The following is a 134,018-nucleotide window of genomic DNA, read 5'->3' on the forward strand; positions in this document are numbered from 1 at the left end:
ATGAGGGTGGGGAGCAGGGGGCCCGCCTTGCTCAGCGCCGCACGCACGCTCGGCCGGGACAAAGGCGCGGGTGCGGGTCCGCGGCCGCAACGGGAGCAGCCTCCGGCGGGCCTGAAGCCTCGCTGCCCCACGCACCGGCCCCCAGCCCCGGCTCCTCGCCCCCTCTAGGCGGGGGCGGCCGCCCAGCCGGCTTCCCTGGGGGCCCGGCGGCCTCGCCTCCGCCGCGGGGCCCGGCGCTGAGCGCGGGGTGGCGCCGCTGCCGGGCGGCGCGGGGGCGGCGGCGGCTCCTGCGCCCCGGCACCAACCGGAAGCGCGGGGGACGGAGCGGGAGACGCGGTCGTGCCGGTTCCAGCCTCCCTCGGCGGCTCCGGGATCGGCGCCGCTCGGGTCCCGCCAGCCCGGAGCCCCTCGGGAAAGGTGAGGAGGGGGAGGCGCCCCCCGCCGCGCCCGGGCGAGGGGAAGCGCTGGGGGCGGCCGGGGCGTGTTTCCCCGGGCGGCGGGGCCGGAGAGCGGGGCCGCGCCGTTCCGTACCCGCTGAAGCAACTTTGCAAGCCCTTGGAGGGGAGGCGCTGGGCCGGTCCGGTGCGCGGCCTGACCTTGCGTCGCCCCGGGAGGCAGCCGCCTGCCGGAGCCATGGCGCCCTCCAACCCGGCCCCCGAGCGGCGGCGGCGGCCGGGGCGGGGGTCCCGCGAGCGCCGGTGGGGGCTGAGAGGTGGGCCGTGCCTCGCCGGGCAGGGCTGGGCCCCCGGCAGGGCGCGGCCCGGCGCGGGAAGGAAGGGGGCTGGGGGCTGCCCGGCGCGGGAAAGGGGCTGCCCGGCGCGGGAAAGGGGCTGCCCGGCGCGGGAAAGGGGCTGCCCGGCGCGGGAAAGGGGCTGCCCGGCGCGGGAAAGGGGCTGCCCGGCGCGGGAAAGGGGCTGCCCGGCGCTGGTTGCCGCGGCAGCCGGGCCGGCACCCTCGCTCGCTCCTCCGCTCCGCAGACGGCGTTTCAAACGCGTTGGCTTTTACGTGCACCTGCTGCGTTTCTCGGTTGTTTTGGGCATAAACCTCTCAAGTTGGACATGGAGGTGTGACTTGCCTTCCCTTCGTTTTTCCTTTCCCTGACATTTTTTCAGTGAACTGGGATTTTTTTTTTTTCATATGGTCTCCCAAGTTTTTGCCTTTCCATCAGGATGCCTATTTTTGTTGTTAGTGTGCATGTGTGTGAGCGAGCCACCCATTCCCTACTTTCCAGCGTGCTTGGCTGGGAATTTTGGCGACAGAGCCATGGGGAAAGCCATGGATCATTACTTTTTTCTAAATTCCAGAAGCAGAAATAATTTGAAAGCACTGGATTAACTGGGTTCCTGCCTGATAACATTATAGCTTTCCACCGGAGGCATGTGGTCGATGTTTTCAGGACTTTGCCCTGAAATTTTAAGTCCTCAGAAGCCCCCTGGTTTTATTTGTCAGCAATGTGCTTTGCATACCGGAGGCATTGTGTGAACAGTAGTGACCGCTGACGGAGGAGAGGGCAGAAATGCGGACAAGACCAAGGCCCGGATCCGGCAGCCGTGCCTGTGCAAGGTCCGGGCCCCTCTACGGGCCAGGTTTATCTGCCTTGGTTTTCTTGTGAGTTGTTGTGGGCATATTCCTGGCAGACATCACTGGCAAGGTATACTGTAAGTGAAGTGAGCAGTTTAGGATTTCTCTGAGATAAAATGTTTTCTATTTAAAGTGCAGCCTTTAAACCCTTTGCTCTCAGCCATTGACACAGCTCGAGTCAAAAATAGTTCTTTTCCTGAAATACTCAAGCTGTTTAGGCTGAGTTGAGCTCTTTTTCCGTAGCACAGATGGCTATATAAACTCAAATAAAATTAGAAATGTTATTAATGGAAGTTACGCAGAATTCTTAGGTTCTGACAAAGGACAGGCTCAAATGTTGCTTCTGTAACTAAGGTAGGCAAGAGTTGTGCCTGCAGTCTCACTGTCTACTGGGCTGCTGCTGGGCCTGATTAAGAAGGTTTAGGAAATGGTTATTGACTTTAACTTATTGGGAGATTAGAAGATTAGGATATATTTAATTTGGAACTGTGCTTGGTGTTTGTTTGCATCTTATCCATCAGCAGTTTGTGATACGTTTGAAGGATCATGTAGTCATAAAAACTTCTTTCTGCAGTATTGTTCGTAGCTCAATACCACTATAACTTCTTGTCTGTTTTCTGTTTAGACATGACAGTGGTTCACCGTGCTTTGGGGCTCAAGGTTTTTTTGTTTGTTTGTTTTTGGTGGGGATTTTTTGTTCGGTTTTTGTTGTTGGGTTTTTTTGTTATTGTTGTTTTGTTTGTTTTGTTTTTTAAAAGGGTAAATAAAGATGCTGCTGAAAAAATCCAGGTTGGTATGCTCAAGGATTGTAGGCCATGTTGGATACAAAAGATGATTTTGGTCTAAAAATGGATGGTCAAAGATCCAGAAAGCAAATGTGCTGTTTTGCCAAAAAAGGAAACTTGGCACATTCTGCTGTGTATTTTAAGATAGCACAAGTGTAGTGTGCTACTACTTTATTGGCAATATGTTGGCAGCATGCCTTCCTGAAAGAAGCGCTGAACCCTGCTTTGTGGAACCACACAGTGAAAGCAGCAAGTTACATGGTTGTTCCATTTAATAAATTACAAAGGATTTTGCTGAAGTGATCGAATACTTAAGCAGCGTCAGGTGCACGTGCAAGATGAGGGATGCAATTTTCAGTTCTGCAGCCACGCACTAAGCGAAGTATGAGTTTCAGTTACTCTGCAATTTGTGCTAAATGCTTTTCTGCCTCCTGTCTCTACCTTTCAAGTCCTTCTGTGGAAGCTCTCTGTACTGGGGGAGTAGTAGCTGAATGACAAATGGTGAGGTCTTCTGGCATGTACATGGAATAAGAGTTGGGCTTGATGGCACTTGCCTTACAGTGCAGGCTGGTTTGGGGAGCTGAAAGGTTATAAGTGAATGTGATGAGTTCTTCCAGTGTTGCAGTGCTAGGATGCAGGGCAGGCTACAGCTGGGTTGGTTTGCAATCTGTCTGCCAGGGTGCTTGGGGGTTCCCTCACTTTGGAGGGGTCTGGGGGAGCAGTAGGTGTGGAAGCCCACCAGGCTCCTCAGGAGGGACCCCCATGCCAGTTAGCTCCCACTGTAATCAGAACCAGCCAGTGGTGGTTGGTGGTTTCCTGCACTGAACACTTAGTACTGAACTGAGCTTCTTGTGGCTTAATAGCTTGCTGCAAAGTGATTCTGTGTAATAAAGTCCTGATATGTTAAATACTAACGTAATGTTAAATAACTTCACATGTTATATACCAACAGTCGTGGCTCAGATCTGTTTCTTTTTGGTGTGAAATGATCAGCTTCTAACAGCATGTTCAAATAAGCTACTGGGGAAAAAAAAAACTAATCAGGAGAAGATGAAGATGTTGCAAGATTGCAAGCTCATGTTAACCATTAGAAATAAAACAGGAAAAAGTGAAAGTTCTTTTTTCCCAAAAAAAAATCCCATACGAATAATTAAAATAACCAGCAATTGACTTATTTCTTGAAATGCCTGTGATTCCCTCTTTCTGAACTGTGACATTTTCATTTCACCGACGACAAGTGGCGTAGTCAGTCGATGCAGTGCTCCCCACTGCTCTGCAGCGGTGGTGGGTACACGCTGAAGGCTGTGTTAGTGGGGAAGGACAGTGCAGACACCAGACCTTCCTTATGCTGTGTGTGGGGAGACTGCTGTAATGCCTGCAGACCGTGTTGCAGGGGACTGCTCTCCTGACTGCAGAAGTGTAAGGTGTGACAGTGCACCACATGTTCTTGGAATGGTGCACTTGTTTCGGATGCAAGTGTAAGACTATGGAGTTTAATGAAGTACTGGATTTTTTTTTTTCCCCTTAACCAATGGTATAAACTCAGATTGTTAAATATCTTTTAGAACAACATGACAATTTAATAACTGTGTGTGGTTTTGTCACATGCAGTTGTTACTCTAAACAGTTGTTTTCTCAAACATAACAAAGAGATTGATATGTCTAATTGAGGATTAACTACCTTGTGTATGAAAACAGAGAGTAATATTTAAGCAGGTTTGTTCTTTCATCTAGAAGAAGAAAGCTGTATACCTAACTTAGGCTGTCATTAATTACAGATCTCTAAATAAAGTGTCCCATTTAAATCTCCTCTACTTTCTCTGGAAAAAAGCTTCTGGAAGAACCTGATACAAATCAATGAATCATTCTTTATATTACTTTATTGTAGGCTGATGCATATAGCATTTGCAGCTGGTTGCTGTAGATAAATTTGAAATCAGAACGGTGTTAAAAGGATGAACAGTAGCTTCTGCAGATGCTTGTGTGCCAGGCACTGCATTGTGATTGCATAAATATTTAGGTGAAGTTTTAAGCAGCAAAGAGGACTGACCCATCAGAAGAATGCTCACTTTATCAAGTGTCTGGTGTGCATGTTCTACCATCCCGAGGTCTGCTTTCTGTGAAGTCTTCTAATAACATCTTTTTCTGTATTAGAGTAACTTTCAGAAATTAAATTATTTACTTGTTTATACAGATGATTTGGTTCTTCTGGGTGAATAATAATTTAAAATAATTTGACAGCTCTTCAGAAATACTGAATTCAGGTAGTGAAGGCCAGAAAAATTTGTTTCTTGTGATGTTTTTGGTTTTTTTTGCTTGGTTATCTGTTCTTTCTCCTACCCAAGCACGACCATGTATTATCAGCTGTTCACACTTTCCTGTTAAATTTATGGTCCAGTTGGTGCATATCCTTTTGCCTATGAGTAACATTACTCTTCTGAATAATTCTGTTGTCAGTAAGGAGATCATTCACAGGAGCGTAATTATCCATGTGCATGGAAGTGTGCAGGGCTGTAGCCTTAAATTGTGAGGTCTCTGGGTTGCGAAGTTGACCTGTTTTGTTTGTATATGAAGTGTCATATATGCTTGAGACACCTATTTACAGTGTTCAGCTAGAGCAACTGCTGGAGTAAACAAGGCAAATGAATGTTTGTTTCTGAAGACCTGCTGATTAAGCAGCACTGGGAAAGGGCAAAAAGTTAACACTGGCTTTGGTGCCCTCCTGGTTTACAGGAGTGACCAATTTCCTTTCCCTTAAGCTTTCTCTAAAGAAAGTGTGTGCAAGGTGGTGCAAAAGAAAACTCTGGGAGGGCAGGAAATCCAATTATAACAGTGACAAGGTTAAAACAAGAACAGGTTGGCAGAGGAGTTCAGGCGCTTGTATTGAGGAGGGACCCGGCAGGGTAGTGGGAGAATAGTCTTCATTTCACATCCCACAGGGTAACACTTGCTCTGACTTGCAGAGCTGGGGAAACTGTGTTCATGTTTCTTCACCAAGAGCTTGGCAGTCTGGCTGTCAGCGAAAGCCATGCTTGCAGCCGTCCCTGTGTTAAGCATTATGCCTTCTGTAAACGTAGTAAAATTGTTATGGTCTGGAAAGCGCGTGCCTTTACCCTTATGGGTGGTGAAGAGGTGTCAAATGAAGCAGGCAGTTTTGGAAAAAGCTATAATATGTAAAAAAAAATGTCGGTGTCTTCATCTCTCATTTGGAGAATAGCTGCAACCAAATAGGGCCAGAAATTTCTGGTCAAATGATATGTCACAATTTTAATTGGGTGAGCTACTCAATCAGGAGAGCTAGGGAGGAAATGATGTCTTTGTGTTTGTTACAGTCAAAAAGCCCTTTGGATTGGAGGATATTTGGGTACTGTAGTTAGACCAGTATCCAAATTTGACGTGTCATTTTCCCCAGCACCCCCAAATCTGTATGTCTTCTTTTGGCTTGTTTGATTCAAACCTGTCTCATTTTATTCTAATAAATTTACTTTCATTAATTGCAAGTATAGAAACTTTTGCAATTTGCAGTAAAGAAACTGCTTTGTCTGAACTGGTGCATCATGAAATGAACCCACTGCAGGCTGACAGGTGGTTCTGGAAGATACAGTATCCTTCAGTCCCACTGAGGACCTGAGGCTTCCTGATTTTATACCATTAAAAAAATAAACCTAAAATTGTTCATGCATTTAGGTGATAACATTTCTTGAAATTTGCTACGGGCATCAGCTTTATCGCTGTGAAATCTCCGAGAAGGACGTTCTGTTCCACCAGCAGCCACCATGGGATCATCTCTAGAAGCTGCCGACACCAAGCTTGGCACAGGCTGCAGAATTTCACATACTGTAACCCCGATGAATTACTGTGTACTTGTGCTTTGTTGTAACATGCGAACGGGACTGAGTCACTTGGGAAGAGTGATTTACCACAGCAAAGTTTTCCATGTCCTTGCACGGAGCACTCCTACCTCGCCCAAGTGCTGGCAGCTGCCGGCCTGCAGAAGACTGGCTGCTCCCTGGCCGTGGTGGTGGGAGAGCTGGCGTGCCGGGCGTGCCGAAGCGCACAGGCAAGCTCGGAGCGGCAGCGTGCTTCCCGGCCCCCGGCACGCCTCGCTGGCCTCTGGGAGGGTGGCAGAGCTCCTGCCTTTTGCAGAGCTGCTTCCAAGGTGTTTGGGAAACGTCAGCATTGCTCTGAGGAGTATTTTTAGTCGTTTCTGTCTCCCAGCTGCTCCTAATAGCTCATGCAAATTATGCAAACATTTGCACAGCCTGTTGGAGTGCGAGTTCCCAGGCTCTTTCCTCCTGCCCCACAGATTTTACTGTAGTGTCTTTATGGTGACTGGTTCTGGTCTTAGGGGTTCTGACCATGGGTAAGAAAGCCCATAAGTCTGCAGAGCCTATGTGTTAATGAAAGCTTTTATTTTCACAGGTTTTGCTGTGGTATATTTGGTCATTATGAGATGTCGTCTACCAGTGCTTCATTTGTGCAAATTAGATTTGATGACTTGCAGTTTTTTGAGAACTGCGGTGGAGGGAGTTTTGGGAGCGTCTACCGAGCCCGATGGATTTCTCAGGACAAGGAGGTGGCTGTAAAGAAGCTGCTCAAAATAGAAAAAGAGGTAAGAGTTTACTTTTAATTCACGTTGTCTTCTGTGGAAACAAGGATAGAAATTCTTTTCTAGCGTGTTCCATCCTCTAGCTAATTGAAGCAAACTACCTTAGGCTTTTTGTTTAATTGCAAATCCCCCTAACTGGATGATGTTTCAGTAAAGACATACTGAGGGGGGCCCAGCCAAGGGTGTCCCAGATTCAAAGCATTGTTTTATCATTTCTTTACTGTCCTCCCCCCACTTTTCTTGTTTAGCAGCTGCTCTCTGCCCTGGCCCTGAGGAGGAGGAGAGCTAAGCTGCACCTGTGGATCTAGTAATTTCCCTTTGATACCACTGGGCATGTTGCTAGATAGGAAGAGGTAGCGTTTGCTGTCTTTGCCTGCTTCTGTTTCCTCCTCTTCACATCTGCTTTCCTAAGTGCTGTGGTTTGCATCTGGTGTGTTGGCTATAGGCTTGGCACGTGTTGCTTGTCATTGTCCCTTCTTGCTGCAGGGACTGATCTGAAGCTCCACTAGCTCCAAGTTAGTCACAGTCAGCTTTGGCTTGGTCTCATCTTGCAGCGAGGTTTAAGCCCAACCGTTCTGCCTTACCTCGCCGCATCCCGTGCACCTGGAAAGGCGAACAGGTTCTTGGCAATCCTGTGAGAAAAGGCAGAATTAACTTAGTCCTTACCAACTAACACTGGTTTGACTTTTTTTTTTTTTAAGAAAGATTTTCAGGTTTACCTCTTGACTCTCAGCTTTGTATGGTCACAGCAGATAGACAGTTAATGTGTTCCTCACAGTGCTCCAGTTTGCCTGCTGGTCACTCATATAGCAGTGAGGACACACCAGTGTTGTGATGGACAGCAGAGTTATTGGATCACTGTTCCTGCATGACTATATCTAACTTGTATGCAATATCCTCAGAGTATTTTAGACAGACAGTTATAAGCTGGAGGTCAGCAGAGCAGCGCTAGGATAATATGCTTGGTAAATAATCAGACACCAAAGTTCATCCACTGCTGCAGCAACAGAGTTATCGTGATTATGTCATGCTTAGTAATGTGATAAGCGTGTTTGATCATGATTAAGCAAGTTGCTATCTAAAATAATGTGGAAAGATCTCATGATTTTTCCCAGATGATGGGAGATGTACACCATCTGTCCAATGTCAGTTTGGACTATTCTCTTCTACAGTATGTTAATATCAAAAGATATACAAGTAAAATTGGTTCTATTGCAGTATCAGTAATATGCTCCTTAAAAATCAATTGGCTGGCAGATCTCAGGAGTGGTCAGTGAAGTATCTTTATTGAATAGGGGTGTTCATGTTGGGATTACACAGGAGTCTGCGCTAGGCCTATTGCTAGGTACATAAAGCATTTTTGAAAGAAAACTTAAAAGCAGTATTACTACACCCTGTGATGGTATAAACCTTAGCAGAATGGGAAATGATGGAGAAAACAGGACAGTCATACGTATTGCTTGGCACAGTTGGACCGTACAACATTCTGCTTGTACTAACAAGGAACACAGGTTTCGCACTAGGAGAAGGAAACCATATACTGGAAAGAATTTGGCGTAGTCTGAGGGTTTATTTTGGGATTAATGAAGACTTGCAACTCATTAAGAGCTCATACTGTGGTGCTGTTAGGTGATTAGATTAATGCCTTGCATATCCAAATAGGGATCAAGTAATTTGTAAGAACTGGCTGTGCTGTATCTTGGTATGTGGCACTGGGGAAATGGGTGTTAAGCAGTAGGTGCAGCCCTGGTTCTGTTCTGTTAAAAGAATGCAAACCAACTGGACAGACAGCCCAGGGGGATTGTTGAACACAGTCAAAGAAAGTAGGGGGCTGTGGGGTTGTGTGTGTCTGAAGGGGGTGATGGACATCATCCATCAGGTTAAGTTGACTGATGTGGAGCAAGTGCCTTCCAGCACAAAACTGTTTATTTTCCTTCAGACTGGTGATCATTTGCAGCTTGAACTAACAAGGGGTTATAGTTGTGGGCACCTTCTCTTGAAAGTTTTCTGGGGAGGTGGCAGAGAGGCAAGTGGCGATGTCTTAAATAAATCTAGCAAGTTTTGCCAGAACTTGTCTGTCAAGAACCCTAGAGAATTAAAAAATAAGAGCTTGTTAGCAGAAAGTGCATTTTCATATGAAGAAAATGCTGGTCTCATTTCATTTAGTGCAAAAACTTTTTACAACAACTAATGGTTGGTATCTGAAGCCAGACAAATTAGAATGGGAAATAAAGCACAAATTGTGAGGATGACTAACGCTTGGAGCAGACCACAAACGGAACGAGCAAAGATGGAGAATCTTTTCCATCTCTGCATGTCTTCACATTGAGATATCTTTTTGGACAATATTTTTGTGTCAAGTTGTTGAACTCAACATCAGAATAGCTTGCCGAACTATAGTGGCCTATGATGTACTGGAGAGCCTTGGTGGCCTAAAGGTCTCTGCTGACCCTAATGGCGGCCAGTGTGTTTACATACATAGAATGCAGCATGTTTATCTGTAGTGATGACAGTAATGAACATCTGTGACTGAACTGTGCTGAAAGTCATGGCAGGTCAATGGCTTTTCTGATAGCAATAGAAAAATAACCTGCAGTAACTGTGATGTATCTGCATTTAGTAGATATTTGGATGGTTTCCATATAGTCCAGAAAACTAATTGTTACCCTGTCTGGTTTATTTGAAAAAAAATGTCCTTTTAGCTAATGACTGATTGCCTTGTATTTCTGTTAAATTCTGCCAATAATCCATAACAACTTATTATAGAGAAAACAGAAGAGATGTGGGAAGAGCTTGCTCAGAGGAATTTTATGCTGGCTGAGTCCAAGGGCACAAGCCAAGTCAATAGAGCTATGGTATCATTCTGCAAATATGTTATATCTGTGTTTCATTTTACTAAGAAAGCCAATCAAAACTAGCAAATATCTTGAAGGCATTATATTAGCCAAGAGGCTAACAAGTTCTAGCATGTGAAATAAAACAATTTTTGTTCTGGTATATAGCAGCATATCAAACTAAAATATGTGCTCAGAAAAACTTACAAATACTTGGAAGGGTATACTTAGAATCTGCTCAGGCAGATTTTTTCAAAACTCCTTAAAATCTGAGAAACAGACCTCTGCAAAGCATTAACTTTTTATAGGCAGGCAATAAAATGTGACTGTATGGGAAGAAGTGTCTGTTTATGTGGCTAAGATACAGCTAAATAGATGGACAGAGAAAAATGCTGCGAGGCCTTGATTAGAGTATCAGATCTGCAACTCTGGATGAGACTTCTTCTGGTTAAGTAAACCATAGGAGTGTGTCTTGAATGATTAAATAACAGCAAAAATGAAATTAAATTGCCATTTTAATATCTTGTCCAAGGACTTCAGCAGTTTTAGGCTTTAAGCAAGAACAGGAGTTCCTTGTGAATTGTTTTATGGAAAATCAAACTATCCATGTGATGTTTATGATGCATGTGGGGGGAGTAGAAAGGTCTCCTTTTGCCCGAAGTGTTAATATTATACTCATTGAAGAAAACCACAGACATACTGCTCGGCACATTATTTGGTATTTGTGTGAAGGATTTATATAAATTATTGGAATAGCCCATAATTTGGCTCCCACTGAAATGGATGGGAGAGATTGGGCCCAAAGGCTTTATTCTGCAGATTGCTAGCAGTTCTTTTGACATCATCTGGAGCAGATAACTGGTGGAGCAAAATGTTACAAGCTATTGTTTTATGCCTGCCACATTAGATTTTCACTGGGTAACACTTGTCTCTTCGATTGTCTGTATATTTCTGAATATATATTTCTGAATATACTTTTCACATGTTATTTGTCACTGCTTTTGAAGGCTGTGCTTTTGGTGGCTGTTTTTTGGCAGCTGGCATCTGATCTGGAATATGGCTCTTCACCAGGAGATTTATTACTGCTGGAATTTTACTGGAAATTTGAATTAATTTTAGTGTCACTGCTTTTTGGAAATAGTCTATGTTCCATGAACTGTCTTCATGCTATTGATGGACAACATTATTGCATCTGATTTGCTTGCTTCAGCTGTTGCAACCATGGTACAAGACCATTTGGTTTCATGCAGTGCATTTCCTGCATTCCTCCAAAATACTGGTCCTGGTCAGTGCAAACCAGTGGTGTAAAAAATTCCTGTAAAATGTAACTTTAATCTTATTGGGAAATACTTCTGGTGAACTAGCAGAACTAACTTGTGGACAAAAGATGTTAAATTGAGTAGGATTAACTGTGCATGCTTTGTTCAGTCATGTCTGTGCAATGCATTGGAGTTTTACAAAACTGAAAAATAAAAACATGTTTTTACTGGCTTTGATGCTGCATTGATAGAAGTTTAACTACCATGGAAATTAATTCTTTACTGCCAGGTCTTCATGTATATAATACACTTGCAAGAAGATTTAGCAGATCTTTTAATGCTTCATAAAACTTTTAGTATGGCATATAATGCATCTTGTAAATTTTTTGATCTTATGATCCACATCTGGAAGGGACTGTCCAGAAAACATGGATTGTGCCTGTATCTTCTGAAAGGTATGAGTTAAGTATAACCACATGCATGTCATTGGACTTAACTCACTCATGTTTGTAGTCCTAAAAGAGAGTATGTGGTAATTTTAATAAGGGTCTTAAGAATAAAGACTGTAAGTGACTTTCAGGAGTTACAAGAGGAAAACAACAAAGTAAAATAGAGCAAATCAAACAAAACCAAACTGGAATTGATACTTAGCCCTGGCAGGACTAAAAATAGTAGATGTTCTTTTTGCTTGCAGTTTATATCTGGTATAGGTACTTGGGTGCCAGCTTTGAATGACTCCACACTGGGACCTGGCTGTAATGAAGGACAGTTTTTATGCTTTATTACTTTATTAGCTCTTTCTAGGAGCTGCTACTGCCTTACCCCTCTCATGTCTGAGTCAGCAAGTATTGAGAGTGATTCAAGGTAACATCTGCCAGGAAATGTCTGGATTTACCTGGTTCCATCTCAGAGGAGGTGGATGACAAACCCTGTGTTTTCAATTTATGGTCCTTTTGTGCAGGTACTATTGCTAATAATTGGTGAGAGAAGCTTTGTGTGTGTGCTATATAAAGGTATGTAAGGTGTAGGAGTCAAATATATAAACTTTCATGTGATATCTTGGCCTATATTGGGAAATTACATAGTTCATGCACTAAAGAAAGCTTGTGTATCCCTAGATTAAGTGATCTCATGGGACCTCTTCCAGGCTCATATTCATTTAAAGAAATACTGCTATATCTTATTAACAGCTAAAAGAAAATAAAACTGTACTTATTATACCAGAGTGGTGTCTTAAAATATCTTTGCTTCTTTTTTACAGTGGTTAGTTTGCTGGTGTGCTGACAAGGGTATTGCCAAAAGGTACCAAGAGGATGCTTAGTACCCTTTGTAGGCTGTGGAATTTGTCAGAATGGGTTCAGATGCTCCAACTGCTGTATATTCTGTATCTTGCAGAATAAATCGTTTTGGATAGGGCAGACTTCTGCAATAAATCTGACTGCTTTTGAGTTTTCCCTACTCTTGATTATCATTCAGGGGATATTTTCTGGAGGACTTTATTTTGTAAATGAATGTCATGTTTTCAGGTGTGAAGAAAGTCACTGTATTAGATTTTCTTAGTGAGGGCTTTGGATAAGACTGTACTGTGAGTTTTGAGCAGCCTATGTGTTGCAACTAGAATGATATCAAAACCCCATTGGTATTTGGGAGATACCAGTTTAATGAAAGACGATGTAGTATTGCCAGAGTACAATTATTGTTGGGAAGAGGCTTTATTTGCATGTTGTCTGTTAAAAAGAAACTTCATTTCTTTGTGTCTCTGCTCCCCAAAACGATCTCAGAAACACAGCAATGCAGGTGCAGGAATGTATTTTGCTGTATTTTATTATAGTAGATTTTTACATTTGTGTATTTAAACATTTTTATGCCAAGTTTTTCATTAGATGAGTAATGTCTTTCAGGGTTGCTTCATGTAAATAATGAGTATTTGTAGTACTAGTTGTGTGGCTTTCTGAGGATTTTTTTATGAGCTTAATTTGAGAGTCTTACTTACAAAGGCTTAATTTGGCTTAATTTGATTTAGACATCAGTTTCAATGAAACTGGCATGTCAGGGCCCAGGCTGGCAATCTGTGGCTTCAAAAGTTATTTTGAGTCAGTTGAGACACAGTGACTGTCACTGTTGTCATTTTAGCTTGCAATAAATGAAAAGCAATTTCACAAGTCCTGGGAATCTTGATGTAGCCATATTTAAGAAGTTGACCTATCCTTTTTTTAACAGCCAAACCATCAGATTTTGTACTGAAATTGTAAAGGGATAAGTGCCCATCTTTCTGTTGACTGGTGGGCAGCTTTGAACAGTTACTACGTAAACAAACTTGATATACATGTAAATTAATACGCTAAGATGCACTGGATTTGTCTGTTGCTTCCTTTTGCTTGACTCTTGAATTTCCCTAAACTTTAATTTTGTATTTTTCAGAAGGTGCAACATCTGCAGGTGAACAGGTTTTTATGCCAGATTCCTACAAATTATAAATAAATATTGTTTAGAAAAATGAGAAAATCTGTCTATTAATAATTCTGAAAAGCACTATTTTTTTATCCTTTTTGCTATCCACAGTATGCAGCCTGTTGGGATATTTTTAAATCTTCTTTAGTTTAACATTTATATTGTCTTAAAATTATTCTGTCAATGTGTTGCAAGTTTTTGTTTGACAGTGTGTTGCTCAAATTGACAGTAGATATTTAGCTGCAATTAAGGGTATTTTTCCTAATTTTATTTTTTTTGAGTTTTGTTCTAGATAGGTGTCTCCCCTTTCTGTTTTCTTTTTTTGCATGGGCTCAGTTATTACTTATATGCTTATTTCTTCGTGCCAGCAATCCTTGACATCAAATGGCAGCTCTTTTGTTTCCCCTCCCACGACATTATCTGACCCTGAGCTTCTGTTGAAGTGATCAACTGCAAAATGGTATTTTTGGATGTTAAAGCTGTTCTGACGCTTTTCTGTTGAATTCTCATGGATACGGAAGAGATCCTTTTCTCATAACATGGTGTTTTAGGCTGTTCCGGGTTCAAGCAATTGAGAGTTGGTTCAAGTTAGTCTTATCTCTACTTTTATCTAACTATATAGTTTTCTTGAGGTTGCAGTACAAATTCACAGGACTGGTGAAATCTAGTGGGAACTTTAGATTCAGAGTATAGTAAGTGACGGCATGCTTGAGTCTTGAGTGCTTTTAGGGACAGATGACAATTTAAATGTCTGTGACCTACATTGAAATCTGTTGGCATTGCAGTCCCTGGGGACTCTAAATAATTTACACTCACTACAGCATACAGAATGACAAATCATTGTTTTTCATAAGCCCAGAGTTGCTGTTGAGGTGTGTGGAACTATTGTTTGACTCTAACACAGTTTCTGGCTTGCTGCATGCTTGTGTGATGGTTCACATCAAGTCAGGGATCTGTGCTGGGGTTAATGTGAACTGAGTTGGGGACCGTTGGTCTCCTGGAGGCCATTTTTCACAGGTGTATTCACAGCTGAGCATGGGGGCCACTATCTTTGGCTGGGGACACCAAACTACCCACCATGCATATGGTAGCAATGGAATTTTGAACATGGTTTGTTCTCTTAAGAGGGCAGTAAAACAGTTCATAGGCCTAGACATGCCCTCTTTTACTTGCCTTTGTTGGGTTTTTTTTTTTTGGCCCTTAATTTATGACTGACTGCATATAAGTTGTATTAAGGGTCTGGGGCACAAGACTTTGTTGAAAACAAAGTTGAAGAAAAAATATACAAAAATATATAGCCTAACTTTAAGGGAAGTGTTAAAATAAATCTTTTTTGTTATAATGATGCAGCTAAGACTGTAAAAGTTAACTTCACATTTACCTATCGCCACTTAGTAAGGTGCTGATAGAGAAAGTTTCCTTTTTAAGAGGGCACTGTAAACAGTCCAGAGGAAACATTCAGACCTGTTTATGTTAGCTGGAGGCTGTGGCGGAGCCCAGAGAGCAGCTTTAGCATTAACTCTTTCTCTCATACTCCATTAATTGCATTAACACACTGTGGAGATGGGGCCAATAAGGGACGTTACGGAGCTGCTTTTCTGATCCAGCTGCCTCCAAACTGCCCCGTTTGTTCATCTTTTTACATGTGTTTCATCTGTTACAGTTCTGCTACTGGGGAAGAATTGTATTTGCATGTACATATTTGTTCATTAGGTGAATGCTTAGTGCATCTGCATTCTGCATAATTTCTCTGTAAGAAAGCCAGTTCCGCTGGTAAACTGAGTGACTCCAGTAACAGCCACCATTTCTCCACCTGCCCTGTCCCCTCTGCAGCTTGACTGCCCCAAGCCCTGAGAGCCTCTTGCCAGCAGGAAGGCCATCAGCGAAGTAGTGCCTGGTTCCTGGGTGTCACTGAAAGGGAACAGTGCCACATGCCTTTTATTTCTATTCTTCTGTCTCTGGTTGCTCATTTATTTTCATAGAATCACATCAAAGAGTAACAGAATGCCAGGTTGGAAAGGACCTCACAGATCATCTGGTCCAACCTTTCTAGGCAATACTGTAGTTTATATGAGACGGCTCAGCATCCTGTCAAGCTGATACTTAAAATTGTCCAGTGTGGGGGAATCTACCACTTCCCTTTGGAGACTATTCCAATGTTTGATTGTCTTCATGGTGAAAAATTTACCTCTTCTGTCCAATTGGAATCTCCCCAGGAGCAACTTGTGCCTGCTACCCCTTGTCTTTCCCATGTGACTTCTTGTAAATAGGGAGTGTCCATCTTCTTGGTAGCCACCCTTTAAGTACTGGAACATGGTAATAAGGTCTCCCCTAAGCCTTCTCTACTCAAGGCTGAACAAACCCAGTTTTCTCAGCCTCTCCTCATGTGGTGGGTCCTCCAGTCCTTTGATTATCCTTGTGGCTCTTTGCTGGACCCTCTCCAACCTGGCTGCATCCTTTTTGTAGAGTGGAGACCAAAACTGAACACAATACTCCAGCTGTGGTCTGACAAGCACGGAGTAGAGTAGGATGATTGAGTAGATTAGGATGATGACTTCTTTATCTCTGCTGGTGATGCCCTTGATGCAGCCCAGTGTCCTCTTGGCTTTCTTTGCCACTGCAGCACACTGTTCCCTCCTGTTGAGCCTGTTATCCACCAAGATCCCCAGGTCACTTTCCACAGTGCTGCTCTCCAGTCAGGTGGATCCCAGTCTGAGCTGCACTCCTGGATTATGTGTTCCCAGGTGCAAGACCTTACACTTCTCCCCATTGAACTTCATAAGGTTCCTGCTGGGCCACTCTTTCAGCCTCTCTAGGTCATCCTGGAGGGTGGCTCTCTCTTCTGGAGTGTCAGTCTCCCCACTCAACTTGGTGTCATCAGCAAACTTCAGCAGGGTGCTCTTGATCCCAACATCCAGGTCACTTATGAAAGTGTTACACAGCATTGGGCCCAATATCAATTCCTGGGGGACCCCACTTGCGACCAGTTGCCAGTTTGAGGAGGTACTATTTGCTATCACTGTCTGGGTATGGTCTGTCAGCCAGTTCCCCATCTGCTGCACAGACCACTTGTCAAGGCTGTAACTAGTCAGTTTCTCTGGGAAGCTGTGAGAGACTGCATCAGAAGCCTTGGAGAAGTCCAGGTAGATGATGTCCACCACTCACCCTGCATCAACCAAGCAGGTTACTTTGTTGTAGAAGGCGATCAGGTTGGTCAAGCACTATTTGCCGCAGGTAAATCCATGTTGGCTTTTCCCAATCATGTGCTTCAATTGACTTGTGATAGTCCCCAGGAGGATTAGCTCCATGACCTTTCCAGGGACTGAAGTGAGGCTAATTGGTCTGTAATTACATGGGTCCTCCTTTGAACCCTTTTTATAGATGGGGGTGATATTAGCCTTCCTCCAGTCTTTAGGGATGTCTCCTGATCTCCATGACTTACCAGAGATTATGGAAAATGATTTTGCAATGACGTCAGCCAGCTCAGCACCACAGAATGGATGGCATCTGGGCCCATAGACTTGTACAGGTCAAGCTCCTGTAATAGTTGACACACCCAACTCATCCTTCCCTGATGGTGGGTCAGTATCTGCATCAACCTGGACTTTTGTTCCTATGGCCTGGGACCCAACAGCACTGGCAAAGACAGAGGTGAAGAAGGTGTTGAGGATCTCTGCTTTTTCAGCATTGTTGGTGACTAGTTTTCCTCTCCTGTTTAACAGTGGGCCAATACTATATTTCCTTCAAAACTTCTGAAAATTTAGGTTACTTAAGGCTAAACAATTGTAAGCAGGAGAGAGGAAAAATTATGTCATGATATACACATCACTGCTTAGCTGTAGGTTTTGTTACAGACCCGTGAGTTTCCAGTAGCTGCATCAAAAGTAAGCATGGTTTGTAAGAACCCTAGAACTGCTGCAGGAGAAGTGAGGAAGCATTGGTAGACAAAAGAAGACAAAATGCAGTTGTTTTGTATGAAGTTAATCTTTGGAAGGTGGAAAAAATGGAAGGCAGGTAGGGTGAGAGTCAGCTTTTCATTGAAAGCTGAGGCTCTCTACAAATTTTTATCTGGCAGAGACAGTAGAGGTGAGTAGGTTGTTGTTCTGGAAACTTGTTTAAATATTCTAGTTGCTGCACCCTTGAGTGTGTGAGTGGCTTTTTCCAAGAGGATATCTTTTTGCCTTCCTTCGAAAAATCACGAAACAGCCGAGAAAATGTACTGTGTGCAGCTAGACTGGGAAAAACACATAAATAACTTTTTGTCTAATTATATAATTAATTTTAGTAATGTTGTATGACTTTGTGGCAGTCCTGTCAAAGATGATGGCTTCTAAGTAGTGGTTGGTGGTTTTCCTTTTTGGTGAACTCTATACTTTTAATCTCCTGAACCAATGAGAAGCCTTTTTCTTTGACCTCTCGATGTGTTTGCATATGCTGAGGTGCAGTGTGGGATCTATGTGCAACAGATGGATAAAATTTGGAGCTGTTGAATTGCTCTTCCTTTTGGATGTTGCCTTGCTAGTACACACTGTAAGAGTTTATGAGGGCCCTAAAGGCAAGTACAAGATCCAGAACCCCACTCGTTAGAATCACACATTTTGGAGTTCTGCTGTTGGCTTTTGCTTTTTCAATTCCTTATTTATTTGTACCAAAGTCTTTATTGTAAAGTCTTTTCTCCAAGTCAGCATCTCATCTGTCTGTACAGAAGTTGACAGTAATGTGGTTTCTGGTGCTGTGTCCCAAGTGGTTTACTCTGTTTCCATTGCAAACCACTTCCCTGTTAGTGCTACAATTCTGGAAGCAGTCCTGTGATATTTTTCAGGGACTGGGAATAAAGCTTGGTCCTCCTGGGGTAAACAAGCATATTGTTACATAGTAAATTTGAAATACACAGTAAGAAGCCCCCTGCTTTTTCATTGATGTGTTTCTGTGCTGTACTGTGAGAAGAGAGAGATTGCCTGCATGTTATGGCTGTTACCAAGATAAATGTGGAGTAACAGCACTGACCGGGTGCCTTGCTCAAGAAATTCAGGGCAAGTGACACTTGATTCTGTAGCAACACTGGCATCGACTGTTAGCTCTGGTGACACGGTCGTTCCCTAGATATTGCAACCTAACTTCCCTTTCTGGGAAAGAAGAAACCTGCAGACCCATTTCAAAGACCAGGCCAGCTACTTTGTTTGTCTTTTAAAATCTGTATTTCTGCCTTTTTGCTTGGTCAGTATTTAGAACCATTAAAAAAGTAAATGTGACATCAGGACTGAGATCCTGCAGCTAGAGCTCCTTTATAATTACATATTCAGCCACAACCGTACAAAGGAAAATGAGAGTCCCTTTTCCTTTATGTATCATATTTCAGTTTTCCCTTAGTTTTAAATTGGCATTTCGGACTATGTTCGCTGGAGCCACTGAAGAGCTTATCAGAAAAGGAGGGAAACAGAGGGAGGGAAAGAAAGATGTATTTCCAAATGACAATCTTTTGAATAGTCCAAGTTCAATCCCTAAAACAAAAAGTACAATCTTTTTTTTTCCTAAATAATGTGCTCTACAGTCTCACCTCTCATCTTGAGAAACATGAAAGAACAAGTGAAAGAGATGACCCAAATCACAGAGTTCTTTGAAAGAAGAAATTCAGCTGTTTTGAACACTTACAATCAAAGGAAGTGGTTTCCCTAATTACACAGACTATGTGAAAGCTCTCAGAATATCTCTCTTCCACCCCAGGATTCCTTGCACTTTAGAAGTTTGCATAAAAGCTCACACAGAGAATCAGATGCAAAGTGTTTGATTCAGATTTTATTAGGCAGAAGTGAGCATACATTCGTATCTCTGGGCTTGACGTCTGGTTGGGTTTGGACCACAGTCCTGGGTTTGATGGATTTCAGTTCTGTATTTTAAAATCTTACTCTTCAGGTTCTCCTGTGAGGCACCCCTTTCAAGAGACAAGTGGAAATGCAAAAATGAAGAAGAGGTAGAGAGGTCCCTTTGTGAGCTTTCAGTTGAGGATTCATCACCAGATAAGGCTGTTCATCATTGTGAAAATCCACCCCTGTACATAGCGTTTAACAGAATGAGGAATTTCACTTCCCATTCTAAAGAAGCTGCATATCTTAAATTATATATTTGGAAGAACTGGGACCTGAATTTTGCAACTTTAATATTCTAGCACCACCATTTACTTCAACACATCTGAAATTCTTAATTCAATAGAGACTTTGGGAAAAAAAAAGCAATATTTTCAGCAGGTTATTGCACCTGGTACTTTCTTTTTTGTACATGCATAATAATAAAGGCATGTTAGTCTAAACTAAACTATGAGGACATATGAAAAGATGCAGGATTCTAAGGCTTAAGATCTCTGTTTCTCAATATTTAATCTTCAAAACAAGAGTTTTGTTTTTTGTGCTTTGGGAGTGATGGGAGCAAGCAGTGGAGAACTCAAAGCAATAATTACCAAGATCATGTTCAAACATAGGTGCTTAAAGTTAGACGCATCGACCGAACTGAAATGCTCAGTTTCCTCCAAATTTTGGCAGAGTATGGTTTTATTTTTGTTCTGTAGAAAATGTCTTTATTTCTCAAACAGTTTATTAGCTAAAAATGTAGTTAGATTTTTAGCAAGTGTTATGAGCATTCATCACAAATTTATCTGTCCTGAAAGTGCTAAAGATAGGTATTTAATCTTTTCCTAGCTACAACTAAAAATTATTGTTTCTTTCCAAACCATCTCTGAAGCTGACAACGAGGTGCTGTCCCTGAAGATACAATATGGAATAATAAATAGTTGAAATATTAATAAATGGTATTTGCAAGGTTTGCAGTAATATGCAAGGCCATCACGCTTGCTCAGCACAAGGCGTCTTCATATGGTCTTACATTCTCCACTCAGAGCCAACTACAGTAATTATAGCCAGATTTGATAAAGACAAAGACAGTTGATGAAATGGGCCTTGAGAACAAATCTTGAAGCCCTCCGAACTGGAATAATTCAAACTCAAGAAGGAAGAAAGCAGAAGGATTATCACCATTTTTGGACATACAGGATCAGCCAAATCCTTATAGTAACACTGAATACTAATAACAATATACTGCTAACTGTACTTGAAGAGGAGAAGAAATGTTTCTCTGGGTGCTATTTTCCTGCCAATACTGCATCTTTATTATAAGAGTTAGCCTTCCTAAGCTCAATTTTTTTTTTTTTTTTTTTTTTTTTTTCCTCCAGGCAGAAGGAAGGACTTTCCCTGGAATCAGGGCATTGTTTCCTAGAAGTGAACACCGTCAGCAGGCCAGTGGTGTTGCAAGCCAAGTGCACAGCACAGTAGCAGTGGCAAGGGAGGGGAAATGCCATGCAGCCATACAGCCCTCTGCAGTATGGAGATGAGTTCTGGCTGTGCCCTCCAGAGAGCTGTGTCTCAGACAGTGAAGCTGTGTGATCAGTATTGCTACAGGATGATTTTGCTTAGATTAAGGAGAATGCTTAAAGGCATCCTAACCTTGCTTAACCTGAAGGTAGCATGGGAAATGGCATTTGCTCCTGTCTGATCCTTGGTGGGAGTTGATTTCTCCCTGTATGTAAATTAGAGTAGTCCTCTGATGAGTTTTTGCGTCTCTCTGGCATTGGAAAATGGGAAGCTGTGGTATGTGTGATGCTGTTGTTCTTCCACACCAAAGGAGATGTTGCAGGTTTTAATGTGTTCTGTGCCACTGAAGCAGCACGGAACTCCTGGGCTCTGGATCCACCTTGTGAGCCCTGTTTGTTGTAGTGAACTTCACCAATCTAATCCTTGTGATACTTGGAGCATAAATCAAACCGTAATCGTACGGGCATTGCTAGAATAGGAGGAGAGATCCCAGTTCTTTTTGCTGCGCTCAGATTCAGACTGGAATTGTCATTAGCTGCAGCCTGTTGCCGCCTCTTCGGCTTTTTGGGTACAGCCTGTGAGAAAGAGGTTTCATTGGTAAACTGCACAACCTGACCCTGCTCCTGAAGTTCTTGTGGGCTCGTGTAATGCAGCATTCTCACTCCTCTTTGCTCTTTCATTTATTGCAGGTCCTTGGGAAGCACAGTGTGGGGGGATGGAGGAAATAGAGCAAGTCAGTTGTTTTGTAATCACAAAATAGATTATCTCCATTTTCTAACCGGCCTTTTAAACATTCTTAATCCCCCATTGGGGTACGTTTGTGGTAATCCTCTCATATTTATTTCAGATATGTCTGAAATTTTTCTAAGAAAATTATGACAGAGACTGAAATGAAGTCTGAACGTGCAGATGACTGGCGTGAAAGTAGAAACTCACAAATGGAGAAATGCCAAAGCTGAATGTGGTTTCAAGATTTTCTTTCCTTTTACATGTTTACTCTGAATTGTGCTGTGGTTACATTGTAGAGTATTATTGCAGTACTGTTATTTTTGCATTCAACTGTCTTCTATTTACCACTTTTTCCTACATTCGCATTCTTTTAGACGTTTTGTTCTGTTTATGTGTGTGAGTTAGAGCAGTTCTCAGAAACTTTTTGTGCATGTTGGAGAATGAGAAGTAGTGGCATGTGGATGCTGTGATTTTTGCATATTTCCAGCTCTCCTTAGAGGGAATGTGCCCGGCTTGCATGTGCTGTGTTCCACCAAAACATGGCAGAGAAGTTGGAGCAGGTCTCACGCTTTGCATTACCCGTTTGGCTTGTTACTCAGTGTTGCTCTTCTTGATGGGTTTGAACGACAGAGCTGTGGGTAGACATTAGGGTATCCCTGGTGGTTTTGTCATAACTTTGGGGAAGGAACTGGCTTGCGAGAAGAGCAATGAGAAAGTCAGACTTTTGGCTTAATTCGGTATCCTGTGGTAGTACAAAAACTCTGCCAATTCTGTGCTCTTTGTAAGCCTGCTGTCAATGAAACTCGAGCCACTGCCTTCATAGGATATCCGTTCACTGTGTAATTAGTCTCTATCACTTTTCTAGATAGGTTTTCCTAGATTTCCACTTTTTACAGAGTTCAGAGATACTGGTATTCAAGTTTCTGTCTTTTTAAACAATTTATTTTGAGGCTGACCACTTGTATTCTTGTATAGATATGATGTAAATATAATTTAAAAGTTTTCTGAAAAAAATTATAACTAGGATTAGATATGAAATAGTTGTTATTCGCAGATCTCTGTAAGCTGATAGCTATAAAGAAGTCTAGATAAGGAGTTCTGTGTACAAGAAATTCATCAAGGTAGGGGGAAAGCTGAAGTTATATGTCAGAAATATATAGTACAGTAATGCTAACAAATGTAGTTTTATGACACTAAAACAAATGCTTTAAATATTGCTAGTTTTCCTTCGAGGTTTTTGTTAGGTGTTGTTTTGTTTGAAATTTTTTAGTCTTAATGGAAAAAGATTGAGCTATCTTGAGTGTAGCCTGAAGAATCCCAAGAAAAAATAAACAGTGGATCTAATTTGCATAAAGTTAAAAGCTTGACATTTCAGGTGTTTTGTCTGGTTTCCTTTTTTAACCATCACTGCCCAGTAGGAGTAGCATTTGAGTCAAATTTCTAAGTAAAATACAGTTTTCAGTCTTGGAAAAAGAAGAGTAACTTTTCTGAAAAACAGGTAAGGAATTTATGTCTTGAAACTAGTTTTGTTGGGAATGGAGACTCTTAGCCATAGTGGTCTAGGTGGTAGTGTGGACATAGCTGCTGTGAAGTCTGTTGTTTTGCCTTTTGTGTGATGGCATGGTCTGGGTAGTCATACTTCACTGGAGAAGGTACAACAGTCAGATTTTGGTGGAATTGGGAGTCCTGTGTTCCAAAGACTTTGTTGCTTGTATTCTTGTCAGTCTCGGCAAGGTGAAAGGGAGATCTGGCTGTAACCTGAGGAAGGATGCTTACTGCTTAAGTCATGGTAAAGAAAAAGAAGACTTGGTAAGTCACAACTTGCTTTGCTGGATTTTGGAAAGAAGGTGATCTATCACTAATACATGGTAAAACCAAAACCGGAAGCAGATTCACGGTGAAGACTTTACTGCAATTCTTGGTGAATTATTTTGACCGTTGCACAGAAAAACCAGGATGTGCATTATTCAGATAATGCACAGCAGTCAGAGGTTCAGGTTATAGTGATAACTCATTTCTTTGAAAACCCCAGATTTTGTAAGTTTGTGTTCTGGCACAGGTAAATGTGGCTTGAAAAATGCTTCTTGACTGTGGAGGACTCTGAGCCACGTCAAGGGAAGAACTTCTGTAGTTGGCAGCTACTTTCTCTCCTTTATTTTAATGTCAGCTCGTCACAGCTGGAATTCCTGTGCTGGAAATTTTGTCTTTTTAAAGGAGGTGGTCTCTGGGTAGGGAGCAATTCTTTGCTTTTATGCAGGGGCAGGTAATTTTTCAGTGTTAACTGGGGAGAGCCTTCTACAGAGCTCTTACAGCCCATGTGGAAAGCAGAAACCTCACATGGTTCCCCAGAAGTTACTGTTAGCATAAGACAGGGAGGTAACACATCTTGTGATACGCTGTTTTCATGAAGGTGGGCTCAGCCTGTCTACTTGAGACCATTTTCTGGAATTGCAGCAATCACTGAGATCCCAGTAAGAGGAATCCTCATCAAGTGTTGTCTCTATCATTAGCTAGAGTAGGTTGAGTTAATCTACTGTAAGACAGGCTTAAAGTGAGTGTTACCAAGAACATAATGACTTTTTTCCTTGGTTAAATCACAGTTTTCTTTATCAAGTATGAGAAAATACTTCAGCGGAAAGATCAGACTGCTTTAGAGAGCTGGATTAGGATCCATTAGTATAGTTGCTGCTGTCTCTGTTGGAAGTCTGTGCCAGTTCAGCAGAAGCCACTGTATAATGTGATTAGACTTGTTCTTCTAAGTTATCTTATCCAGATTCCTTACTAATACTCTGTAGACCTCAGAAAAATCACTGCTCTAGCTGGATATGTATGGATGTGGCCTTTCTCCAGATACCATTTCCTTGACACTATTTTCTCTTCTGTTGCTCCTAAGCACTGCAAGAGACTCCTGGAGAGATGACTGATTTTGTCCATCACTGTTGTACCAGAATGTCTTTCCAGCAAGGCACTCATGAGGCTTATAGTAACTTTGATTGCAGAATTAATTTCCTTGGATGTTTTTGCATTTGTTGGATCTGGAAAGATTCAGGTGTTGCATGTTTGCCATGTTACCTCCTCACCTGAGGAGTGAGCAGAGAGTCAGAAAGTTTCACATTTCATTATTCCCTTGTATTTTAGAAATGCCATGGATTTTGTTGCTGTGCTCTGTAGTCAAAGCAGGTTTGTGTTCAAAATGATTGCAAGTAAATGGGAAAATTTCCCAACATTGAGAAGAGAAATGATGATTGCTGAAAATAAACTGCTGTTTGGGAGCTCAGGTATTTCAAACCTGCTGTTTAGTCCAGTCATCTATTGTTTCCATCCAATTGCTGCTCTTGCCTTGCAGCTGGAGGTAGCTTCTTGCTCTAAATCTGCCTGAAAGAAAGATGTATAATACTGCAGGACACTGCTCACTTCTAAACTCTTACATAATTACACATACATAGTTTATGTGTGTTTTGAAGGTTTTTACTAACTGAGTACACTTGGGAAATCCAAACTACTTGTTCTTGGCAGATCTCCCTTTATCAGGTACCTTAGTATTAAATGCTTGATACAGTCTGAAGCTGTATGCTGCAAAATGTCCCACTCCAGTGAGATATATTTGGCTGTTGTGGATTTCTAGTTGAAATCTGTGTGAAAATGAGTTACTTGACTATGATCTTTGGTTGTTAGGTTTTGGGTTTTTTTGGTAAATGGCAGTGTAGTTGTGACTCAAACTGTCATTTTAAAGCTTAGTAAACCTTCTGTAAGGATTTTCTGTGGAAAGTGCCCTTGCTTTGATCCTAAATGCTGCAGCTTCTGGTAACAATTTCTTCTCTCACTGATAGTAAGTTTTCAGTCCCCCACCATGAGAAAGACCAACGCCATGATCCTGCAATTGCTTGGTTCCTGCTGGCTGGGCTCCATGTGGTTATTGTACTCGGCTGATAAAGGTCTGTGACGGGGTTGAGCCAGTTGGCTCGATCTAATTCCCTCTTTCTGCATGAGGTAGGAGGTCTGCTGCCACATCACGAGGACAGCTCTCCCTGTGATTTTTGGAGGGACCAACCTGCTTTCCATGAGCTGAGCAAGCCTTTGCAGTGTTTTGACAGGGATGTTCTGAATTCACTAGATAGTACTCCTAATCCCACGGCCTTCAAATTATCCTTAAAACTGCCAAGTCCTGTGCAATGGTTGCTATAAAAAGTGATAGGAGATTATAAAACCCAGTTTTCTTTTCAAAAGATGAATATCCAATACATTTTACTACTAGCATATCCTACAGTGTTCCTTACCTCCAAAAATGCTCTTAGACATTTGCTACTGCATGGTGCACATGAAATATTTTGAAGTAAACTACATAAGATGAGGTGAACCTGTAAACAGCACATCATAAATCCATGTCTATATTCCTTCAGTGTAGGACCTTATGACAGTTTAACATGAGTATCTTGGTAATGAGATTTCCCCCCCCTTTCTTCAAAAGTCAATCCAAAGTATTTAAAGTGTGCGTTTCTATCACAGTATTTCAAAAAATGAGAATTGAGAATTGTGTGGTGAGATAAAACAACGGATTTAAAATAATGATAGGGTGATAATATAACAATGAGAATTTTATTAAGTTTCCTTTATATTTCCATTTTTAATCTCTGGGACTTGTAACAGGGTACAACATAATTTTGGATGTAAATTTGATACTTTGAAACATTTGCTTAATCAAAATGCTTTTAAATATGTTTTGTATGTCATTGTAGATATACTTAGGATAATTTAATTATTGTTTTTACAGAAGTGTTGGTGGCATCTGCCTGAGAATGTAATTTAACCCTTCTTTTCTGTGTGGTTTAAGAAATAGTATCCCTGTAACACCGAATATATGTCTGTCTTCTAAGACATAACAAATGCTGACAGAGTTTTAACTTTATAATGGGCTATGGAAAATAGCTTTTATTTTGGAAAAGCGATCTTCTAAACAAATACTAAAGAAGAACTCCAAACTCACACAGCTTTAGGTGATGTGCAGCCATAGTTTAAAGATCTGTGACTGGCCTTTTGAAAGGGGTGTCCACAGCAGTTGTCAAATCATGTGCTAATTCTGCTTATTTACAGTTTAAAAAAATCTCACTGAGGATTCTTTAGCTTTGCCATATTGATGTGGTTTTCTTCTTGTTTATTATCGAAGACAGTTTAATAGGTTTAACAAACATTCTCTGAACTGGATCATCAGTGTGCTTTGCTTATTAATGGCTTTCTTCTTGGAGACTGCAAAGCACAAAACCTTCATATATTTTTTCTTACTAAAATTGATGAGAACATACCAAAAAGTAGGAAAAGTCCCAAATCTTTATTTTGTATCTGCTTGATGTTCTTTTTAAGGTTAAAAACTGTAATAATTACATAACATCCCTGCTATAAAATTTTTCAGAGTAGTTTTATATTTCTAAAATTCTTTACTTGTTCCTTTAAATGTTGTGTATTAAGGGGAATATTTGTTATCAATGATAGAGTATTAATTGTGGAATGATAATAATCCAGAAAGAGCTAAATTACATAAACTGTTTCTATATCTGGCTCATTAATTGTATTCAGCTTAACTTTTGAAAGGACAGAAACAATGAAGTAGTAAAAATTATCTGCTGTGCATAATTTCTGGCTTCTGTCAAAACCTTCATGTGATTTAAGGGTCATCAAGAGGCTGTATAATATTTATGTTAAGCCATACTAAACAAAAATATCTTGTGAAAAATATGCAAATTTTTTTTTGCTTAATTTGTCAGCATCACACTTTACAAAAATTTTAAGCCTGTAGGATACTAAGATGTGTATTTTACTAGTGTTTTGGAGCTAAACTGTATATTTGGATACTCGTTTTAGTATTGCATCTGTAAACTGATGTTTTGAGTTCACTTACCTAAAGAAACTGTGGATTTTAAGAGACATCATCCATTACTAGACACCAGTGAATTTACAGAAGAGCATTCCTAAGGCACTGGAAATGGACACAGACTGAATGTAGTTTTGAGCAGAAATGAAGAAATAAAGGTTTGGGATTGATTTGTGTTAGCATTCTATATCTTTTTTTCTGTGGTTGTCAGGAAATAGAATGGTTTTAATAAAACATCAGCTGGCCTCTTCTAGCTGCCCTTTTATTAGACTGTAAAACCCCCTGAGAATAGCTAAGTTGCAACTCTCCCAAGGTCAAAGCCTTTAAAATGCTACAAGACTTAGGAAAAAATATCTTTTCAAAGCTGCCTTAATAAAAAGAAAATAAATAAAATAAGCTCTCCTTAATAAACATGGCAAACATTTCTTTGGAAAAGTAAATAACCAAATTATTGCACAAGTTAATAATAATACATACTAGAAGGTGATTAACAAAGTTGTATTAATCATATTCCTTAAGTAGTTAACCATGTCTAACTCTGCAATTTTGCATGGAATGAAGTTGCCTCATGGTATGTAATTAACTGATTTATTAACAGGAGAGTTCGTTGCCTGCTGACTGACATGATGGTTTCACAGGTGGCTGCAGCTACTACCTGTGTTAATCCTAAACCAGTGTGCTCAGCCCAAGGTGGAAGGACAACCATACTTTGTCTTCTCTGACCAGCTGCTCCAAGGAGACCTGGAAGAAATGGCAATTAAATTGCTGTGGGCCCCGGTTTGCCCAGACCCAAGCAAAAAGTCTTTTGATACTGAAAAACAGTACATCTAAACAGATGTTCTTTTGCAGTTCCAGCTGTGCTGCTGGAATAGGCTGCTAGCCCAAACCCTTGATCACTTCTCTTGACTACAAGTGTGAGCCTAGTAACTTTCTAACATATTTCCAAGGAGGACCAAAGTAACTAAAATATGCTGACTTGTTTGGTCTTTGCTAACTTTAGCTTCCTTGGGATAGGGAGCTCTAACAAGAGCAGCTGCGGCTGGTATGAATGAGTAGCTGGCAGGCAACAACACAGCTGTACCCAAAATGCCTCCGTCCACATCCTTACTGCCTTTGTGGCTGCAATTAAAGATCTGACGATAGGGCCTTGTCTGCGCTCCTGAGTAATGCCAGCTCAGCATCAGGTGGCCGTCACCAACATCTGCAGTCAGCTTTGACCTTCAAGATCTTGTCAGAGCTAAACTATGTTTGCTAATTTTGCTGTGCTGGCACTGGACAGAGCCAAAGTAAGCTACGATTTATGTCATCCCAGCGTGATGAGGCCAGCTGTCCAGGTAGCTTGCTCTGTCCCCTCATCTGCTGCTGGCCACACTCACAAATCTATCCTGGTGATTTCTGTTCAACAATTGCTGAACATAGACAAGGCCTAGAGGAGGGCACTGTTTTTATCTGCTGCAAATACTGAGGATATGAGTATTTATGCATAGTTGTTTGTACTAGAAGGTTAAGAGGAGAACTAGCAGGTCTAGAGGCAGCTGTAGAGTGAAGTCAGTCATAGATGATGTAACTGACATTTTCACGTATGTCAATAAGCAGAGATTAAAACAGGAACTCAAATCAGCTGTTAAGCACTGTGATCTAGACCATGGTTCATAGGACACAATTAGTTTGTACATTGAGGGATTACCTGAGTTCCTAAGTCTTATACTGTAGTTGTCTTATGAATTGGGTTTGAATTACAGGGATGCTACAGGAGCCAGTGAGAATTAAATTAAAATGTTTTTAGCATCATTTGCTCTGACCTTGAAGGTTTCTTGATAGGAGTTGAGTTATGTAAACAGTGAATTAAGTTTGTTTAGACTTCTGAATCCCTTTGCCTTCAATAAATGGCATCTAGTCTGTAATCCCCTTCAGCAGGACTTGAGAGAAGGATATAATTTCACCCATACTTGTGGTCTAAGTACAGGGTGAATGGTTTTTAGTGTGGGTTGATGATCAGTACCAGGCTGTGACTAAGTTGATTATGGGACTAAGTGTATTATTCAACTTCACTGCAGTCACCTTGTGTGTCTGACTGTATCTTCACGTTTTGTCCAAGAAGTTTGCATCTGGGCTGTGCTTTTTTTTTTTTCAGCTGAGCTCCTTCTATTTCTGCTTCAATCCAACATTTAAAAATAAAAATCCTTCACACAAAAAAAGTCATATAATGAAGTAACTGAAGACCTGTTACTTGTCATCACTATAACTTTAGGAAGGAAACTGATGCTCATTTAAGTTGCGTAAGATAGCAGCTTTACCAAGGGAAGTGTGTCATACCCGAGGCAGTTTGGGCTGGCTTCTTCAGTGGCCTTTAGGCAGACAGATGCATGGCAGAATTTTCTTCCAAACATTTAGGCATTTTTTGATTGAAGTATGAGTCTGATGCTTAAAGATAATTCTAAATATTCCTGTAAGTGTTTAAAAGACTTGGAATATTGGACTTTAACTACCACTTTGTAATTTGCTATCTACAAGTCAGTCTTTCATTGAAGTGTGGCACATTCTCTTTGATAAAAAAAAAAAGTACAAAAGCTTCAGAGATGTGGATTGACTTGCATTTGGTTCTCAGCTAAGGAATAAATGTCTTTAAATTGGCTAATAGAGTTCACAGCTGATACATAGCAATTGAAAGGAGCAGAACATGAAAGGAATAGTCTGGAATCACTAGTGCTAACAACAGCAGAGTGATTGAAAGTGTTTAGAAAGGATTTCTTTTGGAATTAATGGTCCCTAGAAAGATTTGGCATTTTCCCCCACCACTTCTTCTTTTGGGGTATCTGTGGGCAATTAGTAGGTGCTTCTCCTTAGTCTTAGTTGGAAGCTTGCTTTGGTGTCTGTTAAATCCCAGTTTACAGTACAAACATGAATGTGAAGATGATGGTACTGGCCATGGTTGACAGACAATTTCTTCATACTCTTGGAATGAGGTCTGAGTGTGTAATACACTGTAAATAAGATAATCTTAGAAAATAATTATGTTTTAATCTCCAAATAATAAAAGTACTGTGTGTCAGTGTGCCTGCATCATCAAAGGACTTGCTTTCTTGGCCCATTTCTTCTATACTTTCTTCTTGCTGTACATTTGATGGTACCACTGGCTGATTGGTAGGCCTGGGCTTTGCTGGTGGTGTGGCTGCAATGCAGCCCCTCCTGTTTTCTAGTGACTCTGGTGGGCTTCCGCTGGATCCAGCAGCATCTTGTGTGAGATGGAGGACAGGCACTGGGTTCTGCACATTGCTGCAGTGGAATAGGGAGCTACTGCACTTGGATGTGTTCATCATGTGGCATTTTTAATCATTCTCTTAAAAGATTTATCTAGTACTACTTCTGTAGCCAGGACCTAAATACTTTATGCCACAGGAAGTTAAACGTGAGACCAGTCAATTTAATTCTAACGACTTGCTGAAGTACCTCTATTGTAAACACCGGCAGGTAATGTGCAAAGTGCTTTAAAGACATGTATATTTGAGTCCTGTACAAGAGGACAGGTTTTTTCTGCTCTGCACCAGCCAAAGTTTACAAGAAAAGGTTGTCTAGATAGTTTGTCTAATGCTGTTTGTGGCCTGTATAATTTTTAACAATATTCAAGTATGCAATCATGGAGTATTAGGTCTCCTGGTTATCTTGCAGTAATGCTGGTAGGAATTAGAGGGCATTCCCCAACTGAATATTTCGCAAAGAAGGCGAAAGCATAGTACACAACTTTTTGGAAGTATAGGGGTCTTGCATTTGCTAGCCCATGGAGATGAAATTTTGAATGACTAGGCAGGCTGTCATCTGCATGCTCCAGACTACTGAAGGAGGTTGGAGATGCAGCTTGTGAAATGGGCAGTGCATCTGGAGTTCCCTGCCTTGAGAAGCCGCTGGGGCTGCAGCTGGAGGGCAGAGCTCCTTCTGCCAGTAGATCTCTTGCTGATCCGACAGATCCCTTCTTGGATCCCTTGACTGGCTGTAGGAGTGTTGCTGTTTACTTGCAGGTGAGTCTTCCCACATTTGCTTACATAGCTGCCAGTTCAGTTACTTTGTGGACTTGTAGGTGAGACAGTCTGCAGTATGGTTTGCTGAAAATCATGTACATTAAAAAATACTTTTCTGGTATTGTGAAAAAATGATGACTCGCTTCACAGCAACACTGTTTCCCTTGCTGAGCAGGCTAAGCAGCACTAGTGCAACCCAGGTAAAGTTCAAAGCTGTAGTTCAAGATTTAATTGAGTATGTGTAAATGTCAGTGCATTAGTTAAAGATAAAGTCTTAATTAAAAACTGCATTGAAGTTACTCAGAAAAGACTTCAAACAACAACAAGAAAAAATTGAGCCATCTGACACCTTAAATCTGTAATCATGCAGTTACGCACGTGTGTCATAGTGCCAGCTATAAAACACAGACCAAAAAGAAATCTGGTTTACTTTGTACATTTATTACAGTAGCACTAGCAGATGTACCATGCATTTCTGCATCAAAGCTGCTATAGTCTTCCTCTTTTCAGTGACTCTACAAAGCCACAGAATAATTTAATAAACAACTATTGAAGCAAATATGGGAACTCACCTGCAGGTAAAAAGCAACACTCCTAGAGCCAGTCAAGGGATCTGAGATGGCATCAGTCAGATCAGATACTTTCGATAACTTCAGAGGAATTAATTGTGATTTTGTTTTTGTTAGATGCTCTTGACTGGTACAGAGTTAACATAATCTGAAAGTCTTAAAGGAATGCATTGCTGTAGAGAAAAATATATAATAGTATGTGTCTGAATTTGCACAATACTATATTTATGCAAAAATATGTGTCTAAAATCTTGAGTTTTTATTTTAATACTACAGAGGCAAAACTTGAGAGACCTTGAAGGAGACATCTGAGCTTTTTCTTCCAAAAACCACAGAGACTATATGTCTTTCTGTGGCTAAGTTCTCCTTCTCTCACAGTCTTTTTCTCAAACCTAGAAGCATTGTTCAAGTGGAATTTGAAGGTTTTGTATATTTATTCAGAATTTTGAAACATCTACATCCTGCTCTGAGGAGCAGTTTCAAATGCTGTTTGGCAATCTCGAGCATGCTTGCTGTGTGTATTCAATCCGACTCTACAGCGCGTGCCTGGAAACTTCATGTTTCCAGTAAACATTGGATGGAGCTGTGTGTGCATGGTATGCTCTAACAGCCTGAAGTGCTGGACTTGCTGAACCCATAGGACTTTGTGCATAAACACAAATTCTGGATAGGACTGCCACAACTCTGCCAAAAATCCCAAATCTTTCTTTGAACAAAGTTTTCCAAGACCTTCAGTTTTTCCAAAGACTTAGCTTCTACATCTGTGCCCTGGCCATGAAAGAATAGTCTAAAAATTGTATTTTTTTTATTTTCCCCAAACATACTAAGCATTCATCTGCCAAACTCTCTTATGAGGTTTTCAAATGCCAAGCATGTCTGGAGAGTCTTCCCTGGGTACCGTGTGTTTGTATTTATGTTATGCATATGTGTTTACCTGCTTGGGTATAAAATAAACTGTTACAGTAAATGCCCAGTTCTTAATTGTCTGATTTTTTTGTTTGTTTGTTTCAACAGGCAGAAATACTCAGTGTGCTCAGTCACAAAAATATCATTCAGTTCTACGGAGCTGTCATTGAACCTCCAAATTATGGCATAGTTACAGGTAAGGGGTTTTGTCTGACTTTTGTTTTGATTCTGTAAAACTCCAATGTTACAAGGTACTAGCTCTACCCAATTTCAGTGTTTTGCTAATTGTTCTAACCTTCTTTGATGGGAGTGCTGGAGGTAGGAACCAGGCTCAGAGCATGGCTGGTAGCAGCACAGAGGCAGCTGGCGCCTGGGGCATTCTTAATGCACAAACTCAGCACTCCTTTAAATAGAAGCTTTCACTCTGTTCTGTGAATTGCTTTTCCATTTTAACTGACGTGTGACAGAAGTAAAGGTTTTCATGATACAAAGTTCTAGCAAGTTCTGTGAAAGGGAAGGCTGAGATTTTGCTCAGAGCAAAGCTGGACCATAAATTCTGCCTGTATTGAAAATAAGAAAATCTGCATTGTGAACTTCTCAGATGTGGGAAGAGCTTGAAACAGAGTTAAGGCTTTATTAGATGCCGTAAGGCAACTCCCTTTATTCACTGGAACCTGGGTTTCATTCGTTCTGGCATTCCCAGAGTTATGCAGAGATTGGGGTTTGTGTTCTGTTTTGGGTTTTTTTGCTTTAAACTTCTTTCCCTTATCTTCAGACTTTGTCCAGATACAAAATTACATTACAGATAATGTAATTTCTCCCATTCCTATATGGGAGAAACTAGGTAAGACAGTAGTAGAAAAACCCAAAGCAAATAAATCTACAGTCTGCTGAAACCATGTTTGGAGAGATAAGAACCATGAAAGCATGGATTAGGAGGCTTGTTTTGCCATGTCTGTAATCCTTCAAAGAGTTTGATGAACAGCATAGTCTTTGCATGTGGCACAGTCTAATATCAGTTTGAAACGCTGCTCTTCAGGTTTTTATTGATTCTCAGATGGTGGACAGAACCTATGAAAATTCAGTTATTTCTACCTGTCTCTTAGGCTTCTGATCGTCTGTCACAGTAGATGGCAGCGTAATCCGGTTGGAGCACATCTGAGATAGAGCATAGTTCAGAGTGTGGGGAGCTTTACTTGTGGGTGTATCAGCCTGCTGGAGGTAATGGTGTTGCAACCAGTACTCCAGAGGTGCATGGGGGTGACCACAGTCTGCACCACTCAGAGGATGCACTGTGCATACAGACAGGAACCTGAATACCTTCTTGAAGCAATAAAAAGAATAAAAAACGAATAAATCAAGAAATGTAATTTGACTGTAATTTATAACATAAGCATAATAAGTGTAAACTGTCAAGCAGAGTAACAAAGGAGATGTGTAATCTACAACGCAGGATGATGTCTGAAGCAGAATGTCCTCAGTTTGATCTCACAGAAGGTCAGTGTTCGGACATCTGACCTGCTTGCCAGTCACAGGACAGACAGCAGCTGAAGTAGTTCATGATGTCATTGGGAAAGAGGACTATTTAACCATATGTGAAAAAGAGACTCTGCTGTGTAGTCTAACCAGTTTATTACTCGGGGAGCTCTGATTCGACCCTGGCTAAACTGCTTGGTTCTCCCTGCAGCTTCAAGGAGACTGGAATCACATGGGTTGGAAGGAATGCAAGGCTCCATTTCCCCATACCATTTTCATATGAGATAATGGCTACTGAGAAAATAAATGTTACTTGTTCTTAAAGTATCTTTTAGAGGAATTTTCACTCCATGATCTTCTGCATGGCTTTCAGTGTTGCAGACTTATTCCTGTGTTTACTCAGAGATCCATTTGTTATGAGGGAGAATCCCAAACACGAGGAAATTCTGAGAACTAATGTTTCTTCAGAGTGATGGAGATGAGGGCATTTAGCCAAGCATTGGCACCTCCCGAGCATTAGCTGCATGTAATGTCTTTTGTGGGATTGTCAAAAGTTCTCTGAGAAAGGCTGTATCTGCAGTCAAAACACATTTCCCTTCTGGGATGTGCATCAGTGTTATTACTGATCATCCTGCCTGGTGAGCTGCTAACATGGAACACATCATTCTAGGTGTCACTGGCTGTCTCTGTCAACGCGGTCTTGATGCCCAGCTTTCAGATCTAGTTTTCACCACAGCTGCCTTCTCCCAAAAGGTTCTTGGAGGTTGTGCTTGGAGCACAGAAATGTATGGTGTATCCCACAGCCCATCACAGTCAGGCATTCAGAGCTTTTTGTTCTAAACCAAATTCCTCTTTTCCATTATTGATAGAAAATTATCCTCATTATACAATTTCCAAATCCATAAGTGTCTAGTAAAAACCTGTGCCATAAAAAATACGTAGAAGGAATACTGAAGGATCAAGCTTTATTCATTGAAGCTTGCTTGCCTCTGCTCACAAAGAGTGGCAAAGGGCTTGGGGAGCCGAGTTGTCCCTGACACTGGGGAATCAAATTATGCATTGTACAGGCATGCAAAGCCTGCAGCAAACCTATTCCTGAAGAATCCATTTCTAAGATGGATGATGACATCATGGGTAAAAAAAGCCTATGTTTTAATTGAGGAAATGTGCAGGTCAGCAGCTTACTCCTCTTTCGGTGACATCAGAAGCACCACTTCTGTCTCCTGCAGAGGCTCCTTTCAGCAGGAGGTCCTGCAGCAATGATCCAAACCCTAACTTGCCACTTGAGTGTTTACTTTCAAGGCACTTCCTATTTTCTCCCTCTTTCCTTTCGTCTACTGCTGGAATCTTCTCATACAACTGACCATCTTCTAGGCTACAGATTTGGTCTTGATCCCAGAGTTTTCTTCCCCATGAAGCAATCTCACAGTGGTTTTGATTTCCTTGATGAGGGGTAACATTGATTTATTTTTTTTTAATGCATTTAGCCTGTCAATCATGTATCATCCATTTAATAATATTATGATTAGTAACAATTTGGATACATTTGATGCAGTCTTAGAGGGAATGATTTTGTGACTGCTTTGACATGGCTGAAGTTAAGCATTTCAACTGTATACCAGCTGGTTTGCCACCTTAGGAATGAAGATTCTGGGAGCCTTGTAAGTAGTTTTTAAATTCTGCCCAAGAAGCACACTGAGTAGCCTTGGGAGAGAAGGATGAAAGGCTTGAAGTTGCTCTTTGTATCCCCCTGATCTTTGTGCTACTTGAGCTATGCTGGGTGGCATATGCTCACTCTGTCTTTGCAACCAGATAGAAGAAAATGTATGAGCTGCTTCAACTCACAAACTTCTGTTGTGTTTTTGGAGAAACATGAGTGAATACTAAATCAGCATAAAGTTTTTTTAGTATCTACTAAAGCAGAGGAGCTACAGCCTTTGGACTGCTGAACATAACCTGCAGCACATGGAATCTGCTCTGCTTACCTCAGGGTTAGACCTCTAGTTTCATTATTCCATTTTTTCATGAGCAAATGATTTGATCTGTTACTCTGTTCCTCCATGGGGAAATAGGAAAAGAAAATTTTAATTTCCCTTTCTACTTGCAAATCCTTTCTTCCTAACAGAAGATTATATATTTAACATCTGTTTTTACTTTTTTTAAAAAAAAAAAAAAAAAAAAAAGAAATTATCTGTTTTTACAGGACATCATTTATATGCAATAGTGCTCACCAGTGGGAAATATCCTCTGTCTTTGGAAACAGTAAGAAGGATCTGATACCACCCAACTCATCTGTTAATTGCTCTTCTGATCAGGAGCAGCAAATTCACTTTTTAAATATGTAGGAATTTAAAATTATATAAAACTGGCACTGTGGGGGTTTCAGTTGTCTCCAGTTTCACACTTAAATGTGTGTAGGTGTAACTTGTCTTGTAATTCCAGCTGTCAGCCTTGTGCTCTGACAGTTGGACTGGATTCCATCTGCCACACTTATAAACACCAATAGGCTAAAAAAGCCTTTGTTTGTAACCATATAATCCTATTGTGGATTTCCATAGGTGCAGTTGAAAGAAATTAAGGAAGAGGTTTGTTGATCCTGAACAAGGAGCATCCAGAACCTCTATCATCTAGAACACTCTAGATTTTAAACTGCTTTGCCTGAGCTTTCTTGTCACCCAACCTTTCTAATTTCCTTTCATTTTCTCACCTGCTGTTATAAATTATTTTACTTTTTTTGGATTTTTTTTTTTGACCCTTAGTAGTAGATTGTCTGTGTTGGGATACTAAGAACAAACTACCACTCTTCTGCTATACAGCTAATAATATTAGCTGCTGAATCCAAAAATCCTTGTCATTAAGTCAGAGACTGACTGCTTTCTGGAACTGGCAGAGTTTGCATGGGATCTTTAGGTTTAGATACAATGTTTTAAAATTTCATGTGAGTTTGTTTGTTGTTTTTTAACAGAGTATGCTTCTGCTGGCTCACTGTTTGATTACATTAATAGTAACAAAAGTGAAGAGATGGATATGGATCATATCATGACCTGGGCAACTGACATAGCTAAAGGTAAGCAAGATGGGTGGATTACTATCCTACACATTCAGCAAAGTGTACTGCTGGAGATGATTTTCCTGTGAAGTCAGGAAAGCCTTCCTATACTTCCTATTCAGTTTGTAAAAAAGAACAACAACAACAACAACAACAACAACAACAACAACAACAAAAAACACAAAAAAAAAGGAAAAAAAACCCAACCAAACTTAAGAAAAGCAAACTCCATCCACTGTGCTTTTTAAAATGTTCCTTGGTTGTCAGGAATCCAAAATTCTTTCAGGATTGAAAATGGCTTCTGTGAGCCAGTTTTGCTTCTGATTTGCCCCTGAGTCCCAAGAGCATAATTTTTGGTGATGTAGAGTAATTATGAGGTAAAGTGCATAATTATCCTTACATTTTATTTGAATTGGGACATTTAAGGAAGCTAAGGGCTTATTCTCAGCAAACATACTGAAATTCTTAATATAATAATGCAGAACGAGCTGTTTTGTCCTTTGTGTTCTCTGTGATACAGGAATTTGTGTAAACTAATGAAATCACAGTAAATTTGTAACTTGGCTTCCCTGTGTAGATACCTTAGAGAAAAGAACTAAATATGATGTTAATAAGCATTAACATGCCCGTATGTAGATGCTCTGAGATATATATATATATATGCTCTTAGATACCTGAGAGATATGTAAGAGTGTTTTACTCAAATTAGACTACACGAAGCTTTGGTTCTCCTGCATTACATACAGGTATTTCACCTCATAATGAGGACAACTAATAGGAACCCAGAAGACTTGACTGCTGATAGCTGATGACCATGCTCAGCCTCCCTAACTAGATTGTTCCCTTGTTTTGTGTAGGAATGCACTATTTACACATGGAAGCTCCAGTAAAAGTAATCCACAGGGATCTGAAGTCCAGGAATGGTAAAGTAGCAAAACACTGAAATGCTCTGCATTCACTTTTAACCTGCTAATGTAGTGTTTAAGTCTGTACTTGAGCTTTGTGTACATGCAGAACTAGCTAATCCCTTTGCTGTCATCAAGCTGCACTAGGAGTTGTTGAGGCATGGAAGAGCCTGGTCCCTCCTGCCCATCCTGACCCTGTCTGAGCTTTGTTACGGTCTCTGGCATCATTTAGAGCACTGTGGAGGGCTCTTTCAAGTTGTGTCTTTCTGACCATGATTATACGTGTCTTATCAGCTGTCAGACATTGCCTGGACACTCCTCACATCCTTTTTCTTTTTGGAAGGGCTGGCAGACACTAGACACAATACACTGGATAAGGCCTGTTATTTGTTATCTGAAAATATTGTGTTTGGCCTGTTTTGAGGTTTGACAGATATTCATGCTTTTGAGTAATATGCACCTGATGTGGAACTGCATTAGTTAGTCTGTACTTGGCAGTTGACTATGAAATTTGCTGAACATTGCCTTTTAGCTGAAACTTTTGCTACTAGTAGTGGGATAGGAGTGACACAGATTTTAATAATGCACATAGGGAGATAATAGTCAAGAAAAGTCTAGGTGTCACCTCAGTTGTACGTTTTGGCCTTTTATTAATGAATCTTTCTGAGAGCTTCCTGTTAAGCTGAACTATACTGGGGAGAATGGAGTTTATCTGTATTTTAGCTATAGATGTGTTGCTCTCTTCAAACACAGTAAGACCTGATAGGTTTGGCATTTGTTCAGAGACTTGCATGTATTCAGCAGATGTTCTCTAAAGCTTCTTATAGAAACCAGCATACTCGGGTGCTGGTTCACTCTAGGATCATTTTTCTTGATAAAATACAAAATTTTGCTATGAAAATGTGTTTATTTTTAACAGCATTCCGTTAACCTTATTGTATTTTTATTTTCAGTTGTTATAGCTGCTGATGGCGTCTTAAAGGTATGACCACTTTAATTATTTGTAGAGAGATTCTGCTGCTTCAGTTGATGTTGTGATACCTAATAAATGAGGTTAATAGTCTAATATCTGTTTAATTTTTATTTATTTTTGCCAGATCTGTGATTTTGGTGCCTCAAGGTTCCACTCCCATACAACACATATGTCATTAGTGGGCACTTTTCCATGGATGGCCCCAGAAGTTATCCAAAGTCTCCCAGTGTCTGAAACATGTGACACATACTCATATGGAGTGGTAAGTGCTTCTCATTTCCCTGTTCATAGTAGCAGGTGTCTAGTGTGACAGAATTTGTGTGATGCACACTTCCTTTGAAGACTGACCCATAATTTATAATCGCATACTTAAAAATAATAAAAGAACAGTGTCTTGCATGTTCAGTAAGATCCTTCTCTGATGAGACTAGCAGCATGCCAGTGTGGGAAGTACATGCTTTAGCACAAGTGTTCAGCACATCACCAAAGGCTTGCAGGAGCCACTGACCAATCAGCAGCATGAAGCTCCGCTTGTGTTCTTTAGCAGAACAGAAGAGAAAAGGGTGGCTTTACACTAGGTGTATAACAGGATGAATGGATTAGGATTCTAGTTTCCATAAAGTGGAGTGTCACTGATTTTATATTAAAAAGTAAGCCATTTCTCCATGCTCAGTTGTTTAAAAGACCCTGCTATCATTGGCTGTGAGAATAGACACTGTACCTCTTGTGAAGGTAGATGCCCTACCTAAAAATACAGAAAAAGCCAGAATGATTTTGCCATTTTTCTTAAGGGGGAGCAACCAGTTACAGTTCATTAAAATGTTGGGTTTGTAGGTACAGTAATGTGAATTACTTCACTCTGTTCACGGTTAAAAGCTAACTTGGTTTTGCTCTGCAATATAAAATACTCTAAAAATAGCCCTAGTGGTCAGATCAGTTGTGTGCCTAGCCCCATGGCCTGTCTCTGACAACCATAATGAGTAGTTTGGGGGAAAAAAGGAAAGAAAGTGGGGTAGTAGTTTTCATGCATATCTGTGTATTAACCATTTCTGGTTTCGGATTCAATGGTTGGTGGCACAGTGAGGAATTCTTTCAGTGCCTGTCAAGAATCGCCTCTTTCTCTTTGATGGATGGGAGGAGATAGAGGTGAGGAAGACACTATGAAGGTAGCATCTACAGCTGATATCCCAAAGGAAGATGACTTAAAACTTGTTGTCAAATGGTTGTTTATAACAAAAAAAATATGAGAGATGATGTGACATTGCTTACAAATGAAAAGTTGAAGGCTTGCAAGGAGGAAAAAAAAGCCTATATTGGCAGATTCAAAGTCCTTGCTTGCTTAACTGAACTAGGTCACAAACAGTAAGAGAACATAAGCTAACAAACCTAAATGTTAATGTAAACTGTTACTGGAAGCAATCACACACTATCCACCAAAGGGAAACATTCCAGTTTCAAAACAAAGCAAAAATGTTAGAGAAATTCCAAACATGGTCTTATAGCTCAAACTGCTCACATAGTCATCTTGGTGTAAACTGACTTTTAAGTAATGTTCCAGAAGTAGGATAAGGTAAGAAAATGTTTAATTTCTTATCATGTCAAGTATTGCCAGAGCCTTGGGAACAGTATGTCACACATAGGTTATTTTCCCTTGTCCAAAAAGTAAATCACCTTTTACAGTTCTGTGCTTGGAGGTAAAACTCAGCTACTCTCTTTATGAAAACAGTTCAGTGTTACTAGAATATTTTAATGTGGTTATGGGTGTAGAGTGCTACTTTAGTGTGCCTAATAATATCTGACCCACATTTTTTAACGTATTGTTTTTGAGATAATATGTTCTGCTGTGGGTAGGAGTTAATGAATTCATAAGCACTTAGGAATAAATTAATCTTTTTATAACTCCAGTTTTGGAACATCATAGTTTTCAGAGGAGATACAGGGGTAGAATTGAAGAATGGCAATGGTCTGAGTTCTCTGTTGATTAAACTACTGACATAATGGGGTTATGCCAGCAAGAAATTGTCCGAATATAATATTAAAAGTTGGAATCTCCCTATAATAAGTGCTAGACAATCAGCAAATTAGCTAGGAGACTGAAACCAGAAAAAAATCTTAGGGTATTTGTGTCTCTTCAAACGATTACCATCTATAAAAACAAAATTTAAAGAATCCCTTTTCAAAACTTGCCAGCAGCCTTTGTGCTGGAGAGACAAATCTGCTTTTCTTCAGTTAAAGTCCTGTTAACAAAGAACAGAATCCTTTCAAATGTAAACTACTAAGATCCTAGGAATAGATACTCTGCAATATTTGTTGCTTTCCCCATGCTTTTCTTTAATTTCTTTTCTGCTGGTTTTCTATTCCTGACTGGCTGTTCTTTCTACAAACCAGTCTGAGATTTTAAATACTCATCTGAAGGTGTGCAAAAGCTTTTTTTCTATGAACTGTCAAATTCCTTCTGCAACCTTACAGGTCTGAGTTACTCCTCAGCTGAAGTAAATTTTCCTCTTTGTGAACAGTTGCATACATATTTATAGCTAACATTTGGATGCATTTGTCCAGCTCTTCATGGATGGTTAAAGAGGTCTACATATTCTCCTTGAGACGGATAGTAAATAATTTATACTACTGCCACAAAATGCTAAAGCTAAATGTTCCAGGATATTTGCTACAACACAAAGACATATCTTGCACTTTCCTTCAGCCATGCTGTGATTCTCTTTTCTAATCCACTTCCAAATCCATACTTTAAACAACAGATACCAACCTAAAAATTGACTCGCCTATCATTGTGTGCGTTGCTCAATAATAATTCCTTGCTTCCCTTCCCAGTGCAAAAGAGTAATGTTGTCATTCTACATACACTAAAAGCTGTTCTGAAATAATGAAAATACATGCTCAGAATATGTTATGCTGACAAATTTGGTGTACTGCAGTGTGTGTGTATCAGTATACATTTATTTAATCATAGAAAGCTTATGTCATGTATGTAGCTAAATTATTTTAACACTTACAAGAACAAAGAAGTCAAACCATTAATTGCCTACTGGTAGCATAAAGACTGCCATTAAACGTAGCAGCTGTTAATGCTCCGAGCAAGACTTCATACATTGCTTTAGCTATGAGAACATACGTTATTTATAGAGGGAATGTTGGCCAGCTCCAGGGGTTATCCCTTACTCTTTTTGAAAGGAATTATGAGATCTTTAATTTCCATTTGGATAAATGCAGAGAAGACTGACCTCATTTTCATGCCTAAGGGCAGTACCTCTTAGAGTGCAACACTTTCTGCTCATACTGCACTTCTGCTAATTGTGGCTCCTGACCCTCATCTGTGAACACATTCCTACCAAGAGAACGCATTTCTTATTTTCAGTGATTTTCTCAAAATTGCAGTGACTTGCAGTTTTTCTCAAGTTACTAATTTGGATGTTCCCTATCCTACATGGCACTTTGAATCCTTATTGGCTTTGTGCAGGGATGTGGGGGCTTTATTGTTTTGTTTTGTTTTTTCTTTTGGTTGTTGTCACACAGTTGAGAGGATAAGAACTGAAACACATAGCTGAGCTGAGAAGTGTGTGAACTTTTTCTGAAGACCATATGATTCTTATTCTCAGCTTTATGTATAGGATGAACATTCATACATTTGTCTCTCTATTTCTCTATATGCAGAGAAGAGCCCAACATCTTCAGAGGCCACAGCTTACAAACCCCTACATTACATGGTCTTTCTTTGTTTTCTGTCATTGTGTCTAACTTGGCTGTTTCTCTGTGAGCACCTGCTGTCTGTCATCACAGAGATGTGATGTCATGGGGAAAGCAGGTGATCCACACACACCATCAGAGATGAGAGGGGAAGTGAATCTTGTCAGTATCAATTAATTACATCAGATATGAACAGAGTCTATCTTGCAATAAAGAGGCTGGGTTAAGTCAGGTCAAGGTGCTTTTTGCTGCTTCTGAATGACCCTCAGGACAGGAAGAGACAAATGGGAATGCAGAAGATACTCATCTGCTACTTTTTAAAAGACTGATAATGCAATTGTTCGCTTTAGGTGATGATTCAAGGTAAATTAGCTCCTATGAAACTGAAGGAATTACCATCAGGACCATTGTCCTGAACATGAAATTTGCATTGTTGCTAGAACATTTTCTAAGCCTGTGTAAATAAATGCAAGGATTTCTGACACCGCACTTTTGTATCTGTTACTTTATTCTACTAGTAGTAAAAAATAAGACATTAAGAAAAATGCTTAATATTGTGTCAGACTGCTGTATTTCTCTTCAACTATGTGCAGTCTCAAAGTATTTTAAGCTAGCACTGTTGATTTAGGAGGGCAGTGAGCCGTACAGGCAGTGGAAATAAACACTAAAGGTGTCATGATAAAGGAATTCAGTGCAAAATGTTCTGCACAAACTTATGTGCATGAATGAAACAAGACAACCCTCACAATTTACAGTCTTCTGAAAGAAAGATAGAGCAATAAGAGTTTTCCTGCTCAAGGCTCTTGGAGACATTTAACTTGTATTAATTATGCTCTTTTTTTGGAAGATGTATTTACATACTGCTCTGTCTGATGTGCAAACTTGAGTTTCTTCTCTGTGGTTTCCTGGTCCAGCTGTATAGATGAGGTGGTTCTGCAAGGCTGCTCAAGTGCATGTTTGTTTTGGTCCATGGGCTTCTTTTTTAAACTGGCTGTTTTATACTCTGCTTTTTTGTCTGAATTACATGGGACTGCTAAATTATTTCCTTCCCTTGCAGTTAAATTTCTTTCTTTACCAGTAAAGAGGTGATAATGGGAATAACAAATTGAAAAGCCTTTTTTTTTTTTTTTATCCTAAAAGGAATGAATTGAGGCAAACAGGAGTGTTGAATTACCTCTACAACAGCTTTCCCAATATATTTCTTATTCTCAGGAAAACTGTCCTTTTACTTATTTTTCCAAGAGACCCTTAGTTTTACTAAGCAATCTTCTTACTCAAGCAGAATTATTCAAATAGGCCTATTGATGGAGTACCCTGTTCACTTGGTTAAAGGCCCAACTCTGCTTCAATGCATTTTTTCTGCTTCAGCAGCATCTGCCAGTATTCTCACATTTTCTTTCTAATTACCTTCATAGCTGGCCAGAATCCATTCAGAATGATGTAGGTGGAATAAATCTGGGTACTAACCCAAATAGTGAGGGTGTAGAGACTTGCATAAGGATCTTAATGCATTTGGTTAGATCCTACATAAATGAGGTCTTTTTTGTTGATATGCTTGGTATATGAGCAGAAGAAAAAGTTTGCTTGTAGATATTTGTAACAAGATATGTATATGAAGGTTCTGATTTAAAAAAAAAAAAGAAAAAGAAAAAAAAATTTAAAAAGATACATCTACAAGTGAAGGTACAAAGTGTCTGTTAATTTGGTTGAACTTCAGTATGTAGTCCCAATGGCAGAAAAGCAAGTTGGACTCATTCACTTGGAGCCTTTTTGGTGATGCCAAAGTCTTTTCTGCAGAGTAACTTAGATTCTTGTGTAGTGTGTTACCAAAATGCTAGAAGCATGCAAAATGAGATCTTTCTGTGTCTAAGGACAGTGCATCTATAAGATATTGAGGAGAACTGAGTAATTTTTTATATGCTGCATATTATTCAGTTTAACATAATCACATACTTGGAGATAAACAATTACAGTGTTGCTTGCAAAAATCTATTTAATATTTTCATAGGCAATGCCTAGGAGCAAAATACCTTTTGGATCATATTCTGGCTACTGAGAAGCAGTAGTTGCAATCATACAGAAATATTTTAAAATGCAATATGACTACAAAGCAAAGATGCATCTAGTTGGGGCTGAGAAGCAGAGAAGGAGTTCACTGTCCAAGTCTCAATTGCCAAATGTGAACTTTATAGTGTACAAAGAAAGTAAAAAGCATTTTCTGTGGCTTTCACAAAATTGCAGGCATTAGACCCCACACAACCTAGTTTTTCATCTGAGCTTTTCTGTAGAGGAAAAAGCAGAAACATTCAAATTAATTTATTGAGAGGATCTTGCACACAAACACTGGTCCAAGTTCCTGCAAATGGAAACTGGTTGCCTGATAATTGGATACAGAATAGTGCTGTATCAAGGTTTAATAATGTATTTAAAATACAAAGTACAGAAATAAAAATTCTTTTCTTTTTTTCTGTTCCAGGTTCTCTGGGAGATGCTAACAAGGGAGGTCCCCTTTAAAGGCTTGGAAGGATTACAAGTAGCTTGGCTTGTAGTGGAAAAAAACGAGGTAAGACTACGTTTCTACATTCAGGTACATAGATCAGAAAACAGTATTGGGGTTTTGCAAAAGACTTTTTCATCTTCTTCAAATTGAAAGTAAGTTCACGCGTATGGAAAGATTAGCAGTAGGAGCTAACACAAAGGGTCAAAGTGATGTTATTCCTCATGAATGGACCCTTTACATCTAATTGTTGCAGCTTCACGTCGTGATGCTGTAGATCAAAAATTGTACAAGTACTGTACTAGTTTCTCAGTCTCAATTGTAAAACCTAGGGGTTTGTTCTTAGTGATGAAAGAAGCCATTGCGTCCAAGGTAGGGGAACAGTTTAACTCCATCTCCTGCGTTTAGGACATCTTTTTACTGGCCGGGAGTTGATATATCTGTAAGAGACCTTCAGCTACTTCAACTTAACTCTCCCAGCAGGAGTCACTATAGTACAAGAAACTGCCGCTTAGATGAAAATTTCAAAAATAAAAGAAGAAAAAATAGTTTTAAAAAAAGAGAGAAATTACAGTTTTGCCACCTACGTTCAACACTACATTGAAGATGAGCTCCTCACTGGTATTGGCAAGGCTGTGGCATAGCTGCAAGCCTCCTCATGCAGAGTCTTTCCATTTCAAAAGCACTTCAGTGGTGTAAACACCGTTTGTACAGTGTCCCCAGCCTCGCTTTTCTTCTTCTCACAAATTGAGGCTTTCAGTTAGTTGGACATGTGAGCATATATCTGAACACATAGTCCCTTGATATCAAAGACAGTTACTACATTTAAAAAACATTTAAAGTTGTGACTGTACCACACACAGACCAGCATGGAAATCCTCCACAAAGATGAAACCTCCTCTATCTAGACACAGCAGAAGCTTGGGAAACATTACAATGGCGAGGCAGTGGCTGTACAATACAGATTCCTATTATTCTACATAAACTGTTTCTCAGAATGCTTCAGGGTTAAACAGAGGAGTTAGGTTTCCTCCTCTTAGTTTAATATTTTTTGTTGGTGTTTTTTTTTTTCCCTCTCATATTTAATTCTATTTGTGGGCTGGATTAATACCAGTGAGTAATAATACTGTGCTATACCAGTTAGTTGCAAATGCTACACTTAAGTGTGAAGATTAATACTGTGGTCTTCTACAGCATTTATCACAGCAGAAGGCACAATGAGACTCCTCCTCCTAGTTTAGGAAAAGCCTCATACGCTAGTTTGAAGGAGGACACACAAAGCCTTCCACCAACAGTATTTCTTTCCTATCCCTACCATGTGCAATTTTATGTAAGGGGTACAGAGTGGCATTGGGAATATTGTAGAGAGATGTAGTTGCACAGTGAAATATTTCAGAGGCTAGAACACACATTTCTCTACAGTTTTCCAGATAAAGGAACTGTGTAAAATACACTATAAACAAAATGTGGGCATGAAGACTATTTAACTTGTGACTGAAGAAACCTCAGGGGTGTCATGTTCAGAGCCAGCCGCTTGTCTGCCAGATACCACTAGCCTGTTGCTTGCATAGTTGGGTTTTTTTCCCAATGTGACTTAGGGAACATGTTCAGCATAAGCCTTGTAGAAGCTTGTGCTACTTTTCTTCATAGTTTCTATGTCCCAAAGCAAGTCTGAGGATCAGGTTTTGGTCTCAGTTCAACCTGTTGACATCAGTGGGGTTACAGAACAGAACTGAATCACTGTTGAACTAGTCCTTCATTTTTTGCACTGCAGGTCTCTTCTTAAAATCAGTGTGGGACTGAGGCCAAAGCATAATTTGGTAGAGTGAAAAATCCCCCTCTGCAAAGCCTGAGCCCAACAAATGAAGTGGATTTTAATGATTCTGTACACGTCTTTTTCGAGACTGCATAATTTCACAGTGTTATTTTTATTCTGGTAGAGTTTCTATATAATTACATACTTTTTAATCCAGAAAAGAAAAAACCTGATAATTCAGATTGTGCTAGGCATGATCTCATACTAAATTACCACAGAGAAATGTCATCTTCATTATAATATGACACTTTTGGAACCTGCTACCTCTGAAATACATGACAGATAACGTACTGCACAAGTGAGTTGCACAAAAGTGGTGATGGTAACTGATTTTCCGCCTCCTGGAACAGGGAGGGTTACAGACAAACACTGTAGGAAGCCTAGCCAGTGTATTTTTAGGCTAATGACTCAACCAGAGATCAAGCACCAGTACAATTTGTTTATGCATTGTACAAATTTCTGTGTTTTTCTTGCACAGAAAGCTTTGCACTTTAAGGTATTACATTATTTTAATAATCATACTCCTGCAGTGCCCTGGCTCTGTATCTCATGTTTCCAGTTTTCGTGGTGTTCAAATGCTTGCGCAGCAGAATTTGTTAACTTTTACTTTGGCTGCTGTGGCTTGTAAGGCTTTGCAGGTCATGCTGCAGTAATGTAATGGTACAGTTTGATACAATTTGCTCTGCTTTGCTTTGGAAATGAAAAGACTAAAACATATCAAAGGGTATTCCTGACAGGTTGGTCTGAACAGGACCGTAACACCTGGTTCTCACCTGTTACAGGACATGGAACCTTTTTTCCAGCTTGACCCCTCTTATCTGGACACATTTTCACTGAGGAACTTTTTTTTTTATCTACATGTATTTTAATTTACTATGAAACATCTGAAGTCAGTAAACTTCCCTAGTGAGAGCAAAGGAACCTTCTTCTATGTGTGATGTTGTTGGGATGCATGTTTAATCTCAACTGGAGACACTTCGGTACCTGAGTGTGCGTGTATCAGGATGGACTTGCTTTTAGGCTTTCCAGTGTGGAGGCAAAGTCTTTAAACTAAAAGTCCTCTGTAACTGACTGAGGGAATTTTTTAATGGTTTACAACTCTCAGCAAAGGAAACCAAATAAGCTTCAAACTAATTCTTTGTAGTCAGTTGTCCTGGCTATAACCAGAAACACCTTGTCTTCAGTCATCAGGAAATATTTATGAGTTCACTGTGCTCTGTGAGTGCTCTCTGAGATCTGCATGTCCTCATTAATCCTTCTGAACACGGGCTCATGAAACATCTCTTGTGTCATGTAGAACTTCACTTCAACTCTTTTTATCTCAATGTAATCAATATTTCAGCCATCTGTTATATCAAAAGTGATTATACTATTGTAAAGCTGGATTATCTGTGTGGGAGAAGGGAATTAGGGTAGGCTATATGTTATCCCTATCTTGACAAGCATCTTAGAATACCACGCAGTAACCTCCACAAACTGTTAAGGTTTAGTACTAAAAGTTACTTGCCTTGTTTTAAATTCCTTGTCTCTGAGCTTTCTTAAGCACTCCATTTGTGAATTTGTTCCATTCCTTCTCTGTAGGTCTCTTTAGTATGTCAATCCTCAGTTTTTATATTGCATTTAAAAGAAAAAAGTGTGTTTTACTTATTTTAATTGCATTGCTTTTACAGAAAATCTTAGTAGCAGCTTAAAGGGAAATGCTTCCAATAACTGGCACATTCTCCTCTTCTTTAGAGATTAACCATTCCAAGCAGTTGTCCCAGAAGTTTTGCAGAACTGATGCACCAATGTTGGGATGCTGATTCAAAGGTAATTTAATTTGTGTTTGACTTCTATACCCTCACCTTGTTTGTCTTTCTTAGGGGGATGAATCCCAGGTAACACCATTGCTGCATGGCAGTAAACACATTTTTTCAGAAAGATAGCTGAGGCTGTTTTTTTTTTAATGTGTTCACATATTCATACCTAAATGTCTCTCTCCTTTAACCAAGAGTTACGATACTACTAACTTACCTGACTACTCAAGACAATACCTGTAAATAGGGTGAGATGGCAAAAATGAACCTATTTTGGAGCAAGTAAAAAATTGTTCTTTTCTAGTTTCTTTCAGTGGTTAATAGTTAATTTTGGATATATGTGAGCATTGTGTATGAAACCTATTTCAAGGTCCGGCTTTGATGCCTTCCTTGTGTTGAAAACATATAAAGAGTAAGTTAATATAAAAAATGTGTGTAGGAACAGCAGCAACACATTCTTAATTAACATGAAACATTTCCTGTTCTTTTCTCTTAGGACTTTGAATGCTGAGCTTTATAATGATTATACTATGATAATATAGTAACAGAAGTAACATACTGTTTAACAATGAAAACAGACTAAAAATACAAGTTAAGGATCCAAAGCATTGTCACTATTAATCTGCCCTTAGGAGACTAAACTAAAAGGGAAATTAAAAAGAACATTTACTTAGTAAAAAGCATTTGTAGATTATGGGAATTGCCTTCTTTAAATTGACTCTGCCACCATCCTGTTGTACATAAAACTGGCTGGAAAGAGCCTGTGGGAATACTGGCTTTATTACCAAGTATTAGCATCCGTTCCCTTGTGAAGGTATTTGAGAGGGGAAAGGATAGATAAGGAAAGGAAATTATGCCCTTTTTTCTCAAGTCAAGGCATCAGCAAGAACTTTGTTCCTTTAAACTCAGAATAAAGCTAGTTGCTACTTCAGAGAGACTAGGTTTAATCCTAAAGTGAATTATAGCATTTAGGTGCTTTAAAGCTAGAATTTATCACTTTAAATAGAGAGTAGCCATAGAAAAGCAAGATGAGAAAAGAGATTTCCCTTCTTTGTTTCTTATTTTAAGCAAGGAGTTGCTTTCCTGCAGAATGGATCTGGAGGCCTGAGATCCATCACTACTGTGTCATTTCCACATGAAGACCCATTTAAATGCCATTCCCCTAATACCTCTCTCTTTATCCTCTCCACAGAGGGAGGGGAGAGAATTACTTTGAGTCCTTGAATCTACAAGTAGACTGTTTAAGTTCTAGGTCAGTAATTACTGAAAAGCACTTTCCAGTGTTATCTACATATCTTTAATTGTTACTCCCAAGCATCACTACCAAATGCCAGAGTAAAAAGTATCGGAGCTTCTTTTCTGTAATTGCAGGACATGCTACATCTGCTCACTCTCTGGCTTGCTATAGCCACACACATAAGTCCAGAAGGCTGTTGCTGTTTTTCAAGGAGAGGGATGGCTCTGCATGTTGTAAAAGAGGGATGCCCAAGCATCAGGCCGAGTTCTGTCTGTGTGAGCAATTCAGCTGGGTTTGGGCTGGTTCCTGGGAGCACTGTTCCAAGAGGCACCTCTGATGCTTGCAAAGAATGCATCTCATGTTAGATGGGTTTTTATGACAGACTGCTCTCTGCTACTTTTTTCATGCAGCTTCTCTTCTGTTTGGCAATTATAGATGCATTGTTCACGTGACTGAAATGGAATAATCTCTGGTCACAGTTTGGGCATGTGACTGATTTATTCAGTCACGTGTTGGGAAAGAATTGCTACTTACAGCTCTCAAAATGCCTTGATAAAAGGCTGTGTGGCCTGCATGAGCCAAAAGATGGAGCACACTCCTCTCAAATACTGCTCTGTGTAACATTCCCTTTTTGTCAGGATTAGAAAACCAGATAGCCGATGCATGAACAAGTTCCTGAAGGTGAAGCAGGGATGAGCTTGAGGATGTCAGCTGCTCAAAAGCAATTGCTTAACCACACGTACTCTTAGCCTGCAGAAAGCATGAGGTCTCTTTAGGTGGCTTATGCCTAAGTGGGATGTGCATTTACTGTGTGCCTAAGGAATACACTTGAGAGCTGCTGCAGGGTAGCTGGAGTGTCAGGCACAGCTCACACCATAAATTCCTCATGGGAATGGACAGCTATTTACTTTGCTTTGAATTCTTAAGGATTTTTTCATGTATGGAGAAAAGTATCCATAGTGCATTGCTCCACATTATATTTGCAATAGCAGTCTTCATACAGTTTAAACTATGCTAAAACCCTAGTGAGTTCAAAGCATTTTACTACAGTGTTAATGACTAATCATTTTAAGTCAGTAATTATTAAAGGACAATCTCTGTAGTGTCTTAAATGACTACTTCCAGTTTTTAAAATCCTTAACAAACAAGTTGCTTTTGCATGGGTACTAGATAATTGTATAAACAAGGTTGTTCATCACTGATGCCTTTGTTTACTGGGGATGCTTGCTTTTGAAACACAGGTGAGTGGTTCTTTCACATTTAATCTGTTCATTTAGTTTATCCCTACTTTAATATCAAAGGTGTTTATAAATTGCTGAATATTTTAATGGAAATCAGAAACCTGGGAACAGAGAGGCAATAAGAAAGGAAATCCAAATGGATGAGATATCCTGGTTTCATGCAGACCTATTTAGTAAGAAATACTGGGTGAAAGGAAACAGTGAAAATATTCAGCAGAATTATTTCTAAGGGGGCATATACTTTAAAGATTTTTGTATGAAACATCATGGATATAAAGAAGCAGTTTTCAAAGGCGACTCATGCCTTGATATTTTAAGAATCTCTTATAAGAAATGACTTGAGATGCCTGACTTTCTAGAAAGTGCTAAGCAGTCATCCACCAAAAATAAGACTCTTTTAAACTTCTCAGCTTGGCCTTCCTATTTCAACAGTCACTTCTTGACACTTTTAACCAAGGTCTCAGTTTGCACTTAGAGTGCATTTATTAAATCTGAAATTATCTTTGCCTAGAGGAAAGAAACCAACAAAACCCACATGGCAGTGTAGGATTGCATCTTCCTCTCAGCTTTGCCTGCAGGCAAAATCAAGTACCTGTAAATCTGGCAGCTACAGAGCTGGCAGGGTAGCTGGTGGCTGCTCACAGAAATTGCACAGCCAGAGATGTTCAAGCTTTGTCAGTCCTGAGTGGCTATGCATTTGTTCCAGCTCTAGTTGTACAATTCAACAGCTCCTTTGCCTGTGGTGTGGGACCAGAAGAGCATGTGTTGCTGCTCTCCCAGATCAGTCGGTGCTTTCACCTGCCCTTTGTAAAAGCCCTGTTCTCTGTCATTATTTCCACTCCAGTTACTCCAGGCAGGCCTGAGGACTGCGCTCAGTGTCAGTTCTGCCCTCTACTTCCCAGCATACCCCCAAGAAAGGAGAAGCAAGCAAACTTGTGGAAGTGTTTTGTAGAAGAATCCTAAATAAGCCATAAAATGCTGTAATTAACGCAGCAAGGGGATGTTTGCCCTTCATTGCTTCCTGAAAATAAAATTGGTTTAGTAAAGGCACATTATGCACCTGCCAGCCTGTCAGACAGTACATGGCAGCAGCAGCACCCTGGTGTATTGCTGGGGAGCCATGACCTGTCTGGCAGCTTCCTCACCATTTGGGAGGCCCTTGATTTGCCTCAATGGTTCACATCCATTGGGGTGGGTGCAAGAGATGCAGCTGTAGCAACAAGAAGTGTGTGAGGGCTGTTCAAAGGTTCTCCTTCACCAAAACTGCATCAGAGTTGTCTGGTGCCAGTGACGAATTTTGTGGTCTAGTGTGACACATTGCCTGGCAGGAACGTTTGTGCACTTCCAGGCCATGTCCAGAGGGTCTTCTCAGCTGTGGCAGGTCCAGTGGCATCATGCCTTGAGGGGAACAACTGCTACCTCCCCCAGGGCCCCCCATAAATGCAGGGGGACTCTGCTGGGCTCCACATGGGGACTAGATCAGCAAGTGCAAGTGCTGTGCTGCTGAGCTGGCCCTGCTGCTGTGCGGTGAGCACGGGGCCCCAACCGGCTGGCTGGGGCAGGCCGGGTCTGCTGCAAAGATCTGCAGAGCTCATCCAGCTGCCCGTTGCCTGGAATCATGGAGATGGACCAAAAAATGACAGACAAAGCTCTTGTTAGAGCTGAACAGTGCAGCATTACAGTATATGAGAGCTTGTCGTCTTTTTTTTTTTTTTAATTTTGTTATGCATTTGACACTTTTTCATGCTGTTTGACATTTAAAATAAAGAAATTGTCTTTCTTTTATAATGTGGAAATCACTTGGATCTTCCTGGGAGAGACACCTCAGCATTGTTCCTAATTGTTTTTGTGCTCCCAAATTAAAATGCACGTTTTAATTGCAGCATCTGTAATTTTAGCAGAAATGGTATAATTACAGGCGTGATAGAGAGAGAATGTGCATCATCCCCTTATTATGTATCTACATTTTGTTTCAACCTTTTGTCTCAACCTTGTCTGGGGTCTGTCAAACAGACTAACAGAGTCAGCACTCTTTCAAGAAAAACATTTAACTGTGGCTTTTTCAGCTTTCAGTTATTATTTCTACTTCATAGCTTCCTTTTGGGACTAAGGGGAAAGCAGAAGATAACTGAGGAGTTTTAACTGCTCTCTAGCAGCTCTCTAGCACTAGTCACTAGTGAGCATAGTGGGTCCTAGCTGGAGAGCCCAGGAACAGAAAGTTTAGCAAATGAGCCCAGGACAGATGAGCAGAGGTATTGCTGGCATGAGCTCAGCTGCCAGGCAAGACATCCTCAAGTAGCCTCAATCTTCACTTCTTCCCCAGTTGCTCCTGAGGTAGCTAAGTGCAAGGTTTTTCTAGCAAGTCTGTCCTTCTCTATAAGAAAGGAACTTCAGCCAGAACCCCCTTTTTGATTGGCAGCTGAATAGCTTATTCACATGTTAAAGAGTTCGGGTTACTATCTGTAATAGGCCATCTAATTACCAGTTGCTATTGGGTCCAGCCTTCTCTTTTTGACAGTATTTTCCTTTTTAGCTTGAGGAAAACTTTTGTTTTTTCGAATTAAGAATTTTGATGGTTTAAATGTTGTTTAATGTTCTTACTTGAGTATGAGGTTTTACTGTGACATATGGGAGACTAAGCTGAGGCTTGAGTCCTGCTAGGTTACGTGACTCTTCCCAACTTTTCTTCAATGGGAAGAACAAAAAAAAAAAAAATTCACAAATTTAAAGTCCTCTTGTAGGATGCTGGGTTCAGAAAGCAGCATTCCCATTTCTGCTGCTTGCAGTCTTTCAATTGAAAAATGCCAGCAAATAATGCTACACAACCGTTGCTGTAGATGACTGCAAATGCTGTGTTTTGTTTTTGTCTTCAGAAAAGGCCATCTTTCAAGCAGATAATTTCAATCCTGGAATCTATGTCAAATGACAGCAACCTTCCAGACCAGTGTAACTCATTCCTGCATAACAAGGCAGAGTGGAGGTAAGTTTCCTTCCTTCCTTCCGAGATGAAACAATGTGGTTTTCCTTTGAAATCCTGCGAGTCCATGTTCTTCAGAAAGACATCAGACTCTGATGATGTGCTGGTAGAAAATATCTGTGCTTAAGGTATTTTTAGAATGTAACTTGTTGTTTTTCAGGAATGCCCAGAATGTTGTGAAACTTGTATTAGGAGCCAGTACACTTAGTTGTACCCTATAGTTATTACACTGGTTTAGGTGTCATTATATTTATGGGTTTATGATTCACATCTCAAAAGTGATTTTACATTTTCAGTCAATAGCACAAGAGCAAAGCAACTGCTTATACCTGGGTTTGAGGCAATTTTCATGTGTGTAGGCACATGTTTGTAGTTTTTAAAAAAGGATGAAGGGCACAAAGGAATGATTTTTAAAATCATGTCTCCATTCGTCTTCACTTCTGTGTATTCTGACAGTTTTTGTGCAGTCTCTTTGTATTCATTTTGAACTGGCAGCCAATGCCCAGGCCAGCCCTGTTTTTGCAGTGCACCAGCATGGCTTGAGCAGAGCGTTTTACCTCTTGCTGAATGTGATTCTTGCTGAACTTTAAGAAGACCCTGCCCCAGAGCTCGCTTGTCAGGACGCGCTGCTGCTTCACAGCACATCATTCCGCTTGGAAAACTGAAAACAGATCCGTACGGGCAGGAGATTTTTACCAGGCGTTCTTGCCTCAGTCTATATTAAGCAGCGCTGGCCCCGCGCCAGGTCAGCCGGGAGCAGCAGAACAGGACGCGATTCCCAGCCCGCCGGCAGCGCGGCCAGGGAGGAGAGCTGGAGCCGGGGCGGGCAGGGGACGGGGAAGAGCACAGGGGGACGAGCCGCGTGTCACGGCGAGCATCCCCAGCGTCGCCCGCCGAACTTCCAGGGAAAACCGGGACGTTTCGCGGTGCTCGCGCCAGTGGGAAAAGGGAGCGCGCGACGGGACGGGGCCGCGTCACGTGGCGGGGCTGGGAACAGCGCGTGCCGAGCGCGCGGCTGCCCGGCCGGGAGCGGCGGGCTCGGGCACCGGCGGCAGCGCCACCTCCTGGCGGCGCCGCGCACCTGCGCCTGCCCGCCCTGCGGAGCCTTGGGGCGGGCTGGAGACAAACTCTGGTTTTGGTGTTGACAGTCTAAAACCGTGTTTCTTGGCGCCATTCTCCATGCAGACTCGGGATTTCACGCTGTGGTTTTGGTAGCAGACACAATACAAGGAGGGTTGGAAGAAAAATATCCCCTTGTGTAGGGTTTCTTGTACACCCCTGTATAGTAAAAGCATTTATTTAAAAGATACGCGAGTATTCATATGTCTTTGGGAAGAATAACTACTTAAATCTTGCCAATATAGCAGAATAAAAGCTAGCTAGACATATAGTTACATTAAACTTCTATTATTTCGGTAAATGGGTTAATATCTTGGAGTATGACTCTGGCCAAGTGTTTCTTGCAAATTTTATTTGGTGCACCTAAATTGCTCAGTTGAATGGCTAACAAAGTGTTAATGGAAAGCTGTGTAGAACGAAACGTTCTTTGGCACTGTCAGGTAATGGAAAAACTTCTTGCCATGGAGACTTGTGTTAAAGGTAAATTTGGCAATTTATTTGGAAGAAGGAATAACTTGGAGACAAGGAAATATGAGAGAGAAAATCCAAATACATGATGAGGCATGAGTGGCCTGAAAGATAAGATCATTTCTGAATTAAGCTGAAGTGAAAGCATGAAGTGCAGAAACAGCTTAGGTCCTGTGGGGACAAGAGGGACAGGCTCTTACCTGGGTTCTGGTAACAGCCACACCTTTGTGGTGCAAAGCTGTGGCTGTATGGAGACACTCAGGAAGGTTAAGCCAAAGTGAGAAAAGTATGCACAAAATATACAGGTTAAAGCAGATGAAAGGCTTGTATGAGTGCAGTGATCCTAAAGGGATAAATGAAAATAGATTTAAGACCATTTCTAAGATCAGATGCACAGAAGTTTAATGTGTTTTAACTTCCATGTCCAAAAATCTCTGCTTTTACTCATTGGTTTATTTTCCTTTTATTTTTTATCTCTTAGTGATTTGCAAAGAGATAGTTGAACCAGCAACAGGGAAAGAATGAGATGTAGTACCAAGAAATGGGGAATTTTAATGAAGCCTGGCTATGAGAGCCCTGGTGAAGGGTGGGCTTGGGAAAAGCAAAGGTTACATTTGTTCCTTTGAGGGACCTTCAATTTAGTGATCCAGATACTGCACTTTCACAGGGATACTGCACTTAGCAAAGCAAATCAAAGCTTAGACAAGCTGGATTAAATTTTTTCCCACTCTTAAAAAAGGCAAGGTGAGGTTCTTTTTGTAGAAGGAGATGCCAAAAATGTGTCTGTAACAGCAAGTAACCAGAGTCTTCAACGTCTCTGACTAGCTGGTGTGAAAACTGAGAGTGGGCTGAGTTTTTATGTGACTGACAGAGGTGATAAGATAAATTACACTTTGACCTATCTTTAATGTGGTCTTACTTGCAAAATTTACTGGTCATGATGTTTATATTAATATATTTTTATCTGCCTGTTCTACTATTTCCTTAAAATAATTGAGTACCTTATTTCCTAACAGTTCTACCCTTCACAAGTTTTCATTTAATCTGATAGGGGCACTGTTTTACAACTGTGTTGCACAGGTCCACCATATGTTTAAGTTCATATTCTTTGATCTTTTTGGAGCTCTTTCTCAAGTCACTTCCATTACAGTAGGAAAAAATTACTACTGAAGTAACAATATTCCAATTCAGTGAGAGATCACATTTGTCTGCATTTAGTCATATAAACTAACTGCATTTCTCCTTCTGCCCTCTCCCCATGAGTGGCTGTTATAATGATTAAAATAGTCTATTAGTGATATATACTTTAGTGAATGAGTAGCAATTCAAGACATACAGACAAATGCCTGTTGTTGTTTTTAATCTGTGGCTGTTTATCGTTATAGTTTCTAGTAATACAGTATATGTTCTTCATTGTCACAGAATGAGATTATTCTAGAGAAGCCAGTAAACTTAGATGCCAGAACTACAGAAGCAAACAAATCTGCATGCCCTACCATGTATCATGTTTCAAGCTGCTTCATTTGTGAAGTAAGACTCATTAACTGGGCAATGTACGGTAGCTTTCTCTTTAATTACACAGTTTTATACAGTAGAATTATTTTTCAGAATGCAACTGTTTTCGCAGACTGACCTTTTATTATAAGAAAAGTTTCTGTCTAATGAAGAGAGGTAATTACAGCACAAAATAGACTTTCACATATAGAAAGCTATTGTTACCAGGACTTAACTAGTGCAGAATGTTATTTAAAAGAGAACTTAATTTACATATTTTTAAAATTATAGAGTTGCATATAAGTAGCATTGATGTTGAGAGGCAAACTTAAGAAAAGCAGCACGTGTAACTCTCCTCAAATGGCCCTGTAGTTCCTACAGTAGATTGCATCGTACATGTTGCACCCAAAGTAAAGGGTTTATGATGGGGAAATTAATGTTTGGAGAGGAATCACTTTCTGACCTTCAGTGCTTTTCAGTTTTGTTCCTTCATTGTATCTCTCTTAGGATGTGTGACCACTTTTCACCCAGCACAGAGATCAGTCTTGACCTTTGCATACCTACATACGAGAGAGAATTTTGCTTGAAATCTGAAGCATAATTGTGAGGGGCATTTGTTCTGACCACCACACTGAACAGCTCACACAGCAGGATCTAAGTGTGATAAATGCCCATGCCCCAGGTGGCTGATTTTTGCAGTAGACTTGAGCATGGTGGTAGTTTGCAGTAGAGTTTGATAGTTATTCCAGCTCTGAATCTTTCCACTGTACTTTGTGAGCATTACTCTCTGACAGAGATGTCTTATTAAAATAAGAAATCTTGGAAGATTCGGAATGTTTAAATAATTTACTTGAATACACTATTTGGGTATGCATTTTCCCCCACTGAGAGCCTGAACTCCTTCAGTTTTATACTAAGGAAGATTTTAATCATTCCATGCTAGGACAGGAGATTTACAGGAAGAAGTAACTTCCTTACAGAAATGACAGCCAACTTTGTCAGTCCTTTTATTGTGTTTTGGACAACATCAGAAAGAACAGATTTTGTTTGCAGTGTGATTATAAAGGGAAAATGAGAAAGTTTGAGCAGAGGGTTTGGCATTGTGGAGTCCCAATAGCTGTCTTCAGAGTGCTCTTTATGATCTCTGTCTTCTTGGGGGCTTGATCTCTCTAGGAGGAAAATGAAGCACTGTGATTGACTACTCCTACAATGTGAATAGGAAACAGTTTCAGTGATAGGCAGGACATAGGTGGCAGACAGTGCACAGTCTCCTCAGTCACAGAAGCAGTTTCTTAAATGCAAATACAACCTGTGATGGGAATTGGAAGTTTTTCTTTGGTTGTGCCACAAGCAAAAAAATGTGGCTTCTGGTACACACCCAGTGCATTTGTAGCACAACACTTCTTAAACATTTTTCCGAGAGCAGTTCAGTTCATGTGTTTAAAAGATAGTCCATCAGAAAGCATGTTGAAGGAAACCACTTTTTTAAGGGATGAGGTACATGAAATGCAACCCATCGAGGATGGTACCTGCAGCTTTTTAGAGTACTGCCTTCACTTCCTGCCTTTCTTTTTTTTTTCATATCTTTGCATGTGTGGTGAGAAACGCAGAAAACCCAAATCTTTCTATTAACTGTTCTAACTTGAGGAGCTTATATTTGCAAACATTTGCAGGGCTGGGTCATATCATGGTTTATATTCTTGCTGTTACATTTTCACCTTGAGAAATAGGAAGGCAAGTGGAAAAAACACACCAGTGCTGCTTCTGTGGATTTTGAGTGTAAGACTAAAAATATTTGTAGCCAAGTTATAAACCTACACAAATGAACTTTTTATGCTGCCTGTATTGTGTTGCTAATGATTGTCCCATTACCAGTTCTTAATTCACTTTCTTTACGGATAAGATCATGTTTCATGTTGTCAGAGAGAAAATACAGCATTTCGGTTTTTAAAATGTTGTTGTTACATGGTATTTTACTCTCTTAAATGTTATTTTTCTTCAACTGAAGGTATTACGGTCATTCTCAAGTATAAACATTGCCAGTTGTTCTTAAAGCTCTGAAAGGCTTTGCATTTGGTAATTAAATGAACTGCTTGAGGTAGTATTGTACTTTTCAGCCTTTCACATTTAATTAACATTCAAGTGGGAATTATGAACAATTTATATCTGTCAGGAAAAGACAAGACGTAACAAATTGTCTCCATGCAGATGTGAAATTGAGGCAACCTTAGAGAGACTAAAGAAACTGGAGCGTGATCTGAGCTTTAAAGAGCAGGAACTAAAGGAACGGGAGCGACGTTTGAGGATGTGGGAGCAGAAGCTAACTGAACAGTCCAATACTCCTGTAAGTAGATAATAATTCAACCTTTCCTCTCACTTCAGAAAGTATTTGGAGCTTTGTCTATGTAAATTTAACCCACGACAGGGAAACAGTGCCCTTGTTTTCTTTAGTTGTTTCTTTGGGCCAGTTAAAGTCTATTTTATGACATCACTGCAAATAAGTATAATCTTTCTTCAAATTTCATCTAATACATTAGATATCAGATGTTGCTGATAGTTCATATTGTGCCATGGGCACTTAGTAGTTTCCCAGTGATTTAATTACAGTTCTCAGCTTTAAAAGTTGATTGGATTGAATAAAATTCATTTTTCAACTAGAAAGTTGACTTAAGGCATGCAGAGTTTGGTCTTAAATGTAAGAATAATTTGTTTCTTGCAAAGAAGGCTTGAGAAACCCATGTAGTTTTGTTTTTTTAATTCTTTGAGAAGAAGCAAATTTCCATTCTGTGAAGAAGGGGGTCAAAATTTGAAGTGTTAATTTAGGGCTTTAGTTCATAATTATAGTTAACTTACTGGCCATTTATTAGTTGGTAGGATTGCCACATTTCTATTAATAAATTAAATTTTAAAGCTTCCTTGGATTATCTTGAATTTCTTAGTGAAGTGTATTGCTCTTAACTACTGATTGGCAGAGGGAGGACCACAGGGTTAGTGCATGGCTAGACATATTACAATAAGATTGCTGTTACGAAAAATACCACATTACCAACTTGTTTTTAAAGCACTAGCCAAAATAATTATGAAATTGAGATTCCAGTAGCATATGCTTTTTCTTATGCACAGTTTTATCCTACTTATAACCTTGATTCCATCCAGACCTGTTTACATACAGCTTGGTTTTAAGGCATAGCTTATTGCTGTTGTTTGAACAAAGTTGCATTCATGTTCCAACTGTGAATGTGCCATAATGAAATAATGAAGAATGAATGTTTTCCTATGTGCAGATACTGTATATTCTCAGTAGATATCTGTATGCCTGCTTTAATGCTTGCAAACTTCCAGTAACTGAACTGTGGGCCATCATCTATCCTGAGCACAGCATGAGACACAGCCTTAACGAGCTATTCTTTTCATGAGCAGGGCCCTAGGGTTTTTTTTTAATGCTGTACTTGCTTATGACTTCTACTTTTCACTTAGAGCTGGCATTGCTGAAAGAATAAAGCATTGTGCTGAGGCCTATTGTGCTAAGCATGAACTATCTTTCTGCATAACATTAACCCAACTCTCCTATTGCATTTAAATGCAATTTCTTCTAATAGAGAAATATAGATTTGTTTTCTCCGTAGATCTTTAGTGAACTGTTACATGGAATGGCTTTAAAAAAGCCATTTTGTTGGGAAAAAATTGACATACTGGCAAAAATTGGCTTGTTCAAGCAGGATTTTTTTTCGTAGCAAGTTAAGCTCTCCAATTCACTGGTTAGAAATAAAACTACATTTATATTCATACCTGTAAATAATTCACAAAATATCACTGGACATTGTTTATGAACTAGAATCCTTGGAGTCAACTGTCTCCCTCCCTTCCTTGGTTCAGGGTATGTCTGCTCAGCAGTATCAAACTGGAGGATTGCAACAGGGAGGTGCACTGCTGGATTTTAAGGTTACCTTGGCTGTAAACAGTAGTAAAGACAGGGCAACTGGAGCTAATACCACAGGTTAGGGTGCTCCCTAGGCTTATACCTGGTTCTTAACCAACAGTGGGGCTTGTGGTGTCTTAGCTGGTACTGTCATCCCTGCTCTACACTCCGCAGCTACTTCTTCATTTTGCTCTGCAGCAAAGTCCAGAGACCAGCAGATAGTATTAAAGTGGTGTGCAGGAGGAGAAACTCAAACCAAGTGAACAGGGGAGCTGTCTCTGCCACTTGATTCTCCAGTGTTTTAGGGATGGTAGAAGCTTCATCCTGCTTGGTAGGTACCTATGTGTGGCAGGCTGCTTCTATTCCAAATATTAAAGTATAGCTTTACACACATCAGCATGAGAGAAGGATGAGGCCAGTCTTTAGAAACACTTATGTGAAAGTAGTGTTTCTCCCTGCTCTTCTTTTGACTCAGTTTCTGCTGTGTCTTATACAACAGACACCTTTAAGTCTGATCTCTGCAAATTCCCTTTGTGCAGATCTCCAAGAGCCTCTTGCACAAGGGAATGTAGAGCCATTTGGAGGAGTAAAATATATCCACAGCTGTAGTGAAATGACTTATTTTGAAAGAAGACCTGACTATAAGAAGGGAGTGTATGTAGCTAAGCTGAAGCTGATATTAAGAGGAAGACAGTGAGCAAGACATGAAATCCAGATAGTCATTTGTGGTGCTGTGCACCCGTAGGTGGTCATTTAAGAACAGTGACGTGTAGAGACTGGGGACCTCAGCCATCTATAAAAGTCTCTTCATGATAGCTATCATATGCATTGTGTCACCAAAGGCAGATCCTGTTGCACAGAGCTCCTGAGTGCTCCAGATAATAAGATGGCAAAATATGGAGGAAGTAAAATGATTATAACTTGAAAAATGAGCCACAGTTATGACCCGTTTACAGCTCACCCACTGCCAGGTGTTGCACAAACACTGACCCAGAAACATGTTTTAGTGGAAAGCTCTTTTGCAGCTTTGTTGATTTTTATAGAGAATTATTCCCATATTGTCAGGGGATGCTTCTCGATGGACCTCAAGTGACTAAAACTCCAATAGCTGACAGAAGAACTGTCTGGCACTGCATCAGGTGTGCCGGGCATCTCGTTTCTGTGGCTAGATCTTGTTTTTAAAATATTCCTTCTCTTTAGCAATAGGAGCTTTTGGTGTCCTTTATCTCTGCTGATAGTGTATTTTTTTTCCTGTACAGCCAGATGTACAGGAAGCTTAGCTGCAGGTTCTTTCCTCAGCCATAGGATGCATGAATTCCCCACTCTTGAGTTTATTTTTGTTTCTTAAACCATGATCGCTAACTTCTGTTAACCACAGTGCAGACAAAAAGCCTATGTAAGTAGGGTGAACTTCAGAGGAGCAAAATACAGAAATTACCCTTTGTAATGATAGAAATTAGTCAGTGTAAGTGGTGTTGCCAATAAATGGGCACTCTTTGAGCAGCCTGACCAAGAAATCTCCTGTGTTACAGACCAGGGCATCACTGTTACCACCACTGTGACCTGGTGTGACCAACTGCCATTGACTCTTCAGTCAGTTTTCTGATTAGGTTAAAAAAGGTGTTAGGTATTCACACACTGTTCCTTTGCTGTTGCTTTAGTAGGTAGTTTATTTTGAGATGAAACTCCTGAGTTTTTACTCCCTGTGGACAACAGCCAATCATATCACAGAAGTTACTAGCCCAGCTACTCTGAAGAGACACTAATCATTATTTAGCTGGTGAGGGTACACTTTGTTTGTTATTACAGACTAGATCAGGAAAACATTGTTATCTGTAGGTGAAGACTAAATCAGTAGAGATTTAATCTGATGTAAAAAAAACAACAACAAAAACCCCACAACAAAAGAACAAGCTGAAGAAGCTGACTAGCCAACCAAACAGCCCCTGTTCCCCTGCCTGCTCCTCCCTGGGACAGCTTCCAGAAGCAAGGTGCTGGTTCGGGCTGGAGGCTGGTTCCTGTGTCCTTTGCACTGGTGAGAGGCTCATTTCTGATTGTGGCTGTCTCAGGGTGACCCCTTCCTCTCCTTCTGAGCTCAAAACCAGTCTTTGCTCAAATAATACTGCTGCCATTATTCTGATATTTAGAGGACTGCTACTTCTGCACCAAACCTTGGGAGCTTGTTTGGGTTCTTTAATCTCAATAGAATTTATTCTTCAATCCTGAGGGGTTCAGTTAAGCAACTCAGATTTCTCTTGTGCCCACATTGCCTTGGGTGCCAGTCCACCTGGCTGAGAAATGTCACATTCTGGTTTATGCTGTACAAAATGAAGGATTGAAGAGTTTGAACATTCTTTCATCATGAAAGCTCTGCTACCTGTGGTTCTTGCTGTGCAACTCAGTGATTTTGCACTTTCATTTAAGAACAATGACCCCAGAATGAAGCTGTCTGGTTTAGTGAATTCTTACATGATCTCTGTGTTTAGATTCACTAATTGTTGTGCTTTCTGTTGATTGCCAACTAATCTGGTGGTGTCTTTTTCCTTGATTTTTAAATTGGTTCTAACTTTCACTTTTGCTCTGTCCTTTCCTCCCTTGAATAGTTTTTCTTACCTCTTGCTGCAAGAATGTCTCAGGAGTCTTACTTTGAATCTAAAACAGAGGAGTCAAACAGTGCAGAGATGTCATGTCAGATCACAGCAACAAGTAACGGGGAGGTAGCTGGCATGAACCAAAGTCTGAAGGCCTTGATGATGACGGGCTTTGGGGATATCTTCTCTCTGAACCAAGCAGGATCTGTCCTGCACTCTGGAATGCAGATAAACATGCAAGCCAAAAAGAATTCTTCTAAAACCACCTCTATGAGAAAAGGGAAGAAAATCAACATGGCTTTGGGTTTCAGTGAATTCGACTGGTCAGATGACGATGATGATGATGATGATTTTGATGACACAGATGATAGCAGCGAATGAAATCAGTTATAGAATTAACCCTGAAATCGGTTTTAGCAAGCAAAACCAATAAAGTTTTAGAATAAGAATCCTGTTAGTTTGGTCTGTTAAATCCTGTAAAAGAAAAAAAAAAAAAGGGAGACATTTTCCAGGCTGAGCATGTTTGTGTGTAGAAAGACATGTTGTTTTTGTTTAGACTGTGCTGAACTGTTTCTGCTTTGATGAAATTTGGAACTAAACTTTCCAAACTAATTGAGACTATCGTTATTTTAAGAACCGTGATTATATCTATAATTCTTGATGCCTGATTACAGAAACTATGGCTTGATAAACTTAAGATCTGAAAACACTGGGGGAAACTTCAATGCCTTTAATGCCACTAATGTACTTCAATTTTTTCTTTTGTGTTTTTTGTAATTTCCCTTACCCCTTTAATTGTCAATCATACTTGTACTTCCAGACTTGCTATTCTCTGCAATTCGTCTTTTCTTACTATTTCAGTGAAGGGGTTTGCTGTGTTTGTAATTTAAAGCCTTTTCCAAGGCAGCATCATGGGAAGTCACAAATACATTTCTAGGAAGAGAGAAGCTTGATTGAGGGGAAGAGAGGGGCTAGTTAAATACATAGGTTCAAAACTGAAGTGCAGCAGAAACCAGATAATCCCTATTAGTAGATTATTTGTATAAATGCTCCTTTTTCCTCTCACGTGTATATGCATGTGTAGATAATTCACTCCAGCAAAGCAAACTGCAATCAGCCCTCTGCATCTATTATCAGATATTGTCATCTAGAAGCTAATTTTCAGTTTTGTTGATGTAAATCCAAGAAGCCTCATTAACTTTGATGGACTTATTATTGTACCTGAGAGTAAAAATCGGTGTTAGTAAATTTTTATTCTGTTGCATCTCCCGAACGGTGTGTGCTACCCCTGTGAAAGGACAAAGGGAAGCCACAGTGACATTTCAGCTTGGGCCTTATTACTGTGGCTCATGTGAAATTCGCCGTGAGGGTGATAAGGAATATTTCCTAGTGTCTGCCTACCTGTTTTTTTTCAGCTAAATCACTTTTAAAATATTGCCACTGCTGTTACGACTTACCATAAAGCACAGCGTGTAGCAACCTGCTGAAATAATTGCCTGCCAGGCACTCATGTTGAGAGCAGCAAGTGTGTTTCTCTTGATGACCCCTGTAGTGGTGATGCAGGAGGCAAGGAAACCAGTGCAAACACAAGTGCAGGTTAGAAAAGATGTTTTAAAATATTTGCCCAAGGAAGAAGGGCAGCATTTCAAAAGAAAGACATTACTGTCTAGTTCAGCTGTAGTGGGAATAAACCATCAAAATTCCATTCTCAATTACTGGAAGGGTTTCTTTTATGAAAGCTTATGTTTTTTGAGTGGCTTCTTTAATTATAGGCTTGCCTGTTGCACAGTTCTAACCTACGTGTTATGTTGTCTTTGTAGATAGTGTAGAGAAAAAAATGGATACATTAGATAACAGTAGGCCTGAAATCATTACGTGTCCACTCAACAAAAGAGGAAGTTCTTTGAAGGAGGTTTTCTAGAGTGATGAGTGGGCACCTCTTCAGGTTGTGAGAGAGAATTGTTTTATCCTTAAGCACCAGCACTGGTAACGTGCAAGGCAGCAAGTGCTGCTCTTCAAGTTAGCCTACTCCACTCGCTTTGCATAGGATTAGACCCTCCAAGATGCTTAATTTCTGTAGGATGTCATTCCACATTCCACCTTCTTTGTAACAGCTGCAAATCCATTGGCTTGAAGCTAACTCTCTTGTATCAGGAAGCTTTTCTCTTGACAGAATTGTAATTTGAATGATGTAATAGGTTCATTGGAGCATCCCAAGGAGAAACTTGCTCCTTTAGCACAGACAGGAATGGCTTCTTTGGTTCATCAAAACAACCTGATTTTAGGGAGAAAAAAGGACATTGAAGGGCAAATAATTAAAGGGAAATAAGAGCAGATAGGCTGTTTCCAGTGCAGGTTTCTACTATTTTTGTAAGTCTATGTCTGCTAACATCCACAGCAATGATGCTATTTTTGTAACTGCCACTTTGCACCCAGGAAAATTTTATGGATTTGTGTAATGTAATATATGCACTTTAGATCTTAAGATGTGTGTCATTTTGCATATATCACTGTACCACATAAGCAGTGTAGGGTTGTACATGTTTAACTGAAAATGAAATTTGGCTCAGTACATTTAGTACTCAACTCTCCCTAGCATTGATGTTTTGTACTTCTTTAGCATCTGACAATCTCAGAGCACTTCATGCACATTTATATTTGCATTGGTTTTAACTGAATTTGTAAATCCATGCTTTAATCTTTACAGAAGTAAAAATAGTCCTTAAGTAGTATGACACAGGTTTTCTTAGATAGAAAATCACGAGATTTAAGTCTTTCCTCTGGGCTTGTGCTTGCTGAGGTTTGTAACCTGTTTCAACAGAATATCATCAGAATTTGGGAGCATGCTCACAGGAATTTCTGCTATTTAGTTCCAGGTTTTTTTAATGAAACAAAGACAGATTCCCCCCCCCCTTTGTTTCCCCATACATCATTTGTCAAAGTAAATTAAACTATATTTATGGTATTTATAAGATAAAATTTAAGCTCTTGTAAAACCTACCTGTGTGTTCAAAGTATCAAAGGTAGTCTCTGAATTCTAGAGAAGATGATATATGTGAAAAACTCTTCTGATGCAGTTCCCTTGAGAAAGTGTTAGAATATTGGCTATGCTTATTAAAAAGTGATGGTGTTGATTGCATTTTAACTTTCCTGTGATGACTTTCATACCAGATGTCTCCAGTTTAGAAGCCAAAAATCATATGTGAGAATAAGGCTGTATTGTTTCTGCCTCTGATACATTTCTCACTAGATAAAGGTTTTGAAAGTGGCTCTGGTGGGCAGTTATGTTGGCTGGAGGAGGTCAGAGTACTTCATCCTACACACCTGATTTTGCTCTGCAGTGCAACCCAGTCTATCTTCCACCTGTATTATCACCAGGGTATGTAGATCTTCACAACAGTTCACAGCCACAGAGCTTATGAAAGTGTTAACCAAACTCAGCAGGTGTTCCTCTGGCTGTTCTGGGTTGAGTAAAAGCACCAAAAGCTTTTGCATGTCTCATGCACCTCTCAGCTCGCTAGTTCCTGCCAGGCCTTTTGGCATCCCAGTTTTCTCCACCTTCCATAAAGCCCTGGGGGTATCTGCAGAAAAATAATATTGCTGCATTTGAAATAGAAGGATAAGAACCAGGCCAGAACTTCTTGTTTTTACCAGGCTGTTGTACTGCCAGTGTTAACTTAGATGAGTAAATAACCTGAGAGAAGAATAGTGAGGATCAGCTTTTGGCTTGCATAAAGCCACCGAGCTGGGACCAAGACAGGATGTCCAACTCCCTTTCTTTTCCTTCAGCAGTATGGAAAAAATGGGAGAATTATTGGAGGAAATTTTTTGATCTAATCATTTTTGTGATGATCACACCACTAATCCTTTGGAGCAGCAAGTGTCCTCAGGCCTGGTGTGTAGGTGTGCTGCAGCCCCAGCCAGCTGTGGGCTGCCTGACTTGGGGCTTGTCCCCTCTAAGTGGGAAGGGCTTCCAGGAGGTGAGATCTGGCACAGCTCCCTGACATGTAGTCATGTTCTGGACTTGTCATTTGCTTATCGTTCCAGTGGTTTTGTTAGATGTTGATTCCCTTTCCTTATGGGTTTTAAAGTGGTTATTCTGAGTGAAATATTTGATGCAATAATGATTTATCTTGCTATCAGCAGTAAATCCATAGCGTGCATAGAGCTGTTAAGTATTCAGCAGTGTTATCGTGTGTCTTTAGTACTGTAGTTCCTTTTTCTGTAATCAGGCAGCTTTTACAGGTTTTTAATAAGACATCTAACTTGACAGAGGTTTTAACTACAGTCCTAGGTAGAATTTTCGGGTAGAAAAATAAGTTCATTTAGTAATTTTCACAGCCCTTAAAATGCACTGGTAGGAATCTGGAGGAGAGACCTTTCCCTTTTCCCCCAGACCAACTTAGTGTACACTGTAAAATCTGCACAGAGATTTCTGATGTGTGAAGATTTAATTTTAAAACTGTAGAAGCAACAACCTTCTTTAAACATTTTATATTGTGTGCTAAATATTCATATGCCTTTAAAAGTCAGATATAGTCCACTGCATTTCTTGCTTTTGCACTACTGAAAGTTTTGTACTGAATACTAGGAGTCAATGCTACTTACACTTCAGGTGTGAACTGATTAAATTTGAATAGAAAATATTTTCACAGTGTTAGAAAACTTCATTTTCCCTTCTGAAAAAAAAAAAAGCTGAGCGCAATGCCTGTGCCAAAACTCTTGTGCTGTAAACTGCATATATCATTTGTGTGGAACATGCAATATTACACTTCTGTGTGGTAAAACCTTGCAGAGTCAGTTACTCTCTTTTTTTGCACTTGACATATGATGTCTTGTTTTATTCACACTGTGGATTTGATTTTCCAGTGTAAAACCAAAGCAAACAAACAAAAAGAAATAATGCAATGTATTCAATTTCCTCAATTGGTGTCACAAACTTTCTTTTGATGTGAACTTTTTCCTTTGCTTCTCTTTGTTCCAAACTTCTATTTTGCAATAAACATTTTGTCAGTAAATTTTATGCATCCGTGTCCCTGTGTAAAATGCTGGTGTTTCAAGAGGTTCCTTATGGTCTGCCGGTTTAAGTCACTTTTTGTATTACTCATTGTGTGACCTTTCTCCTTTATTCTCCCATCTTTTAAAAAGAAAATTTGAAATAATACAGAACATATTCTGCCACTGCTTATATTTAAACATGGGAAAAGCTGAAAAATCCATTGTGCAACTAAACATGCAATATTGGACTTACGCAGTAAATGATTCAGTTGTACAAATAAATGCACCAGGCTCCTTCCACAGCACCAGCCGGTTTGACTATAAGCACCTATAAAAGGCACAACCCATTGCCTTCCTGAGGACGTTTATGGTTGCTACTTGCCCTCCCTTGTGCTCAGGTGTTTCCCCAGCACTACTTTTGCTCCAAAACATCCTGCCCAGGTAGCTGCTGGCATAGGAAATGCCTGGCTAAGAGCAGGTATGTTGAGAAGATGGGCTGGAAATACGGTGTAGTAGAGAGAAAATATCAGGAAGGTCTCTCTTTTTCTGGCAGACACATCTTCCCTTTTGTCACTTCACTCTGATGCCTTTGGCACTGTCCCCTTTGGGGAAGCAATGGGCAAAGGAATAGGTTTGAGGGTCTGCTGGGTACTTCTCACATAGGTGGCTTCAGCTGGTGTCATGGTTTGTGCCCAGCGGGGTTTGGCAAGACATTGGTGGAAGAGGAGGAAGAAGATCTGAGGAGTTCTCAAAGTAGAGTGGGCAGCAAAAAGTCACAGATACAAAGAAGTCAAGGGGTTTTGGGCAGTCACAAGTCCTTCAATGAGAGCTTCAGATGGATGCTGTAAAGGGTGTTGCACAGCAACAGCTGAAAGTTGTGGGTGGTTTACCCTGGATCTTGGTCTTCTGCCTGGAGACCCAGGGAAGTGCTCAAGCATATAAGGCAAGTCTGCCCTGGGACACAGTGCTGGTCTGGAGGCAGGCAGGGTGAGTGCCTGCCAGGGGGGCATGCTTGGCCTGTGGATGGGGGCTGGAGAGCATGTGGGTGGCTTGGCTCTGGAGGAGGTAACAATGCGTTGGGGACTGGCGGGTGACCAACCTCAATCTCTCAGAAATCTGTTCTGTACGTTAAATAAGCTTGTAATTCCATAACGTTTTGAGCCTTTGGGAGACACAGTCCAAATGCATACATACCAATCAAAGTTAACCTGTCAGCTGGATGAAAATGACAAGAAGGTGAAGCTTGGAATACCAAATGCTTGAACAAGTAAATGGCAATCAGTGTTACAGTGACATCCTCTCCTGTGTCAGTTTTCAAATCCATTCTCCTGTGCATCCTCCATGATTTCCTTGTACTTCAGGAGTTGACACCATCTTGTGTAGAGCTTGTGTGCCATGTGGGCTGCAGCACTGGAGGGGCTGGGAAGTGCTGAACTGCCCAGCCTTGGGAGCAGTTACAAAGTGTTGGCAGAAAACAAGAGACTTGTCTGTACAGGAAGACTAGCCACAGTGGCCTGACTCCAACTTCTGCTTTCACAACTGCCTAGTGACAGTCTTCCTTCCTTTTAAAGAAAAAAAACCAACATAATTTGGGAGAGAGTCATGATCACAGCATTACTTTCATTGCAGAAATCAGGTGGTACCAAAGCCATAGCAAAAATCTTCCCATATAGTGTCAGAGCTAAGAGGAGAGCCAGCTAGAGTCCCTCGCCATTTGACTGCTTACTTTTGCTTCCTAAATTGTTTCTATTTGAGTTCTGCTGATAATTTTATTTACATAACATGATGGGATCGATTTAGCACTGCCATCATGCTGTTGGAGTCAGCCTGTGGTCAGTGTGTATGCAAGGTTTTAGTACATCAGTATCACAGCCTAAAGTCCTGCCCTTTGCATGGGAAAAGGAACTGGGTAAAATCTGCTACCAGAGTAACGTTTGGGTGAAAGGCAGAAAAATGGTCAGATGGTTTTCTTTTCAATTCATATCTCTCACACAGTTGCTGCCCTCCTTTGATATTTGTGCATGGACCGAAGAAGATGTGGTGAGTGTTTTGTGTTAATGTTGCCAGCGTTGCTGAAGCTTTCTAGCAAATGTCAGTGGGTATGGAGGCAGGAAAAGCTGGATCAGAACATTTAGGTGAGGTTTTTACTGCTACTTGTTTGGTGAAACTTGTGTCCTAGAAAGGCTTTAAAATGACCATGAGTAAATTAAGGACTTGAGCGACCTTCACAAATCAGCCACATTCTCCAATGTCCAGAAAATAATTTGTGCTGGGACGTGTCAGCAAGCAGAAGGGATTCCTGAGTGATCAGTTAAGGAATGTGGAAGTGCCCACTGTGTGCCACTAGGATGGCAGTTAATTGAATGAGAGTTCAATGTTTTTTAAAGGATGTGGAATCTCACATAAAATAATGACATTGAGCCTTTTTTACCTGTTTATTTAGTTAAAAGGCTAAACAAGAAACATCAATTATTTATCTCTAGCTTAGTGATGTGTCATAGTGATTTTAATGTCCCATCTAGCATCCTCCTTGTGTGTTGTGCATCATGGGCTTGTTTAGTAAGAACTGTCTGAAAAGCCAATGCAAAAGCCATAATAGCCATGGCTCCTTAACTTTAGCCCTTTTAGCACATGACAGATTGCTGAGCTCTGCTTTGGTCATTTCAGTTCTTCCTCATGATAAACTGAGGAAAGTGGCTGCAAAACAGAAGGCAATTTTAAAAAGCTAAATAAAAGTAATCACTTACATTGATGAATCTTGAGTCCTTTAACCCAAAGTTAGAAATATTTTTAAATCCTGTTTTAAAAAATAATTATTACTTCTGAACCCCAAATACTGTAATATAAAATGTTAATAATGTGAACTTCAAGACTGATTCCTCTTTTTTGCAGTTTTTCTGGATGCAACAACTTACTAGAAAAGGTAAAAGCTATTCATATGTACCTTTATATTAACATTTTTAAATATATGCACATTTGCTCATCTTTTTCTCCCACCAATAAAGCACCTTTTGGATTTCTGAATCTCCTATCTTAAGGTGAATCTCTTTTATCTTAAGGTGATGCTTCTGGTGAAATGAGTGCGTATGCTAGCTTGTTTAAGGAACATCATATCACTGGGAAACGATTGCTTCTCCTAGAAGAAGAGGATTTAAAGGACATGGGGATTGTTTCCAGAGGACATATCATCCATTTGAAGGTATTTAACAGCATATGTTGAATGTTGCAATAGGCTACAGTGTGAATATTAAGAAAGAGTCTATGGGTTTTCAGTAGTATTAACAACAAAAAATGTTACAGAGCTAAATAGAGATCATACTTGGTATTAAAAAAAACAAAACAGTTACAGGTTCATATGGATCTAGAACCTAAAGCAACCTGAGCATTTTATAAGGCATGAGTATGTGCTGTGGTCTTTATACTCCTCTGCAGTTATTCGTTTTCTTGTGAGCTGGTCTGTCGGTACTGCTACAGATTCACCTATGAGGGCCATTCTCCTGGCAGAAAGCTTTGGATATCCTCAGACAGTGTTCTCCCTAAAGATTTCTCTTTAGCTGAGGGACGAGCAGATTTGAAAACAGTTACTTGAGCTGAAATCCCTTAACTTCTCAACTTTCACATTTCATCTATAGCGTAAAACAAACTTTGACTAACAAAACTCTGTTAGACAACTTTAAGGCTGGTTGACGGCCAGGTTACTTTGCTCTTAAAGCTTTGTTTCATGGTGTTTAATTATCAAATGCTAGTGATGAATTCAGAAAATAATGGTCTGGAAAACGTGATCACAACAGCACTAATAGTATTAATGCTGTAGCCACAGGAGAGAGTTCAGTTTCCTGGCAGTCAGCTTTGGAATAGGATTTCTTTAAAAGCAGCATCTATTACTCTGTTTCATCACAATTATTTTATACCACAATTTCCTAGTTAAGAGATACTTGTCTCCTAATTGCTAGTCCTCATACTTAGCTTTGTAAGTCACACAGATTTATTCCCCTTTTACTCATCAGCTGTTTTTTTTTTCCATGCCACACACCATTACTGATATATTTAATTTACATTTCCTACAGGGAAAATTATTGAAACTTAATAAAGTCAATAATGCCCAAAATGAAATATTTCAGCTTCCTGGGTCGATTAAGCATAAATAAAAACAACCAAAACAACCCCCCAAACATCTCTTTCTCTGATTAAGCAGACCTGATTCTGAATGCAAAATAGGGCAAATCTACCACGACAGTTTTCCAGAACAGGGCTGTATTTTAAACTCCTCTCACATGCCCTAATGTATCCACAATGGAAAACACAGTGCACATGGAGTTGTGCTGTTTTTCATGCTGGCAGTTACAGTATGAGATTCTGAATAACTCTCATCTGATTTTGTTGTGTTGTTTTTTTTTTTCTAGACTGCTATTGAGAAGTTAACCCATGACTACCTAAATCTATTTCATTTTCCACCATTAATTAAGGCAAGTCTCATTGTTTACATAAGGAGTGCTTCTCGAGTCGGTATGAATATTTTCCTGTTCTGATGTCTCAGCTTTCCTACTGTTTGCGGGAGGGCGAAGCAGCACTTCCTGCAGAGGGTTGTGACATCAACAGCAGCAATGGGATACATCAGAGCAACTAATAGGATAACAAAAGTTGTTTTTAAGGAGGCTTTAAGATGTTATGGTGGAACCACTATTATTAAATTAAAAGACTACAGGTTGTGATTCCTTTGCTGTCATTAATCAGAAATTACTCTTAAGAGCTATTCCTTCAAACTGGTGCCACTGACTACTCACCACTATAGAACAGCAGACCCTTGGCCTGGAATGAGCCCATCATTCCTCAGTTTGTTAATTTTACAGGAGAGAAGGATGATTTATAGTGTCTGGTCACCCTTGTGTTAATATGCTGATGTTCTGATATCAGTAACATTAGCCATGCAAAAGGGAGAGAGTATTAGGGAAACTGGGGGTTGGCAGAGCAGGTTTTTGCCTGATTTAATTTGGTAAGCTAACCCAAGCAATTCTAGACCCCAAAATCTGAAGTAGCTTTTTAAGTAATAATTTATTGCACAGCTATAGAGTGAAATCCACTTAAAGTGAATTTACATACAGCAAAACTCTGCTCCACAAAGGGGAAAATTAAATTTGGGGCTTTGCTGCCATTCCATGCTGGCTGCAATTCCAATGGCAGTGGCTGCCACAGTGCTCACAGTGGCACTGTGCCATACCAGAGCAGCTTGGCCAGGAGCAGAAGTTGTGCAGCATTTCCCATGTGCCATCCACCATGCACCATAAACCCATGCAGAAGCCCTGGTCCTTCTTGCAGCAGCATGACTGGGGCAGAATATTGGCTCTTTCTTGTGCCTGCCAGACTTGTAGCATCTGAAAGGCAAATCCTTTCTGCCACCAGATGCCCTGCTACTGTCTCTCAGGAGGTTGTGGTAGATCTGGGATCTCACTTTGCCTTTTTCTGGGCAGGATTCTGCAGGTGGAGCCGAAGAAAACATAGAGAAAGTAGTGAATCTTGAACTCGTTTTTGGTTATCATTTGAAGCCAGGAAACGGTCCTAAGGTAAGCTGGGAGCACTAGATCAGTTGATCAACAGTCACTACCCAGAGGATCCAGTATCTTCTGGTCACAAAAAGATAATTTGCTGTGAGAATCCTCTTGTTTTGGAAAGTGCTGACCAAGTGTCAAAGTGGCAAATGGGGCTGCATCAGTGATGAGGAACCGCACCTCAGAGCAGACAAGGCAGCAGAGTGGCCCACCAAGCTTTGACTGAAAGCTTTTGTTTCCTTGTGAACAATTTTTTGTAACTGTAATTCTTGTAATTTGGGCTTTCACTTTATTCCTTTTATCCCAATGGGTGTGAAATAAAAATCCATTTATGCAGAAACATCATTCACAGTTGAGCAGTGCCCTATGCCTGATGTTAGTGGACAGACTATTACTTCTGTCTTGACCAAAAGGTGGTGTCTTATGCAACCAAGAGGGGTTTTAAAAATCCATTATATGCATGGCTGCTGGCTGGGGAGGATGGGACTGGTCCTGGTGGTGATTGTGTTCCCTCATGGTACTGGGGAAGGAGGGGAGAGGTAGATGCAGCACATTGCAGATGGCAAAACTACTGTGCAGTGGCTGGTAAAAGGCAATTACCAGCATGTCACATGCTAATCAGACCTCAGCATTGACAACTCTCAAGTGTTCCAGTGAAGTATTTCCACCACGTTGTCTTTCTCAAGAGTGAGGTTTGTCCCATGCTTTTTGTTTTCTTTATCCAGCCTGCCATGGACTCTTGAGTTCAAGGGTTTTAGAATGAATAATATATGTGGAAATGGTGTGCAAAGCATTTCTGAGTTAGAGTCAGGAGTTGTGACAGCAGGATTTGTTTCCTTTTGTATTTGACAAATCTGCATTGTATGTCCACCCTAAACTTGTGAATGGCTGACTTTTGTCTTGTGTTATGTGGCTGCTTTGCTTTCAGGGCACAATGTTTGCAGAAGTCTCTTGATTTCTGTTCTTGGTGATGCTGCAGAGAAAGTAGGTTTGTACTTAGTAGGAACTTGGGACTTGTACTGAAATAATTTCATCAATTTGAAAAAGTTTTTTGCTTTTTGTCTGGAGTTTTCCTTTTTTTGTTTCTTTTATCCTAAGCACTTTTTTTTTTTTCCTATGAAAATCTTCTTTATCAGTATGTGATTACTTAGACTGTCTCAGTGTTCTCAAATGCATGTAGCTTATGATGCTGTACAGCTGCTTTTTTGGTAGGTGTGCATCTTTCTCTCTCATGTACAGCTCTAAAATGAACCAGAAGTCCATGAAGTAGCTTGTATCTCCCTTCCATTTCCAAGATGGGTTGTGAGCCATAGTGCAGGACAACCTCCTCCAGGGAAGAGCAAGAGGAGTGAATAGACCTCTAAGTCTTGGAGGGAAATTCAGGTTGCACTAACTCCTACTAAGTTTGAGGACAAGTAGATCTGTGATGGCAAAAATGGCAAATAAGATGGTGTGCTAGAGTCTATGGAACTAAGCTGAATTGTTATGAGAGGACAGGGCTGGTTCAGTGGGCCTGAATGATGCTGCATCATCTTGACAGGTTTCCCACATACCAAATGAGAACTCTATTTTTTGGTCCTCCCTTCCCTTTGACCTCCTAATTGGTCCTCTCGGCTCTGTGTGCTGCCGGGCTCCTTCCTAAGGGGCCGTTTCCTCCGCAGCAGTGGGTGCTGTGGGTGCTGGCCGTGCCTGACCCCACAGCACCTGTGTCCATGGTGCCATGCCAGGGAATGCACCGTTTCTCACCTGAGTTTGTTTGGGCTGGAAACTTCTGTCCAAGGTCTGCTTAGTAACTTGTACCTGCCTTTCAAGATGTTGCAGCTCAGCAAGTTTTAAAAAGTGGACTGGAAGAAGCAGATCTTTCAGGCAGTATGCTAGGGCCAGAGAGAGTGAGGTAAACTGCATGAAACGTAACACTAACAAATGGTGTTTAACTATAAACCAAGATTGGTGTGGTACATACAATACAGAAAATTTGGCTAGCTTGCTTCTTTGAAAATCCCTGGATACAATCTTCTAGCTCCCCTAGAGGCTGCTTTAAGCCAACTACCGCTGCCATACAGATTTGTTCCAAAATGAATTGAAGATACTGGGTAAACCAGGATTGGAGGGTTTAAACTTCTTTTACTGTCCCATTTTTGTAAAAAAAGAGTGGTGCCTATTCCTGTGAATCTGGGTCAGCAGAAGCACTTGGCATCACACCTTCCACCATCTTTATAGCTAAAAAGCTGGCCTACATCAGTTTAAAAATAAATTTCTCAAAGGAACTTTACCCTAATCGGTCCCTGTAACTGCCTGCCTAGCTAAGAAGCATTTGTCCTGTTTTAGCCATGAGGAAAAAGAGGCAATAAGCTCAAATCTGGGTTATGAGTTGACAGCGTGTGTTCCCAGGGTGATGCGTAGACTGCCAGAGCTGTGTGCCTCAAGGGAGATTATTAGGCTCTGCAGGAGCTGGTGCAGCACAGCAGGAAGGGCTCTGTACATGGCAGCACTTGGCTGCAGGGGTTTCACCCCAGGCTGGCCCTGCTCTGGTCTCCTGGGCTGAGTTCCTGTTGGTGCTGGTAGTGCATCTTCTGGTGTAGCTGCACCCAGAAGCAGGCCTGTCCATGCACTCGCAGGTGGCTCCACCAAAGCATAGGAAAGGGGGGCACATGGGACAAAAGCACGCTCCTGATCTGAACTAAAGCTCTGGTGTGGGAGCAGTCTCGGCATGCAGCGGGACATACTGCAATGCCACAGGGCATGAAAGTGCTGGACAAGCTGGTCCAGGACCCAGAAACCATTTGAGGGGTACAGGTTAATTCAGATGCATTTGTCTGGTCAGAGCACAGTAAAATCTCAGGTGTAAAGATCATTCCTCAGAACACAGGTCTCCTCTTCCTGTCACTGCACCAAACCCATAGGCACAGCCAGTGCACCTTCTCTGTAAGTGGGCAGAAACTTAAGGGCCTTAGGAATGCCAGTGCTTTTTAGCAAGGGTCCTGATGGACGTATTTCAGGATTGAATGTTCAGCCTTTTCTGCACATTGAATGAAACATTGACTTCCCAGTACATTACTTTACTAGCCTCGGATTTGTTACCTAATTTAAAATGCATCTTCTAGTGGGATTATGTTGGTTTCCATCAGCTGACAGATGCAGTCATTTCATTACAGTTTCCTTCCCTTTTTAGCTGCATCTTTGGAGGTGATGAAAGCTCAGTTGACCTGTGTGCTCTCCGAATGCATCAGGAGTGAGCGCTGCAAAGCTAACCTGGTTTTTAGAGGTTTCTTTTCCAACTCTTGCAGTTTGAGTTATGTGGTTACTTCCATTCACTTCCTTTTAATGACCTTGCTGTACACAATTCCCATTGAGCTTAAAGGTGATGGATTTAGACATTTTATATTATTTTTTCCCACAAAAAAAAAAGGGGGGGGGAGGGGTGAGAACCAATTAACTCCAAGGTACCAAAGAGGGTAAAAAAACAAACCCTGGCAATTGTGGCTTGAGCTGATTCGGAGAACCTCAGAGAGAATTTTCAATGGCTTTCTCATCCTAGGTGGCTCATTAAAATTTCCCAATCAGGGAAACATGCCTGAGCTGTGCCAGTGCTTCACTGATGAATCCCCCAGTCCCTTAAGAGGGATGGTTCACAGTCTTTTTGTCTCCTGTTGATGCATTCTTTAGTTTTGGTCCTCAAAAGGGCAGATTTCACCATGCTTTTGAATGTTTTAATTTCTTACTGAGTGTGGCACAATCTGACCTATATCCAAACACAAAGCCTTGAAGTTGGCTCACCATTTTGCCTTATTTTTCCCCAGTTACCTCTCACTCCCTTTGACAAGGTAAGGAGCAGATCCTTTTCAAAACCATCTGCTAACTGTGAACTATTTTCTAGCCTTGAATATCCAAACTGGGATATATTTTATTGCTATTATTTCAATGTGTAGTGCAAAAGTGAATATAATATTAAGACTACTTTAGAGAGACAGTGTGACCAGTTCTTCATGTGGAGAAACTGGGGCTGGCAAAATGCAGGCAGTACTAGACAAAATGGTACTGAAATAGTTGTAACTGGAATGCAGTTTCACAAGTGGTTAAGACCATTTCTGCTGCTTCTTCCTTTCCACCCTCCCACTACATCAAAGCTCATAAAACCTTTCTTTACTTTATTGAAAATAATTAATAGTTCCGACAGATGTGATATAACATCACCAGTTTAATTTGCTGTGTAAGGTACTCCTCACATGCTAATGGTGGCAAAAAATAAAGCAAGGGCTGAGGTCTAAAATTTAAAATTGCAGCTTTGTAGTTTTTCAGTCTTACATATTCCCCATGCTCTGAAGGTATTTTAACCCACTTCAGGACGTGAAGTTGGAAGAGGAATTGGTTTCATCTGACCCTTCCTTTGCAAGATACTTGCAAGTATCTTGACTTTAAAACATGGGATTATTTAACCTTATGTCAAAATCTTGTCTTTGAAAGCCCCTCTCTTTAATTACATCTCAAAGCACAGTCCTTTCACTACCAAAGACTGATAGTTAATGCATGAATCAGAGTAGCTGTGTTTGTGTGCCATTTTCATAGATTTGCTCCTTTTGTCCATAAAGGGGTAAATACTTTGTGAAGGAAAAAAAAAGCAACCTAAGTTGTAAAATAAAACCACAGCCATTATTTAACAAGCATCCTTAAGAACTGGTTAATGGGATCTGCTGGGGAGGTGGATGGCTGATAGGGTGTTAGAAGTTTAGTGCAGGTGATCTGAGCTGCTTTTCTTTCAAAGAGGCTTTCCTGGACTATATATTGTTTTTACATGAGGTGGAGCTGGTATAATTTGACCACCTCCACTGGCATTTCTCCAGCTGTAGCATCCATGTGTAGCTAAGGTCAAACTCAAGCAAACACCTTTTAAAATCCTTGTGTAGGCAGTGCTGAGGCAGGGATTCCCATCAGAAATTATTCCATAATCCTCAAGAGTCATACAGATTTTTTCAGCTAGGTAATTCGCTCACTTGACTCTCTAGACTTTTTACTCTCAAGCTTTATTTTTATACCTTGGCCACTCTGAATTAACTTGCTGCCTTCCACCCGTTGTCTCTCATGCATGCAGCCTCGGTCACAGATACGACTGCAGAAGCTCAGCCAGGTTCCCAGTGGTCTGTAGGCTTGGCATGTGTCCTCTCCAGACAAAAGCCTGGAAGAGGAGCCTCTGTCCCCAGCATGCACAGGACATGTCCAGCAGCCCTGCCGTGCCTTTCCTGAGCCCCTGCACAGCATTGTCCCCACAGCTGACCTCCCGCAGCAGCCCCCATGTGTGAGCTGTATCTCCACCATGGGTGGGGACGTGGTGCCTGCAGGGCTCCACACATTGTTCCCGCAGGCAGCTGGCAGAAGTGCCACCAGAGGACAGGGCTGGCTCCGACAGCACGGGAGGGCACCCATGCAGCCCTCGGGGAAGGGTCTCGTGTTTTCCACCCTTCCACCTTTGCAGTCCTGCTGCCACAAGCAGGCTGCTCGTCTGGAGGGCGATGCCCACGGCTGCAGCAGTCCCCGTGTGCTCCTGATCACACGGCAGGGGCAGCTTTTGGGAAAGGCCACGGCCAGGCTCAGGACCCCTGTTGCCGCCGACCTCCCGTCCCGGCTGCTGCCAGCCCTGCTTCGCGGCTGCTGCCAGCCCTGCTTCCCGGCTGCTGCCAGCCCTGCTTCCCGGGCAGCTCCCGGTATTTACCGCCGTGTCCCCTGCGTGGCGGCACAGAGCTTTGCAGCGCTGGATCTTCAGGAAGGGCGCTGTCAGGGGACAAGTGTTTTTGGTACTGCTGGGTGGTCTGTGTAGGTGTTAAAAAGGCCTCGTGCTTCTCCAGGCAGAGCTCCAGCAAGTGCCTGTTGCCTTGTGGAGGAGTAAGGGCTCCGGCTGTCACAGGAGGCACCCAGGCAACTGATAACATAAATATATCTTTTGCTTGCTTTGTTTTGTACGTTTTGAGACTATCTCTCTCGGAAGGCCTCCCCTCCACCCCTGTTTTCTTTCTGCCTGCACAGCTGAAACAAAACTGGCAGCAGAGCCACCTTCTCTCGCTGGAGCCTGGCTGGCAGCAGCCTGCCCTGACCTGAGACACCAGCCATTGTTAAGGGTATAACACATTTACATATTTTGCAATAAAACATCAGTTATTTGCATTACTGTGTCAAGTTTTATTTGATTCTTTCACCTAAAAATGACTCATTTTCCTTTCTTGTATTTTAAAAACCAACTACTCTAAGCTTGTTTGAGAATAATCAAAAATTGCCCATTTAGCTAGAAGTCATTTTCTTTTCAAAAGGCAAATGTTATTTAATCTTTCAGCTGTTCATTGTGCCATCATAAATACTTTCTTTTCAGCACAGTTGTGGGGACTGAAATGAGCCCACTAATTGCCTCCCATTTCGACTGACATGTGGTGGTTTAGTGGAAAGAGAACACAGCGGGGAGAAGGAAATAGGAGGCTGAGAAAATGAGAGCTAATTATTTTCACTGCCTCATGTCAGGCTCTGTGTCAGCCTTGTTTTTACAAACTGGAAGGTTTAGCACTAAATAAAACAAACTGGCGTCATGTTTTTATATACTGGCAGTGTCATGGAAGCAGCTGCACATCTCAAAGACAATATAATGCCTGCATTCGCATGGACACCATCTGACAGCCACTGTGAGCCACTGCTAATGAGGATATCACAGTGGTGCCAAGTGAAAGGTGCTGAATTATGTATGATTCTTCATCAGTGCAGCAATAGTCCTGTACATCATTATGAGACATTGTTTTGCTGAAGAGATTAAAACATTCTTAGTTCCAGACCCTGCAACCTATACACACTACAAGAGGTTATTAATGGAATTTTTAGGGAGAGTTTCTTGTGGATTTCTTTTTGGTTAAAAATATCTCATGGGACAAAGCCGTGGTGGGTCATGACACTATATATATAAAGAAGAGAAGCAAATTAACCATAATTGTGTTATCTTCCTTTAAATCCAGAATAATAAAATATAGTGTAGCAGGGTGATACATAATGATAAATAACCCAAGTGCTGTTACTGGATGTTCAACTCTAATGCCTTTAAAACAGCAGGTTTCAGCAGCTGAGACAGATAATAGATAAGAATGTAAAGGAGCTTCTGGGGACCTAAATCATCAACATGCTACTACTTTTAGTACCAGCATGAACAACAGTTTTTTTCATATTTGTTTCATCTTGCGTTACATCTTACTTTTCTTCTAATATCCAGCTCCCTGCTACAATGCTGTTTCCATTTTTTCTTCAGTCTTAAAAAAAAAAAAAGTTTATTGCAACCACTGATTTTAAAACGAATCCTGGATTTGGACCTCCTTGAAAAATGAGGTGTCTCCCCAGCAAGAGTTTTAAGCTGTTGTTGCAGGAGAGATGTTTGTTGTTTAAAGCCTGTGCCTGATCTTTTTCATTTCCTTTTTGCTTTTTGTTGCAGATGTCAGCGCATTATGGAGTTAAAGGAGTATTGTCACCACAGTAAGCTGGAGACTTAATTTTTAAAGTGGTCTTATTTTCTATTTTGAAGCTGAGGAGTAGCTCAAAATACATGTGCTATTTGCTTTTCTTTTCTACAATCATTTGCAGAGGCTGCTGATTTATTTGCTTTGTCAAAGTGTTCATTGGAATGTTTTTCACTCAGAGTTTGGCTGATTGTGCCTCTTGGTTCTGGAACCAGATTATTAAAAAAAAAAAAAAAAGCTGAGATTTTTTATTTAAATCAAAATTGAGCAGGTAAATATTGGGAGGTATTTTAATTTTTTAATTACAAGATGTCTAGGGAAATCTCTTTGAAGGACTTGTGTGAGTACATTTATTAGCTAGACATTTTGAACAAAACATTTCCAAATTATTTTCCCACATATGTCTAGCACTAAGTGTAGTCTTGATCCAAGAAATCTTATTGCTCCGATTCATCAAGGAATTTAAATATGTATACTTGGTTATTCTAGCCAAATTTTTGCTTAAGTGGCTAAGCATCTCTCTCCTATGAATTGCTAAATAAGAACTTTGAATTCTACTGGTTAACAAGGAAATATGTCCCTTTCTGCAGCACACAAATCTTGCGCTATTTGAGTGGTTGAACAAAATGGTTACCAAGCTTATAAGATAAGTAGCAACCTAACATAGTAGATCTTACTAGTATCTACTTATCTTAGATATTTCCCAAAAATTGATTCAGAAGTCACCTAGCTGCTGTCTTTTCTTCTTCCTTTTCCTTCCTTGCTTCTCTCTTTCTGTGTTTTATGTCTTTTCTCTGTTTCTCCCAACCTCTCCTTCCCTTTCTCTCCTCTCTATTTCCCTGTCTTTCGTTCTTTCTTTCTTTCCCATTTCCACTGATGGTTTTACAATAAAGCAAAATGAAAACCTTTGCAAATAAAATGAGACATATATTTTTGAGTGACCAGACAGGGTATACTTAGTTTTGCCCTTTGGTATTTGTGTGGTGTGGCTGGAGACAACTCTAAGGAGTCTTGAAGGTTTGAGGGCTGGGTTTGAAGGACAGGAGAGTGTATTTCTTTCTCCGAAGCTGCAGTTCAGAGCCGGGGAAGGCAGTGTTTCTGCAGGGCTCCTGCATCCACAGCTGCATGGGGCAGCCTGATTTGTTCCCACACAGAGAGGGTTCCTGCGTGCACAGCAGATCCAGCAAGAGGCCGAGTGCGGGCAGGTGCCCACTGCCTGCCAGACCCTGGATTTACACAGCCTGTCAGCCTTTTCTTTAGAGATGGTAATTTGATTTACATTGTTTATTAAAACAAGCTCATATTTGTCAGATCTGGTCTGTAGGGACATGTGAGTGAACAGCAGAAAATCCTGAGTTGTGAAGGCACAGGAGCCCTGCACAAGGTGCATGCAGCTCTGGCTCTGGGTGCTTGGTACTGGTCTCACAGCAGGAGAATCACTGAGTTAACTAGAGGATAGTCTTGTATGTCAATGTTTTATTCTTTTCTAAAACTTAGAAATGTCATGAAGCGTCTTGTCTCTAACCTCAAGTTTGATCTGCAATAGGGAATCCAGGTAGCATGAATCTGGGAGGTTCTGCAAAAATGTTTGGCAACAAGGATGGTGTGGACAGGGAGAGGATCACAGTTTGAGAGACGAGGAGTCAAAGACAACTTGCGCCACTGTTGTGGTTCAGTCACATAGCATGTACCGTCCTCAGCTGACATCAGGGCTGGTGTGTCCCACTATGTCTACCTGGGAATAGACAGACATAACCCTAGGTTAGCTCACAACCCAAAAAAGCAGGACAGAAAGAGGATGTGCAAAGAGATACAGTCTATGATTAGCAAGTGGAGGCACAGAACGACTTTGGTGCCTTATCAGGTTGTGTAGGAAGCTGACAGCAGAACTGGAAACTGAATTCAGTGTCTCTGAGTCTCGGACTGGTGCCCTGCCCAGTGGACCATGGTTCCCATTGCTCAGACTTGCACCAGGGGTGATGTGAAAACCAACCCGCACATCCACTCTGCTTGTAAAACGTGGAAGCTTTCAATGGGGACAGATGGACACACAGGGCCAAACGCTTTCATAAGCATAATTTGTTGTTGCGATTCGGAAATGATTATACTCCAGTTTTCTTTTATCTTGGAATTGCCAATTCAATGCCTGATTGAAAGCTTTGAGACTTCAGAGAGCTGAGCTCCTACGTTACATTTATGAGAGATGCACGTGCAAACACTACCAGATAATCGCATGTGCAAACAGATACTTTTTCGGCTGCTGTAAGTTTGTGTGTGCAAATAAATGCCTACGCAAGCCCTTGGCCCTAAGCGGCCATCTGTGTCTCCATTGAAAGGTTTTGCATTTTCCTGAGTAGAATTGAGGAGAAGACTCTCTCCCACAAACACTGGGACCACACTTGCCCAGCCAGTAGCTTGTGGTGGACACAGACCATCCTGGAAGAGAAGCTCCTGCCTCTGTGAAGGGCAGATCCCCTCCCTCCTGCATGGAGGTGGAGACACTCCACAGCAGCCCTGTTGTCCCTCGGGACTGAGTTTTGGAGGAGCTTAGTACACTGGACAGTATCTAATCCCTGAAGCACCTGCCAGGCACACCAGCAAGTGTTGGCTGGTTTGTCCCCAGAAGGAGCCTCTCTGGCCACAGACACGGACCCCAGTCCTAGCAGTCAGCCTGTATGGGATGTCCTGCAGAATGCTGCCAGAGCTGTCAGCCTGTTGCAGGCTCACACTTACGCGGAGTGTTGGATGTTGGCCCCATGTTTAGCCCATGGGATTATTTAAGGATACCTTTCATTGCTTTGGTCTATTAGACCTACTATGATTATTTTCTAAGCTGAGCTTGCTTGTCATTAATGGTGGAGGTGAACAGAAGTTGAAGATGCTCAGTGCCTCACTGGGCACTCAGTATCTGAAATAATTGAGCTGTAATAACCAGCTCATCCTCTTGTCCATTATTTGAGTAACTGTTGTAATGATGTTTCAAAGACCCTCTGGGCATTTGTTCCTGGGTTCCCTGGGAAGATGTCCTTGAGGCTGGCTGTGACCCTGGGTGGCAGCTCCCACTGCTGCCTCCACTGCCATGGGTGTGCAGAGCTCCCACACCGCCCACTCCAACAGGCTGTCCATCCAGATGGGTGAAGCCACCATCCTCCTGGGACCCTCAGGGGATCCGAACCTCTGGAGATATCCAGACCTGTCAACTGTGGCGACTGTCTCAGGGTGAGCTAAGAGGAGAACAAACGAGAACCCATTATCAACACTTTTACTGGAAAGCATGCATATCCCAAAATACGTGTATGGCCCTTGTCTGTTCTTTGGTTATTTTTTTCCCCCATATATTGAGGATTAGGTTTTGGGTTATTTTGGCTTTCAGTTTTGTTTCATTTCAGGTTTTGTGGGGGTTTTTTATTTGTATTATAGCAATCCAGCATTCTTTTTTTATTATTCATAGGATTGTAAATGGAAAATGTACATGGAGATGGACGGGGATGAAATTGCAATAACCTACATAAAAGATGTGACATTCAACACTAACCTACCTGATGTAGAGATTTTAAAGATGACAAAGGTATTTACAGCCTTAAAGCTTTCACGAATTCACAGATCTCAAACAAAGACATTAAAATACCACAGCAGTCGACTTTTGTGCTTGCAGAAGCTCAATCTCTTGACAGCTTTTAAATAAAATGCACATTTTAAATGGATTTGTATCATAATAGGAGTTAGGTATTTTGGTTCTCTTTTAAGCTGACAATAATGTTAACAATAAAAATGAAGAGAAGGAACTAATTTGTATGTTCTTGTTTTAATTCCATGTTATAATCTGAATTTTTTACTCTTTTTAAAGAAAAAAAATATTTTTAAAATTGCTTTTATTTTCGAGAGAAGAAAGTTATTTAAATGTTCCAATTTGAAATTTCATGTGATTTGCCTGGGTTTGGTTTTTTTGGGGTTTTTTTGGATGTGGTTTTAGAACTTTAACACGGTTCTAAAACTCCCTCTTTCATGCAACGATGGTTTGCAAAGACTGACACCCATCAACATACAGTACAGCATTGAACATCTGCAATTCAGAGTCACTGGGCATTTTACCTTGTTTGAGAACCTGCCTGTAAATATTTACCAGCCAGTATTTAGGCTGCTTTCACCACAAGCAACAGAAGCTTTGTTAATGCTGTGGGCATTCTGTTTGCTGTTAATTTAGTTGTTTCTTTTTATTAATATGCTTCACTTGATAATAGCTAACCAAATAAATTTTTAAATGAAAAAATATACAGCTTGATTACCAATTAGACTGCTGTTCTAATGTGCACTGTTAAAATCCCCAAAATTCCTGATTGCTTTTAACTGTGATTTTTTTGGGCAAAATTCTGAGGGAAGCTTTGGTTATTTTTTCTAAAGAAAAAACTGAAAATCAATTTCTCAACAGTCAGAATTTTAGGGACAATGTGAAATTATGAGTATTGCCCAAAAGGATTCTCATATTTAATTCACACTAATGTGATTTTTATAGTTAGTGATTTATGGAACAAAGCTTGTGATTTCTTAAATTATTATTGTTATTTTTATTGTCATTATTTTGTTCCAAAATAGTTTTCTGTTTAATTTTCTTCTCCAACATTTTACTTTTTTAAAGGCTTAAAATTAAATAAACTAATAACCAGATACAGTAACATTAGCTTTTCATATACATCAACAATTTTATATCTGTCAGGGAGTATCTCCAAGAATCTCTAGTTATTTCTTCCTCCTGGACTCTGCAAGTCTAGCAGAAAAAAATATACATGCACAAAAATGAAAAAGGTTTATACCTCCATGAAAATATTCCATGTTGTCTTTCTTACTGTCTGTTATTTATAGAAATGTCTTCTCAGTTTCCTTTTGTAAACAAGGCAGTAAGACATTCCAAAATACATTGCTTCATCTCATAAGATTTTAAGAGAAGTATTGATGTTAGCAATATGTAAATGGATGAAAAAAAGAAAATGTTGGAATATCTTTGAGGTGTTTTAGAAATAATCAGGAGATGAAGACCACCTTATAAAACTCCCACCATGTTTTTTTCAGCCACCATTTGTAATGGAGAAATGGATTGTGGGGATAGAAGAACACCAGTCTGTAGAATGTGTTGTTACATATGAGGTAAGCTCTAAGAAACAAATAAAAAAATTGTTTCTCCAAGATAAAACCTGGTGTGGAAATAACATCCTCTGGCTTTATTATATCCTATAATCAAGTCTCAGCAGCCTGTAATTAATTGCAAAATATAAAATTCAAAGCAAAAGCTGAATGAAGTTTACAGAGACAATGTCCTCAGACTGTTGCCTGGGACAGTTCTTTTTCTCAAGGATGAAAACTCCTTTTTCTTGAAATCTAATGGTCAGTGTTGTCTGTGTTACTTGAAGAGGCTGGGATTTTTTTACCTTTTCAATGAAGTGCTAATTAGGAGAACTGAGAAGCAACAGGAGAAGAAAAATGTGAGAAGTCAAGAGCAAAATAAGATAAAACCTGGAAGACAATTTAATGTGATAGAAATTAGCCTTTGTAAAAAGAGTTTGCAGTAACTTAAAAAAGTGTTGGGTTTTGTGTTTTGTTTGGTTTTGTTTTTTATAAAGACCAATGCTGTGCATCATAAGGAGGCTAATAATTGAGATTCCACCTCTGTCCTGAGCAAGGATTTAAGCAGTGATGGAGAGACAGGGAAATACTGCACCTTGCTTGCCTGTCTCAGAAATGAAGAAAATAGTTTCTTTCAGCTGAAGTTTCTCACAGGAGTCATAGGCCCTTAACAACAAATTGAAGAGCTTGATACTCCATTAAAAAAATACCTATATCTTTTAGCAGAAAGCACTGCCCATTTGATGCTTGCATTAATAAAAGTAGTAAAATACTTTGCGTTTGTACAGGAGGGCCTGCAGATCTTTTCTCCACATGGTACATGAATTGAAACAGTTATTCACTACCACATTTTTAGCATAATCACAAAATACCAGCCAAAATTATCTGGAGTCTAAAAATATTTGAGAACTGGCTAAGTGGTTTTGCAAATTAGACTCTAGATTGAAAATGTTGCTGCTGCCAGGGCACTAGTGGAAGCTCCCTCAAGGAGAGCTTCGTGGATTGTGTGTTGTTATGTCCTCATGTGCATTATGTCCTCATGCTTGTTATGTCCTTCCTGAGCAGAGCGATGTTAAAGCTCCCAAAACCACCAGGCACATCCAAGCTATCTGCTGGAGCAAGGTGAAAGCACAGGATGAGGTTGAGACAGTACAGCTCATGATACAAACCTCAGTCTCCAACTCGGAGGGGAATTCACGGAGCAGGTCCGACTCAAGTAAGTCAGTACACGCAAACTTGATAGCTGACATGGGCAAGCCATATATGGGAAGCACAGCAAAAAGTTAATGCCATTATTCTGTTCCAACAAGAGAGCACTATCTTGCAGTGACAGCTGGCATTGTGGTCCCTGTCATGTCTTTGTAGATGCATGCAGGAACACCCTGGCATGTCTGACTTAGCTTAAAGGCTAAACTTGGGGAATTAACATGTTCTATATCACAATGTGATTTAAGGGGAAAGACCTGTATCCTTCTATAGGAAGCAAGCTGGAAGCAGTCCTTGGGGATTTGCTACAAATCTTAGGTCTACTGTAATCACTTGCAGTTGCACATCAACATCTGAAATGGAGCTCAGATCCTTCTGCTCCAAAACCCTGAATGCTTCACATCTTCCAGTAGTAAGCATCCTTAAATACACTTTTTCAACCCCTTCCTTGGATTGGCCCTGGGTCAACCTTTTTACTCCCCTCCAGTGTATTAGGTGACTGGGAGAGGTGTTCCTGCCTATGGTCTGGGCTTCTTCCCCTCTTTGTTGGCATATGCATACACATCCATGGTGGGCTTTCCATGGTGGCAGGCCTGCTCTTCTCCAAAGTCTTCTTGTGGAAGCTGGATCAGAAGTTTAGCTGGCAAATCTGCCCCTCTTTGCTAAGACAAGAGAGTGCTCAGCTTTGTGGAGCCAAGTGTATTGATGTAGGAGAAGGATTTGGACTGAATTACAGTGCCCAAACAAAATGTGCAGGGCCTGGGGTGAAGATGTGTCTCTTATCCAGGATGTCAGAAAGGCAGCTGCTGGGAAAGGAGACAATGTCACACGTCTCTACCCTCCATCTATTGGGAATAATGGAGTTTTACACAGCTGCTTTGAGGATTTTGGGAGCCAGTGCTTTCAGCAGCTTTTATCCTGGCTTTCTCTCCCTGCAACCCAAACTCAACAAGGATGTTTTGGCCAGCTGTCACCTTCTGCTCTTCTCTCACCCACCCAGCGCACAGACGGCTTTGCGCAGATGTTGTGCTCAGACACAGGGCACCTTCTGGAAGAGGTGTGTGGGTGCACATTGCTCTTGCTATGGCCAGCACTCTTGCACGGGACACACATACCAAGGCTGTAGCCTCAGAAGCAGCCTCTGGGGTGGCAAAGAGCCCCCTGTGGGCAGCCTGGCAGACCCCACAGGTGCACCTGACAGCTTGCTCTGCTGTGAGGAAGAGTGGAAGTCTTCCCACTGTGCTTTTCTTCAACAGCTCCGCCTGCCTGTTCAGGCCAGCCCTGGCTCATCATTACCTGACTGCTGGAATAGTGTTCATTACAGTTCCGGGGCTTGACTTGTTCTGTGAGATACATTTAATAATGCAATGGGCTCTACACTGCTGTCTTCATTTCCTAACTAAAGTATGCCACTGACATAGTCAAACTCAACCCAGTTGACTGTAGCACACTTTTGCCTTCAAGATTTGCTGTTCTTGTAAAGGCGTTTTGTTAACCAAAGTCACTTTTCTGATCAAGTTCACAGTAGGGCTGCAGAAATGTTTGAGTTGGGGCAGCTGAGGGGCAGCAGAGGAGCTGGAAAAAGACACCAGTCAGTGAAGGGTGAACTTCTCCGATTATATAGCACTATACTGCCAAATGGACCAAAGTGGCCTTGTGAATTGAGAGGTGCTGCATTTAGACTACAGACACATCTAAAATTAATGTTCTTATTCCTAAGCATTTGTGATCCATTTGCAACTCAACAGTGTTTTGTAGTGTAGACCATGTCCTAGAAGATACATCTTCACTGCAGATTAGCCCTGTTGGTGAAGGTTACCCTGGTTTTGGGATGATGAGCCATACAGCCGTACAGAAGTGTGGTGTTGTATCTTCACAGGTTGGCTCTGCTGCAGCAAGCTAAGTTGCTTTCATTTTTTGCTGTGAGCTATGACAGAGCTTGTCTGTCCCTCTGACACATGGAGGAGTTACATGAAGGCACTAACATATAGTCAGCTGCCAAGTGAATAGGCACAGTTCAGAGGAGGTGGGTTACCAGCAGCGTGAAAGCTGTGCCTCAGCTCTAGCAAAACTTCTGGCCTGTCTTCTTTACCAGACCACCTACCCCAGGCTTAAAACAGCACCAAATCCAAACACAAAAGTAAGGGTAATACCTACCTAGGAGGCTAAAACAACTAGCAGTGCCTCTGTGGGCTGCCACACAGAGCATTTAATTCAGTGTGCAGAGTTGGTGGCTCAGAGGCCATAGGAGGAAGAAGCCCCCCAGTCCAGGAGAGGCAGCCCCACAGGACACACTGGGAGGTCTCTGCTGGGCAGTTGGTCCCTGGGTTGGCAACCACAGCTGGCTGTAAGCAGCAGGGACTGAACAGCCCCTCATTCAGGACAGCATTGCCACTTGTCCCACAGGGCATGTGATGGCCACCTGAGAGATGATAACAAAGACCCAAACTCTAGTCCTGAGCCTGGTGTTTCCAGGTTTCTGAGGTTTGTGTTTTATATCCACAGCCTTGGCAGGAGGGCACGGGGGAACGACAGAGGAGATGGTATCTAGCAAGTACATTTCAGCAGGCATGTTTCTTTTGAAACCTGGACTTTCAAGGAGGTTAAGAATCAGAGAAGGCTATTCCCCTTTGTCTTTCTGTGAAAGGAGGTTCATCTCTCAGTGCAGCCAAAGCTGTGGCAGTGTCACACTCACACTTGGACAGGAAAGACAATTTTCCTTTGACATATTTGACATTAATTTGAAGTTATTTAAATGTCTTGGGATTCTTGCAAAGACTGGGGAAAGCAGAAATGGAAGAGACCATCCATTACATTTTAACAGGAGCAGTCCTAACGGGGACAGAGCCACTACCCATCTCCCACAAAACTCCCAATGGCAAATGCAGCATTCCAGCAAAAGGCAGAGGGCCGACAGCATAGCAAGTCTTTCCCTGGGAAACCAGCAAAAGGCAAGAGAGGAACTGGGGTCCTCTGCTGAAGATAGAAACATTTTAGTTGTGTTCATGCTGCTTTAAGCTTCTCTAGCAATCTTTAGGAAAAATAATTCAAATCTCTCTAGAGCAAAATTATCTAAGCTGCTCCCCATGGATTTTTCTGCGTGAAGCTGGACAGAGTGGTGTAGCTGGGGCTTAGACTCAGCATCTGGAGCATGCAAAGTGGATTGTCTTCTGAATTTGTAGTAATAATAAGAACTGAAGTGGCTCTGGGTGTTGTGTGTAGCAGTTGGAAGAGAAAAGGGAGTAGCAAGAGGTGAGTCTGGCTGCCACAGCAGGGATTTGCACTGGGGTCTGCACCCTCTCCATCTCTGCTCAGCTGCAAATGGTGTGACTGTCGGCTGGGAGAGATGCAGGTGGAGGGCAATGCTGTGCCTTCTCCATCTCTGCTCTGGACATCTCCAGGCTCTTTTGCAATGAAAGCTGTGGAGAAATCTGCCAAGGCTGACAAGAGCATCACAGGAAATGTTTAAAACCAGGTTGGATTAAAAACACTGGGAGGCATGTGGGAGTGGTAACTCACCTGAACAGCCAGATGGGTGGTTCAGTGTCTTCTAGTCTAACCTCCACAATCTGCACTGGCATCAGAAATACTTGCATCACTTGCTATTTTAGAAGTCCAGTGTTACGTTCATAATGTTGAACATACTCAAACCTGGGACTGTTTGCTACAAGGTTGGGAAGGAGAGGGTGGTTTAAGATACATTGAGGTTCTTCAGAAACCCTGGTACCTAACCTCTCACCTTCAGTAAATCAGAGCACTTTTCCATCAGTTCACAGCAAGTTGACTCTTGTTTCCATTTCCCTGCCAGGCATCGACAGCCAGTGGATGCAGACGCTGCGGATGCACCAAATAGCAAAAGCTGTTTCCCACCAGCACAGCCACCCCCACAGCCCAACCACCGTCACCCACTACCTGCCCTACCTTCACAGCCAGGACTCCTATGCTGCGGCTGTCAGGAGGACGCGTGGTCCCGTCAGCCAGCAGCTCACATCCATCAGCCACTCCAGAAACTCCTCTCCTCTCTCACACAGTTTGATGAGAAACCTCTCAAATCTCCACCTGAACTCGAAGGGCAGCAGCACCTCCAGCACAGCCTCCGACACCACGTCAGAGAGGGACAGGTCTGCCGGCAAAGGCAGAAACGCCTCACACAGCAGTCACTCCCGCAGCTCCTCGGACCGGCGGCGCAGCGGGACCAGCTCCCCTGTGCCCCCCCGGCACTCGGGGAGAGCCTGCAGGACTTCCCCGCCAGCAGCCCCCTCAGCCTCCCAGCACCGCAGGTACCCCCGCAGCGCCCCCCAGCCCAAGGCCATCCCGGGCATGCCCCCACAGGACGAGAGCGAGCCCAGGAGGGGCGAAGGAGAAAGCAGAGTCAGCGAGGGCGGGTGGATAAAGGTGCAGCATGTGAAGAAGCCCCACAGGCAGACCGTCGGCAACACAGGGAGGGAGAGGCCCAGGGGGAGCTGGCGGGGCCGGAGGACGTTCTGAAGGAGGACTTTGCCCCTTTATTTAACTGAACATTCAATCTAGAGAAGGTACGCCTGCGCCTATTTAATTTGCCACTCTGAAGCTGGACGCCACGTCCTTGCTGGCCCGCCACTGGAAGGCAAGAGCTGCCCGCCTCTCCTGCCACAGTCAGCACTGAGGCATTTCATTTGGTTTTCTCTCCTGCCTTTGGCCACTCGTGTTCTCAGCTGACTGATATCCACTGGTTTGCTTAATATTTGAGTAATAAAATCAGTAAGGCACAGCCAGGTGCCATTATGAAAGGCTCTCCGTTTCATCCTTCATTAGGGAGTTGTGCTGCTCCATCTGCCCTTGCCTCGCTTCTGTCTGCGGACACCAAGTCTGACTCTGGGTGGGGTCTCCTCACTCCTTGTTCAACCTGCTTCTGCCAGGGCTTTACGAAGAAGTAGTATGTTTATCAGACCAGTGTGGTCCGAAAAAATTGGAACACAGGAAGATCCCTCTTCAGGTCCACTCCAGTAGCTTCACTTCTCCACTTTCAGCTTCCATCCCCTCTCAGAAATTTCTTGCCTCATTCTTAACTAAAAGCTCTGATACCAGCTACCCAACAACACTGAGCAGCACACTGTTGCATACCCTGTGTGGTAATCAGGAGAAACAAAAACTAGGCTTTATTCTTTTTTGGGAAAAAAAAAAGTAAAATAGAGGGAGAAAAAGGCATTGCCTTTATCATCTAACCCCACCGAGGTCTATGATAATGTTTATCCCTGGGGCAGCAGGCATTTTTTAATTAAATTTTTAAATGTGGCCAGGCTGTGTCACTTCTTTCAGTCTTCAGGTAGTAAAGACAAGGTCAGCAAAGTTTCTGGTTAATGTGGTCTTCAGCTCCACTGAGAACAAAGACACAGCTGTAGACTCACTTGTCATTGGAAAGTTTCTTCTTGGCCTTTTCACTGCAAGCTGATTTCACACAATTAAAAAGTAAAAAAAAAAAAAAAAAGTTCACATTTCCCAAGATGCAAGAGGGGAAAAAAAAGGAAGAAACAGAGAAAGCAGAGCCCAAAGCAATGCATGCTACCCTCTGAAAGCCAAGAAACTGTACATTAGAGATGCCTTTGAACAAGGTGGTGCATACCATCCATGCCAAGCGGTGCTTGCTGGCATGCAGCTGTGAGTGATGCTAGAGACGTTGCCGGCCTGTATCCCCCTTCATGACCCCCATCACCATAGCCCTGTCTCGGGACATTCAAAAGGACATGTTAATTCCCTGTTCCACACCAAGACCTCTCTTGTGGGTACATGCAACTTTCCTCCCTCTAATTCCCACCAGCCTCAGTGACGGCTGAGGGCTGAGCCCCGCAGTGGGTTTCCCAGTACCTACCAGAGTGAACTGGGATTCACATTTCATTAATTCAGGACAGGATCCACAAAAAACAATGGAGCAGGACACGACTGATAACAGGTGTCAGGAACTGGCTCGCTATCATTTAAGCACCTTTTCCTCTGACAAAAGGTAAGAGAAGGAAAAATAGTAAGGAGCTTTACCTGGAAGTGAATGGGGCTGCATGTGAAACTCTGTGATAACAAAGCTTGCTGCTTTCTTGTGGCTTCAGCTGGTTGAAAGCAAGTTAGTAACCCAGCTTCTGACCCTGGTTTGCTGAACCTGACAACTAATTTTGTGGATGTGGACAATTCACCACTGGGTGTTTCTTTGTCATAAACTAGTGAGAGATTGGCATTTTGTCTAGGTTGGCAATCCTTCACTAACCTATCTTGACGTGACCAAAATGGGCTGGAGGATACCAGCTGATAGTAACCACACCTGAGAGCACTTGCTAGAAATGGGCTTGTGTTAATAAAATTTGGATATGCATCTCAGGAAGCAAGACCTTGCTTCATGGTTGGGTCTGCACAAGCCCTAGAAAGAATTTGCAAGATGTTGGAAGGGTACATTTCTCTTCCAGGGTGATGAGGATGGTGGTGCAGTTGTACAAGCCTGAAAACAAGGCCCTACCCAGCAGACACTGTGGGCTGGTGGTGGCAATTCAAGATTTATCAGCTACCTGAGTTGGCTGTCAAGATGTCCAGCAGGATTCCTCTGCTGTTTGTAAGCAATTTAATAGTGTGCCTAATTTTAATCTGCAATGTACTGTCTGTCTATATCTGTTGCATTAAAGTGTTCATTAGCATTTAAAGGAGGAGCGGACGGTATTGATCATGCCTATTAAAACTGAACAATCATACAGCAGTGACTGATTAGATATCCTCTTGCTGCACCAGCATTGCTGGTTAAAGCAACAGTGAGTAAACTTGTTAAAAAAAAAAAAAGTCGTCTCAGCAATATCTAGTTTTCCATCTCATTTTTATCACTTCTAATGTGGCTACTCTCTATCTTGGTAATAATTCACTATAATTCAAAATGTGTTTACCTTTTCCCCTGGAAGCTGAGCAGTTTATTTCCATGTTTTACCAACACAGCCACCTCTGGCTAGGAGACCATGCACTGCAATGTGGAAAATCAGACCATCTTGGGCAGCTACACCACAGCAAATGTCTGCTCTTTGCAAAGGGGCCATGCTGCGTTTTCTTAGGGTTTTCTTGTAAGTCTGTTGAAGCCAATCATGTTTAAGTACCAGTATGTCTAGATTTGCACACTAGGAGCTGGACACACTGCCAGCCATCCACGCATGTATCCTCAGCAGTGCTACACCCTCCCTGCACAGCTGACACTGCAAGTTGCAAAAAATATCCCTGCTGTAGAGCCACAGCTTGTTTTCCTGGCTCTCCTTTCTGGTGTGTATCCTTTGTATATCCATGTTGCCATTTTCTTAACCCCCAGAAGGTACCTGAATTTTTCCTTTTCCACAGTTTAAAATGCTCTGCATTATGAGAAGCCAGCTCTGGGATGACTGCTGGAATGGATGATGAAAAATGGCAGAGAACTCATGAATACAACTTCAAAACCGGACATCCAAAGTGAGTGAGTTTTTGCATACAATGGGGAGAATGTTTACAAAATCAGATACAAATTTTGTTTGTTTATTTATTTTTTTATTTATTCCAACTAAAAGCCAAGACTCTTTGACTGTCAGAGCTTTCAGGTGCTGCAAACCAGCTGGTGGTTCCAAAGCCTGAGAAACTCTGTTCCTAAGCGTAGTGACCAGCACATTAATGTGAGACTCCCTGGAGAAAAAAAATTGCCCAGTCCTGCAAACACAAACTTCTTTTGTTCACATGCAGCCAAGGCTGGAGGGGGCTGCCCACCTGCAGCTTCCTCGGCAGAGCCGAAGGCATCTCTGAAAGGGGGAGGGCTGCTCAGAGTGCTTTTGTAGCTGCTCATCTGCCTGGGTGGAGAGAGTATTAAATGGTAGAATAACCTATTTCCCAGCTCAACTCCTCACACAAGCCTTTCCTTTTTACCATGGAGCCTTTGCAAATTCACAGAAGGATATTTTTTGCAGAATTGACAGCCTTCTGAAGAGTCCAAGAGGCCCCCAAATCATGAATGACCCCAGGCTGTTCCTCATCCTAACCCTTTGTGACATGAGTGGACTGTCAATCCATCCCAGGGCAGGGGAGCTGCAGAGGTTGCTTTTTATGGCCTGGGCAGGAATTTCACCCCGCTCAGTGTTTGATTTGAGCAGCTCTATAATCCCTCTCTTGCAGCATTTCTAGTTGTTTCTTTGGTCTCATATTGATTTCAAAGCACACATCAAAATGTTACACCTGCTCTGCACTCATCAGGAAGATAAACAGAAGTAACGATCAGAGAGGGGAGCTGGGCTGGGTATCTGACCCTGTTTTGCTGGGGGATGCTGCTGCCAGGGATTCAGCCTTGCCTGACTGCCACCATGGTGTGCTGTGCCTCTGTGCTCAGGGGATCTGGTCATCTTGACCTGGTGGTACGGGATGACCGTGAGACCTGGTCATCCTGTACTGATGCAGCTGAGACCAGCTTGCAGCAGGGGGGATGCTAGCAGCTCCTCTGACTCCCCATCTACACCCAGATCTCAGTGATGTTATGGCAGCAGACAAAACTCTGCCATGCTCCCAGGAACTGTGATTTTCAGGGCTGAGGTTCATGGATGTTGTTGCTTCTGGTTGACTATCTCCTTGAAATGCTGGAGAAAGCAAAGCCAGTTCCTGTTCAGTGGGCCAGGAGAGTGCCCAGTCACACCTCCCCCAGCACTGACACACTTGAACTATAAGGCCCCATGAGAACAGGCTTTCTCATTGGCATTGGTGTGAAACAGAGATGGGTGTTTTTCAGCTTTGTTTACTTTTAAAAGAAAATGCTTGCTACTGTAGTTTTGCCTTTCTAACCTGCTCCCACTGATTATTTTCTAGCATTTGGCCATGTCTGATAGCAATGCCACCCTCCCTAGGCACTCACCCAAACCCTGTATGCTGATGATGATCTGGCAGGTTGCTGAGCTGCTTTAAAGAGCTGAAGTTCCCCAAACCCTCTGTGTCCCCTCTCCCTCCTCCCTCAGAGCAACAGCACCCAGCTGTGGCGTCCCTTAATGCTGTCCTGCACTCCAGCTCAGCTGCTGCTGCTGAGGATCAAACCCCAAGTATTTTAAGACTTTCTATAAGCTTGCTGCCAAGAATACTGGACTGTACATCAAAGATAAGCACTAGACATTTTTTATTGTGCTAGAGAATGTACTTTGACCTTATTATTATTATTAATTTAGGCTGGGAAAGACAGACAGTTGCTTTTGTAATTGTGGAAAAACCCCAAACCAAGAGACCTCCTGACACCTCAAGTCACTAAAATGGAACCAAATAGCTGTACCACCTCTGAAAATTACATCTGAGAGAATGATTTTCTGCATATGTGTTCACCATAGATGGGTTTTTACATAATTTTCTTATCTAATGAAGTGCCAAAGCTTAGCAGTTCAAGCCAGTTTGTTGCAAAAAGTTAGAGGTTATGGAGGAGAAGTCTATTATGGCAATAACACTAATAAGTGACTGCCAAGATCACATTTGAGTACTTGTAAATACAGGGCATTTGAGATTAACATCTCAGAGGACAAGAGGAATGGTGCTGGGAGGCAGTGGCAGCCCAGGGTGGCTGAGAGCTGGGGGATAAAACCTGCAGCCCCTCTCTGCAGCTCCCACCCCAGCTGCCTGCCTGCCCCCAGAGTCGGTTCCTCCTCCTAGAAACTTCATGAGGCAGTCTTGCAGGTACTAATTGACTACAGACACCAACACTGTGCTATCTAGAATGAAGTGGCTTAATATGCATTTATTTTCCTGCCTTAGCAAGAGAGGTGAGGGCTCCCTGAAGCAGAGAGAGGGCATTTCCCTCCTGCTGTGAAAAACACAAGAAGGGCCTGAAATCTGCATCTCCACGAAAGCAGTAGTGAGCCCCAGAGGAGGCCTTCTACCTATCTTCCCCCCTATAAACACTTCCTCCCTCCTGATGGAGCTGCCAGCAGAGAGGTCCCTGGGGAGGTTAAGCCACAGTGTGTGTCCCCACTCCCATCCTTTCCCAGCAACTGCATCTTGCTAAGGGCTGGTGCAGGCAATGCAAATTAACATTCACAAAGAGGCGGTGGCAAAGCTTATTTTAAAGGGCAAAAAGCAGACTACAGAAAGCATTTTTTATTATTTTCTGATAGCCTCCTGTTTCCCACAGCTATGCATTTGCAGAACATTTTGTAGGCAATTTCTTTATGATGTGACTTAATCTATTTTGTGTTTTCAAAGGGAAATACAAATCAAAGCCCAAAAGTGAAAAGGCTGGGATCTTAAACTTTTAAAAGTGGCTACTGCCTATCAACAACTACTTTTGATCAACATATTTTTGCTAGGCATTTTGTGGAATGGCTACAGGAGACTCAAATAAGCATTATAATTACATTCCCATAATGTGCATCACAACGCTGTGGGCTCTGAATGATGTGGTGCAACATATACTTGGAACAATCATTAAGATTGCTGTCTAAACTGACCGCATTTCAGCCGGTCTCTTAGCGCACTGATTAATATAGGTTTCTAGAGGCATTTATCAACTGCACTTTTTCTCTCCCTGGGCTGTATTTATTCCTTTAGTTTTCCTTCTCTTATTCTTCCCAGTTTTATCATCTCACCAGTCTGTCAAACAAACAGAGTATCGAATAGGATCAGACATGGCCACCTTCAATTCCAGGTGCAAGATGCATTCGCACCCAGTCTTTTCTAATAAAGAACTTACAGCAAATCACAAGCAGATACAAACCTCTTCAGTTAAAAGGGGAAACTATCTTTTTCCTTGGAGAGGAACAAAGACCAAAAAGAAGGTAATTGCATTGTGGAGGTATTTTATGGAGCTGGTGCAGTTGGTCTTGGCTATAAGCTGGTTATATACTCCAAATATTTAAATTTACATTTATTGTACAGCTTCTGGTTCTACCTATCAGAGCACAATGTTGAAGTATTTACAGGAAATAAGTACTTAATAAAAATTAATATCCAGCTATAACTAAATCTCCAAAAGAAGCCATCCTGCTTCAGTATAAGAGCAACTGTCCTTTCTGGGTTGCAATCAATAACAGGTTACCTGATTATACACCTATTATGTCTTTTATAGTAGTCTTAGCCACTGGAGGGTGTCATGTGAACAAATACATAAGCTTGATCAGATCTTTTACAGAAACACACCTTTCAAGAGAGAGAAAAACAATTAGTGTGTGTTATAGGTTACCAATTTACAATTTACATCATAAATCCATGTCTGATTATTTTAATGCAAAATGTTTTTAGCTTCATTTTATTGCACTAGCGGTTTCAATAACACACTGTAATTTGCTAAGATGAAGAGGTGATTGGACAGCTCTTACAGAAATGTTTAATTACTGTCATTAGTGGCTGCAATCTTATTATTTTCTGTGGAGCTAAGATATGTGCTATTGCATTGTGCTACAGGTACTCTGTGGTCATGAGATTCCAAACTCTCCCTTTCCACCAAAATACTTGGATCTATAAGTCTGTGTCATGGTGAATGTCCCGTCACAGTAATTACTAGCATCACACAAACATTAATTAATGTATCCACATGCTATTTTAAACATGTAAAAATGTATTGCCTCCCCCCTCTTTATTTAAAAAAAAAGGAAAAAAAAAAAAAAAAAAAGGAAACTAGAGCAAAAAGTGTGTTGTCCGTAGTTAGGAGAGGAAGTGTGTGGGAGAGCCAGGGGTGGGGCAGCAGAAGTCCTGCCTCCAGAGAGAAAAGCTCTGCTGCAGTGCTGATAGCTAGAATCTGTGGGGTGACATGCAGGGCATCCTTCATTCCTGGGGAACAAAGGTCACATTTACTACATTTACTGTTTCTGACAATACAGCTATTGTTGTTGGAGGTCCATATTCTTGCTACTGCTTGAAGCTCCTAAAATGTAAACAACTTTGATTCCCCTAGATGGATGTGGAAAATGTTGCACACTCAATGTACTGCATGTCCTTCCATAAATTCAGCTAATTTCCTTAGCAGGTCTTCCAAGGGCCACCACCATGTCCTGACAACTCTTTTCAAGGAAAGATGAGAATTTAAGAGACTATTATCTTGGAAACACCTGATAAAATACTCCAGATAATCTTTGCTGACACATGAGCTCTGAGGGGTGAGCTTGCTCAGTAGCTGGGCAAGCAGAGACAGAGGGGCTGGTAGGGAGCACTGGACAGGACATGCATGATCCAGGCTGGGGGAACAAATGGGGAGGGATGTTTTCTTCCCCTCACATTAGCATAATTTGAGTTAAATGTAACTGAAATTGCAATGCTCACCTGGGTTCAGCCTTGCATGTCCTGAAGCTATTGTAAATAGCTGAATGTAGGACAGTGGTGGTGCCTACATCTCGACATAGAATCATAGAATCATTAAGGTTGGAAGGGATTTAAAGATCATCAAGTTCCAACCCCCCTGCCATGAGCAGGGAACATTAAAAAACTTTTTCAGTCAGGGAAAAGTAGCCAATTGGTAAGTTTGTTCTGTCCATCCACTGAGGGCACCTGGGCCCTGCAGGGTAAAAAAGGGGTGCAAAGGGCATGAAGATGAAACGGGGGGAAATGACAGCAGCACAGGTCACAACAGCCATCTCCTGAGTTAGACCTTCATTTTCTGGTACGCTGCACTGTACCGTAGGAAGGGAAGCCTCTTCCCTTCACATACTCCCCATTTCTCTTCTTCCTTACCTGCCCCTTTCTCCCCAGTCCTCTGTAAAATACATGAGCTGACATACACAATTTTCAATAAAATAATTACTTTTTAGATACTAAAAAAAAGTTGAAAATACAGTTCACAAAATGTCCTGTCCATTTTCCCCACGAAGTCCCTGCTCTGGCCTATTCATTTTAAAGCCATTTGACTATGTATGTTGTTTGAATAATGCTGTTTCCATTTAGCATTACATGGAAAATTAACTTCACTCTGAAGCATGGATTCTGCTAGCCCCATCAGTACTCCCTAACATTCCGTATCACATTCTTAAAAGCTGTGAAAGTTGGCTATTTTCTAGTAGAATCCTGATAAGGGCTTTGAGTCTTTTGAAACTGGATCTCTTCTTCCATGTAAGCAAACAGGAATGTGTCGATTATTTTTTTTTTTTTTTTTTTTCTGAAAGAAGTTAAACAACATCAAAATTCAAGAAACATCACCCCTTCCCAGCTGAGCTGTCTTGGTTGGAGCCCATCTGGGTGGCAATCCTCCACCAATACAGATGTAGAGGAATCGCGTGTGGTCTGGTCTCTGAAGAACTGGGTTTAGTTCATCTGCTTTTGTGCCTGCGCAGGTAAGTATGTAATTACAGGTTCGTTTGAAATGGAGATTCTTTTACACAGCAGATTGCAGCACACACAGGAACACCCACAGAAACCAGAAAAACCTCTGTGAGGGCTCTTGTGCTCTATTGTGCTGTGGCCTATTTACAGGCTTTGGCAGGGAGGTGATTCCTGGTGTCCTTTTCAGGGCGCGGGTTTGGGAGCGGGCTGCACGTGCGCGGGGCCTCCGTCCTGGAACCGCTGAGAAGCTACAGTTGCGTGTTTTGAGCCCTGCTCAAACCACAAGATAAATGGAGGATTACAGCAAACACTGGGGCCACAAATCCTGTACGGCTCGTTCAGGGCCTGCCTGTGCTGCTGGGGCTGCCCAGCACCGGCTGCACGGCAGCTCCGTGGCTGCGTTTAACGGCGGTGGATTCGATTTGATGGGATGTTACAAACGCTACACAAAATGCTCCGCGATGGCCGGTGATCTGCGTGCCTTGGGCCTGTCTCCACGTTGCATGTTGTTAGCTAAGAGCAACGCAGCCAACTTCTTTCCAAAGCCCTGCCGCGCTGCTGTGCTTCCCGGGGAGCAGAGGCGACGGGCGCTCCCCACGCGCCTCCCTGAGGCCGGGCTGCACCCGTGGGGCGCTGGCTCGACACGCTGCATCCACCCCGCAGCGCAGGAACCCACGCGTGTCGCTGCCTGGGCTTTTTAAGAAAAGCCCGCACTTTTAGCACAGGCACTGCTGGCGGCAGGGCTGCCTCGGGCTCTGCAGGGCCCCAAGGGGCGCAGGGTGCCCAGCGTGTACGTGGGGGCTGCCCCAGCCCCGGGGCAGCGGGGACACAGGCTCCCGCCCTGTCCTTCCTGGATGAACCCCCTCTTGGCAGCCTGGGGGGGGGGGGGGGGGAGGGGGTGTTTGACTGCAGAGCGGTGGAAACAAATCCCAGTTCGGCACAGAACATTTAAAAAATCGACAAAGAGAGGAAGAGCTGGAGAAGAGCTCCTCCCCCCCCCTCCGGGGGTCTCTGGTGCCCCGCAGGGCGGGCGGGCGGCCGAGCTCCGGCGCGCGCCCCTCCCCTCTGGCACGCGAGCCCCGGGGCGGCCCCACCGGGAGCTTTTCGCGCCACAGGGCCAGGCCCTTGCAGCTCCACAAACCCGCACCGCGAACAAAAAAAAAAAAAAATAATGGGACCCCCGCACTAGCCGCTCCGGGGGCGTCCCGAGAGGGCTGAAAATATCCTCAGCAATTTCGGGCAGGTGCGGGGAGAGCGCGCGGGAGGCCCGATCCCGAGGGGCTGTCGGCTGTATCTGCCAGGACGCGGGCGCCAGCGCGGGAAAGGAGCTGCCGGGCCCCGCCCCCCGCCGTCCCCGCCGCTTTGGCGCGAACCTTCAGTTCCCCGGTGCTCGCCCCGCCGCCGCCAGCATGGGTCCTTCGCGCCCGCAGGTGAGCGCTGTCCCCCCGGGCTCGGCTGCCCCCCCCGGCTCGGCTGCCCCCCCCCGGGCTCGGCTGCCCCCCCCCGGGCTCGGCTGCCCCCCCCCGGGCTCGGCTGCCCCCCGGCTCGCTGCTGGCTACGGGGGGCGGGACGGGACGGGGGCTGTGGCGCCTGCGGCCGCGCTCTCCCGGGCCCCGCAGGGTCTCACGGCCAGGGGAAACCGTGCGGTGGGGGGGCTGGTGGAGTCGGACGGGGTGAGTCTTTGGGCTGGGCCTCTCCTGGCACCCCAGAGGGAGCCATGTGGGGTAACCCTGGCACTCGGGCCGGTAGCTCCGTTTCTCCTGCCCCGCTGCGGCGCTGGAGGTCGCCGCGCACGGCGGTGCCCGGGCCTGCCTGGCTGGGATAGGGGGCTCGGCCTGGGAGCCGCGCTCGGTGCGGGACAGCCAGCCCGCTGCCAGCCTCCCGGCGCCCGCCTCCCCCGTCGCAGCTTCCCCGGCCGCCGCCGCGACTGGGGTTGCGGGGCCTGGTACTTCAAGGTGGGAGGAGGGGGCCCCGCTGTGCGGGCGTGGATCCCGCGGTCCCGGGGAGTAGGGCGGGGGGAGCGGCCGTGGGGCGCAGAGGCGGGCGGCCCCCTCCTCTCGCTGGGGGCACACGGGCACCGGCACCATCTTAGCGTGAGGCGGGGAGACCTGCCCGCGGGTGCGAGGCGCGTTTCTGTGCCGATGGGGATCCCGCGTCTGCCGCCGGGGGCTTCGCTGCGGCCCCGGCATGGAGGCCCGCCGGCCGCTGCGGGGTTTCTCCGGCTGGGCCCTCCCCCCGCAGCTGCAGGCGGGGCCAGACGCGGCCCCTCGTGTGTCGGGGCCGCATCCGGGCCGGAAAGTTTTCCTTCTCAGCACCGACAAAACTGCGGAGCGTGGGCATGGCTCAGGGGGCTGCCGTGCCGCTCCAGGGAAGAGCAGCGTGCGGAAGGGTGCTGGGGAGGGGACGGAGGTCTTCACGTGGCCCTGGGTAGTTATTGTTTAAACCGTGTTTATAAAATCTTTGGCCCATGGGGCTGGGCCTGTGAACTGGTAGGGGTCGGAGCGCCCGGCGTGGGCAGCATCTAAGCGGGGGTGCGGCAGGATCGGCCTCGGGTCGCTGCCGCCCTGGGGGTAAAGTGGGTCTTTGCCAGGGAAACACCCCCTGGGAAATGAAAACCTGAAGCCCGTCAAAAAAGGTGTTTCAACTTGGTAATAAAATTAACAGAACAGCGAACTGTTGTGTCTAGAGCAGTTGTTTCAAAGCTCTTCTTTTGTTTAGGCGTGATCCTTCATATATTCTGTAACAGCTGCAATGTTTTTAGAGTTTGCCTCAAACTAAAAGTAATGAATAAATCAAAGCAGATGTCTAGGTACTATTTGTGTAGTTGTACTTTTCTCCAGCATTATCTCCAACGAGTGGAGAAAGATAGGATTTTTGTGTGTATTTCCACTTGGCTGTTTGCATAAAAGAAGTATGTGCTAAACAAAAATCATGTAAGCAATGATCAGATACGTATCACAGCAGAAGTTATTCCGATTTCTAACTTTCAGAATTATTTCACAGCTGATGATAATTCTGCTGACTTGTATTCAAGCCCGTTAAACATCCTCAAATGTTCATTTGCCATTGTCCTTTTGCAGCGCCGAGTTTGTTCAGGAAGGAGAAACATCGCAGCATTCCGAAGTACAAAACTGATTCCTATGGAAACATCCTCCTCCTCTGATGACAGTTGTGACAGTTTTGGTTCTGATAATTTTGCAAACACAGTGAGTACAGTACAAGAAAAAATAAAACTGAAGGTGCAGTGCTAGTAAATCCTGTAAAAAAATAATGCCAGTAAATGGTTTTTGCACTATTAAAACTGCTTGCCCTGCATATGTTTTTGTATAGTAGTTATAAATTTATGCTATATGCTGTAATTTCATTTCACTCTTCGCTTGTGCTTCTGGGTGGTAATTGTTGGAAACAGATTAGCTATTTATTCTAGCCTTTGAAATGTCACCTACCCTAACATGCCTGATAATTTGCAACTGCTGTTCTGAAACAGCCTGTTAAATGCCTTAACTATTTTTTTCTTTATTAAAAAAGCTATTTGCTTGTATTGCACTTGTAAATGTGAATAATTTTCCCTACAACTTCAGTTAAAGGGTATTTTATTCTTCATAGAAACGCAAGTTAAGGTCGGATATTGGAAAAGAACTGACAAAAATTTTTCATGAAGCATCTGATGATGAATCCTTCTGTGGCTTTTCAGAAAATGAGATTCAAGATGCGTTGGTAAGACAGTTGATTTTAGTTTGTAATTTCACGTTTAAATTCTTACACATTCTTAAATTTAAAAATAATGGCAGCTTCAGCTTGAAAGTAAAATGTTGTCAGAAGCATAATTTTGTTCCAAGAAATAATAAGGAAATGCTGTCCTTTTTAGCAGTAGGGAAATAGTGATGGGTGGCGAAATCCACCTTCCTGCTTTTCCTTGACATCAATGCAAGAGCAGTTTCATTGCTTAAAAAGACCGACAGCTGGTATTTAGTAGAGAAGACAGAAGTAGTACCGTGTTTAGCATGAAATAGATTTTTCATGACTTCAGAACATGCTGAGGAATGAATAGAAAAGAACGTCTGTTTGGAAGAGGACATATCTGAGTTAAATAATGCACAGCAGTAAAGAGAGTAAGTAGGAGACAAAGCTGGAAGAGATGTGTAAGAAAAAGGAATCACATAATGGGCAACAGGACCCACATACCTGGTTTAATAAAAACCCTGTACAAATGAGGATTGCCATTTTAGTCTCTGTGTATGAAGCAGGAAGCATTTTCTTACCTATGACCAAAATAAGATTGGCTTATTGAGTTTAAACCTGTAAGTTAAAACCTATTATGGAATGGGCTTTTAATTAACTTTAATTTCGGTCCTTGGTGAACCTTTGGTTCTTACAGAAATTGCAAGTAAGGCATCAGAATTCAAATAATGATGAATAAAATCCCAATATTTTCTTTTATTTCATTGACTGTCTCTAGAGGGAAGATTTCACTTGATATTATTGGTACTGTGCGATGTCTGTTCTTGACAGCTTACAAAGTTGGGTGTGACCCAGTGCTGAAAACTGCATAGTGGCTTCTTTTACAGCCAAATAGAGTATGTTGCAAAATCGAGCCCTTTAAAGGAAAGTCTCTTTCTCACATTCACACACAAACTATCTTTGCTGTTAGACCTTCAAGTGACAGCTAAAGACTGCTGCAACTGAAAGCAAGCTCCTTTTTCTGATGTGTTTGCAGGAATACAGTGTGGCTCTCCATGAGTGTTTTAACCCAGCACGCTCCTCTCCTCCTGCCCCGTCCCCTCCCCCTCAAAATACAGTAGAGCACTAGGACTGGAGATGTAAACATGTACATCTCAGCCAGAGGGCCTCTTGAACCACCCTCAAACAAAGTATTGTTGAACTGTATTTAATCTCTGGGCAACTCACTTGGATTCATACGCTTCCGTTCTGCTTTGTTAACAGAAGTTGGGATCGGATTCAGAGGAGAATGGGACAAGTGCAGGAAGTGAGGTAGCTCCTACAAGGCGGAAAGGTCCTGTTCCTCTGAAAGTAGCCATGAAGTTTCCACTTCGAAGATCGGAGAGGAGGAAGAGTGAGGTGGAGCCTCTTCCTGAGAAGCCGATGCCTGCTCCAGATTCAGACTCTGACTCTGAAGAAAGGGGTGCCTTGTTTTTAGAAAAAAGGGCTTTAAACATAAAGGAAAACAAAGCAATGGCAAGTACTCAGTGTTTCCATGGGGGGCACCTCTTCCTGACTCTTATGGGACCTCTTCTGTTGTTCAGATTAACTTTAATGGGAACTATGTGAATGCACTGAGAGGAATTTATGTTCCTAGTATTAAATCTGATGCTTTTTGTCCACTGGCTTGTGCAAACCCAAAGGCTAAGTGCTTCAGTAAAAATCCATGGGCTACAAGCCTAAAGAATAGGCTTCAACACAGTAAGTTTGAGCAATTACTTGCAGTCACTGGAACATAAATAAGACATAAAAGTAGAAAGAGTGACTGTTTTTTCCCTAAGTAATTGTACTTCTAGCCAATTGCCCTAATCTAATAGTCTGTAATAGCACATAGACACCTTTTTAAGGCTCTGCTTCCTTTTTCTTTCCCTTGTTAGCTTGCAAAACTAATGGCTGAGTTGCAAAATGTTTCTGGTGTCTTTGGTGGGAGAAAATCGTTGCCAACTGTCAGTCATGTAAGTATAAAGTTTATTTGCCTTCATATTTCAGAGTTGCACTCTGACATTACTAAACAGGACACTCAAAAAACTTAATGAACCATGTAAATCAAAGTCCAGAATTCTACTGCTTCCTAAAACAAGCGTTCTCATTGTGCAATTCTCTTTTGATTTATCACTGTGTAAAGTGGAACAGATAATTTCATAAAGGTTAAGTGTCTCCATAGGCCAATAAAACTAAACAAGGTGCTGTGTAAATATGTATTTATACAAAGGTTGGAGATAAGGAGGGCTGCCCAGACTTTAAAAATCAAGCCTGAATATTCTCTGAGCTTGGACCCTTGAAAAAAAAAATCTGACATTTGCCCTAACTAGGTCCTTAAGAAGGTTGGATAGTGAATTGGCAGTGTAATTAAATTAACTGCCAATTTACCTGTAAGCTGTGTGAAGATGGAAACAATACTAGAAGTCACATCTCCTTACAGACACAGGTTCAGCTGCTATGTGGGGGAATTACTATATCTTATACTGGCATGGGCATAAACATGCTTTTCATTATTTCTCTGCAGCTAGCAAAATGCCCAAGGTGAGTTTGCCTAGGATGTTTTTACCTTGTGTTTTCTGATTTGGGTTGGGGAGGAGACTTTATCTTTGGCAAAAATGGAAGGCAGGCATGTCTTCTGGGAGAGGAATTCATAGTAGGGGCAGAAGTTGTCTGGGTTTTCACTTTTTTCATTTAGGGGCTTTTAAACTTTACCAGGGCCCAAAGCGACTTCCAAGACGTTCATTGCCCAGAAGTGCTTTGAGGAGGAACCCAGACCGAAGTTCTCGGCCTCATACAAGGTCCAGGTCCCTGATTGAAGGTCCTCCTACTCCTTTACCAGAAGAGGAAGATGATGACCCATACATCTTAGTAAGAAGAAGAAAGATGTCTGATGAATACTTGGAGGTATGTTGAGGTTCTAGTTCTCCTTTTGTAAGTTGATCATGAAGGTGGTTTTCTATCCCTTCAAGAAAAGAGCAATTAATCCAGAGTTGATCAAGGTTATGAGTATGCTGTGGCCTGGGAAGAAGTACAGAAAATAGGATATTGTATGTTCTCCATTTCCACCTTCCTTATCCTTTAAAAATCACTTCCTCTTGCGCTCCTGTAGAGATTAAGCATGATCCAGCATCATTTCTGCACCCTGAAGGTGATAGATCAAGTGAAAGTGCTGAAGCTGCATCCATACCATATGTCTTTACAAAGATTTACTATCTCTTGTTTAAGTATATGATGGGTGTTTGACACTTTGGCATTACCTTGAATATCCTCACCTCATTTATATATAGTTTTTGCTGAGCCTAATGCTTAACGTGTTGTGTCTTCCCTATTCAGCACGAAGCCAGAACTCCCAGGAGGGGTCACCGTGGTGCCATGGCTTTTCCACACATTGTGCGCCCAGTTGAGGAGATAACTGAGGAAGAGCTGAATAATATTTGTGGATCTGCCAGAGATAAAGTATATAACAGGGCCATGGTAAGTATATTCCAAGTTTGTGAAATCCATGTTTCCTAACTGAGAGGAAGGATGTGATTTCTGGGAGAAGTATGCCTAAGATCTTGAAATGTCACGTCTGACCTTTTTCTAAATGTATAGTATGGCCTTTACCAGGCCAGTTAGCTTGCTGTAGGACCTAGGTAGTACTAGTGGAGGAAAGCGATCAGCAGACCCTGAAGATGCAATGTTAGGACGGTCTCGGTGTAAACTTTGCAAGGTGCTGTTCTGTTTCAGGATAAGATTACCTGTTAAATGCTCTGTTCCCCTAACTAAAGAGCCGACCTTAATGTCTCGTTTCCTGAAATATTTTCCTTGTGTTCTAGGGCTCCACCTGTCATCAGTGTCGCCAAAAAACCACAGACACCAAAACAAATTGTCGTAACCCTGATTGCGTTGGGGTTCGGGGCCAGTTCTGTGGGCCCTGCCTCCGCAACAGGTACGGGGAGGATGTCAGGACGGCCTTGCTGGATCCGGTAAGACAGCTGTGGATGTGGGCTTTGTGGTGCTTCACTTGAGCAGAGAGCTGCATTGGTTACTCACAGCAAAAGAGTTTTAGCAGGGGAGCTGCTTACAGTGCTGTAGTACATAATGGTTTGATTCAAATTGAATCCCAGAACCTGGTGTTGCGTAGAGCTCATTGCAGTTACTACTTCTGTAGCTTTATTTGCAGGAATAAAATATGAGAGCAGAGCAGCGCCCAAAATATTCCCGTATTTGGGCATCAGAATAGTGTTGTCTTCTGCCTTGCATTAGTGCTTAATGCCCTATGGAAAGGAGCTGTATTTTGGGCAAAGTGCTGCTGTTGTGGAGTGTGGAAGTGGTGCAGAAGTTGAGAGGAGTGGAATGCTGCTTGCGAGGCAGGCAAAAGAGAGTTTAATCTCTTTCACTGCTTTAGACAACTTCTGCAGTGCTGATGTTCACTGCAGAACTCAGTGCAAAGCAGGGCCCTCTTACGTGTTTTAGGTGTGAATTATATCTGTCAGTTCAGTGAAATAGGCTCATTTTCTTTTTTCTAGGCCTGGAGGTGCCCACCATGTCGAGGAATCTGCAACTGTAGCTTCTGCAGGCAGCGAGATGGCCGCTGTGCAACAGGTGTCCTGGTCTATCTGGCCAAATACCATGGCTATGACAATGTCCATGCCTACTTGAAAAGGTAAGTATGCCATTGTGTCAGTGGCAAGGCTCTGCTCTAAGTGGGATAAGCGGCTCAAACCTGGGAGGGGAGAGCTCTCCAAATCTCAATTTGTCAGGTAAATCTGAAGATCAGTCCATGTTGCCTTTAGAATCTGAGATTTTGACACAGGATTTTTCTGACGTGTTGGTTCTTAACCGGAATAAATAATACATCTACTCTGTCTCCTGGCTCTCAACTTCAGCTGTGTTTATTGTCAGGGCTTCCACTAATTTGTCTAAAGAGTTTCCAGTGTTTTGCTACAAGCTAACTCGTGTTTGTACTTGTCTTTCAGTCTGAAACAAGAACTTGAAATGGAAGACTGAAGCTGCGACTGCCTTTACATTACATACTCTTTCACCAATGTCATATTACCTACAGTGAATTGTTTCATCAAATGAGATTACGAAGTCAGTGCCTTCCTTCTCTCCCCTTTTGGGTAAAAAAGGATAAAGAACTTTCACTTACCTCAGTGCAAGTGGGGAAACTGTTTAATGAAGGTCTTTACCCACAGGCCATTGTTTTCTTTTTAAACAACTTCGCAAGTCACATAGCTTCAGTCCTTGCTTTTATGCCAATAACTTCTTTTTTTTTTTTTTCTTTCCTGAAAGGAGATGGGGCTTTAAGCCATTAAGGGTTTTATTCATGCAGAGATCCGTGCTGCAGGTTTATTTATACTTTGAAGTTGATCACAAAAAGCTATAGATGTTCTGAAAATTCAGGGCACTGTTTCCTACAGAAACAAGCAGGGAAAGGTATGTGCTTAACTCTAGGCCAACTTCTGCTGCAAGATAGACTCTTACTGAACGTAAATGATCAAACAGAAGCTAAGAATTCTCTAAAACAACACCACATTCTTCATTTCAAAAAGGAAGCTCTAAAAGTTGCAGCTGAGCAGTCTCCAATTACTACTATTTGGCTTTATAGAGTACTCAAAGTGCACATTGGCCATTTTAAAGGATGTTCTTCGAGTAACTGAAAAAATGCAGCAGAAGTAGTTGGAGGTGGTGCTTCGTATTTTTGCTCAGATGAGGAGAGATGAAGTCTACCACAGGACCAGCACTGCCTAGTGATGACACTTATGTACTGGTGTAAGTTGTGGACTGACCATGCTGTCTAAAACCAAATGTATCCTTTGTTAAATTACTGTTTTTGTAGGTTCTCCTTGCTCTTGCTGCAACTGCAGAACTGCTTCTTTGCAGAATTGGCCCTGGTCCTAGGGAAGAGGGTTGCCTCAAGATCAGGATTAGAGGGGTAGTGGTTCATGTGGCTGCTGGCCAACCAGAAGGGCATGAAAGATGGTAACTTGTTGAACTTGGTTATCAGGAAAAGGGACAATGACAATCATTACAATCAAAGCCTGAACTTTTTTAACCTGTAAAAATAATTTAACAGCAAGGACTTTTTAAACTACAGTTCAGCTTAAAGTGAGTTATTCTTCCAGTGACATAGAGCAGCATAATGTTCTCAGGAAACACCCTGGTAATAGATGAGAAAAAACGGTTGCCTCATCAAAAAAGGCTTTTGAAAATAAATAAAAAGGGACATATAATGGGTCGCATACAGTTTGTGAGCACTTAGAGATGTGAGTAGTGCTGTGGTCTCCTCCTTTACAGTCCTCTATATCTGGCTCTGTGGTTGTAGAAGGATATTTTGCATGATGTTAATGAAGCACAAGTACAGCAAAAACAGAGCTGAAGAATTCTAATGTCCTGTGTGGATGGGGTCTTTTGCACTCAGTGCTGTAGAAAAAAGAACATGCCATGAAAATTGTATCCTGAGAGCCACAAAGTGTATAAATGCGCTTGGTTTGGTTATGGAAACTGCTGTATAAGCTTTGTTTAAGGTTTAGAATGCAATGTTATAAATAATGTGCAGTCAAATAGTAGAAGAATCAACTTGGTTTTATTGAGCACTAGAACAAAACATGGGTTTAGACTTCTCTGCTTGCACAGTATTTGCACAGCTCGTATACATAATGATCCACAGTTTATACCTTTCTGGGAATTACATCAGTGTGTGTGGGAGGGCAGGAGAGAGGAATTTAAAAACAAAAGCTATTTATGTCTCAGACTTGCAGTTCTGTTTCATAAATCATCTGTCCTCTTGAAAATCTCCTGTCCTCTCTTTGTCTGTTTTTATAGTGTGAGTAGCTGTGCAGTTTGAGGTGGAGAGTGCTCTATCCTCTCGGTACCTTTCCTGAAGAAGGAGCTCTAGAAATACATGTGCTGACAGATAAGAGCTCTTTTATTTTTTTTTAACATAATTGCTGATCTTGCCTTGTGATTGCTAGAGTGTGAAAGGACTGTGCTAAAAGTGTCATATCATGGAGACTGCTGTATTTAGATCTACAATGTTCTGTACAAAGTTTTTTATTTTGAAAATAAATTTTCTGGGTTAGAATTTTTGCCTCCTAACTGTTTTTAAAAACCTCTTAGAGCTGTACTTACTTAGATTTTATGGTCCTTTTGTTACAAAGTAAAATAATCAGTTGCCCTCATCAGTGGGACTAAGACATCTCTCCACAGCCCTGTGTCCCTGAACCAGGCTTGCTCTCATACACATGCTGCTTGGATTTGAATTGTTTTGTACCTGATGACTAACTTGTGATGGTGAAAATATATTGGTGTTGAGAGTTCAGGCCAGATACATGCTTAAAAAGCATGTGCTTATGTGTTTACCTTTTTGCTGCTGCTTCTAAAACCTTTTTTAAAACTAGATGCCTACATCCTGAGCTGAGAAAGGTGAGGAGGATATTGCTGCTTTGGCCACAAGTCAAAGTCGAGTGCCTACCACTACATATCTCTCTATATAAATTAAAAATGTATCTTTTTCCCCCCCAAACAAACTCTTCAGTAACTTCCCTTGGGAGCTCTGTGCTAGAGCGGAGAATTACCTGGGGGGGACTTGATTGCATGCTGACAGTGCTGGAGACTTTTTGATTCTTGTGCTGCTTGCTTTTGCATCAGCATAGCTGGGTCCAGAGAGAGGAGTTACATGAGACTGGCAGATTACACAGATTACAATACTGATGTGTAGTGAGAGGAACTGGGAAAGAAGTGATAAAGCAGAGCTCTAGACTCAGCTGCTGCAGATACTCTCTGATGGTAAAATTCTCATGTCCTTACTCTCACCTAAAAGCTTTGTTCAGATGCATTATCTTGCACTGCACAGCTGGCGAGGTCAGAATAAATTTATATGTAATTGTGTATTATGTTAGTTTGTGTTTTACATTATGATTTTGAGGTGCTTCAGTACACTGTTTTTTCCCCAAGCTTCTATACCACAGCTACTTAAGTATCTGTTGATATTAACTTGACAAATACGTAAAGAGCTCATGGTTTATATTGCAGCAAATGGGCAGCAATTTAAGAAGCTCTGTGAGGAAAAGATTGTAACTGTCAACTTTGAAAACGGGCATGGGAATAAGAGCATCACTGTTAAAGGAAGATCAGAAGAACGAAGGTCGTGTGTGAGGTAGAATGACTGACTGTTTATTATTGAAAAAGGCTGTCTGAGTTGATATTCCCTCACTGCTCTCAGGTTTAAGGCCAGGTGATCTTTTGCCTAGGTCTGATATAACTTCTAAATTTTTTTTACCCTGGAATAATAATTTATAACTGCCAGAAATAGAATACTGAAAAGACTTAACAGGCAAATTATACTCTTAAATTCCTTGGACCTTTGTTCTCTGTGATGCGAAGTGGATGGGAAGGGCATTTATTGCTATGTAATAGCCAGAGAGAAGTGACTATGCCAAAAGTGTGAGTGATAGCTTTTTTAAAAAAAAACACCACCACCAAAAAACCCCACAACAAACAAATCCCTAAGCTTGCTTATGAGTAAACTTTTCTTTACAGTGATACAGTATCCACTAATGGGATTGGCCAAGACCTCCTTTTTTGAAGATTCTGTTAAGACTAGTATATATTAATACATGTCATTTGCTTCTTCCTTGTCTCACATGCTTTTTAAATAAGTCAAATGTTGAAGTGTTAGGTGTCTTCAGCTTGAGAGGATGTTTGTCCTCCTTGCCTGTTAGGCAAAGTTTTTTCATTTTATGTAAGTTATAACAATAGCCTTGAAGTGTTACTTTGCAAGCTGATGAAGCAGCGTACACTGCACATTCCAGAGCAACACACTCAGCCACTTAGCCAGTTACATTAGTGTATGGAGCTGCAATGGAACCTTTGAAAAGAGATGTTAGCTTTGGAAACTACTTCCTATCACTTCCTCCTCTCATGGGCTAATAATACACTTTTTTTTGTCTCTCAAAAACCTAAAAATATATGTTGAAGAGAAAGCAAGGAGAGAGTAACATAGCAAAGCAGCATCATAATTTTCTGAAGTAGGATGGTGGGATCAAAAAAAGCAATATGGTTGCATCTAGTCAAAGATGGCTTTCAGTACTCCACGATGAAGGAGTATAGCTGACTTCAAAACTTGAGCATCTGAAATGCCTCAAGAGGGTCACCCACTGACCTCTGCTGGCATAAGCCAGTTTGTTCTCTTAGGGTTTTTTGCTAGTGCAGCTTGTGCATGGCTAATGGCATAAGCTAGCATGGAGATTTTGGAAGCACTGCCTGTTCTTTCACGTTCTTGGTCTTGCAACTGAAAGTGAGTGAAAATACACAGCTTTCTCTGTCAAGTCATGGCCAGTCAATGGTGTCCTAAAGACCAACATCCGGGTAATGCTCGGCTGCTTCATAGATACACAAGTGTTAAGAGAGGACACCATCACACTGTTATGTTTGGGTCTTGCCTTTCTTCCAAGTTAGAAGCCTGAGACTCTTAAATAGGTGTCAAAAAACCCCCATAAACCCCTTGGTGTGAGGGTGGCAAACAAGAAGGGAATTGTATGTTTGAACCCAAAAATGTAATGACCAGAGCCAGTGGTAGAAGTCCTGAAACTGGGAGGTGAGGGGGCAATTGGGAAATCCTCTTGTGACTGATCTTTATAATACATTTTGGGTATTGAATTTGCACAAAAACATTTCTAGAGAGTAGAGCTACAGTAATATTAAACAAGATTTGGGTGCTGCTGTTCGGCACAGATTTTATTCCAGATAGAATTGATAAAGCTCTAGTGGCAAGGATGCCAGACAGTTCTGTTCCATGAAAAAAATAAACCAGAAGTCATGGTATAGTCAGAATGTGATAAGAAGGCATCACAACTGTCTCTTTTATTAGTAGTACTTTAGTAGTATTTGTGCTGATCACCTGAACTAGAAAAAAATCAGTTGAACTGTAGATCCTGCTGTGTTGAGCTCTACTCATACAATCTTTCCCCTGGAGTATGTCTGCAGGTAAAACTTATATCTACTCCTGAAAATGAAAACAAAACATTACTTAAATTATAGATCTGTGTTTGAGTTCAAGTTAGCTTTAGATCCTTACCTGTCTGTTAATACAATTGCAGGCAGGGAGAATGAAACTCTGTGCTAGATTGTGTCAAGAGGTGTAAGTAACAGAAGCCTATGGCAAGCATCGTTGTTTTCTTTTAATCACGTACGTGGTAACAAAGCAATCCTGCCAACACTCCTCCTTTTGGCCTTGCTTTACCTCCTTTCAGTTTGAATGCCTATGTAAGAGTAGCACGTTTGTGAATTGCTCCATAAACCGGGCATTTATGATTGACTGCCACCAGGGCTGAGGGCAAGAGGGCTCCCACAAATAAAAAGACTTGTTCATATTTTCAGAGAATTGGTGTCTCCTCCCTAAATATCTAAACTCCTTTTTGAAAATAAAACTAGAGAGTCTATACTGAAAATTTAAACATTTTAGACTTCAGGGATATTTATATATTTTCTATTTTAATATATAGCTGAAGTGAAACAAGTTCAGTCAGTGTCAACCATTTTAATACCTTGGAGACTGACCATTCTTAGATGTCTCTACATTTCCAGATTTAGAGGCTTAGCTATGTTACTACTCAAATGTGAATGAATATAGGCACTCTTATCTTACGTTATTCTCTTCTTATATAGCTTATTAGCAGAATTTAGCAGTAGGAAAGATCCTATTTCTTCGTGCTTTTGTGGTATGGGTTTTTTGTTGTTCGGTGTAGAGGGGGGTTAGTTTCAGTTTTGGGTATTTCTTTTTGAGGCTGGTTGTAATGTGAATACAAGTGATAACAGTGAATCATCAGGAAAAAAAAAAACCTTTGGAAATAAGCCAGAGTCAAATTCTTTTCTCGTGCTCTGTTCAATCTGCTTCCTCTTTAAAAGAAAACTTTCACATTAGCAGAAAAATAAATGCTTAGCCAGAGTTCTTTTTGTGTCCCTTTCAGCAGGGAGAAGGGGATGTGTGCCGAGCTCAATGCCCATGCTGGCTTCCTCCTGCAGTGGAGAGTTAACACTCTAAAAGCTTTTTCTTCCCCCTTTATTTCTTTTCCATTTAATTCTTATAAAAAAGTTGCAATGTTACAATTTTGGTGTTGGAAACCAAGCACAGAGTTTCGTTGTGAGGAGCTGAAGTGCTTTGATACAATCCCAGTTTTCTCTGGGAGAAGTAACTTCTACTTTTTAAATAGTTGCTGTGGCTAGGAAACAGCATCTGCAATACAAAGCTCTGCAGAGTACCTCCAGTAAATATACCAGTATGTATGGTATCTTTGTGCCCATTACAGCACACAGATACAGTGTTCTGTTGGAGCCTTCTGGTATGATCTTAAACAAGTCCCTTTTTCTGTAGCTGAAAGATCAAAACCCCATTCACCCACATAGTTAAAGCTGACTTCAGAAAAAAAATAGCAATGGAATGTTCTTAACATGATTACAATTAATTTTTGTCAAGACACGCAGGCTTACTCACAGCAAGGAATAATGCTTTTTTTCCTCATGTATACCTTCTAAGTGTAGACTGGAGATAAAAAACCTTTCTCCTTGCAAGCAGAATTAGTCTATTTTTTAGACACACTCACTGTTAAGTATATAATGTATTATAGCTGAAACAAGGGAGTTGAGAGTATTGCAATCTATTAGGTACCGTTTCCTTTCTTCTTACCTGTTTCTCTAGTTTCCAAAACCTCATGTCTAGCATCTGATTTTTTTCAGTTCTGAGGAAAAGTTGTGAATGAGGCAAACAGTTTGGCTGATATCTGGCTTGGCTAACTTGCTAATTAAGCCTGACTGCCGAAATGTAGCTTCTGTTTTTCTATGTATAGATATCATGTTATGCTTTTAACAGGTTGAGATCCACAAGGAGCTGTGACTCCTGCCAGATCTTAGGGTTCCCTACTATCTAGTGAAACAGGCAGCCTTGCTGGAGTGCCCTTTCTTCTCCCGGTTTGCCATGGCTTGCTGTACAATGTGCAAGAAGACGTGGATTTAAAAAGGGTTCCCAGAAGTCCCTTAGTTTGTACAAAACACTCAACTACTCCCCGTGGTTAAAAACACCTAAACCTCTTTCTGCCTCAGTTTCTGAGCAATGTTTTCTTGGTGTTCACCAGGCATCTAAACCATGTTGGCCTTATCCATTAGAAAATAAGGTCATTGGATTAAGAGGGAGGTACTGGAGGTGTGAAATCACAGCGGTGCAGGCCACTGTTACTATTGCTTTTACCTGTGGTTGTACTGAGCTCTGCACTGCTGTGGTTAACATGTTTCTGGGCCATGGAACACAAAAAACACAAAGGAGGAAGAGAAGCTGTTGTGTAGTTGCTCTTTGTGCAAGGATCACTCAGGTGCCACCAAATCCTACCACTAGTGAGATAAGGGGGGGTTATGTTTTGTTTGACAGCCTCTCTGGAAGCACAGTTATTTGTCAGCCAGTGTTGGTGAGACTGAGGTTCCTTTACAACTGTCACAACAGAAATCTGGGTACTAAAAGGACTTTATAAGAATAAATGTGAAGTGTTATGAAATACAGGTACTATAGAGTGAGGCAGCAGCTAAGGTGGATCGAGTCCTAAGGTCCTATGTAGAGTTAATTACCTACAGCTTACTTGGAGGTGATGTGTAGGAGGGGAAAGTTGCATGTTGGTGAAAGCCAGAGACATAACAGCTACAAATTAGTGACTGATCACAGTTTGGCCACAGTAAGGAGACAGAGGGAGATATTGAGCTAAGAATCTCAAGACTCCCCAGGTGTCCTTAAACTAAACAGCTAAGGGAGAAAATGCAGCTCATTCAAAAATGACCATTTTAGGAAAGGAAAAAATCCTTTCAGGTATGTGAATTGCCCGCAGTCATCCTGGGTTTACCCACACACCTTTTTCTCTTGCCCTGAATGAAAGACTTGCTTAAACAAAAAAATGTGCCACAGGCCAGCAGTGCTATTTGTTGGTGTAGATAGATTTGCTTAAAAATAATTTCAGTAGTACTTCAGCTATGGAATTGAGTCTCTCTTATGTAGTACCATATAGCTGGTGGTGCAGAAAACATTCTTAGATACCAGAAATTCCCAGGGTTTTCTCCCAGTGCCAGGCTCCTCTTATGTATATACCTTATGACGTTGCCGATGCTTACCCTTGGTTACAGACAGTCCAGAGAGGTTTGTATGCTAAAGTTTGCAATTGCTAAAAAGTTGTAAATGATGCTGGGATGTAAATATAATTTGAGGCCTTGGTTTGAACTGTAGGTTTATGTTCAACATATTATATATTCCTGTATTTTTCTTAAACCTTTTAGAAGAATGTTTCAACTGATCAGTTGATCTAAAAGTGAATGAAACATAGGGCATAATTGTTTGTTTGCATGTTAGGTCTCTGAGATAAAAATGCTTTGTTGTGTCCTGCTAATACATACTACATTTTTTGGTATCACTGACGTACAAATCAGAGACACCAGACTAAAGCAAGCTGTTTTCTTGAGGGCTAGGAGAGAGGCTCATGTTGGAGCACTCTTCCTTGACCTCCAGACAAACCCTTTATCTTCACTAATGTGCATTATTTTACTTTTTGCAACAGATACTCCAATTTCTGTTTTGCCATCTGCTCCATGGCAATTGGACACTTCAGAGTGCTGGCTATTTATTACTTACTAGTCATGGATAGGAATACAGTAAATTCTTTACAAAATAAAAATCAATACTCGCTGACATACTGCGTAGTGAAGAAAATAATTGTTTATGGCACTCAGCTTAAGCTGTTCTGCTAATCACGTTGAAAAATACAATATTTATTCATTAGATCAAATTTAATGAGGCCTCCTGGCAGTAATTATAAAAATTACTGTAGCAGTAAATTACTAATGAGTTGTGATGTGCTTCCTACCTGTGAGGAAGGACTGGGGGTTGAAAAACCTGATATCCAGACAACACTAGGGAGGGTGAGATCTTGAGGCTAGGATTCAAGCTCACAGTGGCACAGAGTTGTTCACTGCACCTGAATGGTAAAAAAACAAAAAGAGGAAAAATAGCAGAGAGGAGACTCATGATCAGGAGTTTAATTTTAAATAGACAGTAGCTCTTATTTTCATTTCCAAACTAATATGTATAGGCAAGGGAACAATGTTACTAATGGGAGAATGTCTTTGCTGTATGTATATCATCTTGTCTACAAAAGCAGCTGAGGTGATCTAATTTACTGCAGTAGATCTTAGACTGGGAACAACTTCATGCTTTCTAGTTGTTACAAAGTTTCATGCAAAACACAGCAAAGATGACAATGTTTTTTCTTAGTGCCCTTAAATCTTTAGAATAGTCACCTAAGATGAGCTAAGACAAAGGCTGAAATCCCCCACCAGCTTGCTTTTGTGCAGGGAGTTTGACCCAGATTTCTTTCTTCTTCTGAGACAAAGCTTTAAGGAATGCAGAAGCTTGTGGTAGCAAATGATACACAGTATGAATAACACCAAGGCATAAAGGTATAAAAATGTTGTCACTTGTATGAAAAAATCTGGGTTTCTGCTGAGTACAGGGTGTTGCTGCAGTAGCAGAGGCTCACTAGAGAAAGGGGTTTTGCTGCATGATAAAATTAATGCACAAGCAAATTGGCATGTAATTGTTTCTTTCTGTAGCTTGCAAAGGTACCATAGACTTGACAGGTGGCCTTTGGTATAAAACTGAATAGGGTAGCTTTCAGCAAATACTTCCTGCAAAAGGTAGATCCCCAAAATTAAATAGAAAAAGCTGTGGATTTGAATCTTTCAGCACAGAACTGCTCTTAAATATACTTTTGAGGCATGAAAAGGAAGAAAGGAGTCTAGCACAATTTATCTCCTTATGCTGGTATGTTGCACTAAAAGGAATCACTGGGCATGGGTCCATCCACACACTCACACATGTGAAGCCAAAGGGGAGAGAAATGGGTCCATACTCCCTTGAGTCATCTTCCAAACCCCTTAAAAGAAGCAGAAACATAGGTTCTTTGCACACAACCTACTTCTGTGCAGGTGCTGGCTTTTTTGGAGCTATGTGTTTCTTAAGCTGAAAGAGCCCCTAAGAATCAAGTATTGCAGTACTGAGCCCAAGACCCTTTGTGGATTTAGTTTAGCACCTAAATAAATCTATACACTGAAAAATATATACAATTTGGTCTTAAAAACCTTGGGTGAGCTAGTAAATGAGGAGCAACAGGCCAGCATAGAGCAGGACTGTTTTGCAGTTTCCATAGATTCAAGAAAAAGGGCACACCTTTGTTACCCCCTGTAAAAAGCAGTGGTCTGAAGTGCTTTAGCTAATTCACAATACCTAGCTTCTTCTAATTGAAATAAGGCAAGAAGAGCTTTTGCCATGATGCAATTACAAAAAGACAACATCTCTTTGCCAACCTGAAATTAATCTTACCTAACTTCATTGCCATAAAATCCATAGAGCCTGCTCTGTCTGTGCTGTTGTGTCACCATGACAGAGCTAATGCAGTCATGCTGCAGAGAAAAGCCATTTGTTCTTGGCTGTGAAGACAGCATCTTGGCTGCTGGATTCTTCTAGTGCTGGATTCTTTTCCTGGTCCTGCCATGCGTTCCCTCAGTGGCCACAGGAAATTCAGTCTCTCCTTGTTTCCGTTTTTAAAGCATGGAAATCCTCTCCAGGCTTTCCCTTGCAGTCTGGTACTGTCTTGAAGAAAAAAAAAAAAAAAAAAAAAAAAGTGTGGGTTTTTTATTATTAGCTAAACTGCATTTGGCAATGGGCAGATGTTCACTTTGCATACAGCTGTGCTGGCTGAAGATGTGTTTTCCTGTCTTACTGGAGCTGTTGTGAGGCCAAATTAACACTGATAGAAAATTCTGTGGTTTTCAGATAGAAAACCCTTTAGAAATAGACATTATTGTGGGTTGGAGTTGCAGAACTGCTGTCAGCCACATCTGAAATTAGTGGAAGCTGTAGGCTGAGAAAACTGGAGCCCTAAATAATAGTTTACATTAGTATAGTAGTAGTTCATGGCTAGCACAAGAATCCAGATCAATCTATGTTAGAAGCTTTCAGATAAATACAAAAGATAGACTTGGTGGAATTAACCTTTTGTTTGTTTGGGTTTTTTGTGTTGTTTTTTTTTAACAGCAGCATGCAGGTCTGAGGATTTACGCCCAGAAGGCTACAACCTTGCACCACAGGCTGGCTGACTGTTGTCTCAGGATGCAAAATGCATTTTCAGTTAGTATTGTAAATTTCGTATAGAATCTTACTGTTGCAAAATGGGAGCAATTTACCTAATATTTCTTCTTTTACATCTATGAAATTAATGTGTGTGTGTGTGTGTGATATTCTGGAACTAAACCCAAAACCTAAATGATGAAGCTTTTAAGAAAGAATGTCTCACAATCTGACATAAGTAGTAAGATTGTTGCTGTGCACTATTGCTATAATTAAATTACATTATGCTATTGAGTTAAACTAATCCGTCAGTAATACTGTACTTAGCAGTAAGATTTTGTCACGTAAACATTATAAGCCTTTAAACTTCTGCATTTTGTCTTGCAAAATGTAGGGAAAATACAGAAATTGGAGCAGCAGAATATAACATGAAAAGCTATAGCAGTGAAAAAAGGGCCAGCTGGTTCAACAGGCCAGTCCTTTTAAAGTAGGTAAGTTAAGAGTGTTAAAATACATTTACTAAGAGTGGAACATGAGATGTATGCACAAGATGCCTGCTATTACTTAAAAAATATTAGGTACCAATCTAAAAACTCTCTTTATTTTCCTGAATTTCAGAATTCGTAAGGTTAAATTGGGAGCTGCGGAGAGTAAACCTGAGAAAAACATGCAAATAATAACCGAAATGAAGCTGCAGCCTTTTCTCTGAAGAGAGGCAGAGAAAGAAGGAAACTACAGATCACTTAGACTATGAGCAGTGAAACAGAGCAGCTGATCAGAGGGATACAGCCCTTCGAACAGAGTTAGCTCTTGCAGACCCAGGAAGCAGAATAATATTTTTCAAACTGAAGACTCCACTCCGATTGTAACAGACCAAACCATCATTCTGACCAGCAGATCCTGTCTTCTCTTGGCCTGGTAAGCTGTTGTACATTTATTCTGGTGGTAGATCTTTTCCAAGTAGGTTACTGGAGCTTTCATCCACATCCTGTTGACAGCTATCCTTTTCTCACCTTTGTAAAATACAGACGACCTTAATTGTTCCTTTTTGTTATAATGCACAATTACTTGGATTTTCTCAAAAATTGTCAGGGAAAAAGACAAGCAGATTTCTGTCCCTTTGCTTATATATTCCATAGATAGCATACAAACTCACACTGTAAACTTACTGTATGCCACACTGCTGTGACTGAAATGGTAGGATTTGCTGGACTTCCTATATTTGCCTCTGCCTTTAAGTGTTCACTGAACCATCTGGGTTTGCAGTCCTTGTGATCTGATTGTGCACGAGATGTGCCGGGACGGCCATGCTATTCATTAAGGATTCAGAATGTATACAGGGGTCCTCTTCTAGCTCCTGGGGGTAGGAATAGGATGAAAACACTATGAGACTTTATTAAGTCTTGTAAGACCACCACCCTTTGCCTCTGGCAGCCTCAGGAGGGGGAATTAGCCTTCACAGGAAGGTTATCATCCGTAATACATATTTATGCTCTGTCCATCCTGTGTAAGAATGCTCTTGGTAAAACTTAGGCTAAGCTATAATAATACTTTGCAATTCTATGTTGCCTTTCATCTGAGGATTTCATTGTGCTTTTAAAAGCTTTCATTAACTAAAATTCACAACCCTGTTGTGCAGTTACTGTGCATTAACACCTCCACCATATGCAAAATACAGTTCAGAGAAGCAAGGATTGGTGTAAGTGGTTTAAAAAGCTGGAAAGAATGGGGAAAAAAAACAACAAAAGTGGAATTGATTATTCCCACATCTGTGTGCTAGCCCTGTGGGTTTTATCTAAAATATCTTAGACTTGGTTTGTCACTCTGACTGCACTTTGCTGTATTTTTAAATGCTGATGTGTGTCAAATTTAGCATTGTTTCAAAATTCTCAAGACATTCACTTCCAGGTTCATTTACTATCTGCTGGAAGTCTGTCCTTTGATAACTGGATGCAGATGTAGCAATGAGAGCGATAGAATTGCCTGTGGAGCTAGTATGCATTTCACTATTGTTAAGCTACGGGGTCTAGTTTCCCCAGGATGTGTATGACTCTTGTAAATGCCAGTTGCACACATTCCTGACAAGAGAATATGCCCCTAAAGCTACAGTGTCCTTCGTGCATAGCCTCCAATCCTCTACAAAGCTTACATTTCACAGGATTCAACAGTATTGGTTCTTTTGGGATCAATGAGAAACTCACCACCCATCTCCAGTATCTCTGAATTACAGAGCAGAACCAGATCAAACACAGAAGAGTTCCCTCATTTATCCTGCCTCTGTAATACATCAGAGTGTGTGCTGCATTCATTTTGTGTAGGCGGGCTGGTGTCTAATGTGCTCTGTGAACATATTTATAAAGGATTAACCTGCGCCTGGTATTCCTAAAAACTGATTTAGTTAAAATACATATTTTATTCTACTTGTCTCAACCATACAAATCATTCCTGTTCAGCTTTGATATTAGTCATTTTTGCTGGAGTGTAATATACTGCACATTATTGGTAGTTGTGCTGTGTGTGACAGGCTTTTTTTCTCCAAGCCAATACTTCTCAGCACACTGTATGATCTGTGTCTGAGAATTTTAACCTGCAGTGAAAGTGTTGGCTAATAGAATGTCTGTGTAGACAGTGCTGAAACGCTGAGGATTTGAGCAGGGTGCTCTTGCTTTCAGTGTTTAGAAGCAAGGCAGGAGTAAAAGGTCAGGAGTCAGAGGTGCTGGGAAGGTCTTAGCTGCACGGTGAGCCCAGGATGCTGTGTGAGAGCCTGGGATGCTGTGTGAGAGCCCAGGATGCTGTGTGAGAGCCTGGGATGCTGTGTGAGCACACACGCTCTAACCTGGCACCTGCCAGCTGCACAATGATGTGCAGCTCCTGGACTGCAGGCAGTGGCAGCCCCAAGTTATGTGTATGTGTTTTAAAATATTTACTTTGGCTCAGGCAATATGTACATATTTGTTTTGTGTAGGAGATGGATTAAAAGGAAATGCAGAGGAATAGCTTAGCAATGGGGAAATCTGACCCTCCTCTGCAATGTGTAAAGGAAACTGCAAAACATAAATGGCAATCTGAGCAGTTGCTGATGAGGAACTTAGAATGAAACTGAAGAAGGGCAGATTAGGGGTCATTTGGTAAAATGCACAGCCACAGGGTAAATGACCAATGCAAACACTGGAAAACCTATTGCTTCAAATTTGTGACAGCCAGACTGAAGGTTTCTTCTCATCTTGATCTTCAACCTGGCATTCGGGCTTGGTTTAATTTTGGTTTTTGTGTTTTGTTTTGAAATTTTTACTTTGTATCAGCCTGTACCAGGATAGCAACTGTGTGAAAAAGCTTCCAGAATGTTGTTTTTGATATCTAATGTTTTCTGATAGAAAGGAATAGTGGTAGTTGATTATATTTTTGCCACTTACCTGATTGCCTTTGAATTCAAGTTGTTCAGCCCATTTTGAATTCTGTTCTCTATACTGTGTTTTTTTCTATTTGTGTGTCGGATATTTTTTGTTGTACTGTTGGTCCATCTTATCTGGATATAAGAAAACAGAAAAAACTGTGTGTGTAGAGGGGGAGGAGGATTCTTCTCAGCAGCCCATCAAGCAGTTTTTGTAGCTCGTTTTCTTCCCCATTGTTTGAATACCAACTCAGAAGCTTGCAAATGTTTCTTTTTCTTGCCAAGACAGTGGTACTTTTGCCCTGGCACACATTAATGTTTTTTTCCCTTTTCTTGTGTTTTGAGTGCAGCTGAACAACAAATTCCTCTCTGTTTAACAAGCAACTTCCTCATATTAATTTATTCCATACCAAAGTATCTTTTTCAATTTCAGCACAGCTCTGCATTTGTATTTGTTAATTAATTACTGATGAGCGAATAGCAGCAAGAGCAGGAATATTGTGTGCTTGTAGGCTTCCATAACAGCCCCCTGGAACCTGAGCCTGTCTGTCTCAAGGACAGGGCAGCAGCTGCACTTCAAGAGGTAGCCAGCAAGACAGCAAGTTGGCATTCAGGAAACACAAGTGACTCCATTCAAAAGAAACTTAACCTCTTTACCGCTATTCCATGTGCATGTGACTTCACGGTACTCTCGGAATTTTTCATGCAAGTTATACCTATTTCCCACTCCTCCCTGAAACTTAGGTCATGTCAAGTTTTTCAGCAGCAAAATAATTTGCTGCCTGTTTTCTCAACAACCTAAGAGGCTTTCTTTAAGGGGAAGCTGGCTCATAAGAGACCATAGGAGAACATGGACAGATAGATGTGTGTGTACATGCATCCGGAGTTCTTTTGTTCTCTGTCAGTTAGCTTTGATTGTTAAAACACCCATTTCAGTAATTTCTTGGCTGGCTTTGCGAGGAAAAAAATCTTGGTCTTTTGCTGCTCCGGGAAGAGAGGTTGTCATAATGTTGCTCCCCCACTTGACTGACAGGCACCTTTGCGAACACACAGCATGTTTCATCTCAGAGCACTCGATGAATATCCTTACCCCCCACTCTGGACCAGCCCACCTCTACTTGCAATGCTCCTTGCTTTTTCTCACAGGATTGCAATCCCTACCTTTTGTTCCTCCTTCTCAGAGTTAATGCCTCCCCACCTTACAAGTCAGCAGCAGATTCTGTCAGTTAAAAACCCCAAATAACAAACCCTCCTACCCTGAAGGCCTTTTCCTTTCAAGCATGTATTTTTCTAGCCTGCAAGGGAGTCAGTGCCATAACCCTGAGCTTTCATGAAATAGTTTCTAAGCCTGTATCTGTGTATTATGAATATGTTCCAAAGGGGGAAGGAATATCCCCTCTTCTGCCAGCTCCTACATTTCTTGACTTCCTGCTCCCCTACTACCTTCCACTCCTTACAAGCCCCTACACTTCATCTCCTCTGCATGTCATGTCTCCTTTCAAATCCTTCCACACTGCTGCAGTCACCTCAGTCTGCTCCAGCCGTTACCTGCTAATGTGGTCACTGCTCAGAGCCCAAACATATTTGCCTCTGTTAAGACATCCTACTGTTGGTCTTTTGCAGATTTCCAGAAACCTGTGTGACCTGTGACACAAGCTTCCAATCTTTCTCTTCCATCCACACTCTTTTTCCCTATCTGTTGGATTTTTCTCTGAATTTCTGTGGTATGAAAAAGCATCAGCTTGTTTTTTTCCTTTTACCCCATTTAACATCACTGGCATCACATCCCCACGTTTCTAGCTGAGGTCATCTTTTTTTGGTGCTATTCAGAGTTGCTCCTTGCTTCCTAACAAGCTGCTATTAAGAAATTCCAGACACATCTTCTGCCCTGGGGATAGTTGACTGTCTCTAACCCAGAGACAGGAGACTGCTGGTTCAGGGGCAAGAGGCGACTCCTACACAGAAATGTGAAACACTAGGTGACATATAGGGCCAGCTTATAAAGGGAAGCATTAACAGAATTCATGTTCATTTCAGAGATGTAGAAAAGGATCCTGAAGACAAACTGAAGATCTGAGATTATTAGGTGATCTGACATTATCTGACATCATTTAGTCACTCGCATTTGCTGTTTCTGACACGTTTGCTGAGCCCATAATGCTTAAACTGTGTATGTATTCAGATTTTCTCCCTTCACCTCCTCACCTCATCTTGCCTTTCTTTGAAATGGCATCTGCTTAGAAATCAAAGGTTTTTTGTCTGATGTCTCAGACGATGGCATGTCTGGTAGGTATGTAAGAGACAGAGAGATTTAAAAAACAGGGAGGATAAAACTGTCAGAATGCCAGAGGCCTTCTTGTGCTTTGTGAATAACAGGGTGGTATAGAGAGGCCGTCATTCCCTGCAGGAAGCTTATGGCTTCTGCTACCGACAACAATTACTAAGGGCTTTTTAGATGTGACAGTGATTCAAGTTTTGTTTTCAGTCTCTGTTTTGTTTGTTGGTTTGTTTGTTTTTCATCTCACCAGACCCAAGGGACTGATGGCCAAGCAGAACTGACCACTCCACTAGTCATGTCCATGCGTAGCCTCTCTGGTGCTATTGACAGACCTCCCTTTCAGCTGCTCCCCAGTCCCTCCCCATGCATGCTCTGTTCCAGCAGGGAGGCTGTCTTGGAGCCCAGCTGCATAACACAGCATATTCTGGCAATGTTTTTGCTCCCTAGTGACTCACTACATTTTGCACCTGATGGCAAAAGATAATCTGTCACCTCAAATCCTACTAGTTCTGCAAGACAGCTTTTATATAATCAGTGGGTACTTTTGCCCTCTTTTCTCCAAACATGAATGCAAGGTCCAGCTTGACTTCTCCATACATTTTTTTAAAGAAAGCAGCTGTGTTGTCCTTCAGGAAAACAGCTTGTAATTTAGTATTACTGCATTATATCCCCTAGGCAACGCTTTCTGTCTTCAGGACATATATTTATCACAGACATCACAGTATCTCTATAGTGCTTTAATTTCCTATCAAGGGAAGCTAAAAGAGCATTTAATTCCATAAAGCTCTGATTCATCTTCACCACAATGTACCTCTGGCGCTTCTCTCAATGTCTCCTCTGCTGATCAAGTTTTCTTCTTCCTCTCTTGACCTCTCAGAAGTCTGAACTGATTTCAGAAGTGTTGGCTTGCTTTGCCTTCTAGCACTACCTGTCTTTGTGATAGGCTGAGCTTTCCTGACCTCTGGTCATCTCTCCAGTCCTGGTTAGCTCTGTCAGCCAGTGGCTCTTTGCCTTACTCAGGAGATTCCTGAGGAGAGCTGAATGTGTGTCAGCAAATAATTTGCCAGTATCGGATGGCTTTTCACTTCTTGTTCTCAGTTTCACTTTTGGTATTACAAGACAGCCATGGAGAGTGGGTAGATGGACATACCTTAAAATGAGTTCTGTTAAGATGAACAGAAACACAATGGCCCCACTACTTGCTCTGAAACTTTTCTGTAAGTCCTTAATGCAAGCTGTTAATTGCTGCTCCTTCTGGTGACCATTTCATTCCTCAGCTCAGAGCAGTACCCTTCTATTGTTACAAATTCTGATCCCAAAAGACACAAGAAACCAAGCTTAGGCTCTAAGTAGGAGACACTAATGTGCTACAGCACTGGCCAAACCTATTTGATCAGCATACACAGCTAGAGAAAAAAGCAAGCAAGGAAGAAGTGGGAATGCAAATTTTAGAGAAATCTTTTGAATTATGCAGTAATTGGCAAGGTAAATGCAAGGCCCTTTCTGCTTTTCATAACACTGGTAATATCAGTTTATGGTAAAAAGCTATTCTGGGTTACACAAGGAGGTAAGATATTTGCCAAAAAATGTCTTTAGTTTCTATTCTATTTTCTATGATGGACAAGAAGTGCCATCCATACTGACTGACTGCTGGCATGCCACTTACCACTGAGCAACTGTGTGTTGATGGATAAGCCAGTCTCATCCAAGTGTCAGGAAGATTATAAAAAAAAAAAAAAAAAAAAAAAAAAAGCTGTCTGTAGTTGCTCCTTCTTTGAGGAGATTGCCAACTCACCCTAACAAAAGAAAACATTAGTGTGCTATTTGCGTCTCACAAAGAGACTGTGATAAGATGACACGATAAATGATAGAGGGCTTTTTTTTCCCCAGTAAAAACACATAAGGTAGCTAAATCATCAAGTGTAAAGAATATCTTGGCTCTTGCAACTGGGGTGAGTAATTTATTTTTTAAAAAGGAGAAACGGTCAGAAAAACAAGAGTGTAGGTTTTGGGTTTTCTATTTCTTAAATTCACTCTAATTGCATTAAGTAATTATATGATATAGTAATTCATATACATATGCACAGAAGCCCCCACCTATGCATATGTACAGGGAGAAAATGGTAAAGGGCCAAATTACTAACTTGCTTTCTGACATCCCACAGAAAATTGTACATGCAATCAAGCTACCATTCTGCTAGCTTGCTTGCACTAATGGCTATTTGAGTGCCCATGTTTTGTTACTCTGAGTTAAAGATCGAAAGGAAGGTAATTCTAGGTGGCAAAAAAGGAGGTCCCTTTAAAAAACTAGCCCTATGAATTAGATTTTCAGCACCTAGTTTTAGAGCGGTATGTATGAACTACAGCTGTGCACACATGTACCACAATTGTCAGTAAATTGCTAGCGATGCCTAACAAGCTTCTTGGTTGCCCAATTCTGTGATTTGAACATATATTAAATGTCAGTGCAGCAAGTAGTTCGCTGTTTGAGATTGCTAGATATTATGAAAGTTTGGCCCTGCATGGTTAAGAACATTACATGTTGGTATTCTGCACTTTGTCAGCCTTGAAAGACATATTGTTAAAGATATTTGTTGAGTTCTCCATGTCCTTTTCTGCCTCACTCCACTGCTCTTACTAGACTGGCAGTGAGATCAGGGCTTGGGTGTTATTGTTACTGCACCTTTACTTGCAATTAATGGATGTCTCCTAATGATGGTCAAATGCCAAATACTCATGTCTTTGAACATGTGAATCATTTAACATGATCTGAGCCATGTGCCTTATCCAGCACAGATCTAAATGAAGTAGAGTTTGGTTTTGGCATCAGAGGGTCTTGGAGGTATCAAACAGGTGCCTCCATTCTCTCCTGTGGATTGCCTAAAACATGTGGACACACACTGTAACTAGCAACCAGATCCATTAGCAGTTACAACAGCGGAGCCAAATTTCTGCAATGGCAAAAGAGAGAAATGTCCCTGTCTTATCCCTAGGTCTGCACTGCAGCAGGAGTCAGTAACCAGAGGCCTTGCGTTTCGCTTCCTAGTATCTAGAGAGAGAGACAGGGTTTCAGTCTCCTGAGCAGTGTCATGGTAATTTTTTTTCACACAAATTAAAACAAATAATTTGATACACAGACACAAGTTACATGTTTGGAGTAGGCAGTTTATGAAACCACAGTTTTTAAATCAACGAAATCAGAAAAAAGCTCTCACTCACAACTGCCTCTTACTAGCATCTACATTGATGCTATGTTTAAACACATGCATCCCCTGAGACTATTGAAGCAAAGCACACATATCTTCAGAGCTGAATTAAGTTATTTAAGATAATGCATTACCTTATGTATCAGTCTCTCATATTCTGGAAAACAAATCAGTTTATGTGAGGAGCATTTTGCTGATGTGTGGATAAAGTACCTGATCTTCTGAAAGTTTTTTTTTTTCTGTATGTCATCTAACTCTGCCCTTACCTTCAAGAGAGACCATGTTGTCATGAGACAAGTGTCTTGTGCACCCACTTCTGTGATATGTGAAAGAAATTGTAAACTCTGGGTATCTTTATGCAATGAAAGCAATTCTACTGCTGTAATGTCATAATATGAAGGATATGGACAATTTATCCTGTGAAATGGAGGAATGGAAGACCTGTGCAGCAACATTTCATGCTGTTAGGAAAAAACGCAAATTCTACCTTGTAGTTTGCAAATAATGGCATTCTGCAACCTGACAAAGGATCCTGAGTGGCCCAACCCTATTAATATATCGTAACACTCCAGCAAGATCTTTTTTCTGTGTGGTGCAAATATATTTGTGTCTCACGTGTACTAGAGATCCCCCATTACAAATTTCAGATTGACTCTCTGTAAAAAATAGGCATGAAAATATCTAATTCTCTTGAAATTGGTGGCCACGGGAGAGAAAAAAAACCAAACACCAAACATAAAACCAGAGATATCACACCATCTTGTGACAAATTTGTAGCCTGCTCTGTTTTGACTGACCTTGTCTTCCACAGCTTGAGAGACTCTTTCCCCTGTGACTGAGTATTTGAATTGCAGCTCTAATAGCATATGGAGCATGTTGTCTGCAGTTATTACTGCAAAAGCAATCTCCACATTGGGGTGCAGGCCATAATGGATAGGGCTTTGGGGAGGTAGCATTTCATCCCTATTTTTATGGCAACCTTCATAATCCGGGTTTGAAGAGAATGCAAACTCAGAAGCAAGCACTGTCTCCCCATCAAACTGTCAAAGAAATAATAAAAACCCTGTCACCAAGACACTAGTGGCAATCCTCGCTAGACAGAATAAGGAACCTGCTTAGGCATAAATGAAATTGTTCTGTTATGGAGTCATTGTTGAGAACAGACTTTTATAATACATAAATGGAAATTAATCTGTTACCTGTTTTTGTTAGCCTCTTCATGTCACACCCAAGTTCCAATGCTTGCAAGAAAAATAATACAATTTTTCTAATAATTAGATTACTCTTCAATTAGAAAACAGCAGAGAGATAATTTTAATTTAAAATAGTGAGAATTATCTTAAAAGAAAAATGTTATTTCTTCCAAATTACTAAGTGCTTCTCTCTGGTGTAACATTATTCTGTGTAGCAACTTCTTAAATGAAGCAATTTATGGTAGCATCTCTGAAAAATGCCATCCTTTATTGAAATGAAAGTGAGTAATAGCATAAGGATTCTAAAATAAAAAGGCAGAATATCTTCTTTTAGACTATTGCAAAAGTACATGTATTGTCTACTTGACAATCAATGCACTACCATAAAATAAAATGGAGCTGTGGTATCATCATCATAATTTCTATTTCAAATGGTTTGCTGAGAACCAAATTGTGTCTTTTATGGAAAATAATGGCAAATGGCTTAATTCAGTATCACAAACGTGTATTATATGAGCTGAAATTCTGTTGCAACTCAAAGCTGTTAGGCAAATATTTTAGTATCATCAGAAGTTTAAAACAACAGACGTGGGAGTAGATCCATTTATTTACACTTGTACTGACTTAAAATTCAAAATGTTATTTGATGCTTTTCAAGTACTGCTGTGGGATGTTAAATTAGTGCTGAATTCTCACTGTTCCGAGATACCTTTCAACCTGCCAACATGCATGATGATGATGATGATAATAATAATAATAACAGAGGTAGCGCAGGGATCTTTAAAATAATGCGGGGCTCATTCCTGAACGATAAATACCATTTTCACTAACCCCCATTTTATGATTCACCGTTTCTGCTGCAACAAAGTGAAATAATGAAAGTAAAATAACAACAGGTTTGTGTGGGATGGGAAAGAGAAGATGAGCACGTGCGTTGCCAGATTTTCTGTAGAAATTGTTGGGGGGGGGGGGGGGCAAAAAAGGCTCTCTCATAAATGGCACTTCCCTCCCGGGGCACCCGCCCGCCGGAAAATTCCTCCACTTGTTTTTACTCTTCACTACATATCCTTCTTTTATTCCTTTTTCTGATCTCGTCCTTTTGTTCCCCTTCGCTCCTCAGATGCTTCTTCCTCCTCCTCGCAGCAGGAGGCTCCTGGCAGCCGGGACGGAGAGCCGGCGGCACCCGAGGAGAGGGGAGACGGAAGCCCACACTTCGCTGCCATTTGTGTGCCGGGCCTGTTTCTCTCCTGCCTTCCTCTTTGACGTCCCTCTTTCCCAGGGTGGGTATGAAGCCCCCGCACGTGGCACTGGGAGCTTGCTCTGCCCCTGCCCCACCTGGGGCTGGGGGAAGGAGGGGGCGAGGCGGCAGGTGTGCTCTCAGGTGGGGCGGGGGCTGCGAGCCGGCGCTCCCGGGCGCTGGGCGGGGGCTGGGAGAGGGGCTGCGGGGGCTGCTCCTGCCTCCCGGCTCCATCCCCGCCAACACCGGGTTCAGCCAGGGTCTCCCCCAGCCGCCAGGCACTGCTGCAGGCTGGGACCATTCCACACTGCCCTGCAGAGACGGAAGCAGAGGGCTTTTTTGCCTCCCCCTTAGCAAGAGCAGGTTCGCCGCCGCCGGGCAGGGCCCGGGCGCTGCCGGCACCGCGTCCCACGGCGCCCTGGCTGTGCCAGGGGATCAGAGGTCACCGCTGTCGGGGGCGGGGGCTGGTTTATTAAACAGCTAAATCTGTTTAAGATGCAATTCCTCAAGAGAGCGGTAACGCCTGTGTTGCCTTTCCCCAGGCAGAGCGCCCAGCGCGGCGGCCCGGCCGAGCCGCCTGCAGCCCCCGGCTCGGTCACTTCTCCGGGACCGGTGCCTGCTCCTGCCACAGCCCTGTACTCCCAGCGGAAACGACGGAAGAAAGTGCAGTACGTGCCTCGCGTTCGCTGACATCGCTCCAGCAGCGCGGATGGCTCACGGGTCGGTACTGACAGGGCTCGCACCGGAGCCGCAGCAGGAGGCGCTGGGATGGGGCGGGGCGGGAAGCTTCCCCGCGGGCACCAGGGTGCTGGCAGTGCCGGTGCTGGGGGTGCGACCCGGGGCGGAGAATCCCCTACGCCCCGTCCCCAGGGTTCACACGACACGTCCCTGGGAGATCGGCCGGCATCCCAGCCCCGCAGCCCAGGCCGAGGTCACAACCGGAGGGTTCGCGCCTCCTGCTCCCCGGCCTCCGTCTCGCCCGGGACAGCGCCCCGGCAGCGGCTGCCGAGCGTGTCCCAGCCGGGGGGCGGGCTGCCGGGGCTGGCCCGACCCCCCTTCTCGGCGCCC

At 41.8% G+C, this 134,018-nt stretch overlaps 2 protein-coding genes across 5 annotated transcripts; both read left to right on the top strand.

Annotated features, from left to right (window-relative positions):
- Positions 1–256: 256 nt before the first annotated feature.
- On the top strand, positions 257–93,602 carry MAP3K20 (mitogen-activated protein kinase kinase kinase 20). 2 transcript variants are annotated; one of them, XM_051622941.1, is made up of 20 exons: positions 257–417; positions 6,789–6,978; positions 33,075–33,162; positions 37,408–37,509; positions 38,349–38,414; positions 39,350–39,378; positions 39,494–39,631; positions 45,548–45,634; positions 49,119–49,193; positions 54,532–54,638; positions 59,925–60,060; positions 71,220–71,264; positions 72,117–72,147; positions 72,284–72,423; positions 73,628–73,690; positions 74,693–74,785; positions 85,700–85,816; positions 87,316–87,390; positions 88,432–88,582; positions 92,381–93,602. In XM_051622941.1, exons 2-20 carry the CDS (start codon positions 6,820–6,822, stop codon positions 93,058–93,060), a joined length of 2,382 nt encoding a protein of 793 aa, XP_051478901.1. In that variant the 5' UTR covers positions 257–417; positions 6,789–6,819; the 3' UTR covers positions 93,061–93,602. The 2 variants fall into 2 exon arrangements, with proteins under 2 accessions (XP_051478901.1, XP_051478902.1); XM_051622942.1 differs by lacking the exons at positions 257–417; positions 71,220–71,264; positions 72,117–72,147; ... (5 more) ...; positions 88,432–88,582; positions 92,381–93,602 and adding an exon at positions 64,239–69,244.
- Positions 93,603–101,760: 8,158 nt separating this feature from the next.
- CDCA7 (cell division cycle associated 7) lies at positions 101,761–112,573 on the top strand. 3 transcript variants are annotated; one of them, XM_051624133.1, is made up of 10 exons: positions 101,761–101,813; positions 104,883–105,008; positions 105,409–105,519; positions 106,747–106,998; positions 107,400–107,477; positions 108,220–108,408; positions 108,838–108,978; positions 109,323–109,472; positions 110,016–110,152; positions 110,466–112,573. In XM_051624133.1, the coding sequence occupies exons 2-10, from the start codon at positions 104,943–104,945 to the stop codon at positions 110,494–110,496; spliced, it is 1,155 nt and encodes a 384-aa protein (XP_051480093.1). In that variant the 5' UTR covers positions 101,761–101,813; positions 104,883–104,942; the 3' UTR covers positions 110,497–112,573. The 3 variants fall into 3 exon arrangements, with proteins under 3 accessions (XP_051480093.1, XP_051480092.1, XP_051480094.1); XM_051624132.1 differs by lacking the exon at positions 101,761–101,813 and adding an exon at positions 103,151–103,232; XM_051624134.1 differs by lacking the exon at positions 101,761–101,813 and adding an exon at positions 104,215–104,229.
- The last annotated feature ends 21,445 nt before the right edge of the window (positions 112,574–134,018 follow it).

This window comes from Apus apus, chromosome 6 (genome assembly GCF_020740795.1).
Source record: "Apus apus isolate bApuApu2 chromosome 6, bApuApu2.pri.cur, whole genome shotgun sequence".
Lineage (NCBI taxonomy): Eukaryota > Metazoa > Chordata > Aves > Apodiformes > Apodidae > Apus > Apus apus.

What these genes read in the sequence shown, in the direction of transcription:
- MAP3K20 (XM_051622941.1), top strand. Translation starts at nt 6,820, where the DNA reads ATGTCGTCTACCAGTGCTTCATTTGTGCAAATTAGATTTGATGACTTG. An exon ending in TGCTCAAAATAGAAAAAGAG is followed by an intron (nt 6,979 to 33,074) that starts GTAAGAGTTTAC and finishes TTGTTTCAACAG; the next exon opens with GCAGAAATACTCAGTGTGCT. An exon ending in TTGTAGTGGAAAAAAACGAG is followed by an intron (nt 45,635 to 49,118) that starts GTAAGACTACGT and finishes CCTCTTCTTTAG; the next exon opens with AGATTAACCATTCCAAGCAG.
- CDCA7 (XM_051624132.1), top strand. Translation starts at nt 103,212, where the DNA reads ATGGGTCCTTCGCGCCCGCAG. An exon ending in ATGAGATTCAAGATGCGTTG is followed by an intron (nt 105,520 to 106,746) that starts GTAAGACAGTTG and finishes CTTTGTTAACAG; the next exon opens with AAGTTGGGATCGGATTCAGA. An exon ending in GGACGGCCTTGCTGGATCCG is followed by an intron (nt 109,473 to 110,015) that starts GTAAGACAGCTG and finishes TCTTTTTTCTAG; the next exon opens with GCCTGGAGGTGCCCACCATG.